Source organism: Parasteatoda tepidariorum, chromosome 5 (assembly GCF_982258835.1).
Source record: "Parasteatoda tepidariorum strain Cologne lab strain chromosome 5, Ptep-v5.0, whole genome shotgun sequence".
Lineage (NCBI taxonomy): Eukaryota > Metazoa > Arthropoda > Arachnida > Araneae > Theridiidae > Parasteatoda > Parasteatoda tepidariorum.
This window is the reverse complement of record NC_141759.1, coordinates 85,395,369-85,539,547: the sequence shown is the minus strand read 5'-3', so window position 1 is coordinate 85,539,547 and position 144,179 is coordinate 85,395,369. Positions and strand designations below refer to the sequence as shown.

Sequence of the window (144,179 nt, the reverse complement as noted above, 5' to 3'; positions counted from 1 at the left end):
TCAAAGATTTAAAGTCTTTTATTGAAAAAAAACATTAGAATATTTCTTTCTTATATTAGTTCTGCAATTTTATTCAAATGTTTAAAGGCATTACTTTAATATTTTTATTATTATGTTTCTATCATTAGTTTATCATTATTTCTTCTATTATTTTCATCACTATCATTAACTTCTGTTGATTTGCATTTCTTTAAGAACTAAATGTATAACATAAAATTGAAAACATTTACTCAGATCAGTTTAGAAATTTTGCGTTATAGTACACCTCAATTTTTCTTTTAAGAGTAATGCGCTTTGAAATTGGAACTATATTTCACAGCAAAATTTAGAAGATAAAAAGAAACATATAAACTTGAATCTTTTCCAACATTTCGCTTCAACCGCGCCAACAAAATGGTTCAAATGCCAAAAAATCTAAAAATAATTTAAAGTAAAAAAAGACGAGTTAGTCAACCTTAAATTTAATTTAAAATTTATTGTTTTACGCTTAACTTAAAGAAACAAATTTTTTCAAGTTAAATTTGGGAAATCCAATATTTAGTAATGTATTACTTCTTTCCAGAAATGTTATTTTTCAGATATGTTTTTGTTAAAGATTTAAACCTACAGTGTTATTTAATATGCATTGTATGAATTAAAATGTAATTCTAATTGTTACTATAACCTACTACAAAGACAACGACAAAGTTTCAGAAATCTTTAAATATCTTAAAATTTGAAAATCTTAAATGTGCTGTAAAAAATGTATATACGATGTAATATTTCAGTTAAGAATTAAACGTCTGCGATGGTTTTAAATATTGTTTTTTACTCTATGATAAAACGTATGAAATTGTATTAAGATTATTTTAACTTTTTTAATGCAGACTATTGTAACCATATTAATGCAGTACAAGTGATTCATAAACGTATACATTACTTATGTAATAATTAATAACTTAATGCAAGTAATATATAAAATTACATCTTATATTAGTTTGTATTTGTAATAATATTGGTGTGCAATTGGCATGCTACTTTGGTTTGTATATCTAGTAAAGATCAGTACAAACAAATATTGTGTATCATACGGTTTCGGATAACTTTTGCAATGTACTCGGTCTAATAGAAAGTTTTGCAAGTTTCGGGATATATTGATATGATACAATCAAACTCTATCCCAACTTTTTTATTCGTTTGGTGTTTATGTATTTACTTTTGCTTACTTTTGATTTTTCTCTTTCTGATGCATTGTGCAGCCTAATTTGTATGGATTGATGTTATAAAATAATAAAAATAATAATTACCTATGACTTTTGCTTTATAGAAGGACATTTCTTGAAGTCTCAGAACTGTTTTTATTTATTTATATATTCTTAATAGGACTTGGAAATACCCACTTTTCTGAGGAACTTTTTTAAAGCATTTCACTTTAATAAATGTGGCTATGTTTACGATTTTCAAAACACTCAGTTTGAAACAAAATAAACTTTTAGTAAGTATTTATTTAACAAACAACTAAAAAGTAAGTCCTCCTTGTTTAATTTGTTAGATATAAACTAAGAAATCTTCCAACCTTTCAACATACTTTGAAAATAAAATAAGGAAAATGCCTAAACGCAATACCCATAATCCTCTGAAATTTTGAATTAAAATTCGTGGCTAGAAGAGAACTATGCCAAAGATGGAATAATAATACCAACCGCTACTACGTTTCAGACTTATTTAGCTTTTGACACTAAAACCATTTTTCTGCCTTTATTTCCGCTTTATAGCCCCTCATCTTGCATTTTGTTTTGCAAATCTATCAGAAAGGCTGGTAGTAACAAAATAAAATATCGAAAGTCAGTGAATCAGCGAAGCTGTAAATATTTACCAAAGTGAAACTCTATTTTAAAAGAGAAAGGGAAAGGCATTTATTATGAAACTACGTTTATTTGCGTTGTTGTTGAAAAGTTTTAGAAACTTGTAACATCTTTGCCGATAATAATATCTTTTAAGGTAGATAGAATTCATACTTTAAATATAGGGTGCAAGGTATGAAAAGTGAAGTAAATAATAATTTTGTAGTTATTAAAATACATTGTTTTGTACATTATATTCCTTTACTCTTTTTTATCTGAATTAAATATGTGGTATTGAATATCAAATTTAATTCACAAAATAGTTTTCGTGCTTTTAAGCATATAATCTTCCGTATTAAAATTTTATCACAATATGAAAGTTTTCTTTTGGGAAAAACTTATAAAATGTATTGTTTTTGAAACGTTTGCTTCCAAAAAATTGAAAGTACCGTGCTCCAAAAAATGCTGACCTCAATGAATATCTTTTGATCTAATGATCGGATTTGGGACACAATATTAATGGTTCGAGGGGGTGACCAAAAATATGCCACTTAATTGGTGCAGATGATATTTTCCGATATAAGTATTGGAATAAACAAACTGGTGTAACGAATCCTTCTTAAAACTTTTAATTATTTATTTCTATACAGATATGGGTATTTTTGAGAGAAGTGATGCTCATTTTGTATTTTTAAAAAGTTTCTAATGATTTTCTCACTGCAAAAAAATTTGAAATATTCGCAAAGTAAACTCCATTATGTTAAATATATATATGTTCTTTACATAGCATGGTTTGGACTGAGTAAATGCTCATTAAAACATTTCAGAAGTTATTTCTTCACTATTGACATTTTTGAAATATCTGACACTTACTTCTTATCTGAACTAAGTTTCCAATAAATTTCTTTTAACAAAAAAGAATTGCAAAAAATTCGCAAATTGTCGATCATTATGTTATGCATAAATATACTCATATCGCGAATAAACTGTTCCTTCTTAAAAAGTTCGAGTACTTTTTCTTGAAATACAATACACTGTTAGAAATGTCTCGGAAAAAATGGTTAAATAACAATTTAGCGAATGATTATTTTCCCATATTTAATCAAAACAGTCAAATAACCATAAATAAAATGGTAATCAAACTGTTAAGCTTGAGAAAAACTGTTTATTAACTGCTTTCACCTAATACGGTTAAACAACCAGAATCTTATCTCACCAACTAGAACCACCTAGTGAAGCTACTTAATTCTTTGCAACTGAGTACATATCATAGCCAAGCGGGCTTATCTGTCAATCTCATGACCGGCAGAAGTGGAGTTCGAGTCCTAGTGTTGACACCACAATATTTCCTCCATTCCCTTCAACGCATTAAGAATTTCCAGTGTCCGGCACTCTCCAATGCCCATTACCTTACGGAATGCCGAACTCTTACGTCTAGTTAAATAATTAATTATTTTTTTACTTTTATGAAAAATTCTAGTTGTAAATTGTTAAAAAACTGTATAGTTTTGTATTCATGGCTTTATAACTGTACTTTTTGTAAATGTTTTCAAAACCATAAAGGAAAAAAATGATCCTTACCGCAATTTTTAAGGTTAATCGAATGGACAGACAGCTGTCAGCAATTTTACCATAATTTTAGAATAAAAATTTTAACTGCGTAGTATTTTTGATAAAATGGCGCTCACTTTTAAATGTGAAACGAACTTCAAATGATTTTCACATAGCAATGATTTTTCAAATGATATTTTCAAAAATACCAATATGTTTCAAGAATTAAGTTCTCAAAATTTTTAGGAATGATATGAGTATTCACGGTATGAGCATATTTATCGCAAACATAAACGAGGACAATTTGCGAATTTTCATATATATTTTTACAAAGAAAAATTCAATTGAGACTTGTTTCATATAAAAAGTAAGTGTCAAGTTTTTAAAAAATACCCGTTGTTGTGAAGAAATAAATACTCAACATCTTTAAGAGGCATTTGTTTAGCCCAAACCATGTTACGTAAAGAGCATATACATAGTAACATGCCTGAATTTATTATACGAATTGTTTTAAATTTTTCGAAAAGAGTAAATCATTTGAAACTTTTTCAGATTAAAAATGAGTGTCAATGTTTTCAAAAAGGCCTATATGTGTCAAGAAATAAGTACTTAAAATATTAGAACAATTTGTTCATTTTCATTAAGAACATATATGTATAATTCACGTAAGGAAGGGCAATTTGCGATTTTTTTGAATTTCTAGAAATTAGGAAACTATTTTAAATTTATTTCAGATTATAAAATAGGCGTCAATTTTTTTTTCAAAAATACCCATAGCTTCAAATTCCTCAAATATATTAATAGTTGTGAAGAAATAAAAGCCCAAAATTTTAAAGAAGCATTTGTTTTGTCCAAACCATGCTGCGTAAAGAGCCATGCTACCGCATCCTTACTAAGAACTTATCAGTGGGGTTTAACTCTCATCCATACTGAAAAAGTAATGTTTCGCACTAATTCTATAAGCGAGAGGTCATCGATCCGAAGTGAGGTGAAGCGCTCATCCAATCGTACCACAGTAAGAGAGCTCATCAACCCTGAAAGTGGGGTGTAGCGCTCATGTTTCCTCTGCTACTGTAGCCCTTCAATATTTACGAAAACGAATCAAGTAAAATTTTATTTTGGAATTATATTAAATTATTTATAAATTATAATCAAATTTTATTTATATGTACTATTGAACTTACAAATCACGTATTAAACATATATATTTATTTTCTTCTACAAATCGTAAATTACTGATAACTAAACAAATTACTTACTAAACATATATGTTACAAATCTTATTGATTTTTGTAATTTTTAAATATAATACCTAAACTCAATTTTTAATAACATGATGCAAATAGTTTAAGATCTTCCATGAAATTATATAAAAAAAAATTAACAACATAATTATTTTTTAACAAAAACAGTAGATGTAGAAAACTTTTAACTATCTAGTACTATATTAAACTTAACTAGTTTAAATTCAATGCTTTCTTCATACTACTTATAGGTAAACAGTTGTATAAGTGATTTTTACTTTCTTCCATTTCGTCCAGTTTCTTACATTTTTTTTCAATTTTTGAAAAAAATAGAGTTCTTCCAAACAAAATGTCTACCATGCTTAGATGTTATGTGATTTAATCACATTGTATTTTAGGTAATTCCATTTGTAAGTACTCAATGTCATAACATATAGCTCATACAAGTGATTGAAGAAGTACTTCTTAGAAACGGTGAGTGATAGAGAAAAGCTTGCATATTTTGAGTGAGCATATTGAAATTATCTTAGAAAATGCATTGGATACCAATACAAAGGTATCCGCAACTTTTAAAAGTTTGTTTAACGATGTAAATATCAACTTTAATAGCGTATTTTACAGTATAAAGATTTTTTTAGTCAAAAAAGGTGTTGTTTATTTAAATATATTTAAGTTTAAAAATTTTTTTTGTATTAAAATAGTTTTGTTTTAAATTTATTTTTAATGTAGAATTAAGTGACATTTCTCTCTAGTTAGAGAACTAAAACAACATTAATAAGTGTTAAAAATGAAGTGATCTTTTCATTTTTAAAATTATATCCTTTAAGGAAGATAGAATTCACAGTTTTGATAGAATATGAAAGGTATGAAAAGTGAAGTAAATAATAATCTTGCGGTTATTAAAGTGCACTGTTTTGTACATTATATTAATTTATTCTTTTAATTTGAATACAATGAGCTGAATTAATTATGTGGTTATGAATAATTAGCTTAGTTCATAAAATAGTTTTCGATCTTTTAAGAATACATTAATCCATATTAAAATTTAGTCAGAATAGGAGAGTTTTATTTTCTTTTTAGGAAAATTTATAAAATGTCTTAATTTAAAACAGCTGCTTACAAAGAATCTGATATACTTACATATACTGCACACAGATAAAGTAGGTTATAGATAACTAGTACAATGTTTATCTTTTCTAATGTAATTTGCTATTATACGTTATAGTCCTTTTTTCAATCTTAATAGAATAGAAAGTTTTGAATTAATCATGTGGTTTTGAATAATAGTTAGTTCATGAAATTTTAATTACTTATAAAAGTTTTGTTAAATAGTTAGCGGGATTTTAAGAGTACAATATACTACATTAAAATTTGCGTTGTTTTCATATGAAAGATTCTTTCATAATTTTCGTGCGAAGTTTTTCATTTCCCCTGATCTTTCTGAAAGTTCTTGTACCTTACTTTTTATTTTAAGAGATTCTTTGTTTCCAGAATGTTTGCTTCCAAAGAAATGGATATACTTACATACACTATAAATAATTAGTTACTTTAATAATACATTGTGCAATGTGAATATCTTTAAAGTAAAATTTGCTATTTACTTTAGTCTATGAATTTTTATAGCAAAGAAATGTTGTTTCTAATTTATTTTTGAGTCTAAAAGCAATTGTTATTTCTCTTTAGTAAAAAATATTTTTTTAAAAATATTTTTTAGATAGTTTTGTTTTTAAAACATATAGAGTGGAGTTAAAGACAGCACTAAGAGGAAAAGTCCTAGGAAACCAGGTTTTTTAAAACATTAACTTCGTGTCAGTAAAAAGTTAATAAATATTTCAATTTACTAATATTTTTTTATTCATAATGTTAAAAGTCTTACAAGGCTGTTATTAGATGATTTATTTAAACTATGCAGATCCATACAAGTGTTATGTTCAAAGACTCACGCATAACTTCTTGTTAAATAAAAAATAACTTTAAAAGAAAAACTTGCATTAAATATTTGTATTTTTTTATATTTTATTCTCGTACATCCTCCTTATTTTAAGGAAATAAAATATGTTAAAGTAAATTGGCATCAGAGAATATCACCAATCGCCAAATTATATCCCTTTTCGCTTGGGAATTTACTTTAACGAACTCTATCGCCTAACTCAGATTCTTGATATAAAAAAGATGAATCGGATATATGCGGGAATCTAAATTCTCTGGAGTATTTCCTTATTAACGTTTGGTTTATTTATTACTTCCATAAGCTATTTATCTTTAACGCAGATGTGTTTCCTTCTGAGGTATTTATAAGACAATACATTTGTTTGTCAGTCAATCGACGTAAAAGTTTATAAAAAAATAGAAGCTACTTCGATTGCAATTTACATTTGGTTGTGTTTGGTGTTTGATAAAATTTGCATTTTTTTCTTAGAAAAAAAATATAAGAAACTGAATGAAATTTATAGTTAAAAACGCAAACTTTTCATTTCATATAAAGTAATTAGAGTTCAACACTATATTATTTTACAGAATGCGCTCTTATATACACTGTTGTTACCAATATCAGGTTCCCGTGAATCCAAAAATCTCTAAAAAGTCCAAAAAACAGTAGTGGGTCTTAGAGGACTTAATCTCTGGTAAAATCTTAACAAATTAAAATGTGAGCATGGGAGACAATGTCGGCAGAACACCAGTGGCATTCTGGGAAAATCTTTTTTTCTTACCGAAAAGTGAGGACTTGATACTCCGTTGTAAGTTAAGCAAAGATCATTGCGGTATTGGATTTGAGTAATCATCCACGACTACATATAATTCCGTTTTATTTAGCTATCAAATAATATAATTATGCTTTCAAAACAATATTTACGATGAGTTTATCTTTCAAAAGTTAAACTCGTCTGACAGAAATTTAATTAATGCTATTTTTTATAAGCAAAAAGAAGGCCGTGCTACGTCGTTTTAAGAGTTGGAAATGCTGATTTTTGTGCTTGGAGCTTGCCGTCCATTTAGTGTAATGAAAACCTACCCTATGGAAAGAGCCTGTTTATTAAGCAGGCTCTTTCCATAGGGTAAAAGGTTTTTTCTTAACTTGCAATAGAGAAAGTATGACCATGGTCTATGCTTGACAGACAAATTTAAATGCTTCACAAACTACCATTTGTTTTTAGGAGTTCTCTTAAGATTGTTTAGTTCTTTTTTTGCTGGTCATCTTGCTAAATGTGAGATTCCTACAAGGGCGCACACCTTCCTCAGCACCAGATCGTGCTAAGAAGTCGACTCTTTCATTGCAATTAACTCATATATGAGATGGGATTCGCTGGAACTGTGAGATTCAATGTGTGAGAATGTAAAAAAAAATTTTCTGGTTGATTTAGTTAATTGTGCTTCAAAAAATGTGGTTTGTAATTGTAACACTATATATCATTAACTCAATATATCTCCTTAACTCATTTGCCTGAGGCTGTGTATTAAGGAACGTTTTTAAGACTATATTTTATGCGTGGCTGCTTGAGTTTTTTAAACATAGCGTTGCAATTTATCTATTATAACAGAACTAACAACTGGTATGTGTGTTTTTTTGCCTTTGTGTTCCTCTTATAAATAATCCATCACTGTTGAAACTAAAATCTGTGATTTTGATCTTTAAACGCAAGATTTAAGAAGTTTATAAGTTCAAAAGGGATTCAAGGATTAATTTTAGCCTCAAATTCTAAAAATGATCGAATTTTTTCACTTTGGTGAGATATTTGAAAAGCAAAGTTTAATCTTATAATTAACACTGCATTTTGATTCAATTTTCAAATACGGACGTGTTTTGATTACTGTTGTGTTAAGTCAAAAACAAGTTTCGCCTGGAATTCGCATGATTAATATTTATTTATGACATGTGTGACGTCACCGAATTAATAATTTGAAAGTTGTCTGAAGCTATGCGCGCATTGTTAATTGCTACTCATTTGAAATTTTCTTTTATGAAATTTAATCATGCAAAATGAAGTACAGTTTAAACAAAAAAAATTAAGTTATATACACTGAAGTGTTAATTTGTAGGGAAAATTTCTTGGTTGTGGTAAAACCTAACTATCATACGCTGATCGCAATGATAGTTAGAATCTAGTAACTGCACAAAATTAGCTGAAAATGAAAGCATTCATAGATTCTGAATCAAACGAAAAACATGCAAAGATAATTTTAAAAAATGGCTAAAGAAATGCGTGCCATGCCTTTTCGTATGTAAATCCAGTCAGAGCCTACTTTTTTCACCTTTTATATTCATACATTTTATCCTCTGGGTAAAAGGAAAATGTAGAAAATACAAATTCTGTTGTAAACAGGATGGTGAAAGTTGTCTATAAGGTGAAATTCAATAAATCCGATAAGTTCAGTTCTTGATGTTGTGTTGACTTTTGATGGGGTGATGTGCATATGTTGAAGATACAAGATACCCAGGGGAGGTTTTTTTCTTCATAGTTTTGTTTATTTCACAGAACTAGGGCAAGTACTACAGGAAATTTCACACTTCAAGAACAAACAAAATTGTATGAGGTACACAACTAAATTGGAAATTTGTAAGAAAATGCGGAGACATATTTATAGGTATAGGCTTATATGTTAGAAGAAAATATCGATTTCGGATTTTTGTTTCCGGAATTTTAATACAAATATGGATCTAAAATAAAATATTGTTGCAACATACGTAAAGGGTCCTCGAAGAGTATCAGTTCAATAAATGCTGTTAAGACTTTCGTGAAAAGGAACTATTAAAAAAGTTGGGAGATTTCGTTTCTGGTTATGGCTCTTAAATTTAAAACATCAATGTAAAGAATACCGGACAAGGGTATACCGAGAAATAACCATTTCACTTAAAAAGCAGTTATGAGAATACGACGCATTTGAATGAAATGCAAACAATATATTTTTCTCAAAGAGACTGCATAGAATTAAGGGTCAAGCACTGCCCACTTATAGTTTTGTATTCTTATTACCCGGCTAGATTTTCATTACATGCACCGACATATGAATCTCTCTTCTCAACTCAGGTACCCAAACTCAGTTATTAATTCAAATTACCCTGTGCTGGCATGCGAATTTGGTTAAATTTACTGGGTACCAGTGCCATTAAACATTGATTTGGGATAGAGACAATCCTATCAAGATACATTGTAAATTTAAGTTAAGTTGTAAAATATTTTTTCTATAGAAAATATATGATTTTTTCACTATTTTTGTATAAGTATTGTAATATTTTGTATAAGTACTGTACAACTCAGTTGGTAGTAATTTAATTAGCGGGGTATTAAAACCTTTTTTTACTGGCAGTCTTTTTACTCGAAACTGATTTGGTGGGAGATTTAGCTTTTGCTGGGTTCATGTTGCGACGCCGGAAGAATATTTGAACTTGGCGCATTTCTGTATCTTTTATTTTAATTCATTACTTTAATTTTTAATTAATTACTAGTTTCATATTTCTTTTTGCATATAATTCACGAAAGTTTAATCAAACAAACTTATTTAGCCCTAAAAAAATGCATAATAATCGCATTAATTTTTATTTAGGTAGAAAAGATATTATTTCATTTAATGTCTCAAAAATATTTATTTTTATTGTCAATTAATCATTTACGCGTAAACACCCGCCATATCTAATCATTTAAACATCGCAGAACTCATCAAACAAATTATTCACCCTGAAGACAGCAATTTTGTTGTTACAGAATGTATCGATAAAAATGTTTTAACAAAACTTTCATTCTCGAACAAAATCCTAAAAAAAAACCTTGTTTAAGATGTCAGCTGTCTAAAGGGCTGTAGCAAGCTTGTCTGACAAAACGGATTACCTTAAAGATCTATAAGTATTTCCAGGGAACAAGATTTCAAGCGGGAATCTTGATTAAATATCCTTAATTTCCTTCTTTTTTCACTTGGCAGCATTCTTGTGTTAACGTAAGCCGTGCAAAAAAGGTTTGGCGTCAGCAGATAACGCCAAATCAATCGCCGACATATTTTCGTAGTCTCTGAGGGATTCTTGTTAATAACTTCATCGCCAGGCATGGTTGATCTGTATAAAAAGATGGATAGACTCTGCGGGATGTCTGAGTCTCCAGAGTAACTTGGCTTATTTACGTAAGAGTACATATCACTTCTTTCAGATTTGACAAATAGCCCGAAAACTAGTTTTCTAGTACGTAAATGCCCCTATCTTTCGAGGAGGGATTATAAAACAAAAGAACGTAGTTTTTGCTAATAGTTGGATGAATTGGATTCTTGTGAAAGTGACACATTTAATAATTAGTTTCGTAAAATTGTTTAGCTAAAGAATTTTCTGAAACTGTAACTTTTTTTTACTGTTCTGTACAAGTTACCTCTAGTATTCCTCTTAAGTGAAAAAGTTTTAATGGTGTTATAACTAGCCAAGAGAGCGTTCCTAAGTATGAAAGAGACAAATGTTAAATTAGTTAAGTCACTCTGTCAAATTTAAGGCAGCAGGGAAAAAAATGGCTATTTATCAACGACCGCTTAAGGACCATTAAAGCATTTAGAAATAAGTAAACTAATTTTATTTCCAGTTGTTTTAAGATAAAATCAAATAGAAAAATAAATAGAATGGTTAGAGGAAAACTGCTTTTACTTTAAAAAACAAATTTTCATAAGTTAAATTTTATATAAAAATTTACGTTTGTAGATGAAAAAGGAAGCATTAAGTATTTTAAGGCATATCTTACATATTCTTTCCCTTGATTTTCTGAATCTTACGAGCAAAGATTAATTGTAGTACGAATAAATTGGTAATAATCATATTCAAACTGTAAGATGAATTTGGTTGATTTGAGGAAATGAAAAGCTGGTAAAAATTTAGCAAGCCATCAGGTATGAATTGAGGGTCGGAGGAGGAATACATTTACAGAGAAATCAAGCATAAATTATGGGTTGCAATCTAGCGTAAATTGAGGAATTAGGAATTAAAAATACTCAATTTATACCTGCTATCTACTCTCAATTGTTTCTTTCCTTTCCTTCTGAGCCCTAGACCAGACAATGTTCCTACTATATTAAATTTTTTCGTCAATGAATCTTGTCTCTTACGCATTCTACTGTTTAACAGCCTTCAACACCCAGTTGGTTCATTTTGAATATCACTTTTGAGTGTCTCTTTCAGAAAACAAATTATGGTCTGGCAGCGGCTCGGTTTTGAATCTTCGGATTATTAAATTTTCTGGAAATAACTTATTTACGTAACATCTTGTTTCTTAAAAATTTGACGGGTACCTGAAGAAATATGAGAACTTGATTCCTGTCATATAAACAAAAAAAAATCATCCAAAAATAAGATTTTTATTAAAAAAAGGAGGTTGCGGTTTTGTCAAAAACAGTAGTAAGTAGCATTAATTTTGAAAGTGTATTGTAAAATTGTTTAGCTAAAGAATTCTTTTTTAGTAATTTTTAGTTATAATCGTTTAAGTAACATTATAAAACAATACTTTGGGATTCAAATTAAAAGGCCAAGAATGCAAATGCTATGAAGCAAACAGTCCATGAAGAGTGCTAAGGTCTTGTAGATTTCACCAAAAAGAAGCTTGTGAACAATTAATAAAGGTAGACACTTTATTTTATACTAGCTGAATACCAGTCTTTCGTAAGGGGTGGAGAAAAGCAAGCTATCAATATATCTGTTCTGAATAATATTCCGAAATTCTTCTCAAAACTGAAAGACAAATACCAATACTGTTCATAAAGCTAAAATAGTAATAAGTATTATATATTATATTTTACTCTTCTCTGTTCTCTCCGATGGTATCCTTTCAAGTAAATTTAACAAGACAAACAGATAGCCCCCCCTATTCTCATATATGGATGCCCCCTAGGCGAGGAAAGGATCAAAGGTGATTCTTGCCTTGGGGGTATACCACCTCTAGTTATGAATCTAATTGTGCCCCATTATAGATATAAATTACTCTTATATTCAATATCAATTAGCAGATAATGCAATATCTTCAGCTTTTTACTTTCTATTTAATACTCAGATTTGACTGTAAATTCACAGCCAATACTCGGATCTTTTCTTGCCAAAGCCAATTAGTCCCATTATACCACCTCATCAGATGAAGGAGTGAGATGCCCACTTTGCGGGCAGGTACTCTGCTACACTACATATCAAGTTAAGTCAAACTCTTCTCTGTGGTTTTATGTTATTAGGTTAAGGAAAACACGTTTCTAGAAGTTTATCTCATCTTAATAAATATTATTACACAATATCATTTGTACATATTACCAAAATTAATTGAGTCTTATTGAAGTCAATAATAATATGGCGCTGTTTCCCCGTTTCACTAAATAAATAAACACCTTTTCTCCATTAATTTTGCTTTTTGGAACATACCTTTTTTACAGTTGAATTATTTTCTAATAACAAAAGTATCAAGTATTATTGGCGTCAATATTAGTATGGTTGTTTTTTGTGTTTCACTTGTACGAATTAGTACCATTTCTCCATTAAGTTTTCCCTTCTCTATCAGGTTTGCTCTATTAAGTTTGCTCCTTTAAGTTTGCACAACTTATTTTAATATTTCATTTGAAGATCATTTTAAAGTATTTAGTTTCATAGATTTGAGTTTTAAAAGCATAATTATAAACAAAATGAGCACGTGGTTTTAGACAACGTTAGAAATTCTAATTTGCTAACGTAGTCTATTTATACTACTACGTTTATGTTGACTATTGAGTTTATCTGAAATAAATAATAAAAAGTAAGTAAATAATAAAAACAAATTAAATACTAGAAAAACGTGTAATGAACTCCTTTATTGAAATATGAGAGCTTTAATGAAGCTAACATCACTCATTCTACCTTTAAAAAATTTAAAAGAAAAAAACTCGTCTGAATTTCAATGTATATTAATGGCACGAGCTTTGTTCCAATGAGAAAATTCCATTTTTCAAGCGTCTCCTCGGAACGATTCAATTTAATATTTTCAAAATTATTTTTAAGATCGAAGGCTAAGATTGCTTCCTTAACCCACTGACCAAATTTGAGAACACTGGTACATAATACGTCTGGAATTATAAAACACTCACATAGACAAAATCTCTGCTTCATTATGATGGCATAATCAACTCGTGATCTTTAAAGATTCTCTTCACTTTAATTCACACACTTCCTTCTCATAACAACTGAAATTCACCAGAATTAACTTATCTCCATTTTGTCAGCTTTCCAAATATAATGCGTTAAGCATAATAGTTTATGCCTCGATAGAGAAGCAAATACTTTCTTATGTCAGAAAATAAGTAAGGCACTTTGCTTTGTTTAAATTTCAAATGAGTTTTGGAGTGATTAAGTATATTGAATTGGTGAATTTCTTTATGTAAATGGGAAACTAAAGGCTGCAACTTTAAATGCATTGTTGATAGTAACAAAATAATAGATAAAGAGTTATTGTCAATCTAATTATAGCAACTGAAAAGTAATTGTGAGGAAGATTTTCTTATCCTTACTTCAATGATGAGTTGAGATTAAAAATGAAGAGTTAAGATTTGTTATCTAGCCTCTAATGTATTTATTCAGAAGATTCGTGCAGTTTAAAGAAACTTTTAAAGATGTTGATTAAGATTTTGCAGATGACGTAAATAGAGGTTTTTGAAAATAAATTAAATTATTAAGATGGAACTATGAAACATTTGGCAAAATTAGGTATTTTATTTGGTAAATTCTATTTGGGGCGATTAGTAGTCCAGACATAATAATAAAGTGATTTGTTCATTCAAGTATGCATAAAAAGTGTCATTTAGGAACAAAATGAGCTTTTATATAATAATTTATAGAATATTGTGATGACAGAAATTTGAATAGAAAACAAGATTTTAATTATAGTAGGGCTGCAAGGTCTAAGACTCACGTACACTTCCGACTACCTTGTGTAAAAAATTGTATGAAATTTTAGTTTATTTTTTTCCAATTTAAGTTAAAGAATCCGTGCATTAGCTATGAATCATTAAAATGATTGCTAAGACCTTTCAATAAAGGTTATTATCTCTTTCTTGGAGTCAAAGTCATCGTTAGTGGTGAGAATTTAAATCAAGAATTTTACAACATCAAAATATCGCAAAAATCTTGAAATAGTTAAAAAAATTCTAAGCAAATTTTAGAAGCGTGCACTCTAAGAAACTGAGGATCAAGTTACAGTATAAAGTATAGCGGCACTTTGGGTGCATCATCTGTATAATCCATTTTTACCGTGAAATATTATACCGTAATTTTTACAGCATCATTTATTAAATTAGAGAGATTCAGTGATTTTTCTGTATTACTGTACAAAATTAGAGTACATCCTGTTGTTGTTGTATCACATTCCGGTGAAATTTCCGGGACAAAAAGTACCGGCACTCAGAATTCTGGTACTTTTTACTGTAATTTGATCCGGAATTTTCTACAAAGTAGAGGCATTGACTAAAAATAGATTAAATTCCAGCCGCATGCTAAAGTTGCCGAATAAAAAGATTTTTCCGTTTATATTTACTGAAAAGAAAATTAAATTAAATAATAATTTAGTTTAATATCACTGAAAATCTTAAAATAACAATGCCGGGTTATTTAACAAGATGAAGACATGGAAGAAGTAAATGAAGTGTGTTTAAATAACTAAGTGATCTGGAATGAACTTGGAAAGCTGTTTCATGAAATTGCAAAGGCAAGTAGGAAGAGGCGCACCCTAGTATATTAAAAAGTTACTTTCGTTACTTTATAATTAATATTATCCATTCTCTTAAACATAGAATCATGTACAGAAAAATTCTTCTTTTGCCTCTCAGCCCGTTGGTTACAGTCTTTACTGTTATCGTTCGGATCAAATATAGAGTTTTAAAATAATAGTTTATTATTTTCCGCTTCAAACAAAATGTACGGGACGTACAAAAGCAAAAGCTGCAAACACAGAGCATTTTAAATTAGACCGCACAGTGACTAATTCCATAATCAACTTAAAATATTTTCCCTTCTAATTTCAAAAACTGTAACTAAAATTTCTACGAAAAGAATTTTTTTCCTCAGTTCTGCGTAGTTAAAGTTATCACTCTCTTTCGTTAAATATATTAGCAAAAAAAGAAATAAAAAACTATCCACATGTTTAAAAGAGATCACGAAAACATTAAGAACCCAAAAGTATTTTTGTAACCGAAAGAAAAAACTTTGTCCTTTACAACACATATTTATAAAATATTAAGAATTAAAGGCACTCTTTTCGAACCGAAACTGAATATTAGATTTAAAAATTCTCGTAGAAAAGCTTTAACAGTAATAGCAGACTTCCCCCAGGAAACCCCATGTATTCCCCAGAAATCATTTCGCAAACTTCATATACCATTTATAGATGCTCCAATCATGGTTAGTTGGCCACTTTTATGAGCAAAGAGGATCATAACTTCAGACTTTATAGTTACCATTTGGGCGAAGAGAAGGAATTCGGTTATGTTTATGAAAATGGAATCCCTTACCGGTTGAATAAAGTAATAAATTATTTTCTGTGTACACTTCCTTTCATGTTGCGGCAAGTCAATTCTAATCTGTCTAATGCCCTCAGACTCACATTTTGTTTATGGAAGAAATTTTTATGGGTTTTTACTACCGGCAATTGGAAGAAAACTTTGAACCTCAGAAAATAAGAGTTCTCTCTTTCAAGAGGCCTCTAAGAAATAAATCATAAAAATAAATATAAATTTTGGAAGAAATGAGGCAAATATTTCAATTTTTAGCTACTTTTAGCAGCCTAATTAATTATTTTCTTACTTCTTAAAACTTACCTTAATTAAATCTGTTTATGCCAGTTTGGTTGTGTTTTTGAAATTGGTATCCAGTAAGGCTGAAGGAGGTATTACAGTTATTCATTCATCTCTTCATGTTTCTAAAAGGGGCTGACTGGTTTTAAAAATGCTATTTTTCTAAGAAACAAAATAGCAGTTTTTGAATTAATAAGTTAGAATATAATTTATTATTTAAATATTTTAAATTTTCACATATTTAAATAATGACAATTCGACGAAAATGAAAAGTTTAAATTTAAAATATGTTGCTATTTTTTTTAAAAATTTAAATTTCATATTATATTTTCGAAAATCGCTCAAAGTTTCAGAAAAACTACAGAAATGAATGAAATAAAATATGGCTCAAATAAGCCGGCACAAATTTAGTATAAAATATCAAGCTAAAAAGTAAATTTTAGCGAATAAGTGGTTTTTATGCTATGCTAAGGTTTCGAGATAAAATTTCCGTATTTTATTGTCAATTGTACTAAAATCGCATTCAAAGTGCTTCAATGAAAATAAATGAGCTTCTTGGTGCTACGGTAAAGTTAACCTTATTCTGGTAGTTTTGCCCAAATTTTTATCACAGTGCACGTTTTATTTCAAAACAAATTTATCAGTATAACAGTTCATTTACCATGCAATTCATTAATTTACCATGGCCAACACAGAACCTGAAACACGGTAAATCTTACCGTATTCTGGTAGTTTTGACCGAACTGTTTTCTTTGTATGCAATTTATATTTATCTTAAAATAAATATATGCATACATCAATATTTATTAGATTTTTCAGGAATTCAGTCATTGAATAATTTTCAAATTTTATTCATTTACCACGGTTCCATAGAGCCAGAAACACTATATATTTCATCGTATTCTGGTAGTTTTGGCCAAAATTGTTTTCACAGTGTGCAATTTATATTTATTTCAAAATAAATATATGCTTATATCAATATTTATTAGATTTTTCAGGAATTCGTTTATTGAATAATTTTCAAATTTTATTCATTTACCACGGTTCCATAGAGCCAGAAACACTATAAATTTCCTCGTATTCTGGTAGTTATGGCCAAAATTGCTTTCACTGTGTGCAATTTATATTTATTTCAAAATAAATATATGCATATATCAATATTTATTAGATTTTTCAGGAATTCGTTTGTTGAATAATTTTCAAATTTTATTCATTTACCACGGTTCCATAGAGCCAGAAACACTATAAATTTCCTCGTATTCTGGTAGTTTTGGCAAAAGCTTTTTCTTTGTATACAATTTATATTTATTTAAAAATAATATATATGCATATATCAATATTTATTAGATTTTTCAGGAATTCATTCATTGAATAATTTTCAAATTTTATTCATTTACCATAGTTCCATAGAGCCAGAAACACTATATATTTCATCGTATTCTGGTAGTTTTGGCCAAAATTGTTTTCACAGTGTGCAATTTATATTTATTTCAAAATAAATATATGCTTATATCAATATTTATTAGATTTTTCAGGAATTCGTTTATTGAATAATTTTCAAATTTTATTCATTTACCACGGTTCCATAGAGCCAGAAACACTATAAATTTCCTCGTATTCTGGTAGTTTTGGCAAAAGCTTTTTCTTTGTATACAATTTACATTTATTTCAAAATAAATATATGCATATATCAATATTTATTAGATTTTTCAGGAATTCGTTTGTTGAATAATTTTCAAATTTTATTCATTTACCACGGTTCCATAGAGCCAGAAACACTATAAATTTCCTCGTATTCTGGTAGTTTTGGCAAAAGGTTTTTCTTTGCATACAATTTATATTTACTTAAAAATAATATATATGCATATAGGAATATTTATTAGATTTTTCAGGAATTCATTCATTGAATAATTTTCAAAATTTATTCATTTACCATGGTTCCATAGAGCCAGAAACACTATTAATTTCATCGTATTTTGGTAGTTTTGGCCAAAGTTTTTTCACAGAGTGCAATTTTACATTAATTTTAAAACAAATGTATGTATATAACATTATTTATTTTATTTTTCTAAAATTAATTAGTAGAATAATTTTCAAATTCCATTAAAAGCACACATGTGTCACTAAAAACCTTGTCGCTTCTTTACGTAAAAACAGTCGAGGATATCGTAATTTTGTCACATCTCGTCAATCTTGAGAACGTAAATCCTTCGTATAAATCACTGTTATCATTCTTGATGCCGAAGTCACTGTCACCCAAAGAGAAGAAAAATCGATAACCCTTGTCATCCTATCTGCTAGACATGACGTCAGAAAAAAGAGACATCCACTGATGAAGCTAACAGGAAGCATTTCTTATCCCTAACAAGAAATGTTTTGAAAAAGAATTGTTGGACGATATTCCTCCCAGATTACACTAAGTTTTGTGATTTTAAATGAAGCTACTAATAAACTTATTCGCAAAGTTCGAAATTAACGCAAAATAACACCTGTTCTAATTTAAATTGCATTTTTTTCAGCTTTATTTAGATCAAGAATAAGATCAAACTGCAAATTTATATGTATATGGGTGAGCTAAATTTTCTGAGTGAATCTGCAACACTATCTTCATAAATGTGACTTCAACGTGGTTATTCACAGATTATAAATGTAAAATTTCAGCTAAAACATACATTTACCAAAACTTCATGGGGTCATATGAATAAGGTCATGAAAAATTATGCAAAAACTTTATGGCGCTTAAATTTAAGTTGATTTTCATGCAATGATATTTAGAAAAAGGGAATAAGTCCCTTTACAAGGAAGCCTCTAACTTTTTTTTTCTTACTTTTTATTCTTTACGCTGCTCGAAAAATTCAGTTTTTTTTCTAATTTTCTTCAAGAAATACGTTAAGCTATATTTCAAATTGAGTCTCAGCAATTTTCTTTCATTTGATTTAAAAATAAAAAAACGCACATAAATTCTGTATAATTAAAAGAAAATTATGTATTTCTGATTTTTTTGTTTCTTTTGTTTTCTGTATATTAATATTAATATGAAATCCAATGTGTTTCAGATTTTCTCCTTTATGATAAGGATTCTATAAAAACATATTAATGGTAGCTTTTATGGAACACCCTGTATAGCTGTACTTCTTTTTCAATTTAAATGTTTTCACATTTCCTCTTCATTAATAATAAAAAAAGAACGAAAATAAGCAACGCAATATTAAAAATAAAAAGCGTTTCATTCTTTTTTTCCTGCCACATAGGTAATTTCTTAAAAAAAGACCGTTTTATTCTTTTTTAAAAATCATTTGAAAATAATTTTTAAAAAAAATTGAAAAGTTTTAGAATTTTTTTTTACAGGCATTCAACTGTAATTTTTTTTCAATTTAAATGTTTTCACATTTCCTCTTCAATATTAATAAAATAAAAACGAAATTAAACAACTCAAATTAAAAATTAAAAGTGTTTCATTCTTTTTTTCCTGTCACATAGGTAATTTCTTAAAAAAAGACCGTTTTATTTTATATAAAAAATCATTTTAAAATAGTTTTAAAAAATACAATTGAAAGATTTGAAAACAATTTTAAAAGACATTTTTTTCAGAAAAAGGAATTGTACATTCAAACCTGACTTGATATTATTTTTTATCTTACGTTGAACACATTTATTTAAAATCTTCCTGACAAAGGCTTAGAAGAATTATAGTGTCCAAAAGAGAAGATTTTAAATAAATAATCACGCTTACTATTCTGCAAATTTTCTGATCCGCCTTATACAAATAGCCATAAAATAAGAGAAATCTCTAATAAAAGAAAATTTAAGAAGAATTTCTAATTTAATTTTACTAACGATTTTTTAAAAAAAATTTCATCGAAAATCTTACTTAAAAAATTTCAATAGTGATTTTAAAGATTTGAAGTTTCTAACTTTTTTATTTAAAAGAACAAAATCTTTCAAAAAAAACCCGCATTTTTCTCATACATAATGTTAAGCAAATATGTTTTAGCGAGGGAAATCTTTTGCTAAGAAATGAATCAAACCTCCATGTTCTGATTCCGTCAAATAAATTAATCGAATTCCATCTATTAATCTAGATTACATCAGAGATACAACTAATATCATCTTATTCCATCGAATAAATCTAGATTTAAAAAATATAACAGAGTAAGCACTAACTTTTTTTAAAATTTTTGTGAAGTTTATATTTGCCAAATAGCATTATTCCCTAATGCTATAGGTAAGCATAAAGATAAAGCCGGTTCTGCAAAACGTGAAATGTATTTTTCATAAACGTTGAGTCTAGACATAAAATATTTGAAAATTCAGAGCCCGTATGTCTCCAAAAAGATAAAAAGCATACAGTTGAAATTTGATGATGTCCTTATGGTAATACTTAATTTGCATATGGCAATTTTAAAACATATTTTAGCTACAGAATATAAGTAAAAATTATATTTATGTTTCGTTTATACTAAATATCTTTTTTTTACATCCCACGCTAAATTTTTCAAAATACTTATATAGAATCACATTTGATGTTAACCAAGTTTAAAAGATTATTCGGTTGTATTTACGATTTAAATTGGCAAAAACACATGATTAAAATATAATATTCTGGATTCAGAAATAAACATGTATTTCTGAAACAAGTACAGGTTTGTCAAAATTAAATTTCTAGTATAAACAGCAGGATATATTTTATAGACCAGCGTCATGAAATGAGATATGAAGAAATATTACGTATGTTATTGGTTGGTGCAGATAATTTTCCTTAAAGTGAATGCAGATTTTTTTCTGTGAATTGAAGCTAATGATTTGTTGATTTTTAACAGGAATGAAAATTAATAAATTTTAGATATCGCATTTTAAGAAAGTATAGGTGGATAATGATAGATATAATAGCAGTAGATAATAAATTGTGAGCAGTTACATTTACTGAGGAGGTAAAGGAATAGAAATATTCATATTATCCCTATTTCTATATATAAAAACTGTGGTATCCCAGTACTTAGAAAGAATCGTTCTCCGGTCCCGAGGGACCCGGGGTTCGATCCTCGACTCCGCTAAGACCCACCAAGTATGCTGTATGCGTACTCGTAAAATCTGTCGAATCAAAAGTCAAGTGACCGGTTGCTGAGCAGTACCACGGTTGCAGGGATCTGAAGAAAATTTCCTTCTCCTTCAGAACTACATCTAAATCGAGCAAGAGTCCTCAAAAATTGGAACTTATCACCAGAGGATCAAAATTATGATAGCATGTCTTCGAGTCATCATCAGGAATGTTTCCCAGACCGTCGCCAATAGCCCATTGTACAGCTCTAGTGTGACGTAAAATGAATAAAAGTTAAAAGATATATTTATTTAGAGAGGAAATATGATTGATAAAATATGATTATTTTAAATTTATGATATGAAGTAAATTTAAGAAGCTAAAAAATATAGGCATATAGTGGCATGCAAGTGTATGTTTAAGCGATAAGAAGTCACATTTTCTGAAAATAGCTATATTTTTTTGAGAAACATTTATAAAATTTTCTAAAAATTCAAATTTGTCTAAATATCAAAATAAATAAATGAAAGTACAAAATAAACACAAGAAGAGGTATTACTACCAAAGCCAACTATTAAAATATATTTCATATCATGTAGAAAATTGTTTATAGGTTATTTTTATTATTATAATAGAAAATTGAAAATTATGCTTCATTTTGTTATTATCGCTTACTTTTATAGCAAAAAAATCAACACAATAATTTCTTATAGTAAAAACAAGAGGAATGCGCTGTATTTTTTACGTATTTCAATTACTTAAAAATGGCGATTTACGTTCGAATTTCTACAATTTTTTAGTACAAATATATTTTTTAAACGATGTTCTATAATTCATTCAATTCATGTACGGGTAATCGGCAATTGCGTGATTCACAATCATTCACATAGGATCTATTCTAAAAAAATTATGCTTTACAGCAAATTATAAAAAAAATTAAATAGTTCACTAACTACTATCCTATGCTGTAATATTTTTATCAACAATTTTCATTCTTTTTTGAACAAAAAAGGAAAAATACATTTTAATTCCTTATAATTCTAAAATACAGAGACTCAATATTGTAAAATATAAGAAGCATTGAATTGCCATTGTGAAGAACTGCTACCCGCTGGCGAATCGAATCCTACCCAACTTGAGGACGGAAGAAAATTTTCTTCGCAAATTCACTTTTTTCTTCTTTACTAATTTAGCATTTAAAGTGTAGAAAAAGTGAGTTCAGACAAACCTAAAGTAGGCCACGAAGTTTCAAATACTAAACAGAAAATTTAAAATATACAAATGAAAAAAAAATATGAGAAGGTGAAACTCTCTTTTAATAGTTTGTTTGCATTTTAATCTATTGAAATATTTTTTTCAGCAACTGAAACTTCACAACTTATTCTAGGTATGCCTGAATTTACTTTTTTTTCTTTGAAATTTTAAATTAGTAATTAAGGACAAAGAGAATTTACGACACAAATTTCTTCCACGGTATGGAGTCCTCTTAAGATCGATGAGCAAAAACTTGCCTGGGAAGAAAAAGCGACTTGTGCGCAATGCTGGCCTTATTACTGCAGTCACGCCGTTGATTACAAAATCGTGAATTCTAAAATTCCATGACACCCTGGCCCACAACGGGTTGTTGCTTAAATGGTCACTTTGCTCCTATGAAATGATATCAAGTCACCAAAATCAATTAACACATTCCTTTATTAAAGGGAAGGTTAAATATGAGATTTTGAAAATTGAATATAAGTGTTTGAAAATTGAAAGTTTTTTACACACTTGTACACAAATCAAACTAATTTGTAATAACTTATTAACCCCTTAACAATCGGTTAATTTTCAAGAAAATTGTCGTAAAAGTACCTATTTTGACAAATACACGTATTTGATTAGTCTGACATCTAGTTTAAAATAAACTATCTACAACTACCTTCAAAATATCCTGGTACTGCTATCTGGTGTGTAAACTGAGAAATAAAATGCTTTCCGGACAAAAATAAATGAATTAGTTTTATTCTTATTATCGCGTTCCTACTGAGCACACCAGCCCGGAAATTTCACGGGAGCGAGAAATAGAGGGCGAAACCTCACCCTGTCATTTTTACGGGAGCGAGAAGGAAGGGGTTAACGAACAATTCATGCGCTATAAAGTCTTTGACCTGTTTTTCATTTTTTTACTAACTTCGTAACTATTGTAGAAATTTCAGGAAAAAAAAACTTTTTTATAAAGTTTTCAACAATAAAATCGTGCATTGCGTTTATGTTATTTAAACAATCTTTTTAATAGTCACTAAATACTCTTGTTTAATTTTCAGTACATATTTCTTATAAAGAACAATGATTTATATAAAAACAAAATTTATTGTATAAAACAATTAATTTCATACATTATACAATTAAATTGTGCAATTTTCCACATAAAGCAGCATAAAAGATCAACAAATAAAACTAATATAAAGTACCAACACTACAAAATAAAATTTAATCCAAGTTGGAATGAATGCCCTTTTAAAGTTTGGCGAGTATTTTATCCAACATTTAAAGATTAAAGAAAAAAAAAATTCAACTTGTTCAAGTCGTTGCGCTTTCTATTACTTTACTTGAAAGAGGATATTTTTTAATTCTTCTTTACTAAAAAGTGACAGAGCATATCTTCTTTCTTTTCTTTGAAAAAGATAGATAGACCTCTCGAGATTTTCTATCCCCCGGGAGTATTCTTATTAAAGTCGCGATTTATATAACTTTCTTCATTTCTTACAGTTTCCATAAAAAGGAAATAAAAGTGATCTAGCCCATTTTAAATTTTTTTTTAAATAAGGAGCATATTTTTTGGTTTAGTTATCTTTAGCGTTTCAATTTAAACTACTTTATATTGTTTTAAACTACTGCAGATGGGATACGATTTTGGTTTAGTTTTATTTGTTTAGTAATGTTTTTATACGGTTTTTATGCTAGTAAGATTTATTTTTTGGCTTGGATAGTAAAATAACAAAGGATTACCTTATTTGTTTTTTGTTTGCTCATAAGTCAGCTATAACAGAATAATATATATAACGGTTATAACAGTTATATATAACAGTTATATATATAACCGTTATAACAGTTATATGTAGCAGTTATAACAGTTATATATAACAGTTATAACAGTTATATATAACAGTTATAACAGATACATATAACAGTTATAACAGATACATATAACAGTTATATATAACAGTTATAACAGATACATACAACAGTTATATATAACAGTTATAACAAATACATATAACAGTTATATATTACAGTTATAACAGATACATATAACAGTTATATATAACAGTTAAAACAGATACATATAACAGTTATATATAACAGTTATAACATTATAACAGTTTGTCTGTAACAGAATGTCCAACTTTCGTATAGGTGCAATATAAATTGCAAAGAATTTGTGATCAATTACCAGTATGAAGTACCGGAACTTGGGGTGTATTTATTTTACCTTAAAATCCCTTTTTAGAGTAAAATATTATAGTGTATTTTTTATATTAAATTAGAGTGTTTCGGTGATTTTACGGTAATGATTACTGTAAACATTATGGTGTATCCGATTTTTTGTTCCGTAACATAAACCGGCAAAAATGGATTTTTCGGCAAAGAATAACGGCACGCAATGTTTGTATTTTTGTAGCATACACTGGAAAAAATTCCGAATCAAATTACTGTACAAAGTTTCGGCACTTTGACTACATTATCAGTAAAATTCATTTTTACAGTAAAATATACCGTAATTTGTACATTAATATTTTTTAATTAGAATGATTCAGTGATTTTACGGTAATTATTATAGTAAATTTGTTCCGGCACCCTGAGTACCGGTACTTTTTTGCGTAAATTATCCCGAAATTTCTTACAGTGTATCAATATTGTTTCCCAGATGCGGGATTTTCGGTCTATGTAATACTGTCGGTCTATCTAATACAGAAAAGGCTGTCGGTTTTATTTTATTTGTACAGTATTGTTAGTACTGATTATCTGATATGTTTTTCTTTCCCATAGTAATGATAATATATGATCTAATTTGTTTTTTTCCCCGTTTGTATAGTAATGTTAGAAATGTTTATTCAATTCAAGCTTTTTTATTTACTCAGTAACGTATTTGCTCTGTTTTGCTGCTTTTACGATTTGCTTTTTTTGGTCTTGAATATGGTAGAATTATGAATGTTTTTTAGATTTGGTATTTTAATGTTGATATATCATGTTTTTTAATGCTCTAGGTATCATGTGTTGTAAAAATGTTGGTTTTGTTTGTCTGATCTAATTTATTTTCGCTTTTATTAGGTTAGAAATAGTTGTATTTGTATAATATTAGTAGTGAGTGGTTTTGGGTGTCTTTTTATTTGTATATTAATGTTAGTAGATAGTTTAATTTAGTTGTTTTTTGTTTGCGCAGTAATTTTAGGTATAATTATTTGATTAGGGTTGTTTTTATTTGTTTATCAATATTTCTGCACTCTTTCTGGATTTGTGGATATATGGAATCAGGTTTTTCCTTCCTGCTTGTATTGAAAAATTATTAATATTTATCCAATTTGACATGTTGTCGGTTTGTATATCAAAGCTTTTATTGATTATCCAATACCTTTCTTGAGTTGTAAATAAAAGAGAATTTCATAATTTGAACGATATTTTGTTTTTACTGTTTTAATTAAGAATCAGAAATTCTAACCTACAGTTCAAGCGGGATCGTTTTCAATACTGATTCAGGTGAATATCACAAATAAAGAAATTCCAAACTGATTGACACAGTCCCAAAAGTCAGAGTTGAAGCAAGAAAAAAAAACGATGCCAGGGCCTAAACTTACAATGAAAAAGTCTAAGCCAACGAACGCAGACGGGAATACCTTAAGCGTTACACTCAAATGGAAAAACGAAAGGATTACGCTCGCAATTGCAAGCATGAAGCTCGTCCCTCACAAAAGTACCAAAGTGGTTAAGAGAATTTAACCTACCGAAGAGCGAATGGTGACTCTCCGAACCCTTTTCATGCAAATACGAGAACTGATTGTTGATCACCAGTTAGGGATAAAGGGATCCATTGTCAACGTACCCAATAACTTGCACAAGACCGTAGACTGTCTTCCACGCAATATAAATGATTCATTCACTACCATATATGGCAACGTTACTTTTAAAAAGTAACGAGTAAAAGTACAAGTATTTTTAAAAAAAGTAACGAGTAAAAAGTAAAAAGTTCATATTTTAAAAAGTAACGAGTAAAAAGTACAAGTAAAAGTACAAGTACTAAGCAAAAAAAGTAACGATTTAAAAGTACATTTCTAGGAAATCGAAAATTCAAAGTAACCTAAAATTTTATTGAATAATATTCTTATGCTCTTTAAAGTTTTTGCCAAATTGTTGTCATTTATTTAATTATTTTTAATTTTGAAAGTTATGGGTTTAAATTTATTTTTAAATTTGAAAGAATATTATAATATAATTTTATAATATAATCGTATAATATAATTTTAAAATCAAATATAGTTTTAATTTCAAACTTTTTATGGATTTGCACGAAAAAGAAATTTTATCTATTGATTTTAATTTTTAGTTTATTATTTTTATTTATTTAAATTACCATTGATTTAAGATTGTTTTACTCTTTAGAGACGCGTTTTAAAAGCACAAACATAAACAAAGCAAACACAGGGTTTCAGATAGCTTTGTGATCTTTGACCTAGTAAAAAATAATTGAATGTGCAGTATAAGTTGAAACAGAAGGTATTTAAACACGAAGTTAGCTGTGAATGCATGTATATTGCACATTAATTTTATTAATTAAGAAAAAACGTAAGCATTTTTTTTTTCAATTTAATATTTTTTTTAGAAAGCTTACCGAGTTTTAGAAAAAAAGTAACGATTTCGTTCGATATTTCCGTTACAAATACTTGTACTTTTTCCCTAAAAAAGTAACGAAAGTACAAGTAAAAGTACTAAATTTAAAAAGTAACGAAGTACAAGTAAAAGTACGTACTTTTTACTTGTTCCGGCGGTACAAGTAACGAAAGTAAAAGTACTGCCATATATGTTCACTACTCATCTAAAATTGAAAAAAAAGCCTAGCTTTCAAATCATATTTCATGAATCGTATTTTTTTTTCAATATTTAAATTATTTTTTTTTTTATTTTAAATGATTTTTTTTTACGTTGTTCAAAATTTTCAACAAGAGAAAAAAATAAAGCAACATTTTACGTTTATTAAAATATTACATGATAAAATTATATATATTAAAATATGAAGTGATTAGAAAAAATTAGTTATCTATATATATTTTTCTAAGAAAAATTTTAGGTTATTTTTATAAATTCAATTATGAAATTTTAAACAAAATTTTATTATAATTTTTGTGAAAACAAATTATGTATTACCATGAAAGTTCATATTTTAAATGACGTAATCTTCTCTTTCCGTAATAAATATTTCTTTTCAATTTATCCTTATTTATCTTTCTTTTTCATCAAGTATTATAACGTAATTTTTTTCATATTATTAAAATTAAATTTAATAAAAACTTAAGGAATTGCTTACAAACTAAAAGGAATACTGTTAAAGTCATTAAAGAATTAAATTACTAATTAACAAAAAACTTTTCTCAAGTAATTCAAAAACTTTTAACGAAAAAAAAAACATTCAATCGTTTTTTGTTTTTAAAATTTGAGATTTGTAAATAAAAATTAAATTAAAAAATGATAAACATGTATTGAATAAAACATACTAAATAGTTATCCTCCTTTTTAGATCAGAAATCTAGAAACATAAATAAAATTTAGTAGGCGATCATTGTGTCGTGACTTTACAAGTGTAAGAAAGCTTTATTATTTTATAAGTAAACGAATTAAACTTTATATGGCTGCTAATTTTTACCCTATCCAAGGTTTTCAACCATTATTACCCATTGGAAAAATGAGTCTTGGTTTGAATTTGAAGGCGTCCACAGACTGCGTTCAAGAGTAATGGTAAATAGTGCGCATGCGTCGTCATTGCATGCGTTGCTATGGCGACCGCTGCTGCTTTTCATTTTATTTCACTAGCAGGCATTTTTACAGTATTTACATAATAATAATTTAAAATACTTTTATATTCTTTGTATTATTAACGTATAATTACCGGCTTGACGGTGAATTTAATATAAATATGAATGCTGAAGAAGGAAAAGTATTTTATGACGTTTTGAAACACGTACATAAGCAGGATATGAAAATCAATCCGACTACGAACATCATTTAAGGCAATTTTTGCGACCCCTGATTTGAAATGTTGGAGCGTTTAACGGAGTCAATCCAGAAGGAAAAATCATTTTACCCATGGGTTTTACCAATTTATCCCCGGATGCCTCTTAATAGAGGCGGGACGGGGTTAAGCCTTGCTTACCAATGGGTAACTAGTGATGTCTATTATGATACATGAACAACTTTGTCGTTTTTTTTACTTACTTTAAGCTTAATTTCGCTCAAATGCAGATTTTACAGCAGTACAATGGACAAAAACACTCCGTAATCTAATGATAATTTAATTTTTGTACCCCAACTTGGTCATATATATACAGGGTCTTTATAATTAAAGTTCCACTTTGAAATGGCTATAAAAATAAAACTACCCAACCAAATGTCATCAAACTTGGTAAATGTCTATAAGAGGTTATGGGATTTTAGTTCCCGCAAAAAAAAAAAAAAAGTTCAAAAATTCACCACCAGCGGTGAATGGCGCTGTATGCAATAAGGTTAAACGAAATAACAGGTGCAACAGATAACAAACCTGTGGCCTGAAATTTTGCCATCATTTTCCGTAAGCCTTGCTGTGTCATTGGACCTCGGCGTTTTCCTCTTACAGTACGGAACTTTTGTAAAGCCCTCCGTTCATTGCTGTCGCATTCATAGTAACATTTCACGAGTAAAGCACGGTCTTGCATCGTAATAGACATTGTCGACTCAGAACACTGACAGCTCAGACAAGGCGCCTCACTTTTATAACTGCAAAGGTAAAACAAATTTGCATATTTCACATTTGTTTAACACTATTGCATACAGCGCCATTCTCCGCTGGTGGTGAATTTTTGATCGATTTTTTTTTTTTTTTGCGGGAACTAAAATCCCATGACCTCTTATAGACATTTACCAAGTTTGATGAGATTTGGTCGGGTAGTTATATTTTTATAGCCATTTCAAAGTGGAACTTTAATTATAAAGACCCTGTATAATAATGATAACAATAACTGTCCCTATTGTTTTTTTTTACAGAAATGTTATTTCAGCTTAGGAAAGTATTACGCATCGCTTTTAATCCTAAAAACACACGAAATTATTGATTAATACAAATTCCTAACATTGACTAGAAATAAATAAGAGCATTTTAATTTTTCTCCAATTTATTAGTTTTTCTTCAAATACTTTAACGAAAAAAATTGCATTGTATTATAAGTCTTTTTAATTTCATACTCGAAAAATTACACTTCATTATTTTTCGCTTTAAATCTTCAGGTTTTATAGCTTAAAAGATGCAATACTTAGTTTCAAGTATTTTAATACGCTTAAAAATATCAAGTTTGACACCAGCAGGCAATTTTTAAGCTTTAGAGAGAGAGAGATTGTTACAAAATTATAATCTTTTCATGAATTATTTTTATTTTAATAATGCAGAACAGAATTTCATTTGGGCATAAAAACGCGTAAAAATAAGCGTTTTAGCATAAGCGTTTTAGACATTAAAATCGCATGAAAAATATTTCAAATCAAAAAATTTTTTATGTTGCAAGGGAATTTTCATAATCATTTTATACCATTCAAATTTAACTCTTTTGAATAGTTGGAACAATGCTGCATTAAATGGTTTGAACATTAGGTTTGTTTGGATTAAAAAGTTAGCAAATTACATAATAGTAAGCAGAAAAGCAATTATCAAGAAGTTTTAATTATTTTTGTTTCACCTTATTATTAAAAAAACATTTAGGTGAAATTACTTATGATAATTTCAATAAAACGCAAATAAGACTCTTAAACAAGCAAAAATTCTGAATATGTACTTTAATTTGAAAGATTATAAATCATGGGTTCTGGAAACGATGCAAATTCACAATTTTTTTCTTCATTCATCTGTAAAAAATACCAAGAGATGAAACCAATTACGTATATCCTGCATATGGCATCATACAAAGAAAAATCGCAGTTACTTTTAAATTCTCTAAAATGTAAGAAATTGAATATTCGCGTTATTCAAAAAAAGTGAATCTCCTTTCCCCAGCTTTATTTCTACGTCAGAAATATAAGCCTCTTTTTCACGAAGCAATATTCACCAACGTGTGAAACAGTTACGCTTGAAATTTCAAGCCACTCCTGAGGCTTTCCCATAGATCTCAACTTCCGTTGGCGTTCACTTGGCTCTAATACTCTGAGTAACGCATTCGTAAACAAGCCAAGTATACATTCTTTACCCCATCAAATACGTTTTTGATAGGAATCACTCTAAGCTTGCAAGAATCGGAAACTTCAATCGGAGATGCGTTGTCATGGTGATGAAAAGGGTGCCTTAACGTTGAGATTCAGTTGGGCAGAAATGTTACAAATTTATGCCTACTTTATTCAACGTCTTTTCTGGAATGTGTCAGTGCATATTTGTGATTACTCTCAGAACTCTGTTACATTACTAATTAGAATGCAACCTTTTTGTATAGGAAATGTTGTGAAGTTTTATACATTACCAATAATTAAATAATTTGTAAATTGAATTTCCAAACTATTTAATCTTACGGATATTAAACATCTGATAATTGCACACCTGCAAGTGACGTCATAGTAAGTAAATTGTGGCATTTGTCGATTCAATAGCCAATCAGGTTCGACATCCACGTGTGACGTCACTTACAGGTATTCAGTTAAATCGTATAAAATAACATTTCTAGATGTATTTACTTAACTTCTTCTCGTGTTGTAAGTACACAAGTGTGTTGAATAAATAATAAGTAAAATAAAGTATCCCTAAGTTTACTTATCTTTTTCAGCTGCAGAACCGCTAAAAGTGTTTAATTCTTTACATTGCTAAAAACGTATATTTAAAAATGTATTTAAAATATTAAGCATATTTTTTAGCTATTCAGTATTTTATTAGTGCTTTAAACTGCATTGCTTTGATTTGACCATATTTGTTTGTTCAGTTTGTTGCGAAACTGTTTATGCTTATGTATTTAATTTCAATATTTATGTATCAATAAATTGCTTGAGAACAGCAGTGTAAAAACCAAGCCAACTTTGGATACGAAGTTGACTATCGGTTGTTTTGCTGTTGTTGACTATTAATGTTAGTAAATTTCTTCATCTATATGTTTTTGGTCTAAAAGATAGCTAAATGGAGCAGTAGGCTTGCCTTCTAAAAGAGATTTCATGATCCTCTCTTACATCATGAAAATTCCTATTATTAATATTATTATCAGGGTACGAATTCGCCGCTAGATCAGCCCTGATATTAAAATATGTCCCATTAAATTTGAGTTCCTTTGGTTTGAAGGAAACAAAAACTTTAAAGCTGATGTGCATTCGTAGTGTAACGGTCAACCTGATCGCATTCACCTAGAGATGTCCAGAGTTCAAATCTCAGCTGTGACTGTTGAATTTTATCTCTAATTTTCTTGTCTTAGAAAGGTTGACAACTATACACTATTAAAATACAGTTTTTTTTTAAAAAAAAAAACAGAATATATATTATAATTGAAAAATAAAATTCATTTTTTTGTAATTGAAAAAATACGATTTCAAAATCAAATAAAAAAATTTAAATACAAAAAGACAAAATTTTGATTTAAATTTAAAAATAAAATTTTTAAAGAAAATAATCAGTATATTTTGATTAAAAAATATATATATTTAATTTTGTAATTTAAAAAAAACTGTATAAAATTTTAATTTAAATTATAAATTGAAATTATTTTTCAAATTGCTAATTTTTAAATTGAAAATTAAAGAAAATTACACGTTTATTAATTAATTGTGTTTTAAAATATTTTTTTTAAGAGGAACAATTTAAACTGAAAGACAGTATTTTATAAATTGAATTATAAATTATTATTTTTAAGTAGTAATCAACCTGTTTTAGAAAAAAATTGAGGAAAAAACCAAGCGCCCCAACCTGGAATTTGGACCTCTCTGTTAGATGTCGAACAGCTTAACTGTTAAACCACGAATACGCGCTGGATAAAAAGTTTTTGTTCGTTTAAAAGTAAACTACCTGAAGCTTTATTGGAACATATTTTGCCCTAGAATTAGATCTGGCACCTAATATGAACCATAGCGAAAGTTTTTAACCATACTTTTAATTTTAGCTTAACTTCTTCTAATAGGAACTTTCGAGAATCTTACTTCCCTTGTTTGCACAATATTAATAAATTTGCACTTCCAAAAGTCATGTGATTCGAAAGTCATAATATATATTGTTTTTTCTATATTTTAATGCTCAGATAAATGTCAATATTTCCAGACAATTTGCTTCAAATGTGAACACAGTACTACAGAAACACAAGCAAAGCATCGGCAGGCTTATAAAGACAAAATTATATGAAATGAGCCAGGTTTTCCCGAAAATTTATAAAATGGTATGACATTATCTGATAAACAAATTGTACTAGAAGATCTGTAACAACCATAGCTGTCCCAATATTACCAATTTTACCATTTTTTAATCTGGTTACTCGTGCATTCTGATCTTTGATAAAAAAATAAAAAAATAGTGCGTGGAGTCCCTCCGCGCGGAAGAAGTTAAACTTCGCAACCTGCGACGTTAATAGTAGAAGAATCAGCAGTCGTAGAAGGATCACTAGTTCTATTCAACGACTCTTTTTCCTGTTCCGCTCGCTTCCGTGCTCTATAATCACGGTAATATTGTGCATTTTTCTCTCGTGGACCTCTTGAACCAGTGGAAGTGCTTGTGGTTGCCTCATCGTCTCGCCCTGGAAAATGTATTTGAATTAATAATGTATGGGAATGCGTCATAATGTAATTTCAGAAGAGAAAACCTAACAATCAATAGATATTCACAAGATACGTATCTTGACATAACCTTAAATCCGTCGCATTGTCCGTGGGATTGTTTTCACTCATTTTTTACAATTGTTATCCACTAAATTTGAAAATAAAAAATACTACCCTATTAAATTATATGTGTATCAATACAAACTAAAAAAAATATTTATAGAAAAACAATACTTTTATTATATTTATGCTAGTGAGAACCAAAACAATATGGAAATGAATGAGGGAAAACTGGATCCTACCACGTGATTTCCCGGCCAATAAAAATGTAACGTTAAACGTTTAACGCAATCTTGTCGGAAGTCGCATAAGAAGTATAACTTCAAAAAATCAGAAGCAGAACTGAATTTCAGTCATTTCGCAAATCGTCAAAGTTGGCCCAATCGCTAGTAATGATGATACTATAAGCTGAATGAAGATAATGCGTTTGAAGTGTTATGAGACATTGACAACTAAAAACATTTCTAGGTACCTTGTTCCTTCGATTTGAGTTCGTCTTACTTTATTTTCGATTTCCAAGATCGCTGCGCTTCGCTGTCTACAAAATGCTGATCCGTTTTCTTGGTTTTCCCTTCCCTTTAATGCGAATGCTGGTCAGTTTTTACACAATTTCCACCACGAAAACATTCGAATTTTTTCTGAAGTTTAATTTCGGTGTTTATGCATAGTAATATAGATTAGCAAATAAATTAGGGGAAAAAAGATGGCTTAACCAATTGCTGCAGTTGCTTTAGATCGTAACTATAATTCGATATTCGAAAAAAATTGTTTCAAAATAAAATTCAAATTCCATTTAAAAAAGAAATCGCACTTGATTGACATTATTTAACTAAAATGTTTATTAAGTTTTAAAAAAATAGACTTGGCAATTATGCGTCTTATAACAAAAAATATTCGTGTTTTTTTTACTTTTTTTATTTATTCTTTTATTTTTAGCTTTCTATGTTTAAAACTATCGCATCAAAAATAATGTTCAAACATACAAGACAATTAAAATAAAGATTAAAAAAACCTTTCCATGAAATTGAAAACATTATTACTAAATTCAAAGATAAAGTTCTAAATGCCATACATTTTTTGTTGTTTTTAATAATGTGTATGATTCTACGTTGCAATATCTATGATTCATACTTGCGCATAAAAGCCAAATAATGAGACTCAGGGAGCAAAGTTTTCATAAAATGGTCATCATTTTGAGCGATATACATCAACTAAAAGCAAAAATTCCTTTCGATATCACCTTTTTACGATAAAGTTTGTGGCTTTTCTTCTGTTTTTATATAGCGGAAAGAACAGATTCTATTACCCAAGTGCGGTAAATTCCGGACTTTCTTCAGATAAGGACATAACTAGCACCTTATATTAGAAAAAGTGGTTTTAATGTCACTAAAAGTACAGTCCCCGAAGTAATTTTAACCTTTGTTGGGAAAATAAATTACAGATAGCGCCAAATAAAAAAAGAAGAGTTTGAAAAGAAAAACATCGCCAACACTGTGTAGCGATCAAAGAGCATTTTAGTGTTTTTCCATGTCCAGTGATTTAACAGCCAATCAGATACAAACAAAGATAAAGTGCTCTTTTGCACTTATTTTACTCTACATCTCAAGGAAACCGAACAAAATACGGAAAAAAGGTATTTATTTAGTTATGTCTGACGCCTGACTTACTTTGTTTGCGGTCAACATTTTCTTTTATTTCAGTTAAACACACTAGATCGTGTTAGTTTCATATGGTAATTATTATACTATAGTATTAGTTTCTTATGGTAATTATTATACTATCGTATTAGTTTCTTATGGTAATTATTACACTATCGTATTAGTTTCTTATGGTAATTATTACACTATCGTATTAGTTTCTTATTGTAATTATTAAACTATCGTATTAGTTTTTTTTATGGTAATTATTACACTATCGTATTAGTTTCTTATGGTAATTACTCTAATTTTGTTTTTGAAACCAATAAACGGTTGAGTTGTTTGAATTCAATTTCTAAAATCTTATAACTTTTATGAAAATGAGGCTTCGGGTATCAAAACCTAAATGAAAATATCCTTAAATTAAAATATTAAAAAATAATTAAAGTAATTAAATAATTAAATAAAATTAAATAAATAAAAAAATCAATAATTAAAAATAATTAAAAAATATATAAAAATTAATTAAAAATTAGGTTTTATTTCTTTAATTGTTTTAGTTTTCTAAGGCTATTATTAAATATATATTATTTACTTACTTTTTAAAAATGAGTTAACAGTAACTTATTTATTTTCGCAAAATTGAGACATTGCTTATCAAAGTCTAAACATAAAATTCATAAGCACGAAAAATAAAGCCATGTCAAATTAAGTCATTTTAAATTTTTAAATCGGTTGAGTTTCCTTTAGAAAATATTACACTAATTGCTTTATTTATTTAAAAAAAAATAACAACGAACAGTTGAGTAATTGGAATTAAAATTTAAAAATCTTGTACCTTTAGTGAAAATGATACTTTATATACTAAAAACTAAATATCAAAATTTTTAATCCAAACAGTAACTCGGTGCAGAATTTAGTTTTGCTTTTTTTCATTATTAGTATTTAATTTATTAGACTCTCGCAGAAAATTTTTGGTATTAAATTTTAAGGCAATTTTATTCCAACATATTTTTTTTAGTATTAAAAAAATATTCTTGTCTTTTGAAATAGAATTTCTTTTTATGTAGAAAAGAAATCAATATAACGCTCAATTTCCCTTTCATTTTGGTGAAATTAAATTAATAGTGAAAATTTTAATGTTTCTTTTTCTTCATTTATTCATATATTTTCTGCTTTAAAATGATGTTTATTTGAAAAAAAAGCAACATTTAATGCAACTGCATTGAATTTAAAACACTTTACTTTGTAAGTTTGTATTTCATTTTAAAATTAAAAATACAATAGTTTAAAAATTAATGACAAAAATGTTTTATAAAAATTATTGAAATGGAAAGCAGGTAAAATTTAGTGCAAAAATTGAATTTGCAGCAAATTTTTATTAAGATAATTAGGATTTGGGACATGATTATAGCAATTGTAGATTTTATTGTAAAATGCCTTTAAAACTATAAAAATATTAATTGTGATTTTCCCATTTTATTAATGATAATCCAATGCATAGAATATTTAAAAGAGTTTGAGTTACTATGACTTGCCCTATAAAATAACACATTGAGAAAAAAGTAGATCAAAACTTCCGGAATATGGTAAAATTTACCGTGTCTGGTTTTATGGGAACACCAAAAATTTCAACAATTTTGAACAAAGCGCTTTGGCAAATGATTTTGGATAAATTAACAATAAAATATGGTTGTAAATTTTATAATATGGTTTTGTAATATTATAAGTTTTCTAAGAGATGTGGTACTGTTACACGCGTATGAGTGTTAGGCACTTACAAAGTTGATTCGAACCTGTAGAAATACGGCAAACAATTAAATATTAATGCTTGGAGATGATATTATGCATTCCATTTTAACGTAATAAATTCGAATTATGGAAACTCCAGATGAATAGAATATCAGAAAACTCTGAAATAGTTATTTTTATATCGAAATATTATTGAAATAGCTTTCTGAATAGTTTAATCATAAAAGTCAACAGGAAAGGTTAGTTTCAGAAAGTCTTATCCCATGAGATTATATATTTGATATAGAATGAAACTTTATTTGCAACTCGTTTTTGCCGTAAATGTGTAAAGTACGACAAATTAAGCATTAGATAGAATAAATGAATAATAAATTTCCTTGGTAAGACAGTAACTTTATTAAAATTAGTTAGAGACAAAAATATTATTGTTTTTATAATTATTCATAAAATTAGAAAGATAAAAACACCTACTGCATTGAAAATCTGAAAAAGGAGTACTGGGAATTCGAAATAATGCAACCTGTCTTTTTGTTTCACGTTATGTTAGAGACTGACAAAAAATTTTCGGTATTTTATAAAATATGCATGACATACTCTTTCATAAATACGGTAAGAAATATGGGAATTTTTTTGAAAATAAAAAATATTCCCATTGTTTATGTGATTCAAGAACAATTAATAAAACATAAGGTGATTTGAAAACCTGTAAAAACTGGTATTTCCAGTTTTCCCATAAAAGTCACGATAGAAGGTCAGTTTCACAAAGTCCAATCTTACAGGAGGACATCATTGGTAAATAATAAATATTTATCCCAATTTTGTTTTCTGTAAACATGGAAATTACAGCAACTGAAAACAATATTTACTTGGAGATGGAAGACTAAAAACGGCGTTTTTTAAATTATTCAATAGATCGGGAATATGAAGAGGCCAATGTGCTGAAAATCATTAAATAAATTACATAAAAAATTAAAGATGTCTGAGAAATGAATCATTTTAGTTGCATGCATATAAATACTGGACGCTGGCACATTGATATACACTTATACTGTAATGTTGGATCAAATTACAGGTATAAAATACCGGCATTTTAGATGCATCATCTGTAAAATCCACTTTACAGTAACATTTTATACCGTAATTTTCATTGCACTTTTTAGTTAATTAGAGTGATTTAGTGATTTTACGATTATTATTACTGTAAAAATAAAGGCATATCAGATTTTTGTTGTTCCATTACATGTCCAGAAGAAATGTATTTTGCGGTGAATAGTGCCTGCACTCTGAGTGCCGGAACTTTTTATCGTAATTTGATCCAGAATTTTTACAGTATTTATTAAATATGACAAACAATGAAAGACATTTATTTGAAAATAAAGAAAAAAATATCCCCATTGCTTTTATAATAATACAACAAATAAAAACTATAAAAGCACCAGATGCATTGAAAACCTTAAAAATCTGGAAGAGTTATTTCCAGTTGTCCCATAAAGGTCAAAATGTTAGACACTGGCACATTCACATACACTTATACTGTAATGCTGGATCAAACTACGGCATAAAGCACACGCAATTTAGGTGCATCATTTGTAAAATTCATTTTGCAGTAAAATATTATACCGTAATTTTTATAGCACTTTTTAGTTAATTACAGTGATGCATTGATTTTGCGATTAGTATTACTGTAAAAATTAAGGTATATCAGATTTTTTATTCCGTAACATGTCCGGAAAAAATGTATTTTTCTCTAAAAAGTTCCAGCACTCTAAGTGCCGTTTTTTTTATCGTAGTTCGATCCAGAATTTTTTTAAAGTGTTTATAAATGGGACAAACAATGAAAGACATTTATTTGAAAAAAATATACCTCAATCGCTTTTATAATAATACAACAAATAAAAACTATAAAAGCACCAGATGCATTGAAAACCTAAAAAATCTGGAACAGTTATTTCCAGTTGTCCCATAAAGGTCAAAATGTTAGACACTGGTACATTCACATACACTTATACTGTAATGCTGGATCAAACTACGGTATAAAGTACCGTCACTTTAGGTGCATCACCTGTAAAATCCACTTTACAATAAAATATTATACCGTAATTTTTATAGCACTTTTTAGTTACGTAGAGTGAGTTAGTGATTTTACAATTATTATTACTGTAAAAATCAAGGTATATCAGATTTTTTTATTTCGTAACAAGTCCGGAAAAAATGTATTTTACTGTAAGAAGTACCAGCGCTTTAAATGCCGGTTCTTTTTATCGTAGTTTGATCCAGAATTTTATTAAAGTATTTATAAATATGACAAACAATAAAAGACATTTATTTGAATATGAAAAAGAAAAAATCTCTGCTTTTATAATAATACAACAAACAAGAACTATAAAAACACCAGATGCATTGAAAACCTTAAAAATCTGGAAGATATATTTCCAGTTGTCCCATAAAAGTCAAAATGAAAGGTCAGTTTCACAAAGTCTAATCTCACAGGATTACGTCTTTGGTAAAGAGAAAAAACTATATCTACAACCTGTCTAAGCCGTCAACGTGAAACGGAGTGGGACGACAGTTGTTCTTGATTCACTTAGTTTATGGAATCACTTGATTAAATATCCCAAAAGAGAATACTTTTATTTTTTTTCCCCTAGTAGGTTACTTTCTAACTGTTTCTTCCATCTGTGCAAGTATCATATCAATCAACTAACAATGTTAAATCCAGGCTAGAAAAAAAGCGACATCTACGAGAGTCCGTGACTGTCTTTTGGAAAAGGGATAATAAATGGTTCTCTGGGAGTTAGTTGATAAATGGACTTAGCCGTTGATGGAATAACCCAGGAAAAAAGTACTTTGTTGACTTTTATCGATGTTTTAAGTTATGAAACAAAAGAAACTTTTAAGAATACAGATTTGATATTTCTGATAATTAGAAATAGGAATAGTTAGCCCTTAATTTGTTGCATATCATTTTATGGACTGTTCTACAAATACTTCATTAGCTTACGGAAACTATTTTATTGAAAAATGTTTACGCATAAATATATAATATATACTTAGAAAAAAATGTAGAATCGAAACTTAAATCGGTTTTTTAAGTTAGTAAACAAAAGAAACTTTTTCACCCACTGTAAAAAATTCCGGAATAAATTACGGTATTAAGGGCTGATTACTGTAAGAATTTAGAATATTAGGCTTTTTGTTCGGTGAAATTTTTCTGAAAAACGGATCTTACGGCTTTAAGTATAGACACACTTAGTGCCGGTAATTTTTACCATTATTTGATATTGAATTTTATACCAGAGTATGAAATATTTTATAGAAAAACATATTATGGGCAAATCTCAAAAACTTATTTTTTTTTTAAAAATGAAGTAAAATAAAAAAAAAATTTTTTTGACTTATGTAAATGTTACACGTTAAGAAATTTTTAGGAATGCTGATTTGGCGTTTGCGTTAGTTAGAAATAGGAATATTTATCTCTTAAGGCATTGCGTACCAATTTAGAGACGATTTTAAAAATGCATAAAAATCTTACAAGAATATTTTATTCGCGATCGCAATGAACTATAGGGGGCGTTGTTGTATGAGACGCTTACCTGCGATTTCTATATGAACCGTCATTCAGTTACTCTGGAGACGTCGTTAATGTAGCGTGTAGCATTGCAACGTTCCTTCTTTAATGTGGCTTATTAAATTTAAAAAAGAAAAATGCTTGATCTTCTTTCTTGTACAACCGAAAACAAAATGGTATCTCTTTTTATTAGAGAAGGAACATCCAAAACACATCGGAAAAATATTTGTACATTAACAGAAAAAAATATGCATATTCTTATAAGAGTTAAAACCTAATGCCCGAGAAATAGTATTACTAAATTTAATGATATTACATGAAAGGCCCATTTAAACTTTACATTCTATAGTTTTAAGAATCATATTAGTTCAAAAATTAAAATGAACAAAAAGTATACATAAGCCTCATAATTTTATGAAATTTAATTTTGTAAACAACGTTTTTTGACAACAATTTTTATCAAAAAATTTCAAATTTCAATAAAAATCATTATTTAGAAACTAAGAAACGTAAAATAAAGAATGCTGACGAAACAAAAACAAAAAAAAAAACTATTCTTTTTTGTCGCCATTTTTAGTGCTACGAATATTCGTCTTTGGGATTTGCCAAAAACAAAACAAGATGCAATTTTATTTTTTCAGGAGGGAAATATTTTACCGAAAAAACGAAAATGTATCAATTCCCACAACATAAAACTTTATCTTGGTAAACGTACGTTTTGGAAACGTTATTTCATTTGGAATCTTATTTTATCAGAGTTCATATGGCGATATGATTGTTTTGAATCTATGCTAAACTCTATATCGGCTCATTTTCCATCGAAATCCGATTAACTATTTTGATTTTAAATAAAGTGTTTTATTTTATGAATTGTCGCAAAAATTTTAAGTGTAGATTGGCGGCACTTAAAAACCGCCAAATCTGTAGCGGCGGTAAGTACCGAATTTTTATTCCATACTTTTCTGAATCATATTATTTCAAACATTGGAATATACAAGAAGTATACATAAACACATAATGTTATACCATTTAATTTTTCAAAAGTATTTTGAGAACAATTTTTATCAAAAAATTATAAGCTAAAAAACGGAAAATAAAGAATTCTTAGGATAAAAAAAACGATTTTAAGAATTCTTAACATTGAAATAAAAACTTTCATATTGTTTCTTTTTTTATTATTCTTATAGTTCTTAATCAGACGTAAAAAACCATTCTGTAGAGAACCATCATCAAATGAAAAAAAAAATATTTACAAGCAAATTTTTTATTGTAAAAATCATTGCACTTACCTGATTTATGATTCCCGGAGAATTCCAAAATGATAAGTTCCTTGTTTGAAAACTTTATTCTCAAATAATAGATACATAGTTTTTACCTTCATTACTTTTAGATAACATACTACACAGCAAAATTTTATAATTGATATGAATTTGAATATGTAGCTAAAAACAGAATAGCTGAATTCTAGTTGAACTTATTCTTTCAAAATTAAAAAAAACTCACCAAGAAAACGATTTAAATTAATTAAGAATCAGCACAAATGGCACTATTTCAAGTAACTTGGATAATTTTTTATTGTTGTTTTCCGAATTATATGGATACAAAAATATATACTATTCTATAACGAAGAAGAATATGCTATAACTATTACAATTCTGTATGTTCTGAATTCATATTTATTCACTGGAATGACGAAAGCAATGTTGACTTCACTTTAATTCGTAATGAATTGAAGACAGAAGAAATGCATTTTACCTTAATACACACATCTGTAACAGTATCCGAAATCGGAAGTCATCAGTTGCAAGTTTGTTGATAATAGAAATTAAAAATTATTGAGGAATTTTTCTTCAAATGTTTGGCGTGTTCTGTTCCTGAAAGATTTACTAATATTCTGGAGATTTTTTTCAAGTTCTTCGGCCTTTTCCTTAGGGAAATTTTGTTTCTTATTTCCTGCTAAAAAATGGCGTCTGATTCAGTCAATGACTTTGATGGAACTAAATGAAAACGTGATAAATTAATGTCCGATATTTACAGGCTCCCGCTAGACGGCGTACTCGAGCGTTGCGATCGCGAATTGAAAAATATTTTGCAGACATATAAAATTTTTGTTTTAATTATTTACTAAGAAAAAACGTGATGTAGAAAAGAAGATATTTGTTGGCTTTTATAGATGTTTCAACTTTAACAAAAACGACTTCTTAAGAATACTGGTTTGATATTTGAGTAAGTTAGCAACAGCAATATTAATTCTTTAATGCATTTGTGCCCCTATTTAGAGACTGTTTTACAATACATCAAAAGACGTAAGTACATAAATGGACCACTTGGATCAGTCTGCGTAGGGACCGAGGGTGTGCGGTATTGGTCCTCGTTAAACTGTTCTACGGTAAAGTGCTCGACTTCGCGAGAAGGTCGTCGCGCTACCGATGAGGGCGTGCCATCCCCACTGCAAAGGATCAAAATTGTGATGGCATGTCTTCGGATCATCCTCAGGGATGTTTCCCAGACCGTCGCCAATAGCCCATTGTGCAGATCTAGTGCGACGTGAATGAACAACAACAACAACAACAATAACAACAACAATTTTACAATAGATCATAAGACAACGAATCATAAGACGATACATCATAAGACGATACACCATCAAAGGATGATTGAAAAAGTATTTTGCAAATGAATTTAATTTAAGTATTTTTTTTTTAAAGTTACAAATGCCTTACGTATCAAGTGTTTAAATTAAAGCATTATTTTCTTCAAGTTAGACCCAAGAGTAGTTTTTTGTGACATCAAGTTCAATTCTCATAATTTCAAGATTTTTCAAATATCCATTTGTTCATTTACAAGCATTCCTGTTAAATAATTTCTTAAATGCACACTCTAGGAAATAAAACTCTCACTTATGACGATTCAGCAATCTTTGAGCTATAAATTTCATTAATTTGAAGAATAATTTTGTCACGAGATTTCTGACGAAACGCGTACTCTCAAATATATGTCGAAAATGTTTCCTATTTAAAACCTCATAGTGAATTGTGGGAGATTAACTAGAATGACGAAACTAGGAGAAATACTAGACGATCGAAAGTGACGAAGTACGGCGTCTGGTTTGTATGGTGGTCAAAGAGTTGGTCTCATGAATAGGAAGATCACGTGGGAAAAATATCGCAAAATAGGCATGGATGTAATTTATTTATTAATTCTATAAGTCCTTGTTGTGTTGCGCAACTATATGATTCCCACTTTAAAGTAATTACTTGAGAAGTTACATACATTAGTCACTACTAGATTTTTGTTTTTTTGGTAAACAGTAGAAGGGAAAAATATTTCTATCATTTTGACGAAATTCGTTTTCTCGAAGAAGTGACGATTGTTATTACTTTCCTTCTGTTGACGAAAAATTCGCTCGGAGCACATATCAGTAAGCGGTTGCGTCACAACGACAAAAGTTTCATGCTATTGAGTGTCCAATTTTTACAATTCATTTAATAGAATTCATTTAATAGAATTCCTTTATATTAGGAATTTTACATAGTTTTTGAATTTGATAAATTTTGACTCTTCAAATTACACTTTTAATTTTACATATTTTAATTTTTTTTTTATAAATATAGGATAGAAGAAAATTTTAGGAAATTTAGTACTCCGCAGATAAGAAAAATATATTTCTGAAATATATTTAAGTTTTATAACTAGCAGTTTGAATATATAATCAATATCATAAAATTGCAAACTTAAAAACGAATAAAAATTAATCGAATTGAAATTTAAAAAAGAGTTCAATTCATTTCAAAATGTTAGTGTTAACAAACATGTTCTGTCATAGTAGTTTTACTCTCTAAAACAAGTGATGCAACATTTCTTCGAATTTGGGGTTAAACAACCTGAACAATCGTAGGAAAGAATATTTTATTTTGCTTTCACACAAAATAGTGTAACAATTGAATTTATTTGCATTAATTGGCTATTTTAAGAAATATTCATAGAATAAACAATAAAATAAGAACAATACGCGGTAGTGTATCCAAAAAAATTTAAATGGAGTGTAGTTTGACAAAAGACTAAACTTTGAATGTGTTTCGAGAAACAAAGTAATAAATCACATCTTACACGTTTATAATTACATAATTAGGCTTAGTATGAAATGACATTGTTTCGTTCCGTGATTTGTTTAAGACTCATTGAAATACAAATTAACACATTAAAAATTCAGATATGGAAGGGGCTTATTAGTGTATATGGTGTATATGTATGCGTGAATAAGAAAAATAAGTTTAAAATTTCATATTTAGAATAAATGTAACTCTATTGTTTTCTAAACATTAAATTCTATTCTAATTAACGACATAAGATGCTTACATTTTTGTGTAATCGCACGTCTTGCCGGGAAGCATATGTGTATAAAATAATATTATACAGTAACAAAACGAGGAACAGTTGACTCTTGAAGCCATACCATTTAATATACCATACCATAGAAAACCATTTAATGGGTCAAAGGGTTTTTCAAATATTCTAATTAATAGCCAGTTTTCTTAAAAAAAAATCGCGTGAATCAGGCAATCTTGGATATTTGACATGTTTAATTTCGTTGATAATTTGGAATTTTGTGAAAAACTCATCTATTTACTCGCGGTAATACATTTTTTTGCCGACCGGCCTGTGTAGGGGAATGCATCAGAAAGGTCCTGGGTTTGAATCCCGGGCAAGGCATGGATATTTCTTTCTCTCTCTGTGTTCCATGTCCTTTCTCCTTTGTGTGTGAATGTATGTGATTGTGACCAGCCCTATAAACGGGTTGTGGTTGTGTGAATGGCGTGGCAGAAGTCGAATTCCTGGCCATAAATGGCGCCACTGACAAGCAGGAACATTCGCACCCCAACTGCCTAAACAGGCATACGACTAAAAAAAAAAATACATTTTTTGAAATAAATAAATAACGGTACTCGTCATTATTTTGCGTTCTACTACTTCCATAACAATTATTAAGATATAAACATTTTCAGTGAACCAGGGTATCAACGGTCATTAATTTCTTCAATATAAGAATCCTTTTTTACACTTCGACCGTATATTTCTGTGTAAATATACTTATGAGTAGAACCTAAAAAATTGACCTATATATGTGGTGTAAATTTAGCGTGACATTAAAATTGTACTTGAAAAAGCAAAATTTGAAATTTTGCACAAATTTCAAATTTATCGACTGTCTTCACCAAAACGAATTATTTTGCAAATAGAATAGTCGTCTCAAGAGTATGTCATTCCGCTACTCTCCATTTTTATCCCTATTCGTTACCATGGCACCCGTAAATCTCGATTTTTCCATCCGTCATTACGTTTAAGTGAGAAGTTGGAAAAGAAACAAGAAGTTGACACTTAAGCAAATGCTTGAAATAATATACTCATGGCTAACTCTTTTAAGTAGCTTTAGACACTGTTAAAACTTTCATTCTAAAATTATGGTAAAATAACTGGCAGTTGTCCATCCAATCTGTCTGTCAAATTAACTGTAAAATTTACGGTAAAGAACATTTTTTTCCCTTATGGTTTTGAAACCATTTACAAAAAGTATGGTTATAAAACAATGAAGATAAAACTATACGGTTTTTTAACCATTTACAACTAGCATTTTTCAAAAACGTTAAAAAAAATAATTTTCTAACTAGGCATAGGAGCTCGGTTTTTCATAAGGTAATGGTAATTAGAGAGTGCTGGACACTGGAAATTCTCCATGTGGTGAAGGAAATTGAAGAAATATTGTGGTGTCACAACTAGGACTCGAACTCCAGTTCTGCCGGTCATGAGATTGACAGATAAGCCCGCTAGTCCACGATATGTACGCCGTTGCATAGAACTAAGTAGCTTCATTAGGTAGTTCTAACTGGTGGGATAAAATTCAGGTTGTCTAACCGTATTAGGTGAACGCAGTCAATAAACAGTTTTTCTCAAACTTAACTGTTTGATTATCATTTTATTTATTGTAATTTGACTGTTTTGATTAAATATGGTAAAATAGCCATTCAATAAATTGTTATTTAACCATTTTTTCAGAGAAATTTCTAACAGTGGACAGTGTAGATAACCATCTTTACCTGTCTCCTGACATCAGGGCCATTCATAATAGCAGAGCTTAAGATACAGACAATTTAGCACTATTTTATGATACTGAATCAAATCCTAATCGGGAATAAAATGACGTGTAACAAACGAAGCAAAGGAGTAAACTACACAGTAAAACTTAAATCCCGAAACCTTTCTGAATATATGGGTCAACTACGGTGATGTAGCTTTCAAAAACAGTTTTTAGCCCACTGACTGTTCTGCACGTAAAAATTTGTGATTTAAGTGGATTAAACAAAAGAAAAACTTGCACACAATTATGAAATTCGTTTATCCAAAGATAATTCCACGCAAAATACTAAAGTAGTAAACATTTATTATTTTTTATTATTTTATTTAATAATATTAAAAATTTGTATGGGGTACATTTTTACATCATTTTAAAGTGTATAATTTCACAAGGCAAAATTCAAAATTGGATCGAAATTGGTTGAATATTTCCTGAGACTTTAAATTTTAAAAAAGTCGTATATTTAAAACTCGATTTCTCAGAAACTAATCTACCTAATTTGCTATAATTTTGTATTTTGCACTGTAAAACTATATTCTATAAAATGATGCAAAAAATCTATGCCATAGAATTAAAATTTTTTCCCACTATTATTAAATAAAATAATAAATAATATTAAATAATTTCTAAAATTAATTTTTTGCATGGAATTATCTGTGGATAAACGAATTTTGTAATTGAGTGCAACATTTTTTAAAGTCGCTTAAAAAGTTCTAGAGATATGATGAACATGCAAACAATAAAATTAGCATCAGGGTTTTCAAACTTTGGATCGCTCTCCTGACCAAACTGTTGGGATCATATGTCCTGTATTGTAAGGGTCAGAAATCCGAATCCGTTGAAAAACAAGTATGTTTATTCAGAGACGTTTTCGTGTCTGATTTCGTAACTTCGTCTGTACTTACTATATAGCATATTTGAGATCAACCCCTCGAGCCACTAAGATTGAGACTTAGAACGTGAAGATCCAATCATTAGTTCAAAAGTTATTCAGGGTGGTTAGTATTTTTTTTGTCGTATTCTCGTTTTGTCGTTTTGTCTGATTTCGTAACTTAAAATATCGTCTGTACTTACTATATAGCATATTTGAGATCAACCCCTCGAGCCACTAAGATTGAGACTTAGAACGTGAAGATCCAATCATTAGTTCAAAAGTTATTCAGGGTGGTTAGTATTTTTTTTGTCGTGCCACCCAATAAATCATACTGCCTGAAATAAATTAGGTTAATTTAACGAAGATTGAGTCTAATATTGATAATATATTCTGTAATTATCTGGAAGATGTGTGGGTTCACTGAAAAGCCTAAAACGTAACAGGCCTATTAATAGTTTTGTGGCATCCGCACCTAAAACTTGGTTTAGTTTAAATATTTTGGGAGTACCATTTGTATCTAAGATTGTGAACAAGATTTACAAGTAAGACGTTTCCAATAAAATTAAAGAATTGGGAAAAATCACTGGCCAATTAGAAAATACCGGTGAATTCAAGTTTGCTTGGAGCATTTTAAAACGAAGGTAGTTGTTTGCAAAGCGCCAAATTATTCAATTAACACTGGACAAAATCGAGTTTTCAACTTATTCACACATATGTTGAAATTTTATTAGATTGCTTTAAACTCAATAGGCTTCAAAAGGCATACAGGGTGTTTCATAATGAACATTATTTATATGCTTATTCTTAGAATTATTTTTAGAAATGGAATCCAAAACTATGCACATTAGCTGTCCCAAAATACTATTTATGTGGGACAGAATACAAAAACTCAAATTTTGACAGATCACTTTTAAATTCAAGAAGGCAAAAAATATTAAAATAAGTTAAAGTATATTTATTTTAATGTGAAGCTTAAGGGATCCTTTCAACATGTAAAGGCATTCTAGTCTCACTAGAAAGATAAAATAGTTTTTGATGATTTTAATCCTTCTCCCTTGTTCAACGCAACAGTAATTAGTTACAAATTTGTGTTTTTTTCTCACTTAAATATTGAATTTAGATACTTCACGATCCTCTTAAAGCATTTAAACATAAAAGATATTCAAATTTCGAATTTAATAATTCAAATGTTAGCAAAACTTTTTTTAAAGTTTACATTTCTTCCGAAGTTCATGTTTTAAAAAGTTTACATTTCTTCCGAAGTTCATGTTTTAAAAACTTAGAAAAATTAATATTTAAAACTTTACCAACAAAGTTCTGTAAAAAATTTGCCAATGAATAAAATGAAACAAAAAAGATTAAAAAATATTTATTAGTTACTTAATAAGGGTAGAAATTCTGGACATTTCTCCGTAAGTTTACATGAAGGAAGTAGAGTCTCTTTTCTGTCTGAAAGGAATCCTAAAACTACAAGGACTCCAAATTATATAACAAGGGTAGTTATTAAGAAAAACCGTGTCTATATGCACAAAACATTGATTAGCAGTCATTGCTATTTTAACCATGGTAAAAAAACTAAAACAATATTTCATTATAATCTTAATTTATTTTTCTAGACATATACTATTTAATTGAATTCAAGAATATATATTATGAGCATTAATAAAAAAAACGTGATTGTTTCTAAACCAATAAATTTTTTATTAAGTTCAATATAAATAATTCAGTTAATATAAGTATTCACAAAGTTAAGCCTTATAAAGTTCAATTAATGTAAGCATTTATAAACTTATATAAGCATTTTAAAAGAGCAATATAATATAAGCAATAATATAAGCATTTACTAGTGATAAAATTATTTTCCCTGTTAAATAAACAAAATATTGTTAAATATATATACTCAATTTTAAGATATTTAAGCGTTATTTGAATTATTATAAAGTGGTTTATTGGTTATCCTTTAGCATTACTATATTAGAAAGTTTAGTAATTTTAAAGTAATTCCAAATATATGCAATGGCCCCAATCAATGTCCGGAATAAAAGGGGAGACCTCGATAACTGTTGTTATGGCAACAATCAGCAGCCGGTGAATTCCCTTTTCAACAGTCAGGGGACTATTGTCTGCGAATCGAACAGACACAGGTGTTCTCTGCACAATCAAAATAATCAGCAACTGGAAGTTTTGTTATTTTACATGAATAAATCAATAATACCTCATATGCAATCTACAGATTTTCGATATCAACAGGAAAGAAAAACTTCAGTCAATCTATCTATACCATTAATTGTGTATGGTTGTGATAGTACCCATTATTCAAGGAGTTATTTTTTTAAAAATTTTATTGGAGCATTTTTTTCCGTTTGTATTTTTTCCAAAATTAGTATTCATTCAAAATATGCACATACTCTTAATGTAATGATTATTTACGAGGGGAATACACACCTAGAAAATTCCTATTAAATCAAAGTTTAGCTTATATTAGTGCTCATTGTTGAAAACATTGTATCGGGTACAAATTCGCAAAAAAATAATACTTATTTATTTATTATAGAAATAATAGTTATTTATTTTCATTTTTTTAAAAAAAATATATTTGTAATTTGAAATTCGAATTAAAACTCAAGCTCATACTTTTAAATTATAGACTTATCACCCTACTGCAAAGTTTCCCAAAGTGTGGTACGCGTACCCTAAGGGATACGGGAGCAGTTTAGAAGGGGTACGCGTTTTTATGCGAATATCTTACAACAAAAGAATATTTCAAAAAGTTTTATTTAAAAAAAAGCTCTCCATGACAATTTGCAATTAAGTACTTTTCTATTGGCTATTTTTTGCTGAGTTAACAGTTAATAATTAATATTGTCAAAAGCCAGTTGTAATTTTTAACTTTTGTGCAACTTTTTTATAGTAAAAAATACATTAATTTTTTTATTAGGGTACACAGTGTTACGAAAAATTTAGAAAGGGTACACAAAAGTCATAAATTTGGGAAACACTGCCCTACTGCATATAACTATATAGTCAGAACCTCAATGATCTACATGAATACTCCTTTACTTCAATTGCATTCCACCACCTCATAGAAACACCACAAATTTTAAGCTAAAGATGAGTGGGAAAAAGGCCACAAGCAGCCTCAGGTGCCCAGAGGTTTAATACAGCTCAGTTCAGTTCAAATTAACGATTTATAATTTTTTTTGATCACTTAAAAAATTTTGTAATTTGAAATGTTAAATTTTTTTTAAATAACCCATATATTTTAATTAAAAAATAAATATTTTTGATTTTATTTTTGTGATTTTAAAAATGAAATTTTTAAAAATTTTTATTTAAATAAAAAAATAACAATTTATAAATATCATAAAACATATTAAACAGTTATCAATCTTTTTTTTATAGAAAAAAACTGGGGTTAGACCCCCCCCGTTCCCTCCATTACGCCACAAATACGTATCAACTGAGTCAGTTTTAATAAGTTTAAAAGTAAATGAACTTAAGCATTCATGGGGCATATTTTTCCCTATAGGTTGACCAGGCGGCTGATTTACACCCTATCTAAGGTTTTCAACCATGCACTTTAACTTCAGATTAACTTAGTTTTAATAGGAATTTTCGAGATGCTTACTTCGCTTGTTAATGCTCCATGCATTCGACCTTAATATTTCCATGTAGAAAATGCACAAATAAATATTTGAATAAGCATATCTGTTCGAAGAACTTTGTGGGGGAAAGTTTTACTCGACATTTTAGTGAATTAGAGTAAAGCAGCATTAAAGTTAATACGTTGCTCTTTTTTGAGTGAGAAGGAATGCATAAATTTGATACACTTATTTAAACTGTTAACGTCTTAGATTTCGAACTTTTCTAGTTCTAATAAGTAGGCAAAAAAAACCGGAATGAGAAAATATCAGAATAATTTCTTACTAGATCAATTACATAGGTGTGAACAAAAATCAGTGAACTGTTTTTGATCTAAAATCTTTAAAAATTATTAAATACACAAGGAAATAGAACTAAATATATTCATCTAAATTAATTTAAAAAAAGAAAAAATTCTAGACATTCTTACTAAAAACAGAATAAAAATAAATGATGGTTATAAAAATAAAAAAAAGAAAAATAAAAAATTGTGATCTCTTTATTATGATTACTGGTTACCCATTGGTCAAATGCTTTTTTTCTTCACTGGATTGACTCCGATAAACGCCACAACATTTCAAATCATGGGTTGCAAAAGCTGTTTCAATTGATGTTTGTCTTCTTGTCGTCGTATTGGTTTTCAAATCCTGCCTATATACGTGTTTCAAGACGTCACAAAATACTTTTCCTTCGTCTGTATTTATATTTATATTTTAATCACCTTCAAGATAGTATTTATAAGTTAATAAAAAGAATATAAAAATACTTTAAATTATTATTATGTAAATACATTAAAAATACCTGTCGGTGAAAATAAATAGAAAAAGAAGAATTCTAAAAAAAAATTATCAAACCACAGCAGTTGCCATAGCAGCGCATGCAATGACAACGCATACGTACTGCTTACTATTACTCTTGAACACAGTTGGAAAGTCTGATGACGTCCAAATAAGGTGCGCACGCCATCAAACCCAAAATAACACCCATTTTGCTAATGGGTAATAAAAAATTCATTTTTTGATCTTAGCTTTCATTTCAAAACATAGCTATTATTATATAAAGTCTGCTCACGAAGTTTCAAAGAATTCAATCATAAAATATTTTTGTAAAGTGTGTTAGCGTAAAAAGATGTTTCTCTGAAAATACGTCTGAAGTTTGTAATTGTTATTCTGTTTCGACTCTCTGCATGCGGTAAAACAACTACATTTTCGATTCTAAAGGTTGGAAAACAAAAACAGAACAGAAAAAAGTTAGCTTATGAACAGAAGTTAAATAGTAGACAATAAAAAATCTTAATTTTCATCGAAATTGCTGATTTCACCCAGTCGGATAACTTAAAAAATGTGAGTTTAACATTTTGAATCAATTTTTTGAACACTTATGATCATGATTTAATTTTATGTACAACGCAAACTGACTGAAGTCTCTGAAAATTAGCGGAAAGGTAAAACGAGTGATAATATTATGCACATTAATGAAGAGATTGTAATTCAATGAAAGCTACATTCCGACGTAGAAGATATTAAAAATGAATAGTACTTCTTTTCAATCTTAAAAATGTAAAAATCACTTTTGCACCAGAAGGAAAATAACAAGCGTAAGGCGACGATTTTCCTTGCAAAGTGGAAACAACCAGATGGACTGAAACATGTCAATCGAAAATGAGAGCAATTGGAGTAAAAGACTTGAAACCTTATTTGACAGTTCCAAACCTTTTTTTTTTCTTTCAAAAAAAAAAAACTTTTTTTGATTTAAAAAAAAATTAGACTTAAATTTCCAATTTAAACAGAAAAAAAGTAGTTGGTATATAGGGTAAACCAACCAGTGAAGGAACACTACCCAGTGAAAGAACATTTCATATATATTGATTAAAAATAAGAATTTGATAGTTTTTCTTTAGATTGATTGGTAACAATAGCTTATTGCCAAATAATAGGAAGTCACCTAGCAATGTTTTAGATTACCTGGTCAAATAGACTTCTCTGGAAAAATTTTTGAATTTGATATTATCTCTGCAACACCTTGTTTCTTTGAAAAAATTATAAGGTGAGTGTTTGTATTTAAATGTTTGAATTGGAATTAATTGCATGTAATAGTTGGTTTTCTCGCACTGTGAAAAAGAGAATTCAAAATATAGTTATTGAAGTTACGTTTTATTTTTTTAAGCATCATAGCATAATAAAGTACTGAGATAGGGGGGTGTTTATTCACTGGATTACCAAACGATGAAAAACCAGTGAAGGAACAAGTGTTTCTTTACTAGGTTTTTTTCTAAGTTAATGAAAATAAAAGATAAACTTTAATTTCCTTGCACCTTTGGTGATGTTCCGCATCAAAAGAGTGCTAAAAAATCCGAAAAATAACTTCTAACCAGTGAGGGAACAGGCATGTTCCTTTACTGGGCATAGATTTCCCAGTGAATGAGCAGTATGTGTTAATATGTTGACACTTTAATTTTCAATACATGATTACAAAAAAGAGTTAACATTTTCCAAGTAATAATAATACTTGGAAAATTTATAATCTCCAATATGTAAGTAATAATCTCCGAATCCAAGTAATAATCTCCAATATGTTATAATTTCAAGAATAGGCTTGTTTTTAAATATATATGACGGCTTATAAATTCATAAAGAGCATTAAAAAATAACCAAAATTAAGTGCTCCTTTACTGGGTGATCATTCACTGGTAAGAGCTGTTCCTTCACTTGGTCTTCTTACTACTTGTTATTTGAACCTCCAAAACTTTAAAACAATATTATTTAAGTTCTCTAAAATTTTTTTACATAATTTGCAATTAGTAACAAATATGTTGACTCGGTCATTTAACTAAAATTATGAATTTTGAAATTAATATGATTTTTTAAAAGGCAAGCGAAGCTTAAGTGTTCCTTCACTGGTTAGTTTACCCTACCAATATTTTTTGCTGACAAACAACAAACAAGCGTGAAAAAACAAGCGTAAGACGACGATTTTCCTAGCAAAGTGGAAACAACCATATGGACTGAAACATGTCAATCGAAAATGGGAGCATTTTGAGTAAAAGACTTGAAACCTTATTTGACAGTTCCAAACTTTTTTTTTTCTTTCTAAAAAACTTTTTTTGATTTAAAGAAAATTAGACTTAAATTTCCAATTCAAAGAGAAAAAAAGTAGTTGGTATATGCTCAAGTTTATATTAATTCATCGCTCCCTATTTAAAATGATAAGTTTCATTTTCAAATTAAATTGCCTTAAAAAATCGATAACAATCAACCAACTTAATAGCTGAACTTAATTTTAACAACTTGGAAACTAACAACGAACACAAGGGTAGTTAAATATAAAAAAAACCGCTTTAGGATTAAACAATTTGTTAAAATTATCCCATTACCGCGAAGTATTCAATTGCACTCCATGAATAAATCACTAACTGCTCGCGCGTCAAAACACGAATTTGAGAGCCCCTAATTACGAAGCATCCTCGCAAACTTTCCAAATTCCTTTATGAAGACTTTGTTCATTGTACAAAGTAAGCTCTTAATTGCGCTTAATTAGATGTATTAGCGGCGATAGATCAATTGCTACGCTGGCAGAAACAAGGAGAAAATAGACGGGACCCAAATACCAAATTGTCTGCACTTAGTTTCTGAAACTAGAGACAAGAAAAGGCAATTACAGCCTTATTTGTAATGGGCTTTAAGTGGACGGTACAGATGGGAAAAAAATTGCAATAAAAGTTTTGTATTGTTAAAAGAAAAAAAAATTGTAGAAAGGGTTTTAATCTTTACTTCCTTAAGTGCTTTGTTGAAAATTTTGGCTATAAATTTAATTGTTTCTTGAATATGTATTTCGTTCAAGTCATTTCCTTGATGAGAATTTTATTTCGGTGGAAGTAATTAGGTTGACACTATTTAAAATGTATCTTACAGCCTGCCGTTGAAACAGATATTCATGCTTAAAACCATCACAATGCAGTAGCAAAACTTATGAGAGTTAAAAAATTTATGGATTCCCGAAACTTAAATACATGAATACTAAACAGAGAATATACGAATACTTAAAATTTGATTTTAAAGACGTGAATATATGAATATATGTAAAAGAGGAATGTATTTTTAAGTGAGTATGCGTAACTTGAATTCATGGATAAATGAAAATTCGAATATCTATGAAACTTGAATGCCTCAATATTCGAATGCAAGCAACTTATATTTATGGATATCGAATTATATGATGCTTAAATGTATGCTTGTGAGCATGTGAATATATGAAAATAAATTTTATGAATTTAAATATTTATGAAAATTGAATGTGCTGATAGGAATGTGTGGATCTAGAAAGCTTGAATCAATAAAGTTTGAATGTATGCATACAAGTATAGGAACTAATAAAACTTGGATGCATGCATGTAAATGTATGAATGCATGAAATATGAATGTCTACATATGAATATGTGAAAAATATGAAATTTTAATGCATGTATATGGAAAGGAGTGAATTATTTTTTGAAAAAACAATTATACCAGCAATCAGAAACTGATAGCTTCTATTTCTATGTAATATAATATTCTATGAAACATAATGCATCTGTTTAGAAAATGACAAACAATATTTTATAAAATTTTGACAGAGATAATATAGTAGTTTGGAACGTTCTTAGAATATATTGTATTAATACAGCGAAACCTTGTTCCGTTACGAAAAAAATCTGTCTTAAGAAAAATGGTGTTTCGAGAATTGAATTTAGAACGGGAATTCCAGAATGGAATACATGCTCACAGAAACTTTTATTTCCACAATTGTAGTTAGGGAAACTTACTGAATTTCTGCTTCCTCGAAACTCATAGAAATTCATTAAGGTTTAACTAAAGTTATGCGTAAAGCATTGAGATTAATAAATGTAGCCAGTTTTCTCTTTTGGCAAACAAAACAAGGCGTACGTTTTGTCAGGTCTACCTAAAAAATTTCAGATATTAGATCGTCTTTAAAACTTCAAAATTAGAATCCTCCAATAAAACTACAACGAAAATGAGAAATTTTTATGAATGATGCTTTTCATGAATTCCAAAAACCGGAAAAAAGTTTTTCCAACAAGGAACTGGACCAAAAAGCGCATGCACATTTACATAACTTATTAGATGCGCAGGAAATCGCAACGTCTTCCGAGAAACATTCTCTCGCCCCATTTCAGTCCATGGAATTCCGGAAATAATACATGCGCATAAAAATGTCTTTTATTTCCGTAGTTATGGTCGGGGAATAACAGTAACTTATTACATTTCTTTATGCAACCACCCTAAAGCAAAAGACGAAAATATATATCGAGAGTAACAAATTTCGAAACTTTTTTTTTTCCTTCCTAGTTTCATGTTCCTTTCTTTGTTCTGATCCCTTTTTATGTTCTAGTTTGAGTTATTTTGCATGTCCGAACTTAATTCCGACGATTTCAGGTTGCTTGGGTAACAACAATACCCGAACGTTGAATCTCATTTAGAAGAGGCTGAGATTTCAGAAACGAGGAATTCGAAGTCACGTGACGGTGGTAGAAAAAAGGGGTAACGTCACCACAAAAGCATATATACGCTGATTTGCATATTATAGATGAAAGACCGTAAATCATAACAAAACCATCATTTTTTTTTCGTGAAAAAAGAGGGCCGTACATAGGAAGGACGACCGTAATGTTTTCTATGGTGTATCAGTCACAGTGAATTTTTGCAGCTTGCTAAGTCCGAAGTTTTGGCATTAAGATTAATGAAGTATAGGTTGAGTTTTTCGATAGTCGCCATATTTGGTCATGAAATTTCATTTTTGGCTTTTAACTAGCATTAAAATCAATGCACAAATTCAGCTAATTTTAAGTTACTGCTGTGTATTGTTTTTTGCATTCCTGTCTATTTTTATTGATCTTGCATCTACTTTCCTATTTAATTTTATTTGTTTCACAAAAATTAATCCCAGTGTAAATATTTATTTGCGTATTTAACAATATATATTTATTAAAATATTTAATATTGTATTCTTGTATTATACTTACAATATGTAACATAAAAGTTAACAATACATAAATGTAAAGTAATACTATAAATCTCAAACAAAAATATTTATGTAAATAAATAGATAATGCAATTATTCAACATATTACCAGCTTTTAAATAAACTAAAAATTTGATTGCACAGGTAAATTCCTTCGAAACGATTATATTTCTTCATTTCTTATTTATATTTTATATTTATACATGAAAGTATTTCAATTTGAACTCATGTAAATGAAAACAGTTGAATTTAATGTAGGTAATATTAAATAATTTAGAAGAAAAAATAATCTGTAATTGCTCCACTTTACATTGGGGCTGAAATAATAAATATTTATGTACAAATTCTTAATATTTTAAATGATAATGATTTTTTTTCATAACTTCTATTCACTCTCTTCCAAATTTTATGACACTTTTTAGTTCATAAAATGCTTAAAAAAAACCTGAATACTTGATTTTAGTGAAAAAAAAAGTAAAAAATGTCAATTAAGAAATCAACTATCAGTATTTTAGTAAGAATGAAACGATTATTTTTATTAAAATGTTAATATCATTACTGTATTTGTCCATATTATCAATTTCAAAATAATTGCTTTAATAATTTACCGTATAAACCGTTTGTTTCCTTTAATGTTTTATATTTAATATTTACTGTTGAAGACAATTGCAATAAATTATTTAAGGATTTTCTTCAATAAAAATATAATATTCTCTAAAATAAATATAATATTCTCTTCTTAAAAATATAATATTCACTGAAATATTATATTTTTAAGAAGGAAACGGAAAAAACAAGCATTTTCCTTGGAGTTTTTTTTTTTCTATCACAGATGATTGAGTGCTCATTTGGCGACCAAAGATGTCAGCTTCAATAACTTGATTTTCTAGCATCACCAACTGACTCATCATTCGACATCCCGATGGTTACCCGCACGCGCTTTCCAACACCTGTTTCCTTGCTGATAACTAACCACTCATTAATTTGCTTCACGTAGACAAAACACGGTAGCGTACTCATGTGGAAAAAAATAACATATTTGTGATTCATTTCGTGAGTAGATTTACTTTTAGAAAAATCATCTTGCTTATCTGCAAAACGATCTGCTAACACTGCAACTATCGCGTGCTGGCTTGCTCAGTACGTTTCACTAAGTGTTTTAACAGATGGATCTTTTTTAATGGAATATTTAAAAGGAATGGTTAAAATGAGTCAATATAGTGATATATGAACAAAAAATATCCCAAATAATTTCTTTTTCATGTAATACATATGTTGAGGTATTTTTACAAACATCTTATGTTTTCTCAATTAATATTGTGTACAGTAACAGAGTATCAAAATAAATACAAATCATTACAAAAATGAAAAAAAAAATCACGTTATATAAAATACCACGATATAAGAAAGTAAGTTATGCATACATCTCATAATTTATCATCATAAATATTCATAAATATCATTTGCTAATTCTGCATACGATTACAAATGTTGGAACATATTGAAAACACATTATGCTTGATTAATAAAACTTTTGTGTAAAATAAAAAAAAGAGACAAAATAAAAACAAATTATTATAATTATGAAGAATAACTTTAATGCGTGTCAATTCCGCGATGCATGAGAGTTAAAAAATATTCCGTTCTGCTCCTAAATATAATTATACATTACAGTATTATATTCATAAATATGAGTTGTTGATATTTTCTTTGGATTAATGTTGAAGCAATTTGAAGATGTATCATATTAAATTAACAAAACTTTTGTGTAGAGCAAACAAGTACCAAAATAAAATTTAAAGTAATAAAAATGTGAAAAATGATTTTAATGCGTGCCAATTCCATCATATATGAGCATAAATATATTCTCCTATGTATTTATAATCATTTAGTACAGTATTATATTCCAAAATATGAGTTTTTTTGACGTATTATATTTGAAGACGTATTATGATTTATTAACTAAACCTGTGTAGAATAAAAAAAGCACCTGATTAAAAACAAATCAATATAAACATTAAAATTGTTTTTTTAATATGTGTCAATTCCACTGTGAATTAGAAAACAAAATATTCACTAATAAATATTCATTATAAATTAGCATACACATTTATAAATATGATTTGCTGATTTTTGCATGTGATGATGAATTTTGAAAACATTTTAAAGACATATTATGTTTTATCAGTATATCTTATCTACAATAAAAGAATACCGAAAAAATTAAAAACCAGGCTTAATACAGAAAAAAATTGTTAAAAAGAATCAATATACATGAACATAAATATTCTGAACGTGAGTGATAGAGGTGTTTTGAAGGCGTGTTATGTTTTGTTAAGAAATTTGTGAGTACCAAAATAAATAGAAAAAACTTTATTAAAGTTTTTATTACTAAATATGAACATAAATTTAATCAATATGAATTATAATTTTTTAGGGTAAATTACATGACAAATTTTTTGACATATTTATATTATTATTACATACATATATTTTTTGACATATTATGTTTTGTCAATAAACATGTAGAGTAAAAGAGTATCGAATATTAATTAAAAATCTTAGTTCCGAAATAAATACATTCGTAAAATTTTTAAAATAAATGCTTTAGTTATAGACTCGATCAAATTAAGCAATAAATTTTATTAAAACAACCGAATATGTGAATACCAATATAAATAGAAAAAAAAATTATAAAAAGTGTTTGTTACTAAATATGAGCATAAATTTATTGAATATGAATTAAATTTTTTTAGGGTTAAATACATGGAAGTATTTTTTGACATATTTTGCTTTGTCAATAAACATGTAGAGTAAAAGAATATCGACTTAATTAAAAATCTTAGCACCGAAGTAAATACTTTCGTAAAATTTTTAAAATAAATATTTATTTTAATTACTGACTCTATCAAATTATGTAATAAAATTTGTTAAAACATGTGAAATTTAATAAGCAAATAAAAGTTAAATGTACTAATTTTCAATAAAAAATAAATGAAGAAAGGTATTATATATTTAGTAATAACTTGTGAGCTGCGCCCCCTGCTCTATAACGCTCGCCAACCCCCGAAAATTGCTACGCAATCTTATACGTTTTGCTTCGCAAAACAAGCTCGCCTTGCTCGCTACTAGCTTAGGTACATTGCAAATGCACAAAATTCTAAGAATTCAAAGCAATCATTCAAATCCATATAACAACTTTTTTTTTAAAAAAAAAATTGGATCTTTTTAGTAAATACTAAGTCATTAAAATAAATTTGAATTCAAATAAATGACATGTAATTCTTTAAACCTATTAGAAATGTGCTATAGTATAAAATCTTAAGAAAATTTTCTTGAACTGATATCTCTTTAAAAAAGTTAAAATTTTGGCTATAATTAAGTCTATTAAAAATTGAAATAAGTGAATTGCAATAGAAAAACCTGCATAAATAAATAAATTCTAGTAAAACAAATAAATTCGTGATATAAATCAAAAATCGTCAAATAAATTCGTAATATATAAATTCGTGAAAAAAAGCGCTTTCGACAAAATACTAAAATAGAGATCTATCGACAAAGACTACTCACTTTTGCCTAGCTTATGCTCTCTCTGGTTATTTCAGTTTCCGTTTTTAAAAGGGCTATATGTTGAGCCATCTCAGCTAGATTTAGTATGTGACATTTTTAGCGGCAATCATTGGTCAATTTTCTAGCGTTGCCATTCGGGGAGATGTAATGAGGCTTTTTTTGTAGCCGTGTAAGAGAAATATATATATATAGATAGCAGTTTAGTAATTGTAGTTTCTTTTTAGTATTATTTTCTTAGAGTAAAAGAGTATTGAAGTAAATACAAATCTTAGTTCAGAAAAAGATACATAGATAAAATTTTTAAAGTAAATATTTCTTTTAATTATCGACTCGATCAAATTCAGCAACTAAATTTGCTAAAACATACAAAAAAACATCAGTTAACTAATTTTTGATAAAATAAAATTAGGAAGCATTATTTTTTTTAGTCATAGCAAAAGTTTAATAATAATAGTTTCTTTTTTAGTGTTAATGTTTTAAAGTAAAAGAGTATCGAAATAAATAGAAACCTTAGTTCTTAAATAAATACAAATGTAAAATTTTTAAAGTAAATATTAATTTTAAATATCGATTGGATCAAATTCGAAAATAAAATTTTTTAAAGAATACGAGTAGCTCAAAAACTTTTAAATGTACTAATTTTTTCGAAAAAAAGAAACCTTATTTTAAGTTATTATTTATGCAAGGAAAATTTATTATGCATTTTAAAAATTATTTCCAAAACCTTTTTAACGCAACTATTTTGTTTGAAAATAAATTTTCCATTTAACTAATACAAAATTGGCAGAAAACTACTTTTTTTTGGAACAAGATAATTCGAATAAAAATTTACAAATTATTGAATTGTTTGGTGAAATATAAAGTAAGTTAGATACATTTATTATAAAATAATAAATTTTATTGATGAAAATAATATTTATAAAATGATATTTATAAAAATTATATTTATAAAATAATATTCATAAAAATAATATTTATAAAAATAATACTCATAAAAATAACATTTAAAAAATTAATATTAAAAAAACATTATTTATTTAAAGCACAATTTTACTGTATTTTAAACTGTAAATCTATGTTTATTACTAACATTTAGAGGTTTTGAAGGAAAAACAAGGAACTTCATGAGAGAAATTATCGATTAGACTTAAAAAAGGAAAAAAAAATAATAAAGCATAATCAATAAAACTTTCTTATAAAATTAATCTCTAATAAGTTTTCATCTGTTTCATTAAAGATATTTATCTATTTTAGATTTTTTCCACTTAGAGACTCGGACAAAAAAAATATTAACACTTAAATTCAAAAATGTGTGAGAAAGGTATTAATATTGCAGTAAAATGAAGTAGAAAACTTTGCAGATAACTTAACTATACATTCACAATAATAAATTTTGACTCATCATCATACCCAAGTCAAATTTCTTGATGGTCCCATAAAAACTTTTTGATGGTTTATGTTGGTGGAAATGCGGTTCATGATGGTCCGATATAATTTGATGGTCCCCATCATCAGGCATTTTCAATTATGTGTGCATGGTTTTTGATATGCCAACAAATTTCCATCATTCCATGATGGAAAATACCACTTTAATACTATGATCGTTAACCATCAAGAGAAGTTTGACTCTCATGGACCAACAATCCATTATAATCCGTAATGGTTCATGATGGTTCCAACTATACATTTCCATGGTGGTTTAATGGGAATTCCTGTTGGTTCACAGGAATAAACCATCAGAACAATTTGGGTTTTCTTATGTTGGACCATCATAAATCAGTACGAATTCCTACATTGAGATGGTGGTTATTTATGTTGGTTAACATAAAAAATATAATGGTTCATGATGGAATTATTGATGGCTACCATCAAGATTATGTTGATACATCAATGGAAAGCCATCAAAAATTTTGACTTGGGTACATTCTATATATTTGTAGGAATTTATTTGCGACTCAAACTGCATTTATTCATTCATTTTTATGATTGATGTATCTTATTTCCTATAAAATACAGGAAAGTGTACTTAGTTAGTCAAAATAGTAACACAAAAATGATATGTTTGTTAAATTTTAACATCAAGAATTACAAATGTTTAGTAGATATTCTATCGAATATTCTTTAACCGTTATCGGAGGTTTCTCTTCAGAAAAGGTTGAATCTTTCTGATTTTTTACAACACCGATATTTGTTTAGCCTGTGAAGTTTCACACAAAGCGCAACAAAGAATTGACTTTTTGCCAGATGAAATTGTTAGATTTCTACAATTTTCTTTAAAACTCTGTATTTTACCTCTATCTTTAAAAAAGGCGCAAATTGATAGGAAGAGAAAAACTTCAACTACTTTTTGACTACTTTTTCCGTCTTACTTTGTTAAAGCGTTTCTAAAGCTATTGTGTGAAGGAAACGGAGTTTTCGTGTTCTAGTGGATTTTTTCCTTTCAATTACGGAACTTTTCTGCCATTTATTTTCTTAAAGGCTTTCAATACGACGTTCATTTTACTTATTTTTCTAGTGAAATCATAGCAATGAATATGAGCTGTTTTATTATTCTTTTTTAAAATTTTAGTTAGAGTGTGCATAGCTTATCGAAACCTACTATTTATATTGGAATAATATGTGCTTCAAAATTGACCGACATTTTAAGAAAACAATTAAAACTGAAGGCAAGGAGTTGCTGCATAACTCTCAGGGAAATTAAGATTCATTTTTATCAAGTTTCTAAAATAGTTTCAAAATTTGAAAACAGACCGCGTTGCTGGCTGAAAAAAAGCAACAAATCCCTTGATGAAACTTGTAAGTTATTCTAAGCTACATGAGAATCAAAAACTAGTTTTTAAACTAGATTAGAATAGCGAAATTCATAAAACTGAACGCTTCTATTGTTTTTTGTGTTTCATTAACTGAGTTTTCAAATCATCGGACAAGTAACAGGGTAACGGGTAACTGTTTTAATGAGTACTATATAACATTAAATTACTTAAAATAGAGCGGTATTCACTGTAGTTATCCCAAAAAGAAATGAAAACTAAAGTTTGCTTTCAGAGGTACACAGTTGTGTCAGCAGTACCAAAGATGACTTAAAAGACAGTTCCATATATAAATACAATATATTTTTTTAAAAATATAAAAAGTTCGATAAAAAATGCTTTTTTTTTTAGTTATTTGGATTTTAAATTTTCCTGTTCAGTTTGGGATCTTTTGAATTGATTATTGTATGGTTATTACTTATGTAGTTACGGTTATCTTCTTATGTAGTTAAAGTTAAAACTTCATGTAGTTATGGTTATCACTTTATGTGGTTATGGTTATTTAGTTAGATAGCTACGGTTATTACTTTATGTAGTTGCCGTTAACACTTTATATAGTTTTGTTTTAAAACTGATTTTTTTGTCGATATTGTCATTCCACATTATTATATTAATAGTTGTATTAACTTATAATGATTATGGCTTGTATGCTGCTTGTTTAAAGTCCAGTTTTAAATGCATCAACCAAAAATATTTCATCGAAACTTTTATGATTTCAGTTTTCAATGTAGTTGTAACCAGAGCAAGTATATAATTGGAGCCATTAAATACTGAATCTTAATTCTATACATTTGCAACCAAAATAAATACTACGACTACCAGAAATCCTTCATATCACAGTGACAAAAATGTTATATTCGTAAAATAGCAAGAATATATCAAGGTATGCTTTAAAGTGCTAAAATATTTGCAAAACAAAAATTGTACTTGGAGATGATTGAAATGTCATGTTTATTTGACTAAATTCATTGGTGCTGAAAGTATTGTTTTCTATTGTTATTTTTTTAATTTTATTTTGATAATTTTTTGAAGTAAAAAAAATAGTTAACAAACATTCTATGATAATGCATTAGCAAACAAAAGTTTAATATTAAAAAAAATCTCCCTTAGTTTAATTTCCCAATTGATTTATATAATTTAATTCATCAGAACCCTCAATACGATTAAAAATATGTCCAGAACATTATTTTTTTAATAAATTGTTCTGGAGTGAAGGACAAAAAAAGTCGAACAAATTAATTTTGTGTTCTCAGCGAGTCAAAGTTCACTCATACAGAAAGAAAATAATCAATACCAATTTAATGGCCGCATTGTTTAATACAGCCAATGAACTCTGTTGTTATCGTGTGGCAGATTCTTTGATCATTACAATTTTTTAATTTTTAAAGTCTATAAGCTTCTTATATTTAAATTTAAAACTTTGCTTCAGAAGTAAATATCTTAAGATAAAAATTATTATAAAAGAACCACTTTGAAATTGCCAACATTTAAAGAATCTCTTCTTAAAGGATAATAATTTCATGGTTGTTTGAAATTTTTAATTGAGGTAATATTTGCATAATTTTTAGAAAACTTTTGAGTAAAAAAGAAATCACGCATTTATTTAAAATTTTAAAGGAAAATATTCCATATTTTTTCAAAATTTTAAAGATAACAATTGCACAGTTGTTTAACATCTTAAAGATAAAAATTGAAAGGTTGTTTAAAAATTTAAAGTGAAAAATTGCATATTTTAAAATCTAAAGTATAATAATTGCATGGTTTTTAAAAGGTGTGGAAATTAGAAGAAAATCAATGAAAAAAAAAATCAATTAATTAAATTTATCTAAATGTATTTTTAAAAAAAAATTACTTTTAAATCTTTTGATTAATAAAAAGATTTCAATGGATTTTAGCTAACATAAAAGTTGGATAGAAAATTAAAATTTAAAATGAATATAAATGTACCGATAAATAGATTGGAATAAATGGATGGAAATGGGAAAAAAATTACGGAGCATGTTTTTTTTTTAAAATCGGCTGTCCTATTTTTTAAAATCTAACTCTTCTTTTTTAAACATGTTGAACATTTAAAAAAATATTTAAAAATAACTGCTAAGAAAAAATGATATCTGACAAATAACTAAACCTAAAGAACATCTTTTTACTATTCATACCCCATTAAAATTAATTCTAGCAGCCTGTAGCTCTAAGAAATATTTACTTAAATAAGAAATGTGCCGGAAGCAGCAACTGACAAAAAAACATTTCTGTTACATTTTTGATGGCTTATGAATGCCAAGTCAAAGTTCGTTTTATAATGGAGAATTCTTTGTCAATAATAAAAAGCGTATTTGTCCAAAGCAAATCCAGTTAAAGAATCTAGTTTACCTTTGTGAAATTAAATCGTCAAGGGGAACTGCATAAAAGGCTCCTCTTTGTTTGAGTAAAATCGATATAAGCATTGGTTCATCCCTTACTGTTCGATGGTTTAAAAGAGACAGTCTATTTTTATCCCTGCATCAAACCTTCACCAAAACAAAATAAAGTAAGATCGTTCTTTGACTTGCAATTGATCTGCCAAATATTTATCTTCCTCTTCTACAAAAGTGGTTCTTTCAGAAACACTTTCTTGGCATACCAGACAAGCCTTATCGTGAAAAAAAAAACTGCTTTCGCTTGGCGAGAGATAAAGAGCCGGAAGGCGACAAAAGAAAGGAAGAGTATTCGTGCTTGATTGGTTGTCCTGATAGCTGATGAAATTTAATCAACGAATAGCATGCGACATCGTTATTAAGAGCTTAAGAGAAGAATAACTGAACGAGTGATAGCTTGATTAGTGTAACCGTTTGGGAGTTTTAGTTCAATAAACGTAATTTAAATTTTTTTAAAGTCAATTAGCTTTTAAAGGAAGAATGTCTAATTTCAGAATACAAATATTACATGAATAACCCATTATTTAAAGAGCAAGATATAGATAAACAAAGAAATAAAGCTGTCACGTGTTTTTTTCTTGGATTCTAAAGTGACCTAAGGTCATCCATTTACGTTGTAAAGCAAACAGATTTGAAGTATCAGTAAGACATAGTTATTTAGGGCTTAAGAGAAGAATAGCAGAGCGAGAGATGGCTTGATTAAGGCAACAATTTAGAAGTTTTAGTGCTATAAACGTAATTTAACTTTTTTATAATTTATTAGTTTTTAAAATATGCTTAATTTCAATTCACAAATTTTTCAAGATTAACCCATTTAAAGAGATAGGGGAGAGTGGGGTCAATTGTAACAGGGTACGATTGTAACAGAGCAAAAATTTCGAGTGTCGGGTTCTAGATTTGGTTCCTAGGTGGCGCACAAGGTGTATTTAATAAATCTACATGTACACCTCTGCTGGCAACCATTTTTATGTAATTTTGAAAGAATTACATCACAAAAGATATTTTCACGCTACGTAAGTACTTTTTTTGGTATTAGAATATTATATTGCAACAAAGTAATTTTGTTTAAACAAATACAAATTATTAACCGAATATGTAAGAGGACATCTTAATTAACATTTCAAAAAAAAGATTAGAATTGTTAATTAACTAGCATTGTTTTTAACAAATGAAGCGGAAATGGCGTCTTGGGGACGATTGTAACAATAAGTAAAGGGACGATTGTAACAGCTGAAAATAAATAATCTTATGTTTACAAACCATTACTTAACTCTTTAAGAACCACCAATAGTTTCTCATTTATATTATGTTGCATGTGAATTATTTCATTTGTCACCTTTCACAGCATAAATTAAAATTTTTAACCGCTTAAAGTTAAAAGTTTAACCCTTTAGGTCTCTGCTCATTATTATTTTTACTCCTAAAATATCACTACTATTTTGATCAATAAAAAATATATCACAACTATGATAATATGTATATTTAATTGTGTTTTAGTTGAATTTATGAACTGTTACAAGTGACCCCGTAAGTGGAGACAATTGTAACAAGTGCACGACTGTTAAAAATTTTCAATAACTAATATAATAACATTTAAAATAAGATATTTATTTTTTTGTAGTAGAGGATAGTCTACTTTACTTGTCTGTCAATTAATACTAATAATATATTGGATTTTTGTTAGTTAAAAATAGTTAAGTAAAAAATGTTACAATTGACCCCACTCTCCCCTATACAGTGCCGGATTAAGCGTACGTGGTGCCCTAGGCCATTCAAATTTTGGAGACCCTTACATTAAATTTTTTTTCTCATATATTTTTTATTTATTCAAATATAAAAGTATTTATGTATCTTTTCATTTAAGAAAGCATATTTAAAATAAAAATAAATAATAATAAATAAGTAATAAATAAATATAATTAACATTATGTAAAAAATTATCGTATTTTATTAATATAAATTTGAAATAGATTTTTAAAAAAAAATCATTGTTCCTCTTAATTTTTTAAAATTTATTTTCAAAAAATACATTTTAAGGGGTCCCCTAATCATTGGGGGTCCCAGGCCATGGCCTAGTCAGGCCTAATGGGTTATCCGTCTCTGGAGATATAGATTAAAAAAAAGAAATCAAGCTTCCTTCATTACTTTCCTGCAAAGCCGACCAGGTGGCCGAGTGGTTAGCGTGCCTGACTGCTGAGTTGATGGTTGCGGGTTCGAATCCTGCTCAGGGCATGGATGTTTCCTTCTCTTTGTGTTCTATGTCCTTTCTCCCTTGCGTGATTGTGTGAATGTGACCCTCCTTATAAACGGGTTTGTGGTTGCGTGACGTGGGCGGAGCTGCTCCACCGCCGTGGCTTCGCCACAGGTGTCCTCTGGGTAACGAGAAGAGAGTAGCAGTTCTGGCATAAGAGGCCAATGGGACAATACATCCCAAGCGTCCACCATTATAAAAAATAATGATTCTTTCTTGCAATTTAAGTGTCCGGAGGCTGTCTATTTATGTTATAAAGCAAACATATAAGAAGTATCAGTCTGACATTGTTATTAAGGTCTACAGAGAAGAATAACATCAAGGATAACATCTACAGAGAAGAATAACAACTGGTCTACAGAGAAGAATAACAACAGATCGATTGATTGATCGATTAGTGTAACTTCGAGAGTTTTAGCTCTATGAGCGTAATTTAAATCTTATTAAAGTCAATTAGCTTTTAAAAAAAGGAATGTTTAATTGCGTAAAACACATATTACATGAATAACAAATTTAAAGAGCAAGATATGGAACATAGAAATAAAGCAGCCTTGTATTACTTCATTGGAATCTAAATGTCCTAAGGTTGCTCTTTTAATGTTGTTGAGCAAACAAATTTAATAATTTAAAGTATCAGTAAGAATTCCAGAAAAAAAGGGACGATTTAATTAATATATTGAAAAAATATTATCAAATTTAAATGCTTTTTCAATTGCATGCCACTATTTTGCAATTGGTTTACACTCGATTGAATTTAATTAATAGTTTGAATATAGCGGCTAAAAGTTCTGATTTGCAGCACTAAGTTGGAAAAAAAATTCTTAAAGGGAGTTATAATGTCCCCAGAAACATTGATTACTGAGAATGAAAAATTTTTAAATAAATTCCAGCATTTTTTATTTTAATAATTTTTAATTTATGTTTATAATTTATTTTAATTTTAATTTATAAAAGCTTCCAGCTTCCAGAATCGAGGAAAACTTAAAATATTATAAATTCAAAAGATTTCAAAAATTCAACCAAATAAGTTACTAACTTAACAATGCATTAATTTATAAAATTAATTTTCATGAAGTTATTATGTAAAACAGTCTTTAATTTAGTATTTGTGGGATTTTGCTTCGATTATGCATAAACTGAATGATTAATTAAAAATGGTCATCAAATATGGCTAGAAGCATATTTGACTGTAATAATATCGACAAATTAAAAAAAAAAAATCAAAACTTTTTATTTAATTTATAAAATTTTAACTTCCACAAACTTCTTCGGAAATAACTAATAAAATTTCGAGAGGAAATATTCCGTATGCTTCTTGAAACAAAGAAAATCGAATCAGCTAAAATAAAAAGTAAAATTCCAAAGAATAAATTTAAATCTTTACTTACCAAGATTGATGGACTTTTAAAAACTTTCCAGCACTAGGATCATGGCGTCGGGGATAACTCAAGACTTCTCATTTAAATTTGAAAGCACGGGAAACAAAAGAATTGAGATGCTTCCAGAAAAGTAAAACTTTATTTTTTATTTCCATTTTCCCGGAAAAAGTATTATTAGTGCCACCAAACCGTGTAAAATATCAGAAGCAATCTATTTGATTCAAGGCGTAAAAGAAGACTGCAGTGGCTATTTAAATTGGATAAAGGTGCCACCAGTGCTAAGTAAAACTGAGAGTAATTCAAACTATAATGCTGTTTCAAGCACTTTTCAGAAATTTTAACGGATTATTTGAAATAGGATTTTATCAGAAAATAGCAATATAAATATATTCTTTGCAATAATGCCTATAGAATTTATTCTGATATTACAAATACCGAATTCGAAATATTATTTAAAATGTAAGTCAAGAAATTTTGATTTATGATAGTGTATACCTTACACATTATGTGCTTATATAAGCTACTCTATTACGGCAGTTATTTATGGCTGTGCTAATGGCATTATATGTAAGTTTATTTCCTTTGTCCAGTTTTAATAAGGAGAAATTTTAAGAAAATGTTTTTAGATATATTTAGAATGTTTTTAGTAATGGAATAGATTAAATTACAGATTTAGATTAGACATAAATATGGTAGATAGAAGTTGGGGAGAAGACAATAGATATAGATAAGAAAATTTTAAAGAGCCCGATATCATCAAAAGTATTAAAATTTCATTTTATTTTATTTTACTACCGTGTTTGAACAGACGATCCAAATTTTTTGGTTTACAACTACTGATGTTCAACTCCGTAGCTTTGCAATTTTGATGCCAATCCATAAGAAAAGGGAACTCGTGGATCAAGTGTAAAGAGAAATTCTTCTTTGCTGTGGATTTTTTGATGGAACTAACCAGCATTTGCGTTACATAGAGAGGAGAACCACATAAACCTCCCACAGTTAGCCTGACGGCAAGGGGACTCTAACATGATCCATTTACCACTGAAGATATTTCACGTCAGCACTGTGGTCGGTGCAAGCCGGGATGTGGAATTCGTATCGACTGGGATTCGATCCCGGTTCGCCTTATTGGAAAACGAACGCTCTATCCCCAGACTATCGCGGCTCAGGTATTAAAATTAAAAAAAATTGAACTTAGTTGCTCATAATGCTTAAATGGAAGAAAAAAATCAAGTAATGAAAATTATTTTGACAAAGCTCTTCACTGGCCGATTAAAAGAAAGGTCAAAACAAGTATGGCTCGATTTTGCGAAATAAGAATTAAGAGTCATTTTGGTAAAACATCAGAAGCACAGGTCAAAAAATACATAGCCCTGACGAAATCTTTAAGGAAGGTCTTGCCCCCTCCTGACTGTAATGCAAAATATGATGCTGAGAGAAAGGAAATAAATAGCAACGATAAAAAAATTAATGTTAGGTTTAAGTTCTAGATTAGAACTTTCATGCATTATAGATTTAAGTTAAATGGTAAAAACAATTCTAGATTTAAAATAAATATTGTAGAAAAAATTAAATTAAAATAGTCATTAAATAATTTTTCAAAATTATTAAGTCATTAAATTAATATCCAACAACTTTACATTAATTATATAAGCAAATGATATGTATTTTTCAATGGCAAATCCCCATTTTACTGTTATAATTTTTAAATTTATGTATTTAATAGAAAAAGAGCAATTATTTTTCATTGTTAAAATCACTATCAATTAAGTATTTTTACTGAACACATTAACAGATTTTTAAATTTCCAAGCATGAAGGTTTCAAAAATTTATTTCGTAAAAAGTTTCATTTAATTACCGTGGTTCTTCAAGAACCTAATTTATAAAACTGAAGAGAAAAGGGTATGTATCTCTTTCTGACGTATTTCTGTGTGCAAAGAACTCTTAACAACTGTCATAAACCACTAGCATAATGATGCCATTAGTGTCAAAAACAGCTCTTCCTAAAAGCATCTGCTGTTTACAATGCATCGAAAATTTGTTAGAAAAGTATTGAAGTAGGGAATGCTTTGATAAAAATACTCTGATACTTATTTGTATCAGTATCAAAGAATACATGTTTAGATTTATAAAATTAGCCAAGGAATTAAATGAATTTGCAGCAATTGAGTTAATTTACATGTAATTATTTCAGTGATAATGTTTCGTTTAAGATATTTATTTGGATTTACTTTTAAATAAACATATTTGGATGGCATTTTTCAGGCATTGATATATTCAAGCAATTGTAACTTATTTCTTGTAATTCAATGCTTAAGATGGTTTCTAAATTATATAAAAAAAATAATTACTATAAAAAGGTGAATTTTTACACATAAAAAAATCTGGTAAATTTACCGTATAGCATAGTAATGACACTTCTGGTAGAAAAAACATATTTATTCAAATAAAAGACAAAATATGCAGTATTTAAAACACATTTATTTGGCAAAATTTTAATTCATATGGTAATGGTTTATCAGAAATTTTGGTTATCTAAAATTACAGTTCTTATTACCACACATTTAGTAATAAACATAAAACTGAAAATCAAATTGAGCCGAATAAATGGTTATTATGCCATGCTCTATAATGTATCAAGATGAATTACCATATTTAATCACATAATATAAGACCCTTTTTGATTGATAATTTCACTAAAATTACTACCAAAGCGCTTTGTCAAAAATTACCGAGCTTTTCGGGATTCTCATATAGCAAGAACATGGTAAATTTCACCATATTCTGATAGTTTTGACCATATTTTTTTCTCAATTTATTGGTAAACTACTAGTACATATGCAGGTTTTGAATTGAGTCAATTCCTGATAGTTCTCCATACAAAACAAAATAATAATAAGAATACTAATGAACATTTATTATTTTAGATGCATTATATCTACGATTTTTTGTTTGGTAGATTTCTTTGTTGGACATGCATTTTTTAATGGATCATTATTTAGATGTAAAACATAATAGATGTTTTCTTCTGCATACAGCTGATAAGCTTTTATGTAGGTACATCATTCTTGCTGTTGTACTAATATGCATATCACATTGATACAGCTTAAGGTATCCGACAAGTTTCGAGAACTTTTTTTAAATATTAACATAAAATTTTAAAAATCTAGTTTATCTGTTTTATTATGTGTAAAAACATATAAAACTAGTAAAAAAATATTATTAGTTTATTATTTTTTTAAGTGGCCATTTTTAGGTACAAATAAGTCATTTTTTTTACATATAAGCTGAACATTGTAACATAATTCTATCTCCCAAAACAATAATTCCTTTGGTGATTTTATTTAGAAGGCTATTAACCAAACTATCTGTCCAAAAGAATTTGGACACCCGGTAGTGGAATTATAATGGTGTGGAGGTGGAAGTATAATGGTGTGGGGGTGTTTCTCGTGGTTTGGCCTGGATCCGTTAGTTCCTGTGGTTGGAAACAGGAACTCTAAGATGTATATGGATATTCTGGACAATGCTGAGCTCCCAACTCTATGGCAATATTTCGGGTAAGGTCCATTTCTCTTCCAGCAGGATAACTTCTCCATATTCGCAGATCGAGGCTTGCACAGACATGGTTTAATGAAATAGGTGATCAAAAACTGAACTGGTCTTCCCAGAGTCCCCATCTAAATCCTATAGAACACCTTTGGGGTGAATTAGAGAGCAGATTAAGTAGCCAGCCAAATCAACTATCATCACCACAAGCACTCTCTTCAGCTGTGACGAAAGCCTAGAAGTCAATTCCTATGGCCACCTATCAAAAACTGGTAGAAAGTTTTTTTAGATGTGTGCAGGCTGTTATCGATGCAAAAAGGGGGACTAACATCACATTAAATGCCTCAGGATGCTCTAAGTATATAACACTGGACGTCCGGATGTTTATGTCCAGATAGTGTATGTTTTGAGCTATTATTTTGAAAGCAAGTGCTTATACTACTGAATTACGGATCAATGTAATTAAAAAAGCAAGTTTTTAAAATTTCCGCACGTGTCTTGGTGAAAAAACAGGCACACAAAATGAAATTCTCCTTTTTTCTTATATTACGTAGTTCAAAATATGTGTGCTATAATCATATCCCTCAGAAAAAATCGTAGGCAATTATTTTAAAAAACAATATGAGATATCGTGTTTAAGGTGATGTAAAATGGCAAAAAAAAATTGATTTTGAGATAAATCAATTTAAAGACTTAAAAACAACTAGTCTATCCACTGTTATCACCTTGCACGAAAACTGGTATAAATTTTGTAAATACTTTGAGTATTAACAATAGCAAAGTAACTCCATTTCGAAAATTTTGTCTAAAATCATGTCTTTGCATTGTTCAATTTCAGTTTATACACATTTCACTTTTCTCTTCAAAACTGTAAAAAAAATTCGGATCAAATTACAGTATAAGTTATCAGCTTTTTGTGTGCATCATCCGTCATATTCATTCTACTGTGAATTTTTTTTATACCCTAAAGTCTCATACTGTAATTTGTTCAGTAACATTTACTGAAGTAGAGTGATTCAGTGCCTTACGGTAATTGTTACTGTAAAAATTACTGTATATCAGACTTTTTGAGACGTAACATGTTCCGATTAAAACGGATTTGTACGGAAAAAGACCAATACCCTGAATGTCGGTACTTTTCCGGCAATCAGAATTCCGGAACCTTTTACACTCTACGCAAAATTTTGTTTCAGCATTAGTTAAACATGCCCAATACTCGCTTTAATCTCTTCAATAAATTTTAGAACGATGCATTCCAATATAATAAAAGTATGAATTTAATCTGTTTTATGAATTGAAGAACGCCTACCAATTCAAATACTTAATAAAATTATAGAATAGTTAACATACACCGTTTTCCGTCTTTCTCATTAGGGTTATATTTATGACGATGTTCTCGAAAATAATTTAAGAATTCTTAGTGGTGCTTAAATTCTTTTTCATCTCTTTTATCTTTTACCTTAACAAGAAACGTTACATTGTAATTTATAGCAATATCGCAGCAGCTAAAAGTATGTACCAAATATTTTACTCCTAGGAATTCTCTGAATACATTAAGAAGAATCTCAAGAAAGCAAAGTCAGCTATTGTTCGCTGAAGGATATTAATTTTTCATATGTTAACAGCGCGTAAAATTTCAGAGAGTACTTAGATTTCCCCCACAAAGCCTCCCTTTAAAATATTCAAATAAATTTTTGAGATACTCAATGCTATCTAATTTTCAAAATGGGTTATTTGCCGTAGTGGATTAAAGCATTTTTGCATATATGCTATGATAATACGCTTCTTGGCTTTACACAATGAAATAATTTTAATCGAGAATCTGAGAAAAATCCAAATGACTGCATTAGTTTGCAAACATCATGTTGTATAATTAAAGATTAAACATTAGTTACAAAAGCATTCCACTACCTAAATTATAATGTATATTTGTATGTATTTATGCTTTGCAAATCTAAAGAAGTATTAAACATTAACGCATATGATTGGAAAAATGCAATTACGTGTGTTAAATTTAACATATAAATTAAATGCGAACATATGAAATCTTTATAATTAGAATAAGAATAATCAGAATCTTCTTAACTTCCAGTTTTGCCCTGCAGTTTGGTAAATATTGTGCAAAATAAACAAAAATAATTAATTTGTTTCGAAATATTTTATTTCATTCTTCTTTATCAATCGTTTTTAATGAACGGAACTAAATTAATCGTATCTGAATCTAAACTTGTAGTAATGTTATAAAAGAGTATAATTGAAAATTCGCATTTTATATTTGACGTAAAATATCTCTCAGAACTGAATTTCAAATTTTGCGCAGTTCTAAATCTATCATTGGTGAATAATTTTCAACAAACATTATCTCAATTTTTTTTACTCAAAAATAGTTAACAATTGAAAATTAGTCAATAGTACCTAAACTATCAACTTTTTAACTGTTGACTTATAAACTCTTACTTTTTTTTCTTAACATTAAGCATATTAAGACAAATTTAAGTTTGCAAACTGTTTTTCAACAGGGACTCTTTGCTTGTAGAGAAAAATTCGGAACTTAGTTGTGTTAAGCCTGCCACTTCTGAAAATTAAATTGAAACATTTAAGAAATAATGGTTATTTTGGCAATTTTTGTGAATTAGTTTAATTGAAATGATTGAGAAATCATTGTTGATTCCATATTTTTTAGAAATAATTTAATTAAGGCATTTGACACTTGATTGTTGAATCTGAAATATTTGAGAATGAATTTAATTGAAACTGTTGAGAATCAATAATAGATTGAAAAATAATTATAAATTAATTGCAATCTAAAATTTGTGAATTTAATTGTTGATGATACATTACGTACATATTGAAGATATAATACGAATATATAATGCGTTACGTGTTGAAAATATAATACGTTTGTCTTTAGACATATTTGATAAATAATTTAGATTTTTTTCTCCTTTTTTCAAATTTTTTTTATCATCAATTTATCAATTCATATTTTTTCCCTTATCTTTCAAATAGAGAATTGGTTTAAGAAAAAAGTCGAATAGAACTCGAATAGAAGCTAAATCTGGGATAAATATGTACATGATAGAAGTTCGATTGCGTATTTTATTCACCTTCTCAATTTCCACTGTTTAATGCGTGGAATTTTTTGTTGCTAATTTACCAACAGTCTCTACGATGCATTCTTTTTAAGATCTTAATATTCCGTGCGGCATTTGATTTCAGATGAATAGTAGGTTTGACAATTACGGAAATTCTGATTTGTTTCAGAATCCAGTCTTCCTCATAACAGTCAATTTGGGTGATAGAAAATTTATTCTCTAAGGGATTGAAGATTCGAAAGGAACGAACAATCAAAAGTGTAGATAATTGCTGCTCTCAAAATCTAACTAACTTTCACTTCAAATTACAGACATGCAGTACATTAGAACATTCTCTGAAAGCCTACACAGGGGATTACTAGAATACATGGATTTAAATTTTTAAGATATGAATGATATGTCAAAAAGAAAATACATGGAAAATTGTTGAAATGTTTTAATATAAATACATGAAATATTTCTAGAATGCTTGGAGGAAAATAGATTGAAGATTGATAGAATTCTCGAATGTCAATATCTAAAAAAAATTATGCAATTCTTGTATGTAAATGGGACATTTTCAAAAAAAAAACGCGAACCTTTGATATCCCATGGTTTTAAGTAATTTTGAATACTGTAATAAATTTCCAAATAGCATTTTTAAGCATTCAATTTAATTTTACTATATATTTTCAGTAAATTTATATGAGTGGAAATTAGTATTTTAAGAATAATGTTTGAAAAATACCTTTTTAATACGTCAGACACAGGTAAATTTTTTTGTCCCAACTATGTTTGTTATTTTACTACAATTAAACCAACTTTTATTGAAAATAGTTTTAATTCATCTGAAGTGAAAGTTTTATATGTAATATACAACACAGCCTATTTGATATACAATTTTAAAATTATTTTAGAATAAAAATTCACATTTTAATTTAATTCAGGACTTTTTCCACTGTGTAATCGTACTTATTGCATTAAATTATTTATATTGAGTTGGTAAAAATGCGTCTTGTGGCTCCCTGGATGGTCTATTTTTTGATCAGATAGCCCTTCTAAAAATTGCCCCTATATTTACAGTATTTTAAGAAGATAAAGGCTTGACAGTACAAAAATGTTTAATACAATTTCCCCCCGATTAATTACACAATTGCTTTATGATACGATCAAATTAAGCCATTGAGTTTCATATATCTATTTTTTTTAATTGAACCTGTTAAAGTAAACAAAACTTTTTTCATGATGCGATCAAATTACGCCATTGAGTTTTATATATATATATTTCTTAATTGAACCTGTTAAAGTAAACAAAACTTTTTTTATGATGTGATCAAATTACGCCATTGAGTTATATATATATATATTTTTTTAATTGAACCTGTTAAAGTAAACAAAACTTTTTTTATGATGCATTCAAATTACGCCATTGAGTTTTATATATATATTTTTTTAATTGAACCTGTTAAAGTAAACAGAACTTTTTTTATGATGCGATCAAATTACGCCAATGAGTTTTATATATATATTTTTTTAATTGAACCTGTTAAAGTAAACAAAACTTTTTTATGATGCTATCAAATTACGCCATTGAGTTTTATGTTTCTATTTTTTTAATTGAACCTGTTAAAGTAAGCAAAACTTTTTCTATGATGTGATCAAATTACGCCATTGAGTTTTATATATATATTTTTTTAATTGAACCTGTTAAAGTAAGCAAAACTTTTTTTATGACGCGATCAAATTACACCATTGAGTTTGATATATATATATATATTTAATTGAACCTGTTAAAGTAAACAAAACTTTTTTTATGATGCTATCAAATTACGCCATTGAGTTTTATGTTTTTATTGTTTTAATTGAACCTGTTAAAGTAAGTAAAACTTTTTTTATGATGTGATCAAATTACGCCATTGAGTTTTATATATATATTTTTTTAATTGAACCTGTTAAAGTAAGCAAATCTTTTTTTATGATGCGATCAAATTACACCATTGAGTTTTATATATATATATATTTTTAATTGAACCTGTTAAAGTAAACAAAACTTTTTTTATGATGCTATCAAATTACGCCATTGAGTTTTATATTTCTATTTTTTCAATTGAACCTCTTAAAGTAAACAAAACTTTTTTTATGATGCGATCAAATTACGCCATTGAGTTTTATATATATATATATATTTTTAATTGAACCTGTTAAAGTAAACAAAACTTTTTTTATGATGCTATCAAATTACGCCATTGAGTTTTATATATATATATTTTTAATTGAACCTGTTAAAGTAAACAAAACTTTTTTTATGATGCGATCAAATTACGCCATTGAGTTTTATATATATATTTTTTTAATTGAACCTGTTAAAGTAAACAAAACTTTTTTTATGATGCGATCAAATTACGCCATTGAGTTTTATATATATATATTTTTAATTGAACCTGTTAAAGGAAACAAAACTTTTTTTATGATGCGATCAAATTACGCCATTGAGTTTTATATATATATATTTTTAATTGAACCTGTTAAAGTAAACAAAAATTTTTTTATGATGCGATCAAATTACGCCATTGAGTCTTATATATATATATTTTTTTTAATTGAACTTGTTAAAGTAAACAAAACTTTTTTTATGATGTCATCAAATTACGCCATTGAGTTTTATATATATATTTTTTTTTAATTGAACCTGTTAAAGTAAACAAAACTTTTTTTATAATGCGATCAAATTACGCCATTGTGTTTTATATATATATTTTTTTAATTGAACCTGTTAAAGTAAACAGAACTTTTTTTATGATGCGATCAAATTACGCCATTGAGTTTTATATTTCTATTTTTTTAATTGAACCTGTTAAAGTAAACAAATCTTTTTTTATGATGCTATCAAATTACGCCATTGAGTTTTATATTTCTATTTTTTTAATTGAACCTGTTAAAGTAAACAAAACTTTTTTTATCATGCGATCAAATTACGCCATTGAGTTTTATATATATATATATATATTTAATTGAACCTGTTAAAGTAAACAAAACTTTTTTTATGATGCGATCAAATTACGCCATTGAGTTTTATATTTCTATTTTTTTAATTGAACCTGTTAAAGTAAACAAAACTTTTTTTATGATGCGATCAAATTACGCCATTGTGTTTTTTATATATATTTTTTTAATTGAACCTGTTAAAGTAAACAGAACTTTTTTTATGATGCGATAAAATTACGCCATTGAGTTTTATATTTCTATTTTTTTAATTGAACCTGTTAAAGTAAACAAATCTTTTTTTATGATGCTATCAAATTACGCCATTGAGTTTTATATTTCTATTTTTTTAATTGAACCTGTTAAAGTAAACAAAACTTTTTTTATCATGCGATCAAATTACGCCATTGAGTTTTATATATATATATATATTTAATTGAACCTGTTAAAGTAAACAAAACTTTTTTTATGATGCGATCAAATTACGCCATTGAGTTTTATATTTCTATTTTTTTAATTGAACCTGTTAAAGTAAACGAAACTTTTTTTATGATGCGATCAAATTACGCCATTGAGTTTTATATATATATATATTTTTAATTGAACCTGTTAAAGGAAACAAAACTTTTTTTATGATGCTATCAAATTACGCCATTGAGTTTTATATTTCTATTTTTTCAATTGAACCTCTTAAAGTAAACAAAACTTTTTTTATGATGCGATCAAATTACGCCATTGAGTTTTATATATATATATATATTTTTAATTGAACCTGTTAAAGTAAACAAAACTTTTTTTATGATGCTATCAAATTACGCCATTGAGTTTTATATATATATATTTTTAATTGAACCTGTTAAAGTAAACAAAACTTTTTTTATGATGCGATCAAATTACGCCATTGAGTTTTATATATATATTTTTTTAATTGAACCTGTTAAAGTAAGCAAAACTTTTTTTATGATGCGATCAAATTACGCCATTGAGTTTTATATATATATATTTTTAATTGAACCTGTTAAAGGAAACAAAACTTTTTTTATGATGCGATCAAATTACGCCATTGAGTTTTATATATATATATTTTTAATTGAACCTGTTAAAGTAAACAAAAATTTTTTTATGATGCGATCAAATTACGCCATTGAGTCTTATATATATATTTTTTTTTAATTGAACCTGTTAAAGTAAACAAAACTTTTTTTATGATGTCATCAAATTACGCCATTGAGTTTTATATATATATATTTTTTTAATTGAACCTGTTAAAGTAAACAAAACTTTTTTTATGATGCGATCAAATTACGCCATTGTGTTTTATATATATATTTTTTTAATTGAACCTGTTAAAGTAAACAGAACTTTTTTTATGATGCGATCAAATTACGCCATTGAGTTTTATATTTCTATTTTTTTAATTGAACCTGTTAAAGTAAACAAATCTTTTTTTATGATGCTATCAAATTACGCCATTGAGTTTTATATTTCTATTTTTTTAATTGAACCTGTTAAAGTAAACAAAACTTTTTTTATCATGCGATCAAATTACGCCATTGAGTTTTATATATATATATATATTTAATTGAACCTGTTAAAGTAAACAAAACTTTTTTTATGATGCGATCAAATTACGCCATTGAGTTTTATATATATATATATATATTTTAATTGAACCTGTTAAAGTAAACAAAACTTTTTTTATGATGCTATCAAATTACGCCATTGAGTTTTATATTTCTATTTTTTTAATTGAACCTGTTAAAGTAAACAAAACTTTTTTTATGATGCGATCAAATTACGCCATTGAGTTTTATATATATATATATTTTTTTAATTGAACCTGTTAAAGTAAATCGACTTTCAATATTTTAGAATACCATTGACGTCTGCCTAACCATGGGATATTTTAATTGTTTTTCCTCTCCATGAAAGGCAAATGTGGATTATTTCCACCAAAAAGTTCTCCACGAAGGCTACTTTGAGCCAATGATTGAACCAAGATTTTCCTTGTCTTCTGTTTCGGGTTCAAAATGACAAGACCATGGAGTTGAATATTGATAGTCGTAAACGCTGGATTGGGTCACTGGTTATAAAATTTAAAAAAGAAAAAAAATACACAGAAAAGGAAAAAAAATTACGTCCCGATAACGGATGGCTCTTCGATGCCGTGGTTACTTCTCGATATCGGGTGGAATAACGACTAACTCTCTTTTTTTGGGAGATTATTTCTTGGGAGATTATTTTTTTTATATTCAAGAAAATGCGGAACAGTAAAGAGGGTCGTTAAAGGCCACTGGATTGGAAAATCGCTACCCTGTGCCCGTAACCGATTTTTTGTCTCTAGACCGGGTAACAGGCACCCGGACCCGTTTAATTTTACCAGATATCCAGAGCCGATTAATAGTCGCTTATGTTCAACACAATCATATTCCCCCTCCTCCCCAGAATCATAGTAATCATGCAATTATTCATTTATGTAGTTTTGAAATCAATGTATTCCATCTGTTTCTTAATAATCAAGCTAAATTTGCTCTTTAGGAATGATCTAATTTGCTCTTGTCCATAATTTTCATTCAGGGAAACCTTAGAAAAGTGGAGATCTTTGGGACAAAAAAAATACGATCGCTAAAACAATGTGTTTGTTCGGGAGAAGAGCTTAAAAATTCAGAAATCTTTGGCTGAAAACTATAAAAAATAAATGCATGTGATAATAAAATAAATAGAACACAAAAGTAAGAAATTATTTTGATATTTCCTTAAGATATTAATTTTGAATCATAATGAATAAAATTCTAGGATAATTGAAGAAAAATGTGATATATGTGTATTATTCTCATATTAAATTTGCTTTCAGCAAGTTAGTAAATATTGTAATATGAACTTATTATTTTTTTTGGCTTAGCATTCAATAGAAGTACAATATATAACAGTTGCAAGGAGAATATGGATATTTTCTTACAAATATCCCATAAATTATTCTAATGCTATTGGTAATTTAAGCATCACTAATGAATAAAAGCCCAAGTGAAAACCTAGGAAATTGTTTAAATAACAATTGAACCATTTTTTTATAAAGTAATTCTTATTTTATAAACCAAAAAATTGTTTCATTTATTTAAAAACCTAAAAATTTATTTTACTTAACTCAACAAAAAAAAAATGACTTGCGTACTTTTTATTGCATTTTCAGCTTGATATAATTTGCGTTTCATGCTGAAGCGAAGCAGGCATGAACAAAATGAATGAATCGGTAAATTTATACTAGAAAGTATGTTTTTTACTCGTCTTAAATCCATAAATTCAATTTCTAACCACTTAGATATAAGTTCGCTTACAATCGGGTGAACAAAAGGGTTTTTCAAGTTTTTTTTTCATCGTGTAGCGCAAATACGTGTTAAAACTGCAGTAAAGTTTCCTTGAAAGTAAATTTGCCTCTTTTATATTGCTCGTTCAAGACTGAGTTGAAACATTTAGGATAGCAAAACCACTATATTAATTTTCTGTTCAACATTGCCTATAACATAAAATGTCTTACCGTGTATCAAAGAGTTTAAAAGATTAAAGTAAAATATCTTTCATTAAACGTAAATTAGGTTACAATTTTCGATGATTAAAAATTGAACCCTGAGAATTAAAACAGTTTTCAATTAATATACCGTCATTTCCTTAAAATATTTTAAAACATCCCACGTGTAACAAAAAATTTAAGTGAATCAAATGAAAATAATTTTTTCGAACAAAACGTACGAATAAAATCATATGTTTTTATTTATATAGACACACAACAAATTTCCTTGAAATGTATTTCGAAAAATATTTATTCGAAAGAAAATTATATAATTTTTCTATTGTTGTGCATAAATATTATAATGCAAGGCTTGACGAGGCTGTGTAAAAGATTCAATTTTCAATTTCATCATAATTTTCGAGACCGGTACATGATTACTTTTAATTAAACGAGACTAAACTAAATATCAAACTAAATATTAACTAATAACTCATTAAAACTAAATATTAAGACGCATTTTTAAATTTTACAATGAAAATGAATAACTGTATAAGGTTTCCCATTGTATAGAATAGCGAATGGTCTAATTCTCAATATTGGCTTTCCCCATAGTTTTGAAGTTACAGAATTCAAACAAGCATTTCGTTCGATTCGAGTCATTTTTCGCCGAGAATCTCTCTTTTAAACACCGCATCCAAACAAACTACAGCTAAAATTATCCCCAATGTGATTCGGAAGACGGAAACAATGAACAACCGACGAAAAATCATTACGATAGGTACTGTTCCTTCAGATCGAATTATCTTTCTGTTCGGCAAAGGCAAAATGGAACATTCCTGGGAAATAGAAGGTATTTCTAATTCTCGAGAAGGGAGCGAGGGAGGACTTGGTAATTCCCCAGCTGGATCCGCAAAACTACCTTCATTCTAATCTGTTCGTATACGATAACAGGCAGTGTTCCACGGTTCGTTTTTGTTACTTCCGACAGAGTCCAATTAGCGGTTCGGATTATTGTCAGGAAAATGACTTAGGGGGTTGGAGTGTGAAAAGCGGATTGAGGGATGGTTGCGTGAAAAGGGTTTGCCAAGGACGGTGATTTAGATATTTCTCAGGGAGACTAACACTTATTTCTCCTGTTATCAGGAAGCTGACGACCCTTCCATCGATTGGTTTCCGTTGCAATGAGATAATTCTGTCGCCGATTTGGCGATATTTTAATTGCTCCGTCTATTGATTCTGTGTATAATACTTCCGTTGTAATGTTTTTTTTTTCTTTTTAAAATCGAAACAATGCAGGAGAATACGTAGATAAAATACATGAATTGTTTAAAATATTTGAATGTGTTTTACTTAATTAAAAGTTTGATTATTTTTGTAGACTACATAATGAATTGCAAAAAAAGCTTTGTTTTCTTTTTCCAATAAATTTTAGGATTTTTTAATTATGCTTGTTTTATCTTTAAGGCCGAAAAGCCGAGTCAGAAAGTCGAATCCGTCGAAAAAAGGCATGTTTATTCAGAGGAATTATGTTTTCGTGTTAGATTTCGAAACTTAAAATATCGTCTGTACTAATTAATTTTCATCTTTGAGGTCACCCCCTTGAGCCCTAGAACATTAAGATCAGTTCAATAGATGGAAAGCTATTCAGGGAGATCTGTTTTTAATTTTTCGCACTGTACGCAGCGTTTCCATTAAAATTGCTCGGAATAGGTGCAATTTTAATAATTGCAAATTGTTTTAATACAACACTTCATTTGGATCTTAGTATATTTGGTACCTATTTCATATCCTCGAATATTTGAGTTTTCTTCAAAACACATTTATTAAATTTAGCAAACTAAAGCCAAAATTTTAAAAACAAATTGAATTCTTGCAAAACTTTGATAGACTTTATGGTATGGCCATTTCTCCATCTGACCATTGATATATTGTTTAAATAATGCATAAGTAGTGTCAGAAAAAAGTTCTTTTAATTCTAATTTATCAAAATATTAATACACTATCTTTGCTTCAAAGGAAAAAATTATTTCTTTGAAGCAACTGAAAATCATTAAAAGAATTTCTTATTAATACTAAACCAACTGCGATTTTACCAAGAATACACATTATTAACCTTTTTCCGGCTCATGATAGGACCTGCTATTCTAGACTTTCCTTGTACCAGCCGTAAGAAAAAGGTTAAAATCAATAAACTGTCATCTGCGTCACAATTAGTTTTTTTGAGTTCCCCTAAGTGAATAAAAGCCTTTTATCCACAAAATTTGATTTCTACAACTTAACATTTTTTATTTCAATTAATACATATTACAAAAATTAACTAAGCATCATTGTCGACAATAATGGGGAGGCTATTTTTACGCATCCTCTAAATATATACGTATCTTCCCTCCATTAATTTTGCTTTACATAGCCTTATTATTTTAATTTTAATATGTACTTGCTAATTAAATTAATTAAGCCACATTGGAGTCTACAATTGGAGGTTTTCGATTTAAATTACCGCTAACTTTAAATTATTTCGTTTTATGCAAACACGTTTTGAAAGAATTATCATAAACAAAATTAATACGTAGCTTCAAATCTCTTTAGATATATATATTTGGTGATGCAGCATTACCATTTTACCTCGTTAGCAGTGATCATTAAATTTACCTGGGTGAGCGAGTAAATAATAATTCAATATTTAAGTAATACTCTTTTTGATCATAAGACTATAAGCTACCAAACATTACAAATGCAATATTTAAAACATTAAAAAAAATAGGATTGTTTGTATTTTAATTTAAACCAATGGTTAACGCTCAACTAATGAGGGACTTTTATTTTTCAAATGATTCTACTGAACATTCTGAATTAAAATTTTAAACGATTTAAGGATTGGAGGTTAAAACTGTCTCTTGCAGTAACTGTCAAAATTTCAGGATAATAAAGCAAAGAGATCAATAATTGCTATCAAAGAAAGAAATTGGTTAGAAATTTGCAATCACTTTCGACTAAAGAAATTTTTTTAGAAAAAAAAAAATTTATCTTTAAATTAAAATCTTTAAATTTATAATTCAGAATAGTTGTATTATCACGTCGAATTTCTACTCAGTTGTCGCATTTCAGTGGATTAACCACTATATTTTACAAGTTATATATAAAAAATATGACTAGATTAATACTGGAGATTTGAACTTTTGCTGGTTTGAACATGTTGCTTTAATTTAAGTCTTTTCGACTCAAGCGAAAACTTATATATTTTCATTTTAAAAGGCCAGATTTGAAAAGTACACTAAAATTTGTATTTTCCAATCAATACATTTACAGCTATTGAATAACAACACAACAACAATATCGACCATTGCAACTTTTTTGAACGTCGATTTCTTCACTAATTTTAGTTTTTTTTTTGCTTTGTTTCTTTTTAGCTTAAATTTATTTACTAAATCACTAAAGCTTGGGTGGTTTGGAAGCAAGGTGTGAACATGTGTACAACCACTAAAATGCTTCTCCATCGATCTAAATCGGGGTAACGTAATGGTGCGTACGCGAGTATTCTCTTCAAATCCTGATCAAGGATGTATTCTAAACCGTTGAAAAAAGCTCATTAGTATGCATGAATGTGCATTTGTGCCCACTAATGTGTGAGCCCTAAAAATAGGACGAGATGTTTGGTCATGCTTGGATGATGATGCACACTAATGAGCAATGTTTACAACCAAATCGATTCGATTACGAGTTTAGTTTTTCCTCCCATTTTTTCCTCTTCTATTGATTGTAAAATTTTGAATGCTGTTTATTTGAGGATTGTTTTTAGTGTAGAAGGAGGGAAAGAAAGAATAATTGTAGAATAATATAAATTAAATATAGTTGAAGGTTGTCGTGTTACCAGGCCTCTTAAATTTGACAATTAATTTTGGTAACAAATTTTTCAATTTTATAGTTTTATATACAGTTTTGTAAATATACACCGAAGAGCCATTACATTATTACCACCCTCCATCTATAACAATGGGCTCACCCAGGTGTTCTTGGTTTCTCGTCCAGGAATAATGTTTTCATGGGACACATTAGGACCCATAATCCTCATAGAACAATCCCTGACGTCTGTAAGCTACTTGAACATAGTTGCAGACCAAGTTCACCCATTTATGGCAAACAGTTTCTCCTGTGGGGGATGGTGTTAACCAACAAGATAATGCACCATGTCATTAGGGTCAAATCGTCGAGGAGCATTTCAGTGACTTTCAAGTCATGTCTTGGCCCCCAAATTCACCTGACCTTAATCCAATAGAGCATTTGTGGTCCTACTTGGAAAACCAAATTCGTTCTGCCACGCTACCCCTTCGCAATGTGAGGGAATTGCAGGACCAGTTGGTGAGCGCTTGGTACCAGATACCTCAGACAACCTATCAGCACCTTGTGGAATCAATGGCACGGCGGGTTCCAGCAGTTTTGAGGGCTAAAGGTGGTCCTACATGTTATTAGCAGGGAGGTTATAATGTAATGGCTCTTCGGTGTAAATTTATGTACTTCCGTATTGCACATAACTAGGCATAGACGTTATAGTTATAGAATGTGACATGAGTCACGTAAAAGTAAAGAAAAATAAATAAGTGCCATCTGTTCCATGAAGGATATCGATCACCTACAATGGGCATATAAAGTTACTATGAATGAGCAGGTAGTTATCTTATTTACACCTTAATATAAGTTTGTAAAATATTTAATTATATTATGAGCCTGCGTGACTCGAGAATGAGAGCATAATTAGATCATTTATACTAACGATTGATCATGCTCTATTATTTTTATGTTTTTAATTTAGAAGGCAGCCCTCAAAAAAGATTGTTCAGTTACTGCGTGTTAATCTAAAGCTATACTTTTCTTAGCCCTATTTAATTCAAAATTAAGCATTTCGTAAAATTTGACTGTCATGATTTCCATATTTAATTTATTCAAAGCGGGAGTCGGAAAACTAGTACCTTTACTATTATAAATTTTAATAACTATTTTATGCTCTTTCTTTTTTATTTTCATCGCATTACTTTTTTTTTACCCTTCTCTTCAATTTTTTTTATACTTTCCGCGACTTCTCTGGCAGCATATTTGAATGACGTTTTAATATTAAAAAACAACTCAGTTATTTGATATTCACGTTTTTTTCTTTTAAGTCTGGTCATATTTCTAAAAATGCCCACCTTCTTTTATATATATGTGCTGCTTTATTATTTATAAAAAAAAAACATATGCACGCATCAAACGGAAATTTTTTGTTAAAATAGATAAACATTTATAACTTTTCAAACGCTTAGTAATCGATTTTTTTTACCTATTGGAAGTTCTACATCTATAGTGAAAAATATTTTGATGTGCTCTGAAGAACGTAAATTCATTTTCATAGACCTTAGGTCTTAGTTTCAATTAGTTTTCATTTTAGCTAAATTAATCTATGTTATACTCCGAAAATTTAACTGTCTGATTATTATTAGCGATCGGCAAATAGGGTTCCAATAACTGACTGAAAAAAGTGTACCCATTCAGGTATCATGACCATAAAAATGCAGATCTGACCGTAAATTTTATCTTTAAAAATATGTGGTCACTGAGCATAAATTAACGTGATGTTCTAAAAAGTTATATTCAGTCTGTGCTTTAATGTTGTTTTATACTAAGGCAATTTGTCATCGCATCAAGGTGAACCGAGGAACAAGGTGAAATAGTTCAGTGCTGCCATCTGTCGAATAGTGAGGGAGTTGCGTCTTCGTTGTCTGTGGTTATCAATATATAGGAAGTGCAAGAGATAAGTTGTTAAGCAGCGGGTGAGTTTGAAACTAAGAACGATGTATAGGGAGTCTGTTGTAACAACCATAGAAAGGGATGTATACCCCCAAATTAATATAATAGCAATATGAATTAAGGCTGAACTCTTCTCATTTAGCTGAAGTTCGTTACAGTTACGGAGCAATAGATTTTTTTTCTCAAAGAAGGAATTTGGTCATTTAAAATAATGGCCAACTTTCCGAATTTTACTTATTTTCCGAATTTTATATTTTTTATTCCTTTATGAATTAAAAAACAACAATTTATTGAAAACAAACGCAAAAACTGATCTTTACCATAAATATAAAATATCGATTTGGTAATAATGATTAATATATTTTTATTTAAGTGCTTTTTTGTCAAAATTTAGGGTCTGTTTTTCATACATGAAGCAAAGAAAATATCTATTTTGATTATTTGAAGATACTATTCAGATTATTTGAAGCATTATATTCTTTTTAAATTAAAAAACAAAATATAATTTCGATATCCCTAACTTAAAACATAAATTATTAAGCACAAAGGAATATTTTATCTCTCTTGAAATTTGGTTTTAGAATTATTTTCCAGAAATTCCCATCCCTTCAGGATTTATTCTCAAAGTACATCAAAGTCCATTTACGTTTCTTTTCTTACTTGTACTCATGTTTTTCATTTTAAAATAGTTGAGCTTGATTTAATTATTTTCCGAAATTCTCTTTCGTACAATAATATTTCTCATGTATATTGTTTTATGCACTTTTCATGAATTTTTTATTTAAATTTTGTTTGCGAAATTTCTTATAACTCTTTTATAAAATTTATTTTTATTTCAGTTTATTTTACTTTGAAGTTTGATATCAAGTGTAATTTTGATATTTTTAAAATTTTCACTTAGCATTATTTATATACCTTAATAATCAAGCGAACTACTTTTCTGAATTGAAATCAACGCTTAGACTGCTCAATCAAGCAACGAAATTAAAAAAAAACAAGCTTTTTTTTAACATATAACAATGTTAAAATATATTAACTGCAAATATAATTAATTTCGACATTTCTCTTAATATTGTTTAATAATTGTTTCGATGCTTCTATTTTTGTTCATGGAAAATAGACTTATTATATTTTAGTTTTTGTGATTAAGTGCTTATTAAAGAAGAAATATTCATCATATATCTTAAAATGTTTTAAATTAAACCTAAGACTAATAATTATAAATAATTATAAATAAATAAAAAATAATTATGAGTTATCTGATCGGTATTTCAGTCACTTTGTTCGTCACTTGTTGTTGCTGCTTGCTTCTTGCATTAGTTTTGGTTTCTATTAAAAAATTTCTCAACTTCCCATAAAGTCAAATTTAATTTTGTTTTTAAATCTTCCAAATTTTCCTGAAAGAAATTTCCTCATAACTTTTTAGCTGTTTTCAGCACCTTAATTTTTCATTTCAAAGTTTCTAATTGCTGATAAAAACTCAATGAAGATTGCTCATTTAATTAATCTGTTAAATATTGTATCAGCTACTTTCGAAAAACTTAATAAAAATCCTTTCAGTAATTAAATCAGTTTACATCATCTCAACCCAATGAATCATAACAAAATAGCTATACGAGGGTTGCTATTTATATTTCTGGCAACAGTAAGTGTTGCTAGGCGACCGCAGACGATTTTAATCGAAAGTTTGATATTTTTAAACATAAATTCAGCGGACGATTTACCATTATAGCTTCACTTGTGTTGTTGACAGTAAATTGAAAAGTTCTTCTCTTTCAAAAAATGGAATTGAATCGTGAACATTTTCGTGCCATTATTTTTCATAACTTTCGACGTGGATTGTCAAGACAAGAGTGCTTCGATGAACTTAATTCTTTATTCAGCGATAAAGCGCCATCGTACAGCACTGTAAAAAAATGGTATAACGAATTTAATCGTGGTCGATGTTCGATCCAGGACGAATCCCGTGCAGGTCGTCCAAAATCCGTTGTTGTACCAGAAAAGATCGATGCTGTGCGTGAACTGATAAAGCAAGATAGTCATGTGACATACCGTGAGATAGAGGCGTCTTTGGACACTAGTATGAATAGCATTAATAGAATATTGCATGAATATTTGAGCATAAAGAAAATTTGTTCGCGTTGGATCCCGCATAATCTGACAAACGTTCAAAAAAAGGCTCGTGTCGATTGGTGCAAGGAAATTTTGGAAAAATACGTTCAAGGTACATCAAAGCCTGTGTATCTATACAGGTGACGAATCATGGATCTATGCATATGAGCTGGAAACAAAACAGCAATCAACTGTATGGGTCTTCCAAGACGAGGCAAAACCAACAAAAGTTGTTCGAGGAAGAAGCACATCGAAACAAATGATTACCTGTTTCTTCGGCATTAACGGTCATGTGGCAACAGTGGCGTTAGAGCAACGCAGGACGGTCAATTCTGAAGGATACGCGACCATTTGTTTGCCAGAAGTCATCGGAGAAATTCGAAAAAAGCAGAAGAACAGGCGAATCATCCTTCATCTTGACAATGCGAGCTCTCACACATCGACTCAAACAAAGGCATTTCTGACGGAGCGAAAGATCGAACTGATGGGTCATCCGCCGTACAGCCCTGATTTGGCACCCAATGACTTCTTCTTATTCCCACACATCAAAAATAAATTACGTGGACAACGATTTTCAACCCCCGAAGAAGAGGTGGATGAATTCAAAACGCATGTTTTGGAGTTACCTCAATCGGACTGGAAAAAGTGCTTTGAAAATTGGTTCAAACGTATGCAAAAGTGTATTGATCATCATGGAGAATATTTTGAAAAACAATAAAACCAATTTCGATCCTACATGTTTGTTTTTTCATTATTAGAATATAAATAGCAACCCTCGTATGACGAATGGAATTCATAAAAAATTTAAGGATATATTTTTTAATAATTATTCCATCGTAGCATGAAAGGGATGGAACCAAATACATTTAAAAAGTCTGTTATTTTAAATTTTTTATTTTTGTTTGAAACATTAATAAGCCGAGAGGAAATTTTTAGACTAAGAAGACCTCTCAAACTCAGTTTTTATAGTTTTGATTATGTTATACCATTTTATGAAAGTATCACTTTAAATTGACCTCCAAAAATCAGTTTATACCATTTAAAAAATTAGTGAATATGAGCAAGTAGGGAAAAATGTATATTAATAATACTAAAATGATGTTTTTAAATCAGTTTTTCATTGTTTAAAATATTTAGAATAGGGTAATTGATTTGCCGATAAAACGATCTTTGCAATATTTCGAAGTGTCTCACAACAATCTTTACATTATTTGGAAGCGTCAACTTTAATATCATGACACATCATGTTTTAAATTGAATTTTTGGAAGTGTCTCAAAAATTTTATTTTCAAATTAATATTATTTATTTTACGAGTCATCGAAATTAAATTTTTTCTTCCTAAAATGTAGTTTTTACTACCTAATTCATTATTATTTTCTTAAAAGCATATAAACGTTTTCTACCAATATATATTACTGATATTTTATAAACATTACGCTATTTATTATCTTTCTTTTATTCGATTTCACATTAGAAAAGAACAATTACTATATATTTAGAGTCTCCCTTCCAATGGGAAAAGTGATTTGCCTTAATAGTTTATTTAATGACATTATACAGGTTTTTCCTTTCTTGCAAACGATTTTTCATTCTAAATAAGCGCCAGGGGTGTTCAAATGATGGCAAAGATCTATTCAAAGATAATCTGTGACATTACACGGAATTGTGCTCGAATTTAAAATTGTGGTAATGTGACAAAGAAAATCAACTGAGAAAGGAAAGAAAAAGAGATCTAATTTAAGGTATTCAGGAAGGAATAAAAAAAGATTTAAAAAACGAATAATGTAGTTTTTACTTCACACATCAAACAAAGTTCCTTGCTTTGTTTATTTTTCCAATAAGCATTTGGTATTAACAAAGAAATTTAGAAGGTGTATTTTGAATTTGTAGTTAAAATATTTTGGAGTGTATGCGGTGATTAACGTATCATTAGAGCTATACTAATGAACTATCAACGAAAGTCTTTGATTTACCTTAAATAGGGATTCGAAGAAAATGCAGGCAGATGCTAAAATTTTTCTACACTAGTTTAAATCGGATGATAGATGAAGTTAGTTGTATCCCAACCACAGCACAGCACTCTCCAACTATCAAGCGTGCATGAGTCGCGATGGCTCAGGGGATAGAGCGTTCGCCTTCCAATTAGACAAACCGGGTTCGAATCCCAGTCGATACGAATTCCACATCCGGCTTGCACCGACCACAGTGCTGACGTGAAATATCCTCAGTGGTCATGGGTTAGAGTCCCCTTGCCGTCAAGCTAACCGTGGGAGTTTCTCGTGATCTTCCTCTCCATGTAGCGCAAATACGGATTAGCTCCATCAAAAAGTCCTCCAAGCAGGCAAATTTGGCCCAATACTTGATCCAGGAGTAACCTTGTCTTCTGGATTGAGCTCAAAATTACAAGGCTACGAAGTTGAACATTAGTAGTCTTAAGCCCATAAAATTGGATTGGCTGTTCAGCAACGGTTATAAAATGTCAAGCGTGCATGGAAATTCCTGGTTCTCTAACAACAGGGGCATGACATTAGAATCGATTCCAATACACTAAGAACTACTTTTAAGAAAAGAACAACCTAATCGAAAACTCAGCTTTTTGCTCGAGGAATCGAGAAACAACCCATGCTGACATTATAGCTGAGGTATCCGGATTAATGTAAGTTTTTAAAGTAACCAACATACGGTAGGAATTTTTTTTGTAACTTAGTTATTAACTGCATTTGTAACTTTTTACGTTCCTTTAAAATACTAATAAAATAAAAAAATTTAAAGAAAATAAATAAAAAAAACAGCAGCAAAAGTACCAGTTTTTGACGAAAGAAGGGTACATTATAACCATAAAGACCAAAATGCATAGTTTATAACTGCTACTTTCTCACTTATAGCTTTAAAACTCGAAAAGATATTTTTTTTTTAAAAAATTAAACCACTCTCCACACTTCATAATTATTTTATCGATATTCTCATACTTGTTTAATTTTATTTTTATTTTTTGAAATATAGATGTGAACTATCAAGAAGTATTAAAATAACATAAAACACATGTATTGTGGAGAAGAAGCAAATAAAATTAAAACCAACGAAATAATTTAAACATAGAATAAATAAATTATCACTGCAAAAATGAAACGCAATAATTTCATTCATAAAAAAATAACGACGAATTAATTTTATAATTCATATTTCATCTGATATTTCGTTATTAGGAGGCTTCAGCAGAATTCAGCAGAAGTCCGAGGCCTAATATGTCTTTGATCAGAAATATACAATGGTAAAAATATATTGACAATGAATGAAATTTATAAAAAAAATAGCCAAATGTAATGAAAAATTTGGTTATCAGATGTTCAAATGATTGTAAATAAAAAATAGGTCAGAACAGAATAATACAAAATCAATATCTATTTACTCGAAACAGACATTTATACAAGTTCAAAGTAATAAAGTTCAAAATGTGAATTTTGTCATCAAAAATTGCGTTTTTTAAATTTAATGAGAAATTATAAATACATTTAATTGCAATTTTTTAAAATTTACTAATGACGAATGTTAATAGCCAACCCTATTCCGAGTTTACGACTACCAATGTTCAATCCCGTGGTCTTGTAATTTTTGACTCAACCCGGAGGACGGGGGAACTCCTGGATCAAGTTTTGGGATTAGTTCCCGTGGAGCTTTTTTTGATGGAACTAATCCTCTTTATCGTTACATGCAGAGGGAAACCACGAAAGCATACCGTGATTAGCCTGACGCCAAGAGGAATATAAACCATGAACTTTCTACCACTGGGAATATTTTAGGTCAGCAATGTAACTTCATTATTTTATTTCGTAACCGTCTTTGAACAGTCGACCTAATTTTGAAGTTACGACTACCAATGTTAAACTCTGTAGCCTTGCAATTCTGAATCCGAAGGTAACTCCTGTATTGGGTATTGGGAGAAAGTTGCCTTCGTGGAGGATTTTTGATGGGGAGCGGAACGGATGCGGAATTCGTATCACCCAGCCTTCGCTGGGATTCGAACCCAATTTACCATATTAGGAGGCAAGCGCTCTATATCCTAAAGGCCAAACGGTCACAAGTGAAATATTTTATTTTATAACCGTCGTTGAACAGCCGACCCAATTTTTATGGGTTTACGACCACTAATGTTCAACTCCGTAGCCTTATAATTTTGAACCCAATCCAGAAGACAAGGGAACTCCTAGATCGAGTATTGGAAGAAATTTTACCTTCGTGGAGGACTTTCCTGATGGAGCTAACCCGTATTCGCGTTACATGGAGAGGAAGACCACGAGAACCTCATAGGATTAGCCTGACGGCAAGGGGACTCTAACCCATGATCCGTCTACCACTGAGGATATTTCACGTCAGCACTGTGGTCGATGCAAGCCGGATGCGCCATCGCTGCTCTAACTGAACTATTGTGATCAGTAATTTGATGTGTTTGGCAGTCAGTTGGTATTACTTTATTTTATTTTATAACCGTCGTTGAACAGCCGACCCAATTTCATGGGTTTACGACTACTAACGTTCAACTCCGTAGCCTTGTAATTTTGAACCAATCCAGAAGACAAGGAAACTCCTGGATCAGTACCCCCAGAGGTATTGATTTGTTGTGGGAACATGGAGGACTTTGAGACTCGACAGATTTAACGTGAATCAGTCACCATTTACTACACGGGGAGTCTTCGACTGGCGAGGATCGAACCCACGACCTCTTAGATATGGGCACAGCGCCCTACCGACCAAAACGAACCTACATTTTAAAAAGTAATAGCTTATCTTAACGCCAAAAGCAGTGGCAGCAGCTTTGCACCAATGTGTAGAGAAACGCTCAACATAACTCTTGGTTCTAGTGTTTCAAACATTGATGTTCTTTAATTGTACTTGGAGTAAAGCAGCTGTCACAGTTTTTGTTATTAACATTAAATTATAACATTCAAGTGCAGTAAAATATGATGTTAATAAGGATCAGTAAAGGTATTTTTATCATATAATTTACAGTAAGAATCATTAATTTCGAATTCGTTAGAATGCATCATATATACACTAATTATTAAAATAAAATTAATTTGTAAATCAAACATCCTTGTAGCACAGAGAAAATCCTCAGATGAATTCGAACTATGCCTAACAGAACAAAGGCAGATAAAAATTATTTATTTCAGAGTCGGTTAATACAGATCTCAAAGAATTAAAAATTAAAATATAATTATCCTTATTACCTACATATTTAATTGCAAATTTGGTTTCTGTGGATAACTATCAGCGTTGAAAATGACAAATAACTCTGATCAGCTCTTTCCAGTCCAGATTGTAAGCAAAATTCTCGCAATATTCTACCTGACCAAGGCCGGAGCCAGGATATTTTTTCAGGGTCGCATTCATTTCATCGACAATCACTTCATCGACAGGCCATTTCATCGACACCACTTCATCGACAGGCCGTTTCATCGACTAGGTCATTTCGTCGACAGGCCGTTTCCTCGACAGGGTTGTTTCGTTGACAGGCCATTTCGTCGACAGGGTCCTTTCATCGACAGGGTCATTTCATCGACAGGGTCATTTCGTCGACAACTCATTTCGTCGACAGGGTTTTTTCATCGACAGGGTCATTTCATCGACAAGTCATTTCGTCGACAGGGTAATTTCATCGACAGGGTCATTTCGTCGACAAGTCATTTCGTCAACAGGGTCATTTCGTTGACAAGTCATTTCGTCGACAGGGTCATTTCACCGACAGGGTCATTTCGTCAACAGGGTCATTTTGTCGACAGGGTCAGTTCGTCGACAGGATCATTTCGTCGACAAGGTCATTTCATCGACAGGGCCATTTCATCGACAAGTCATTTCATCGACAAGTCAATACGTCGACATGGTCATTTCATCGACAGGGTCGTATCTTTACTAAGGTTATTACATCGACAGGGTAGCTTTATCGGCATGGTCATTTTGTCGACAGGGTCATTTTGTCGACAGGGTCATTTTGTCGACAGGATCATTTTGTCAACAGGGGTAATTTCGTCGTCAATATTAAGAAAAGATTATTTTGTAGGCAAAGTCATGCGTAATTTTGAAACTAGTCTTATGATTTTTTACATTAGACTTTAAGCCCCTTGCACTTCTTTGTACTTTAGTATATTTTTGATGAAATTTTTTAAACCTAGCCTGTTACAAAATCTTAATAGTATGTTGAAGTTGCCGGAAAAAAGCATTTTATTTGAAAATTGCCTACTCCTCTATTCACATCACGTTGCAAAAACGAAACATTAATTGTATTTTACACATTTAAGTTGTATATTACACAATTTTTTTCTAGTCATATTTAGCACATTTATTTCTAAGATTAATTTTTAATGTACATTATTGTAGATTATCATCGCAAAAGCAATTGCAACAACTATTGTGAATGATTCTTGATGTAGGGAGTGAATGACGGGTGAAATCAGGAGGGAAAAAAAGACGATATATAATGAATCTGTGAGATAATGAAACCATGTGTTCGATAGGCAATTTCAATGACAAGGCATTTTCGTTAACAGGCCATTTCAGCTTCAAAAATTTTCTGTCGGTAAAAAGAAAATTATACTTATATAATGTTCCCCCTCAATGAGTAAAACGCATTAATACAGTTTAAAATCTTGTCCAAAAAAAAAAGAAAGAAAAAGACAAACTTTTGCAATTATAACAATGGTGATGTTTACAAAGAATTTAATCCGAAAAACGCAAATCTTTTAGATAGTTAGCTAGTAAGATTACTTCCTGTTTTAACAAAAATTTATATATTCCCGGTGTTTAGATATTTATTTTTTTCAAGCTCAGTTGATTTTTTTTCATATACAAGTAATCGTTAATTTTGTTACTATTGACATATTAATAAAATTTTCTTACATGAAATTTCAATATTTATATATTTTCTCTTTAAAAAAAAGATCGATATAGGAAAAAAACAAACTATGAGTGTCTATTACGAAGGTTGGCGAGTGAAGTGAGCAAGGGGCTGAACTTCCTGGTATTATAAAAATCTTGGGAAAAAAATGCATGTGGGGAAAAATAAAATGAAAATCCTACTTGGAAGAAAACATATTGGGAAATAATGTTGATAAAATTTTTTGGGAAATAATGTTGTCTAATCCTCTTCCTCATGTCTTTGTCAGCTATGATGCTGAAGAGGGAAGTTTCTGACAATTCTTGTGAAATTTAAATGAAATATTATTTGAAACAAAAATCTTGTTCTCGCATTTCCAGTTTATTTTATTTCTTATTTAATTAATTATTAAATAAGAATTTAATTAATTATTTATAACGCTTTGGAGATTTAAAGTTTAATATGCATTTTATTCTATATGTTCCCTAAACATTTATAAGTTCTTTTACCTTATAAAATGAACTTCGTTAATGTAAAAAAAAGAAAGAACTCACAATGACTCCACATCCTCGGTATGCGATGCAATCGAAATGATATAAAAAATGGTTCTAAATCAAAGGAGGGGAGGAAACCTGTCTAATTGGTTTTTATGATCTAAAACATTTGGGAAAAAAACGCAATTTATTACGATATAACAAATAAATTGACTTTTGAATTGATAATTGAGGAGAATTATTCATATGTATCTGATTTTATTCTCATTAATGTTTTATTAAAATAAGTTTAGCAAACTTGTTTTTTTACTCAAATATTAAAATGTTTTTCTTTTCGATTTGCCAGAGAATAAAAATTTATTTAAACTAATAAAATTTGCAGTGAGAGTATATATTTTAAAGACGAGCAATAAGGAAAGTCCTTTAAAAAGTATTTTTAAATATCATGTTTAATATGTGTTCTGAAAAGGAAATGTGAATTTTTGTTACCAAAACGAAAAAAGTGGAATTTTGAATGTTGATAGAATATTTTGTGAAATTTTGCCCTTGTGGTTTTTGCTATGAGTGAAAATTTTTATAATTTTTTTTTCTCATTTGTAGTCTACTGAACAAAATTCTTATTTCAAATATACATGAATTTTTTATTTTCATTTTTTCTGCATTTTAGTTTTGAGCCTCCTGGCTTGTTCAGGCAGAAAATAAAAAAAAATTTGATTGGCGATAAGTCGTGCTAATAGTGGTCAGTAAACGTTTGAAAATTGTGTTTTCATCCTGTGCCGAAAATCAGTTAACAATTTCAGCAATTATACTAGTAAAAAATTGGTCAAATTTTAATTGCAAGATTTTTTTTTTCTTTTTTGTAGAGTAAGAGTTATTTATTCTTACGTTTAAATTCCAGGCTTGACTTTTTGTTAATTTTCTTTTGAACAAAATGTGTCGAATTTAAATCCTGCAAATAAAAAATGAATTAATTCATCATTTACTTACTACTATTATTATTCTTATTAAATTATACTATTATTATTTAATTATAATAATAGTATAATTAAAAAATAGTATAATTTGATAGTATTAGATTAGAATTGAATAATTAATACTATTATTAAGTTCACTATTCATAGAAAATACATATTTTGTGAAGAGCAAACACTAACACGCTTGCAACGTTACGCCCGTGCTTCTAAACATTTTTGGTATGGTGAGTAGCACTTTAAATATTGTGGGAATCTACAACCGCCTCGGTAAATACCTAAACATCAAGTTTGCGTTCCTATTGTTCTTCGAAATCTCTAATAGTAGTAACGAAACTAAGACTCAGTTCGATTGTTCGAATAAGCATATTCCTGTCCTAATGTTAAGGATGCTGAACAAAAAGTTTAAAATTGCAATTAAAGGGAACATTAAGAAATTACTTTTCCATCATAAAAAACCTAGAATTTTTTTTCTACTTATGCAGATATATATAATAGGTCTATGATTATTTTCATTTCTGTGAGAATTCGACTGAAGTCTATGTTTTTGTTAAAATTTATGTAAAAATGTTGAAAATTTTTACAGCAATAAATTTAACTTTCCCCTCCTTGAAATAGTGTCTAAATTTTCATTGTAATATATTTTTATTACTTTTAATTCTAAAAATATATTTTATTAATTTGATTTGATATTAAAAACAATTTGATTGTTAACGTCACACTATATTAACTGTTGACCACAGTCCGGATATCATGCTTGGTAATGTTCTGAAGACAATCCTCACCTATCCTGAAAATGAGTGTCAAGCTATTACGATTTAGATATAGAAAAGTAGATTTCGATACATCAACCGTTTAAACGCTTCTCAACTACCTATTAATTAATTTAAAAAGCGAACTTCTTTTAGTGCAATTGGAACAATAAACCGCCATAAGGAATTTTACTTTAGTATAAAATTAAATAAGTGTATTTTTCTAATTAATAATAGAAATATTTAGATTAAATCTCTAAAATAGTTTCAGAATTACGCATGACACTATCAACGAAATGACCCTGTCGACGAAATAACTTGTCGAGGAAATAACCCTGTCGAAGAAATGACTTGTCGACGAAATGACGCGTCGACGAAATGACCCTGTCGACGAAATGACCTAGTCGATGAAATGACCTGTCGATGAAGTGGTGTCGATGAAATGGCCTGTCGATGAAGTGATTGTCGATGAAATGAACCAGACCCATTTTTTCGGGGGAGGAGGGATATGGTATGAAGCAAGGACAGTTTCAGACCAAAGTAGGGGAAAAGCATTGTAACAAATATTGTTTATTGTGTTTGCTGTTGTTGTTGTTGTTACTTTTACGTCGCACTAGAGCTGCACAATGGGCTATTGGCGACGGTCTGGGAAACATCCCGGAGGACGATCCGAAGACATACCATCACAATTTTGATCCTCTGCGGAAGGGATGGCACCCCCGCTTCAGTAGCCCGACGACCTGCGCGCGAAGTCGAGCACTTTACGGTAGCACAGTTTAACGAGGACCAATACCGCACACCCTCGGTCCTTACGCAGACTGATCCAAGTGGTCACCCACCCGCACACTGACCGTAGCCAGTGATGCTTGACTTCGGTGATCTGCTGGGAACCGTGTCTTAACGATCAGTCCATTGTGTTTGCAATTATTGTGTTTGCAAAAGTTAAACTAGTAATTAAGAAATATTACATAATAATTATTTTTCAATTAATATTGCATAATAATTCTAATCAATTTGTAAACAAAGTTTACAAAGACATGCGACGGGGATTTTAAGAAAATTTTTCGATTACTTTTTTAGGACAAACCGGAATGTCCCGAAATATGCTTAATAAAGTTAGCCCTGTTAGCCTTTCTTCTTTAGTAGCATTTCTTGCTGCTGTTTTTACGCGTTTAAGAGTAGAAAAAGTTTTTTCTGCAGTTGCTGGGTGATTGGCAACGTAGCAAATATTGATAACAAGCAATAAATGTTTAGGGAAAAGATACTGATACATTCTTCCATTGCTGAAAGTGCCGTATCTGGTCTACTAAGGGGATCAGACAGGTTCCACTTTGATGCCCATACTTCCATTTCTCCCATGAGTTTTTTGATGTCAATGAAATCTGCGTAGATTCGGAAATTGCATAAATTAATATGCTGAAAAACAATTGATTTCAGGGGAGTAGTCTAACCGAAGGAAAGATGAGCCACAAGGTCAAGTGAAGATGATGCACTAGCGAAGGTGGTGTACTGGGAAAAGGTTTGATTCGACAGTTTTTGTTTTTATTTTTACTGAGATGCTCAAAGAAAGACTAAAAAGTTTGAATCCCAGAATTTCGGGGGGGGGGATTTGTCCCGATGGTCCCCCCTTCTGGCTACGGGCCTGTACCTGACCTTTCTGAAATTCAATGCACGCCAACATTTATGTTTTATAAAGTTAAAATAATTCCCGAATGGTGTAAAAGTGTGAGAATTTGGTGTAAAATTATTTAATTTGCAAAGGTTTAGACATAAATTACATACTTTAAATGGTATATGAAAACTCAATTTAGTGTGAGCTCGGTATAAAGTGTCCCTTTGCACAGTTTTCCTGGTTGTCCATCATCATATTCGGAGAAATATTAGAAGGCAGTATTTACAGTATAACAGTAGCTGTAAGTGGGGATAATTTAATTAAAAGGTGGTTTAATTATGTAATATATTTAGGATGTGCCTCTCTGTTGCATTTTAGTACATGAAAATTTGAGCACTTCAGGAAAAGTCATTCAAATGGACTCATTGTGCTTAATCATTGATTTTAAATTAGGAATATTTTTTTAAAATAAGCAAATTTTCAACTTTAAATTTCTAAAAATATAAAAACATAGATAAAGAGTAAAAATTAAATTTTTAAAAGAAGTTAACATCACTTAATGAACTACTGAGATAAAGACAAAAGCACCCCTTTTTATTCAGAATTTTTTTACTTCCATTTCAACACGCAATAAAAACACATTAACAAAGGTATTTTTTTCTGCACCCTTATTTGCTAGTTTAGTCGTGTTCTTATTAATTTAACAAACAATACGTTTTAATTGGCGTAAAGAACTGGAATTTAGATTACTAATTACTTATTAAGCTAAAACTTTAAGCGTGAAATTCAACCAAGTAGATTAAGAAAACTTACCTTAATTAACGGTTAACTAGAAAGTAGATCTTTGTTTGCGTGGAAAATTTATTCGTTAAAATACCTTTTTTTCTTCTTTCTTTTCCTTTTTTTTTAGCCTTAACTATTTTGCTGCATAAGAATGCTGCAAAGAAAGAAATAATGAAGAAAAAAATTCATTTTCTACACTATATTTATACATTTGTTTTCATGCACCTTTACCCTAGGAATAGAAACTTTTATGCTTTTAAAAATATTATTTTTATATATATCTAAAATATTGAATATTGTATCTATAAATAAAAAATAAAAATAAGTAAAAAAATTAGTTATTTTTTATTGAATCTATGCTTTTTTAAAAGAAGAATAAAATGTAAAAATACTTAATTTTAAAATAAAATTTTGATTCATTTTGCTCTTTTTATTTTTCATTAAAATTATTTAAATAGTTCTATTACGTGTATTTTAGACTAATGTTGCAGCAGAATTACAATGCTCTGCTCATTAAGATTTTAATATTGTTTTATGTTGAATCAAAGACATTATTTGCTATTTTCGCTGTTTTGCCATTGCGGTATGCATAATATATATACACACAAATAATAATAATGAAATAAAATAGAAAAACCTTTAATGGGAAAGTGTAAAGGTCTTCATTAGGACACACCCATTACGAAAACGCGATATTTCTGAATAAAGAATATTTATCCTAAGATAAAAATTACTCTTTATAATGTGTCTACAGATAGCAATGCAATCTCATCTTTCAAGTTTTACCAGTTAGAAATTCATTCTCATATTGTACACGGTGATTTCAGAACCGGAAAAATAGGTACCTGGTTGGGAATTTGGGAAGCGCGGTGCGGTGATCGGGTGGTAACTGTGTGGCAGTGTAGTTATGCATTTCTGGATGATATTCAGCTTGTAATGGATATGTTCCAGGCCATCGACAGTAGCTCATTAATGTTAGTCTACTGCGTTTTAAAAAATCAACGTAGTAACCAACCTGGCAAACCTAGCTGCCAACTTTAGTGTTTTAAATGAAAGTGATATGTTTATTTATTTTTGTATTCTTTTAGTTGAACCTAATATAAATTATTACTCAATTTCAAAAATTTTTGTTATTAAATTAAGAATAAAACATTTTCTAAAAAGTAAATGCTTACATCAAGACTGAGAAAAAAGTATTTCAAAATTGCGAGAAGGTGGTAAAGTTTAGTATGTTTTTGGCTCCATGACAATATTTTATCATGATTCCTTAGAGCATGGCATGAAACTATTTAATCGGTTAAACTTACTTTTGAGTTTTGTATTTTTTTCTAAATATGTGATAATAAAACAATGGTTTTCCAAACCAAAATCCGTTACAATACGATCGGAAAAATTTAAAAAAATGGATGGTTTAAACAAAGTATATTTTAGTTTTTATTAAAAAAATTTCCCTTGATAAAAAGAAATGTAATTACCTTACAATAAGGTAATTTTACAAGGATTTTTTCTCTTTGTACTTTTTGCCTGGTTTTCGTATAATTACAAAATAAATTCAAGATGTAAAATTTCCTAGTAATGTTACAATAGTTTAAGACATTGCTGTTATTTAAAATAAAATTTGTAGTGAATAATAATTATGTTTATAACTTATTACGTGCAACAAATTACATTTATTTCTTATTACGTGTACTAATTACTTGTGTATGGAATCGTGGTTCAAGGCAGTTATGCTTTCTTTTATCTATCTCCAGTTAGCGTTCTGTATGATTGTATAAAAGTGACGCAAAATGCTTTTTAGAAAAAATGGTGCTTATTGAAAATAAGAATCGTTTGTCATCTTACTTTTTATTACTTGAAATCAGAGAGAAATATAGAAAGGTTTTTTTTTCTCTCTACTAATTCTATAGCTTAGAAAAACGACATGCTTTCTATTTCAAAGAGTGTCAAAAGACAACTCTCTTTGACAAAAGGAGTTCAGTGCTCCACAAAAGTTAACTGCTAATAAGATGATGTCATAATTTATAATTTTCAAAATATTTTATTTTTCCAAATATTTTTAATTATTTAGTCTTTTTTCTTTTGTTTTAAATGTTATAAATACACTTGGATCATTTTACTTTAAGATTTCGTAGGTTAATAAGACAAACGAATTATGATTTAAGATCTAGAGTAAATTACAATTTTATTTAAATATTTTAATATATACTTAGTTTTTTGATATTAAATTAATTTTTTTGAATAAAATATATGGTTTACATAGAAAATTGATTAAACAAATAATTAATAGAAATACGCGTAATTGCTTTTTAATACCGAATTCAATGATTTTCGATAAATTATGGATGTGGATTATTTCTTTTTTGCTATTTCTAGCAACATTTTGCATATTTGAATATAAAATAAATAAAAATTCATAAATTGTTATAAAAACTCTAATGAAAAAGAGAACTGAAATACAAGATAAGAGTTTTGATGTCAGAGTTTTAATTTTTTATTAAGACGCTCAATGAGAAAAAGAAATTAAACACGAACACTAATTCACGCTATCCAATGTTTTCTTATTAAAAGACATTTAAATAAATAAATAAATAAAAACAAACTCGTAGCAACAAATCTCAGAGAATTATTCTTCCATGCTAAAAATTTAATCGTTCAGAAGTAAGCTAAAATATGACATATACACTAAAATATTAACTGTATAGTGTTAACTATTGTACCTACGGTAACAATTAAAGTTTCCTTATTGTGTTACTAGAAAAATCCGTGATCTACTTGGAAAAAAAAACTTTTAGAAATACGTTGTGATGACGTCAGAAGGGATTGTCCGTAAATATATTTGAGTTAATGCTTGAAATAGTGCAACAACATTTAAATTAATAGAAATACGCGTTAATGCTTTTTATTACCGAATTTAAGGATTTTCGATAAATTATAAATGTGGATTATTTCTTTTTTGCAATTTATAGCATTATTTTGCATATTTGAATGTAAAATAAATAAAAATATGTAAATTGTTATAAAAACTCTAATTATGAAAAAGAGAACTAAAATATAAGATAAAAGTTTTCAGAGTTCTATTTTTTTATTAAGACGCGCAATGAGAAAAAGAAATTAAACACGAACACTAATTCACGCTATCCAATATTTTCTTATTAAAAGACATTTCAGTAAATAAATAAATAAAAACAAACTCGTAGCAACAAATCTCAGAGAATTATTCTTCCATGCTAAAAATTTAATCGTTCAGAAGTAAGCTAAAATATGACATATACACTAAACTATTAACTGTATAGTGTTAACTATTGTACCTACGGTAACAATTAACGTTTCCATATAGTGTTACCGGAAAATTCCGTGATCTACTTGGAAAAAGAAACTTTCAGAAATACGTTGTGATGACGTCAGAAGGGATTGTTCTTAAATATTTTCGTTCATGCTTGAAATAGTGCAACAACGCTGTATCATTTTACTTATCAAAAAATTGAAAAAAAATGAGCATTACATATTTGTTTTAAGCCATTTTAGGCCAAGCAAAGAAATGTTATAAAACGTAGTATTACTTTTTTGAGATACTCTTAAATTACATTCATTAATATGCAGAACCAGTTTCTTTCATGGAAAAAATTACTTGTTTAAGAAATGAAATAGTGAAAAATACGCACCTTTCACTAAATCAATGATCAAAATACTAGTTTTTCATGACATTTGCTTTATTTTTATTTTATTTAAAGAACTTGAAATATTAATCCATCATAAAATCAGATAATTAAGCAAAGTGGGATAATTATATGTTTTCAAAAATTTGAATGTGTCATTAACCGTTTGAAGTTAAAAAACAAGCGTAGTTAGAAATTTTCTCAACGGAAAGCGATAAATAATTAATAACTAATATTTCACAGATGCTTTTAAAACCTTTAATATTAACAGAAAAATGAGATTAGTGAAAAATGTACGTAAAAATTTTTTTTTGAAATTTTGCATTTGCGCATGTTTGGTCGAAATGATTATTTTAATAAATGATTATTTTTTGATTTGACATTAAGTATAACTTAAAAATCATAATCTTTATTTTAAATTTAATAAACTTTAAAATACTTCACAATTTCGATGTCCTGTATTTTTGTATCGGCGGATAGCATTTTAAAGACAATATCAGAAATCAATGGCTTAATTTATGTTCTTGTTAATGCTATAACCTTACAATTTTGAAAATAATCCCAATGGTCGTTGCTAATACATTTATGCATGTGCCCGAAAGTGACTTTGATTTCCGTGATAATTCTCTTCATTATTTCGATTTAAAATTTAAACCAATGTAGCATCTTTAAGCTCATTTCCTAGCTGAACGCTCCATGATTATTTTCATCCGATTACTGCGATGGGTTACGTAGAACTTAATGTAAAATCGTTGCTCTGATATTGGTTGCGCAGATGATGAATCGAACGACGAGAATATTTTTAGATGAATCTTTAAATTAGCTTAACACTTTTGAAATCTTGTTAAATATTTAGTTTGTTTTTTAATCACACTATTCAAACGAGATTTGAATTTTCAATAGTTCGATGTTTTATTGGAAATTATTATTTGTTACTTATTGTTTATTTATTTTTATTGGATTATTTTATATACAGATATCTGTACGTGTAAAATATTGAAAAAAATTGTGATTTTTGTGAGAGAAGTGGACGCAGGGCAAGTGCAGAGGAAAAAAGATATTTCTGTTATTTATCACTCGAAATTTCTCTTTAAATTTCACTGTATTGACAAAATTGTGTTACGCTTTCATACGTAGTTGCTCCACAAAGTAAGTGATAATTATACAGTAAATTAAATTACAAATTTTTTACCGTAAAAATGTGAATTCCCAAATAACTTTAAATTGCAAATTGCTGTCTATATATGCTCCTCGTTTTTACTGATAAGAGTTGCTATAAATGGTTATATTTCTATAAGCGTAAATAGTTACTATTGCTTTGCATTTTTCAGTTATTTGTTAAATCCTATAAATGAATTCACGGGTCTATTGTGGTGTAAAATTATAAATTTTTAAGTGTATTTTTTACCTCTTAAAATGTATATAAGAGGTAAATTTTGAGCTAAGTCGGACCAAAGTATTCCTTCGCACAATTTTTTTCGGTTGTTCAACGTCATTTTCTTAGAGATATAAAACCACAGTTTTTACAATGTATGTTTTCGGTTAAATTTACTAAATGTGTGGTAATAAGGTCTATAATTTTGAAAACCATAATTTCCTGTAAACATTTACCAGCGGGAAAATTATCACATGCAAGGTTTAATTACTGTATACTTTGGGTTTATTACCCGAATTATAGTACTTTTTATAAACATAAATGTAATTACCATACAATTACGGTATCTTTGCTAACATTTTCCTCATTCATTATAGAATCTAATAAAAAAAAGAACATAACTGAATTGGAATGTGATATTTGATGTTAAATGTATTTTCAAGAAAGTAAATTTTAATGTTTTGATGTGTTTTAGCAATTGAATATTTAGACTGTAAACTATACTTATAAAGTATAATATCTACTATAAAAAAACTTAACAGTTACATTGTTCTTATATACATTTTATAGTATATTCTTTAATTCCTAGGTAAAAATGTCCTGCATTTTATAACCGTCGTTAACAGCCAACCCAATTTTGAGCTTACATTGATACTCCATTGATCAACTCCATAGCCTTGTGCATTTAAACCTAACCCAGAAGACAAGAAAACTTGTAGATCAAGTACTGAGAGAATTTAAGCCATCCTGTAGTACTTTTTGATGAAACTAACCTATATATGCGTTACATGGAGAGGAAAACTACGAAAACCTTTGATGCTAAGCCTGAGAGTGCGGGGCGCTAAGCCCATTCTCCGTCTACCACTGTGGATATTTTACGTCCACACTGTCACCGGTGTGAGCAGGGTATAGTATATTGACCAGAAATTCCTAGGATTCGAAACCTGGTCATCTCATTGGGAGGAAAGTGCTCGACTCCCTGAGCCCCCACCGCTCAGGGAGTAGAGCACTAAATCTGAGCCACCACGGCTCAGATTTAAAATAACTGAATTTTCATGTAGTATTTTCTTAAGTTTCTAATTATAAAAGACAAACGAAAATCATGTTTAGTTTGACTGTTACGTACACAAAGGCAGAATACAGCTAGACATTCATTTATAAATTTTCTTTTTTTTCAATTTAAAGTATCGTTTACTTCAAATGATTTTTCTGGATATATAAAAATTTTAGATGCCATAAAATTGGACAGAAGAGTTGTGAAATGATAGTTAACTAGTGTCTTCAAGTTTGTGTGCACTAATTATCAGGGGATAAGCCATCTAGTGTGTACAAATTACATAATGTAAATTACAACAAAAAAATTATAAAAATACTTAAGTAACTAAAAAGTATCAAAAGTTTTAAAAGTTCATGTTTCATAAAATTTGTCGGGCTTATTTTTACTATCCATTTTATTACAGTATCACATAAAATAAACAGGAATGATATTAAATATGACCTCAGTTCTAACAACATGCTTCAATTATTCGATATATGCAATAACACAAAATTTCCCTTAACTGTTCGATTGCCTCCAACCAATATTTATATTGTCCAATAAATAATAAGTATTCACCTTAACTATAACCACTCAATAACTATTGCGCTTTTTCCGATATAGAAGTAACTGTTTTTTCTTCTATTAGCAATAGAAGATATTATTAAAGTAATTTCGTTGTAGAATTAATAACTTTTTTTTCTACAGAAATAAAAATGATTATTGAAACAATTCCGATACGGAATTAACTACTTTATCTTCTATAAGCAATAAAAGTGATTATAAAAATAATTCAAAAATAGAATTAATAATTTTTTTTTATAAATAACAAAAGTTATTATTAAAAAAGTCTTATATACAATTAACTACTTCTTCTTTAATAAGCAATAAAAGCGATTATTGAAATAGTTTCGATGAAGACTTAACTACTTTTTCTTCCATAAATAATAAAAGGGAATATTTAAATAACTCTTACATAGAATTAACTACACATTCTCTATAAGACAATAAAAGGGAACAATATTATGTTATCTCTTTTATTCAAAACACAAATCTCCTGTTCATTAAGGTGATTCAGTTTCTTGTTACACCATTAAAACAAGGACACCAACTTCGATAGATAAACGGACTGAAATAAAATGCAACTTATTTTAATCCCGAAGAGGTCAAATGTAGTTTGGCATAATGGCCTTTGCAATGCCTTTTACAAGTTTTGCCTTTTTTTACATTAATATGCTTAAGCAAATATGTGCCTAGGGCGTAGTTAAAGATAAAAGCTTTTAACGCCGGCGAGTTTTTACGTAACGTAAATTTGTGGTAAAAGAGGTCTAGTAATATAGATTAATTAAGTTAAATTATCACTTTATTGTGATAGAACAAGTATTTCAGCGAATCCTTGCTTTTGTAAGGAGCATCTAATTCCTCAATGTAGATGGCCTTATTATGATGGAATAAGCAAATAGAATGTTTTTATCAAAGTTAATTAAGTTGTAAGTATTATTTTGCATTAAGTTATAGATAGAAAATAACATTGTTTTCTGTACATATCGTAGTAGTCATAAAGTTGAATTAAAAAGGAGTAAATTATTGTACTAAATTAGGTTTTCAGTGTAATTTAATGTGATATTTGTTTACAATAGTTATTAGTAGAATTGAATTAGAATGTTTAGTTTCTAATAGTATACAGAAAGTTCTGAAATTACTAACCTTATTATTTATTGTAAGAATCTTTGAGAAATATAATGTAAAAGAATTCACATGTCAAGGAACGATTTTGGATAACGTTTTTAGTTGTTTTATCTTGTTTAAATATTAATTTATGGCTCTTAATGAGAAAATATGTGCTTATTTGATATAATAATATATTCTATAATAATATACTCTATAATAAAATATTATCTAATTTAATTTACAAATTAAGTGAATAACCTACTTTATGGGCATTTCAACGCATAAAACTTTTTTTCTTCTATTTGAACAAGATAAATTGTTTCTGTACAAGTATAGCAATTTCAGTAAAACTTAATTTGCAAACTAAGCTCATGCCACAATTATAAGCACAAATAAATGAAAGAAACAAGTTGATGACTAAAAGCCACTTTTAATATATACCTTTATAAAGTCCTTAATAAATACGAAGACAAATTAATTTAGGCTGAGTGATAGGAATTGAGGCTATAAATAAATATTTAAGCAATGAACAAACAAACGCAAATCGAAATTTGCCAAGTTAAAAAATTTAAGAAAATTCTGTACAAAACAGCAATGCATGTCTGATTGAAAGTTAAAATTTGGAAAGGTTTTTAAATTTTTTTCTGCCATCAACCAGGTATTAATGTTTTGCCTAACCGTCTAAAATAATGCGCCATTAAAAAAATCTTATTTGCAGTGCTAAACATTAAAAAATTGCGCTAATGTATACTGCAGTAACTAGCTCTTAATTAACAAAATGAAATCTAGATAAAAACATTTTAAAATAAACAGTAATAAAATAACTAATGCTTAATTTTTTTGGAAAACAAATAAACCCAAATTTTTGAAAGCAAGCTTAATTTGGAAAACAGTCTTATCGAACTCTGTATGTAAATTTGGTTTGTTCATGAACAAAATCTTCAAGAATCTAAACACAATCAATTATTCAATTTAAAAAAGCTATAAATATAAAATTTATTTTTGTTCAGAAGCAGAAGAGGTTTATTTAAGAAAAAAAGCTAAGAATTAAATAAGAAAAGAGAATGAAAATTAAGAAATTGAGAAGAGTAAACTGAAAACTGTATTATGTATATACATATATATATATATATATATATATATATATATATATATATATATATATATATATATATATATATATATATATATATATATATATATATATATATATATATATATATATATATATATATATATATATATATATATATAATATATATATATATATACATATATATATATATATATATATATATATATATATATATATATATATATATATATATATATATATATATATATATATATATATATATATATATATATATATATATATATATATATATATATATATATATATATAATATATATATATATATACATATATATATATATATATATATATATATATATATATATATATATATATATATATATATATATATATATATATATATATATATATATATATATATATATATATATATATATATATATATATATATATATATATATATATATATATATATATATATATATATATATATATATATATATATTAAGATACAAATTCCAGCAAAATTGTTAAACTGATTACGGCACGACAGCTAACACCTCTAACAATGGAATACAACATAAACAAAAAAGGTTTGAGCGATAAGCAAGGGGAATAACAGTATCGGCATTCGAAACATGAAAATCTACACTTACTACCATCACGTCACACAGAGCATACATAAAAAAAAATGCCATAGAACTCTCAGAATGCACTGAAATAGCACACATATATTGAATGAAATGTACATATAGTGTATGTATATTGAATGCATATAGAACATATAGTGTATGAAATGATGGCAGAAAACGGTCTAAGCGAATACCAAATGTTTTTGCATTATTATCAGAAATTTAATGCACTGAAATAACTCACATATGAAGCATTTTCCTAAAAAAAAATGGATTTTCATTTCGCGTTTTGTCAAAAAAATGAGGGTTTTTTTTAGAACAAATTATCTCGCATAAATATCATAGCATTTTATGATAGCATGCTAGTCTGATCCATTTTTTTATTTGTTTACTTCAGCCTACGAAAATCATGTAATTAATCATGAATTCATTGATTATTCAGTTAATTTAAAGAATTAAACGTTTTCACAACAGCCCGTTGAGGGCCTTGGAAATTAAAGCTCCACAATTTTGCAGCTAATGACAGATATACTTACTGAATTTTTGGACGAGCTGGTACTCATGTATATAAAAGTAGATAAGCTTCAAGCCGCGTTTGAAGATCGTACTAATGTCCTATACAATTTGAACTCTCAATGTCTTCAACCACTCAGCCATCGCGGTGCTTGGGTAACGTAACTCAATCTTTTTAATGAACATTAATTTTTTGTCATATGACTACAAATTTAATAAAAGTTAATATTATATAAATATAACCATATTAGTTAGATTTCAGTTAGCTATATTGAATGAATAGAATTTAAATTTTAAGTTCCAAACGTTTGAAAAATTCTTCAAATATTACATATGACCAGCGTACTAAAATCGGTCGTGTTACCAAAAATTAATTAATTTACGTCATGAATGCATAAAATCTTAATTTTTTGCATTTATCCAACAATCAAATGCGTGTTTAAAAATATACGTTTATCATTCTATGGATTTAAGTTCGATTAAAACTTTATCCTTTGTTTAGGATAAATTCGACACGTTACTTAAATTGGTTTAAAAGGAAATATGCCTTCGAGATATTTAGTTCGAGCGCGTAGTTACTTTGTGAGAAAAGATACACAATTTCGAAATTTCTTGAGTACATGCATTGAATAATTTCACGCCTATCATATCCCTCGGGTTATCCTAGTAGGATATATATCTAAATATAAACTTTATTCACTCTGATTGGAATCGAGAACACTTTAATCTTTAAGCATCAATCCTTAGAGATAAAGATAAAAGTCAATGTTCTGTTTCAAATTATAAACGTCGCTTGGTTATGTTTAAAATTTTAAAAATTATATCACGTAATAATAATTTAAATATTTCAAAAATATTTCCTAAAAAATATAGAAACCTCTCAGTAATTCACTCATAAATATTTTTTTACTCGAAAAAAGATTAGAGTTATTGCTTTATACGTGATATTATTTAATACTCTTTTGTTTCTAATTTGCATTCAAAAATTAATATTTTTTAAATAGATAAATAGTTATAGGGATATTATTTCATATCTTGAATTACATTATATCGTCCTTGGGTTATTATGGTAGGAAATATAAATGAACATAAACTTCATACACGTAGGCAGTATATATCGAGAAAAAATCAATCTTTAAGCATCAATCCTTAGAGATAACGATAAAAGTCAATGGTCAATTTCAAATTATAAACTTCTCCGTTTTATTTAAAATTTTAACTATTATGTCATATAATAGTGATTTTAATATTTAAAAAATTATTTCCAAGTCTCTAAATAATTTACTTATTTGCATAATTTACTTATTTACTTATTTACATAATAATTTGATTATTTATTTATTTACATAATAATTTACTTATTTACTTATTGACATAATAATTTACTTATTTACGTAATTTACTTATTTACATAATTTGCAATGATGGCTCAGGAAATAGAGCGCTGGTCTCCCAATGCAGTTTGAATCATAGCAAATGGCTGGTCTAACAGTCTTCTTCCGGCTAGCTGAACACAGTGCTGACGTAAAATATCCCCAGTGATCATTTGTTTGAAGCTCCTTGCTGTTAGGTTAACCGCGGAAGTTTTCGCGTTTTTCCTCTTCATGCAACGCATGAACCCTTGTAGACAAATAAATTACATAATCTGGTCAGACTCTAAAGCCTCAATAACATCAATTAAGGACGCAGGATCAACTAACCTCATAACCAAAGACATTCAACATGCACTAATGGACACCGCGATTCAAATCTCTTGGATTAAAGCGCATAACAATAAAGAAGGTAATGTGAGAGCGGACGAATTGGCCAAAAAAGCAACGCAAAGCATTAAAAATTATTCCTTTCCTCTCCCTGTTTCACACCTAAAACAATGTCTTAAAAAATATTTATCTAGTAATTGGCAAAACCAATGGAATAATTCCGATAGAGGAAGACGTCTGTTTAACATCATCAATAATGTCAACTACTTTAATTCAATTCCAATTAAACAAGTCATCTGGTTCCTAACAGGTCACGGCCCTTTTTCTTCTTTCTTTCATTACCTTCATATCTCGGATACAAACCTTTGTACCTGTGGTCAACCAGGTACACCAGAGCATTACTTATCAACTTGTCTTTACACAATATCATGGTATACACGACTTTCAAACATTAATAATTTACATATTTGGCAAAAGAACTTTCTTACGAATAAAACATTAAACTCTAAATTAATTAACGTAATGAATTTTCTGGCAGAAAACGACTCCTTATTAAAATTTTAATTAAACCTGACTTTTTATGTAATCTTGATAGTGTTTAACAGTTTTTGATTTTGTCCTTCATTATAAATTTCGTCCTGGTTTACATTTTCTTTATTTGTTTTCTTTTTGCTTCTTTTTTTTCAATTATTATATATATAACAAAATTCGCTTCATTTATTGTTCTCTTTGCTTCAATTATTTTTATTTTTTTTTATTAAATTTAACTAATGTGTTACGCATTATGAAAAAAAAAAAGTTCATGTATGCTATTATTTTATACTATTTTATTTTAAATTTTCATTTAAATATTAATATTTTCTTGAATTGATAAATCGTTATGCAGATATAACTTTCCGTCATGAATTAGTCTATCTATGAATCTTTATCTAGCGAATCCTTAATTCAATGGAATTCTACATAATTTTTCTTTGCTATTTCGTTTATTTTTTCAAATATTTAAATAGAGTACTTTCAAATTTAAAAGGGATATAGAAAATAATGAAGTAAAATAGTATAAAATTTGAATATCTGGCAATGTTTTGATATACAAGGTCTTAAAAAAGTGACAAATTTAGGAAAGCAATTTATTTATCATATATTGTAAGAAATATTTATAAAATATTTATAAAATGTAACTATCGAAATACAGAATCTTTTATTTTTTAAATTTTCAGTAAAGGGAAGCAATTTTGAAAGGTATTAATGGTTTAGCAATATGTATACATGAAGTTTAAACAATTTATAATTTATACATTGATACCAAATATAATAAAACATTGAAACATAATTCGTTTTGAAATGTAAAAATGAATTTTCATCGATAACGTAATCGAAATTCATAGATATCAACGCTCTCTTTCAATAGAACAATTCTAATGGAATAAAAATATTAGCTGACATTTCCTTGAAATGATTTATCTTCGTACAAAATGAAATAAATAAATAAATTTAAAGTTATGTTGTGATGCCGCAATAGGCATCCTACAATGCATCACATATGTAGAGCTTCCATTGTAATAATAATGTATAAAGAAATATGTTATACAAATGGAGTCATTCCTCTATACACTGACACTCCCAAACCCCCAAACTTACTTAGCAATCTTCTATAGTTTGTACTGCGAATCATGCTCTCTTCGCTCGCTATCAAATTCCCCATTCGCACCCACCTGTCTCAAGCGTCCCAAAATTGGGACATTTTAATTTTTTGTAAATAATAAATATTGTTTAAAGTTTAATTTTTTTAAATATTTGTTACGTTCATTTGACACTATTTACCATCATCAAGTAGAATATTAAGTTGAAAGAAATTTCAGGAATGAATGAGTTAATAGGTGAAATGTTTAGATAACTTGTTTAATCAAACTAACTAACACGGTGGAGTGGATAGTTAAATAACGAGTTAATAAAAATAATCTCAATATAGTTAATAAAAAATAGTTAATAAAAATAGTTAATAAAGATAGTTAATAAAAATAATCTCAATTATTTTTCGAGCATTTTTAAATTCTGCTTCTGTTACATATTTAAAATTTATATTATTTTATTACTTGTAAAGCCAAATTACAAACAATTTTGTAATTACATGAAATTGTTATTTTTCAAGAAGACTTCCAAACATTCGCAATAAATCAATAATTTTCTTACACAGATGTAAGTGTATAATAATATCGATCATGAAACATCTTTTTTTCCTGTAAAAAACTGAAATTGTCTATAAATTGTTTTATTAAATTGCTGTTTGTAGAGTTTAGTTCAAAATTATTTGGAATTCACGTTTGAAGAATTGTCTAATATGCATAGTAAAATCTACTTTTATCTGGTTTTCTTAAATCTGTAAAAAAAGTACTTTTATCTTACGCTTAGTGTAAATTCAAAATGTTCGATGAATTGTTTTAAACTGAAATTAACCTTTGAGATATTTAGATAAAAAACACAACTACTTTAAGAGAGAAGAGATTTCGGAGCTTCTAGTGTTCATCCAAATAATTTTACGCCATTCTGATCCCTTGGGCTATAATGACAGAAAAAACAAACAACCTGTAATACACTAGACTACATTTATTACAAACTGTAGTTACGCTAGATGGATACAGCGCATTTTAATCTTAAAGCATCCTTCAAGCAAAGTAAAAACCAATCGTCTGTTTTAAATTATAAGCTTCTTAACATTTAAAGTACTTAAAATTATATACATATCAAAATGCCTAAATTATTGCGTAAAATATTTTTCACTTAGAATCAGATTACTTTTCTAATTTTATATGCATGCTTGAATGTTTAATCGATTTTGTTAATAAATTAATAACAAGATATGTATTTTTTATGTTATTAACATACACTGAGTGGCCAAATTATTATGACCACCCCTTCAGTCGTCTGCTTCCATACCCTATACGGCGCAATGTGCGTCGAACAGTACGTTCAGAGACGTTCACAGTTGCTCCTTGATTAAGATCACTTGCAATTTGTCGCACTGTTGCTCTCCTGTTGCGTTGCACAACTCTGGCAAACCTTCTCTCTGATCGAGCATTCAGTACCCTGTGACGACCGCAAGTCTGACGTTGAGACCCGGTTTTTTTGCTTGATTGTCCATTCTTTGTGCACATTAACAACTGCTGCTCTAGAACACTTCACAAGTGCAGCCGTTTTGCTGATGCTCGTTCCGACACATCTCGCACCCACAATCATTCCACGTTGAAATTCAGTTAAATCACTTTTCTTTCCCATATCTGAGCAAGCAACACAGTATAACTGATGACTCACTTGTCCAGCATTCCCGTGTTATGGTTATCTTGCCCTCTAGCGGCAACGCTGTGACGCAATAACTCATTTGCATAAAACTCTGAGGTGGTCATAATAATTTGACTACTCAGTGTATACAGTAAAAAATTATCAAACGATAAACTGTTGCGATTGGTGCAAATTATTGAGTGGTTACATCTAAAAGATTTTAACATTAAAATATTTTATTTAAATAAAGAGGATAAAAGTAAAATTCAATGCTATGTTTTAAATGGAAAACTTTTTCTTTAAGTTTAATACCACTTCAACTATTATTATAAGAATACTAATAATTTTAATTAGAATGATAATGTTTAATTCTGCTTTTATATACAATATAAAAGCTGTGTTGTAACTCCTGCCCGAATTGGGTGATGAAAAAACTCTAAAGATTGGTTGAATGATTACTTTATTTCAACTTAATACTGAATCGAATATTCCTACACTCTCTAAAAGGTGTAGTAAAACCTTAACATCAACAATTAATAAAGCACAATTATTCTTCAGCACGTTGGTGAAGAATGTTGTGTTTTTCGGAGATCTTTAATTTTGGCAAATAATTAGTGTTTATTCAAATTATTTAAATAAACTCGTGTATGAAATGATGACAAGGAACTTTTAAACTAATAACAAATGTTTTTTTGTTATTATCATAAGTTTAATGGTGAATCTTTGTGCAATTTCAAGATATTGTTGATATGGCGGTTTGTTTACATGAAGTGTACTTTTTGTCGGATCTAATTAACAAACTCGTGATAGGCCATTTATTACCAAGTGAGTCTCAATCCTCTTTTCTGGCTGATAAGAAACACTGATTGTTGATGATTATTTGCCAACTAGATTCAATCTCCTTGCCGTGGTGGCTCAGGGGATAGAGCGTTCACCTTCCAAGGAGGTTAACTGTGTTCGAACCCCATCGATAGCTGGTCGATACCAATTCTGCACACGTATTCATTTCATGTATATGTTTTCAATAATTTTCAATTCCTCGAAAGTTTCTTATGGTTTTACAAGATGCTCAATTGTAATATCTATGTTAGACTGAAATTTTGAACGCTTTTTTATGTAATTCAATATTGATAAATCAATAAAAAAATATGCAGTGCTGTTACAAAAGTTTTGTATTTATGGTTTTATGACCATGCTTTTTGAAAATGATTTCAAAACCATAAAGGAAAAAAATGTTCTTTACCGTAAACTTTACGGTTAATCGGATGAACAGACAGCTGCCAGTTATTTTACCATAATTTTTGAAAGAAAGTTTTAACAGTGTATTACAGCTCTACGGTTTTGATAGTATTAAGGCAAAATGGTTCTGCAGAAAAAAAACTAAGGAAATAAATATTTAACTAAAATATTCTGATTCCAAAGATATAAGGAATAAGAAAATTACATTGTTATATATACAATCTATCTAGTTTACCATACATACTTTCTTTAGTGATTTTTTCTATGGGTATAAAGTACGTATTAACATATTAGTAATTATTACATTTAATGTGTACTATAAATTAACTACTACTATAAATTAATACTATAAATTAACAGTTATATTACACAATACTACTAAAAATTTCAGTCAAAATTTCATGAAATGAGTCAAATTCTGTAAGGTTTTCAGGAAAACATTATAGAATGCAATGAAAATGTAAAATGAAATGAGTGTCCCACTTAGTATCCCATTTAGTGTCCTATCCATCATCCATTGTACCTACAGGATTATGATATAGTAGAGAAATTGCATTTATCTTCAACTAAAATATTTAATTCTTAGAATAAATATAATAAGTAAATTACACTCTATAACAAAAAAATCGACGCACCAAGAAGGAGTTGTCCGATTGAAACGAAAATTGGGTGGATGGGAAGACAATGCACAGAATAGTAAATGATTAAAATTTCAGAACAATTGAACAATTTATTGTAGAGTTATAGTAACAAGTTCAAAAAGGTGTTGTGACCCGCCTCTAGCCTGGATACAAGCTGCCACACGGTGTGGCATAGACCGATAAAGCTCCCGGATGGTCTCTTGCGGTATTTCCTGCCAAATTCGATCCAATTGTCGAAAGAGGTCATCAACATTCCGTGCCAGATGCAATCGCCTTCCCAACATATCCCAGACATGCTCGATGGGAGAGAGATCTGGTGATCTGGCAGGCCTGAGAAGAGTTTGACAAGCTTGCCGGCGGTTCATAGCAACACGTGCCGTATGTGGTCTGGCATTGTCCTGCTGAAAAACAAGCCCAGGGCACTGCAAAAGGAATGGTAGCAAAGCAGGTCTCAGGATGTCGTCGACGTACCGCTGTGCAATAAGTGTACCTCTAATGACGACCAAAGGGGTCCGGCTGTCAAAGGAAATGACACCCCTGACCATAATGCCTTGTTGAGGGCCGGTGTGGCATGCAATAGTGAAGGCAGGATCCCCCCTCTGCCCTGTGCGTCTCCGAATACGTCTTCGATGATCGTCAGGACACAGTTGGAAGCGGGATTCGTCGCTAAAGACTATACGTCCCCAGTCGGCATCATTCCAGCCGTATCTGTTCAAAACATTCATGCATACGGAATTTAAAAGCAATCGGATAATTGCTTCTTGGTGCGTCGATTTTTTAGTTATAGAGTGCATATTGGCAAATCTAATCCTTTTGATAACATACATATTTTTTATATTGGTTTCTTTTTAGGCATAAAGTGCGCATTAACAGTAATAGTTACTATTACTGTTATTGCTAATATTATTGATTTACAGCAATAGTGAACATTAATACTAAAATTTTCAGTAAAAAATTTTATAAATAAGTTGATTTATAAAAACACTTTTGAATTTGAAATATTTAAATCTACAACCAAAATGTGAAATACTAGGAGTGTCCTATCCATTATTTATCGTCCTTATAGTATCAAAATACAGTAAATGATCAGAAAGTAACGCAATTTCATTTTCCTTTCAACTAAAATATTTTAAATCCTAGAATGTGGAGAATTAGTATATTATATCATTATCTGCAATCCATCTGGCAATACTTCCCGGAATGATGTTTCTTTTATGCATAAAATACTAATTTGAATAATAGTAATTACTAGTGGGCTGCGACCCCTGTTCGCTAACGCTCGCCAACCCCCGAAAATTGCTACGCAATCTTATATGGTTTGAATCGCAATCCGAACTCGCTTCGCTCGCTACTAACCTAAGTACATTGCAAATGCACGAAATTCTAAGAATTAAAAACAATCATTCAAATCCATATAACAATTGTTTTAAAAAAAATTGCATCTTTTTAGTAAATACTATGTCACTAAAATAAATTTGAATTCAAATAAATGACATGTAATTCGTTAAACCTATTAGAAATGTGCTATAGTATAAAATCTTAAGAAAAATTTTCTAAAACTGATATCTCTTTAGAAAGGTTAAAGTTTTAGCTATAATTAAGTCTATTAAAAATTGAAATAAGTGAATTGTAATGGAAAAACCTGCATAAACAAATATATTCTAGTAAAACAAATAAATTCGTGATATAAATCAAAAATCGTCAAATAAATTCGTAATATATAAATTCGTGAAAAGAAGCGCTTTTCACAAAATACTAAAATAGAGATCTATCGACAAAGACTACTCACTTCTGCCTAGCTTATGCTCTCTCTGGCTATTTCAGTTTCCGTTTTTAAAAGCGCTATATGTTGAGCCATATCAGCCAGATTTGGCATGTGACATTTTTAGCGGTAATCATTGGTCGATTTTCCAGCGTTGCCATTCGGGGAGTTGTAATGAGGCTTTTTTTTGTCGCCGTTTAAGAGAAATATATATATAGATTATTATTACTTGAAGGATTGATATCTTATTGCCTTATTATCTAAAAAAATGTTTTTTTAAACAATGCATATTTTTTTCTAAAACTGCATTGATATTATGTAAATGTTTTTAAAAAAGTTTTCCAATCCAAAAATCCTTTATCGATTTCAATGCAATTTTTTTTATAAAGCCAAGTCCTTTCCAAAAAAGAATTCACCTGTTTTAAACAACAGAGAAACGAAGCATTATTCTAATATGTTGAACAAAGTCTTTTGAATGATATAAAGAGAGTTGTTTGATGTAGTGAACAATGAGGGTTGATTTTACGAGGAAAATTATGTCACGAAATTTTGCCTGCTGGTTAGATTTTACATTCAAAGCAATTATGTAGCAATAGTTAGATTGGATTGTTTACAAATTTGTTAAAATACCATATTTAATATATTTTTAACTCATGTAGAAATTTTTAGCAATATTATAGACGTGTACTCGTATTTTGGCTTATATCTGGAATAACGAAGTTTTTTTTAAATTTTTCATAATACATTTGTAAAGAAAAAAGTTTTCTTGGTCGATGCCAGCCCCACATAATAGTGTGTGTGTAAGTTAAAGGGCTAGTGTCCACGAACTTGATAACCTATTAAGTAGTCGTTTAACAGAACTGAGAAAGGTATAAATACAACCAAATGCATGAGAATAATCTGAACCTAAGCCTTACTGTTATTATTAATGCTATAAACTTGTTGGACAAAAGGTAGCACAAAGGAGGAAAGTCAGTGCCCCTGTGCACATCGGACATCCTCCAAGTGCAGCCAAAGTTTCAGTACACACCATTCTGATCATCCAAGCTTTTCTTTTCTTTTTAAATATTTTTCTGTGCTAGTATAACATTATGATACACTAAACGTGTTGGGGTTCCCTAAGCTCCAAGTATGAGCTAGATGAAACATTGTACTAGTTATAATGCCACCCTAGAGGCAGCAGGACCAGTTCTATAGATCCGGTTGTCGGTACCACGGGAAGGTGAAAACAAAACTCAGTTTTGTTTTCCAGAGACCACGTTTCTTAGCAGATTTCATATTTCTTTCTCTTGATCAGATCACTGAGGACACACAGCTGTAGCCCACTCAATCTACTATGTCATCAAAACTCTGTAATTTAGATATAACATATGTTATTTAGATATAACATATGTTACTCAAAAAATATTTTTTGAGTGCTCCTCATACTATTGTATTGATATATTTTGCTTTGGCTATATAGATACAATATTAAAAAGCACTCCTTTTTGAGAATTTAATAGTGTGAGCTGATGAAAAGATTATATCTTCTTCTCCCCGTTTTTTTATTAATTTTTTTCGAATCTTTATTATTTTTTTCTTTTCCTCTTTTTTCATTGTTCTGTAATTTTTCCCATGTTTTCTCTGCATTTTGAACTTATTTTGAGTTCTATTTACGTGTAGCTTATGCGCAGTAAATAAAACTTATTGTTTTCTTAAGTTTCTTCGGTTTTTTTTTTGTCCTTTATATATATATGGTTGATTCTCACGAAACATGACAATTCACTGTCCCTTGTTTCAAGATCTAATACTATAATACTAAAAGAGCTTTTTTAAAAAAAAAAATTAATAAATAGCATTGCTGTTAGCATTTTAAAATGACTTTGCACTAGCATTGACTGTTTTGTATACTTAAAAAATATATTTGGATATCAAAATGTCATTTTCCTGGCATGTCCCAAACAATATTTCCAATAATAACTAGCTTCAAAATTTCCCATACATTTTTCAAAATCTAATTTTTTTTTATCTGATCCTATGTAAGCATTTCTAGAATATGCGCAGAGGGTATTGTTTACTAAAACTGTTATACATTTATAAACTTAAATTAACGCTAAAAGATAAATTAAATTAACATATTTAATTTAGTTTTAAAAACTAACATTATTCCATTGACAGTTTGTCAATGGACAGCAAAAATCCACTACTTCTTCTGGGGGGTTCTGAGAGTATTTAATGGTCAAAAAGATTGTGAAAGATATCCATTACTTTCCATTAATGAGAAATGGAAGAGTATTTTGTATCTTCCTGGGTGAACCATGCTGAAAATCCCTGCATGCATTTATAATCTTCGTAATTTTTTTTCAATGTATAAATAAAATGAACAATTATGTTTTTCTTGTTCGAAAACTGTATCCTTTTTAGTGCAGTTTCGCAAGAGGTGGTTTATTTTAGATTAAAAATAATAGGTTTTCACATTCTTCTTGATTTTAGTTTTGCTCAGACTCTAAAGTTTACTAAACGTATTCATAATATTTGAAAATTTCTTTACATTATTAAACCACTTTGCCTCAAGTTATGTTTTTGTTACCACTTTGTTTCTTGTCAAAGTTTTTTCTTTCGTTTGAAAATTTTATCCTCCATTTTTGTGAAGTTTTGTAAGGAGTGTTTTATTTTAGAGTAAAAATAAGTGGTGTTTACATTCTTCTTGATTTTAGTTCTGCTCTGGCTCTACAGTTTTTTGAACGCATTTATAAGATTGGTAAATTGTTTACATTATTGTTTACATTGTTTCAAAATTGTTTACGTTACACTTTGGTTCTTGGTATATTTTTCTTCTCTCTTGTAAATTTCTTTACATATGGCAGAATGCTATTTGTTATGGTTTTGTCGCCACTTTGATTCTTATTATATTTTTCTTGATTGAAAATTGCATCATCTTTTTTGTGAAGTGTCGTAAGAAGTGTTTTTTTAAGAGTAAAAATAAGTGGTGTTCACAATCTTCTTGATTTCAGTTTTACTCAGATCAAGTTGTCAGGACGAATAATCAATTCTCATCGAAAATGGCTGTCCGTAAGCAGATTAAGGTTATATGCTTACAACAATTAAATTTAAAAACTTTGTAGGATGTTCATAAAAGAATTACATGAAAACCACATTTTGCCTAAGGGATTCAAAATCATGGAAATCACTTTGTTTGCAATAAATTGAAAAAACGAGATATAATTCTGTTGATAGGAGAATAAGATACTTCAAATTCACGCCATTGCTTTCGTGTGAGAAAATTTCTAAATTTATAAAAAAAATTGAATTATTTCATATGAATGAGTAATATTGAAATATACCATCTGAAAAAAAATATTTCTTAAACTGCGTTATCTTAATACTTGTACTTCGACGTAAGAAAATACTGCGTCACTGTCAATGAGTCTATTAGTTTCATAAAACTTTTCAATGTATAGCATATTTTTTTTTCAGAAATAAGTCCAGTATTTATGAATCTTAGGTAATATTTTGTCTAGTTTTGTATCTTTACGATATAGTGACCTCCCATTATAACGACTTTTTATGTTTGAACCACGGAAGTCGTCAATCATCGACGGCATTAAAATTTCCAAATATTTTGTTATTGCTGTTAAAATATGCATAAATAGTTTACTATATTCAGTATAGACTGTATTCTCGCTGGACGAATACGTTCACTTATTTTAATCTCCAAGTATCTTCTAACAAAGATTAAGATAAAATCAATGTCAGCTTTCTACTAGAAATTTCTTATTTTTCATAATATTTGAAATTATATTCATATTTAAAAAACTAAATACTTTGATCTTGTTAAAAATATCTTTTATTCTTAATTAAATTAAAGTTTTTATTCTGTAGCTTCGTTTTAAATGTTTAATATATTTCTTAAATAGATATATTATTAGACAGGTATCCCATCCACCATGCATTGTCGCTATACTGTTAAAATTTTTATTCTGAAATTACAGTAAAACAACCAGCAACAATCTGTTCATACAAATAATCGTAATGTTTACGGTAAAGAACATCTTTCCTTTGCGTTTTTGATATTGTTTACCACTTGTATGATAACTACAATACAACAATATAACATACAATAAAAACTATAACAAACAATAAAAACTACGTTTTTTTTAACAATTTGCAACTAGCATGTCTTCAATACCGTAAAAAGTAATACAATTACATATTTTTTTCAACTAAAATACTCTGATTTCTAAAATGTATGGAGTAAGTTATTTATATCGTTAACTGCAATTTATCTGATTGCATATTTACATCCTCTAGCTGTTTTTACTTTATGCATGAAATAATAGTTTTTTTTATATATAAAAAAAAGATTGATATTTCCTAATAATATATTTTCTATGCCTTTGTTAACATTAGGAAAGATATATTTTTGTCCAATGCAACATTGATATTAAGTAAATATCTGTAAAAAAAGTTTCATTCGAAATCAAAAGTTCTTTATCTAATTTCGAAATACTCATTCATTTTTAAATTTAGTTTTTAAACAATGAATGAAAGCCTTCATTAAACAAAAGGAAATGAAACATTATTCTAATACATTGAACAAAACCTATTGTTTTATGCATAAAGGTTGTTCGTAAAAACGAAATATTATCACGAAATCATGTCTAAACAGGTGTTCTGACGATATATTTAAAGCTGTTGTTCAACATTAGTTCGGATAAATAAAGTCTGCATATTTTGGGGTGAACACATTTATCAACTATTTCAGATATGGAGAAGTTATACATAATTTTAAATATGTTAGCATCTTCCTTGCTTGTAGTTGCACAATGCCCAATAAAACTTGGTGTTCCACAAAGACCATCGCAAACAGCTCATTTGGGGCCATGCACTGTTTATATCAGATGTGGAGATGCAGGTAAAAGCGTTTTTAAAATAAACTTTCATAAACCCTCCTAATAATCCTTTTCTATTCACGAAAGATTTTTTTTTTTGCAATTTACAATTCTATTAAGAATAATTGCTGTAATAAGAACTAAGATTTACAGTATTATTATTCTAATACAAAATCCATTGTCTTACGCATAAATATTGCTCTTAAAATCGAAATATCATCATGAAATCGTAATTAAACTGGAGTTCCTAAGATACATTTATGGCTGAATTCACTATCAGTGAGGTTAAAATAAGCCTGCGTATTGTAGGGAAAAGACATTTGTGAATTATTTCAGATATGGAGAAGTTAAATATAGTTTTAAGTATTTTAGCTTTCTTGCTTGCAGACGCGGCATGATCGTCAAAACCTAGAGCTAGGGAAAGTCAGTCGCATTTGGGGCCATGTACTGTTTATACTAGATGCAGGTGAAAACGCTTTCAAAAAAAATTTTATAAACTCTATTAGTTTTCATTTTCAGATCACGAAAGAATTTTTTTTTACAATTTTACAATTCTGTTAAAAATAATTACTGTAATAAAAATAAGGCTTTCTACTATGAATAAGATATTGTGGTTTTTGTGCTTATTTCCAAGTAAATTAATATTTTTTTAATAAATTTATTTTAATTTAATTTAATCATTATTTATTTCATTTTAAATTAACATTTTTTTTAATTTAGTATTTTTTATTGATTTGTATTTTAGTTTTATTATTAATTACTTACTTATCTAGTAATTTTAATTTACTTTTAATTTTTTGTCGGAGAAATTGTCGCGCAGAAGCTGTTAAGTGATAGAAGCAATAGGACATTTTTGTTATAGTTTTTTCATTAATTTGTCAAAAGTGTTTTTAATCTATGTGTGCAAATCTTGGTCAATGCTTTTTCAATTCAGCAGTTTTTTCGAGATTCTTTATCGTTGCTGCAATACGGGATGTATTAAGTTGGGATGCAGATACGCAGGATAATAAAGTATTAACCTTTGGAATGACTTGTCCTGGTTTGACACTTGTCACCGGGAATGCACGATAATCTATACTGTTTTTTCACACAATGTAAATTTTTTTGTATTTAATATTTCCTTAACAGTGTGTTATTAGAAAGTAAAGGACCGATTAATCACGTCATATGTATTGTAAAAACACTAACAAAATGAAGCAGAAAAATTTTAAAATAAGCTTTGTGTAAGCTGTGTAAAAATTGTAATGCTGTGTTTCATGATAAATGCTTTTATATATTTCATTATACTTAAAAAATCTGTAGTACAACTGCTAAATACTGATGAGAAGGAGTGAAAGTAAGTGATATTAGAAAACAATGTCACTCTATCCTCGCAATGTAAAAAAATTCTGATTAAATTACTGTAAAATGCACAGGCACCCTGAGTAGCACCCTGATTCATAAAAACTATTTTACGGAAATTTATCTTTAGTGTTAAATTTTATACCGTAATTTTTATAGTAATATTTATTCAATTTCAATGATTTAGTAATTTTATAGCAAATATTACTATAAAAATATACCGTAATTTTTATAGTAATATTTATTCAATTTCAATGATTTAGTAATTTTATAGCAAATATTACTATAAAAATTACGGCAGATCAAATTTTTCTTCAGTAAATCTCTATGGTGAAATAAATTTTACGGTTAAAAAAAAAGCTGAAATCCTGAATGCCAGTACATTTTAACGTATTATGATCCAGACTTTCTTACAGATTACAAAATACAACACAATACTGATAATGTAATCTTTGACAGTGTATAATCACTAATAATGTAATTTTTGACAGTGCAAAATATCCTGTTATAAATAAATTATATATGTATTAGTATCAGCTAAAAAACCTGTTATAAATGTATTATTATCAGCTAATGAAACTCAGGAATTGCTACTATCATACTTATATTACCGTGCTCTCATTTTAGAGGAAGGCATGAGGTCAAAATTTGATGAATGTGTTGCAAAAATAAGCGATGAAGTAAGATATATTTTTTATTTATATTACATTAAGTATTTTTCGTTACTTCTAGTTTTAATAGATTTCAAACATCTGCTTCTATGGTAATGTTTCTATAGTTCCAATATTTTTATTTCTATAGTCAATGTCGATTATTTTTTTACTTCATAATGTTTGGTTTAATATGGAGAAAACTATTGTGTTTTTTTTTCTCTAAATATTATTAAAAGTTATTTATTCATATATTGGTTAAAGGTAAATCAAGGATGTATATTCCGTTTTGTTTGTTGACCTTTTGTCATCACTCAGTCATCTTCATAATTCCTCTTTCTTTGAATGATCTGCTTTTATTTTTGAAAAGCTGAACAAGGTACTGATAAGCTGGCTCATCTGAATTCTCACGGGAGCTTTTAAGAGAGCGAAACAAGCTGGAGTCTCACGATGTAAAGTCAGGTGAATATGGTGTGTGAGGCAACATATCCCATTCAAACACCAGTAACTTTTGATGGGTAACCAAAGATGCATATGGTTTCGCGTTGTCGCAATGAAACACCTCTTTTACGATTGATGAGCTTACGAAGTTTCTGGATGACAGTTTCCTTCAAAATGTCCGATTGATAGCATTGCACCTCTGAATTGATTGTTTTGTTCCATAATTGGAGCTTAAAGAACACCACACCCTTTCATTATTGTAAACTATTCACTTCTTATGACCAGTTATCATTCATTTCGAAAAAGGGTCGTTTTTGTCACGTTTCATGATTTTCGCAGATCGAGCAGTCAAATGAACTCCATTTAGTCCACGAGGAACCCAAATTTCGAGCTTCTTTACGAATTACAGTTACTTTAGATGGACATGAACATTTTTTAACTCATCTTCAATATCTCTGCAGATCTCTCGTCTCATGAAACGTGGGCTTGGATGGATTAATGTCTTCATAATTTCTTTATCAATCTGAGAAGATTTTCCAGATCGAGAAGCAACATTCAAATTAAAATCACTTGCTTAAAAACTCTTGAACCAGTTTTTGCATCGACGTTATTGTACATTATCGTTACGGTAAACATTGTGCAATTTTTCACAAGCATGATGCGAGTTTTTCCCTTTGGGGAAATAAAATAGAAAAAACATTGAGCAATTTAATATGACATGTTTAATGTGCTGTCAAAACTCCAAAATGTGAAAATGTCACTATTTAATTTCTGCAACGAAGTTTTAACTTTAAGCTACCAACGACGTTAAAACTACTATTGCAATTGCTTCAAGTATTTCAGAAATTACATTACTGCCATCTGTAGTAAAAACAAATCAATAATTTTTTACTAAACCCAATAAATTCAAACGAATCTTTAAATCTTTATTAAACTAAGTCTTAGTTATGCAAAGTTATCAAGCATTAGTTATTTGCCAAGGTTTCCTATGAAATTTATATTCTGCATGTTTGTTTTAATGAAATTTTCATTCTAAATCGATGCGAGTAAATTAAAAAAGCAGAAACCCGTAGATGAAATTGGGATACTTTTTTTTGAAACATCATGCCTAGTTTCAGCTTGCCAGTCAAATTAGCGTTTATTGAATCATGTTTTAAAAATAATTTTTATTTAGTGTTTGTGTTTTATGTATTTTTTTCAAAATATCCAATTATTTCTATGCTTTTTAAGGCACTCTGTACTTTGTACTATGCATTGTACATACAAACAAACCCTGCAGCACTTTGTCAACTGGGTTACTTAGATAGATAAGGAACTACTGGTAATAAGTTCACGCACTTTTCAGTCTGCTAGGGTGACAAGAAAAATTCTAGGTTTGGTTCCGAGCAAAAAGAATTTATATATGCTTTCTTCTTCTGTAAAAAAATTAACATTTGGTGACAGAGTTGGCAGACAAACTTTAACAATCAGATATTTTTGATTCAATAATGTCTCTAAAATCAAATATTGTTATTCCAGAAACCAGGGTAAAGTCAGCTATCAGATGTGCTCAATTGAAACTAAGCGTACCTCTCGAAAATGTTACCTTAAGCAAAAACAAATTTGAGAAAAGTTTCTTATTTGTTTTCATCTAATTATTTATTATTTTCTTTCAACTTAGTTACAGTTACAACATTTTTCTTCAAGTAGCCGGCGAGAGGGTGTACCTGGGCTGAGTGGGTGAAGTACGTCTGGAGTGTATACTCCTGGTAGGGTCACCCTAGGCGTGAAGGCCACTCCATTATGCTCAGTTAAAGTCTGCAGGAAATCAGGGCTAAGTCAGGCTTCTCCCTCTGGTGCCCTAGACCTTCGGAAGCTGCTCAAATTCTCTTCAAATGAATCCAGCTACTGAGAGCCCATCAAACTGCCTTTTCACGCTTCTTGAACTTTCAATCGGGGCCAAAAAAACTTATCCTGAATGTCATTGGTGCTCGACAGACATGGCCTCTTTGAGCATATTCTGACTTGTTTGGGGTGCGGTACAGATGTAGTCCTGCGAGACTCCTGTCTTTTTATGGACTTTTTGGAGATGTTCGGATTCATGGGAGGCGTCTAGCGCTGCTAGACGATTCCGAGATTAGCAACAACAACAACGTTTTTCTGCTGGACCTTTATCGTCAAAAAATAAATAATTTGCTCCCTTATTTTTAGAAACCTTATAACATTACTATTTCTTCCCCTTATCCATTTTGTTGCTCTTAATAAAGGGACAGAAGGCAATTTGTGTTGGTTCTAGATGAAAAGCAAAAACAAATTAACCCGGCTTTATGAACATCAATCTTTTTCAAAAAAGTTCGTTTCTTTTACACTTGACTAACCAAATGCCGTTTCTGCATACTACGGATATAGTAAAAAATCAATAAATTGGTATAAATTAATACATCAAAATCAATCATAAACAAAACAGAAAGACTTATAATAACACAATTATAAAAAATTAAACGATTCCAATTTTGTTATTTAAGTTAATATTTGTTGTATCTCCGAGTGGGTTTACTATATTTAAGTCATATTAAGTTTTTAAATCACGTTAATTCCATTGAAATAACAATTAAATCCGGAATCATTTGGAAAGAATGCTATTGCTCATGACCAAATCTTATTAGGGAGAATTGATATCAACCAAGTTATTTATCCTTCAATAATCTCTTTCGGAGGCTTGAAAAACCAATTACATCAGTATTTAAATTAATTGACTATATTTGTTTAATTGGCATATTACAAAACAAAAAATATTTTTTATAATATTTTTGTATTATGATAATATAATTGTTTAAATATTTTTTTGTGGTTTCTCGAATGAATTAAGCACCATTTCTCCTATAGTTTTGCACTTTAGTGTATGACTCTTTTTATTTCAATTTCAATTAACGTTGATTTTATATTTTTTAGTATTATAGAAACACCTTTCAAATACATAACTTAACCAAATAATCACGTGGCTTCACATAACTTTAGGAATACCTAATTGGTTTCCTTTATCATTGATTTTACCAGACGTAACGAATAAAAGGTAATTAAATATTTAAAAAAACATTTTCAAACATCATCACTGTTCTTACATTTCAAACATTTGGAAAAAATTGTCCTCTGTTTTATTTATAACAATGAGAGAAAATGCTAAAACAATGAGAGTAAAAAAGATTCCACTGTTAATGTTTTTTTTGAATTTTCAAACTCTTTTTAGGATCGGAGAATAACATTTCTCACACTCTGTCAAAATTTGACATTGCTCAAATTCACCAACAATGCTGAAAATATAAGAGACACACACGTTCACAGACAGATAAACAGATAATGATTACAGATAGAAAAAAAAATTTAGTTTTTTTTGGTGTGGAGTTTTAGGATAGTTATGACAAAAAAGGGTTAAAAATGTTCTATGAAATTTTATTTTTCAGCATGTCACAATAATTCTTAATGAAGTTGGTGAAAATGGCGTTTATACATTCTCTGCCACAGAAGTAAAGTCCGCTTTCGTAGAATATTGTGAAATGAACTATGACAAACAAGTAAGAATATAATATTTATTTTTTAATTTATTTCTAGAAGCATAAATTTTACATTTGACTCCCGGTGGCTGAGTGGTAGCGTTTCACGCTCCCGTGCCACAGATCCTGGGTTCGATCCTCGGGCCGAGCAGGGTTGACTTAGCCTTTCATCCCTTCTGTGGGTCGATAAATGAGTACCAAGCATGCTTGGGAACTAAACACTGGGGGTTTCGCGTTCGGCTGACCACCTTATTGAAACATCTGCTGCTGCACACCAGAGCCCAAGGTCAAGAAAACTGAGATGGGCACAGTAGGCCTTGGCCCTCTATGGGCTGTCGCGCCACAGAGTTCAGTTTAGTAGTAAATTGTACATTTAAAGGATATAATTGCTTTGGTTCGAGTAATATTATAAATACAAAATTTTCATCTCTTCAAGAGTTAGTCAATTTTATTTAAAACATTATATACAGTTTCAGATTTTTATACCTATTTAAGCATACCTTAAATCAATCAACCTACATTATTGGAACAGCCTACATCAATTGTTACGATTTGAATTTTTTTGACAGTTTTTTTAAATGTTCAGAAAAAAGACAAATAAATATTATTTGTTTGATATGGTTTAATATTTAGTTACTATCACCGTTTTGGGTTACAACACTGACAGTACTTAGAGGCTCAAGGTTTCGGTCTTATTGAGCAGATCCAAAAGATACTTCTAATATATATTTATTTCGTAGAGTCCAAGTTTTATTAAAAAATAGATTATAATTTAGCTAATAGATGGCACTGTCCATTTAAAATCATGCCCGCATAATATAATACACACAAGAGCAAATATGATATAAAAATGAAATGGAAGACATTATGCATAATCAAACAAAATACTTATTGCACATCTGCATGTATTAAGAGTTTTGAACTATCTTTTACAGAATAAGCATGATTAAAAAGTTAAACAGTAGTTTTACAAATATTTGGGTAACAGCTCTTAAGAAATTTCATAAATTTTTGGGATACAAAAATCTCAAAATAAAAAAATTGGGCCTTGTATTCTATATATTACCTATCCTGAGGTCAGAGAAAAAAGTGATCGGAAGGAATTATTATGTATAGCACCGCCTTGTTGTTGTTGTTTCTGATGACACATGCCAATATCAGCAAACCTGCTTTGCTGATATTAAACCGTGCGAACGAGAAGATCAGAACAGATAAACATATATTTTCAGTTTTGTTCATACATTTTTTTAAAAAAAAGTAGCGTAAAAACTAGTGACAACTCCTTTATACCAAAAATGGTGTAACTGAACACCACAATTTTTGGTGTACAGAATTTACATTTTCGCATTTTTTGATAAAAAAAAAGTTGTTTGCATTTTTGGTGATATTAATATTAAGATTTGTAATAACAGTAAGATAGAATCAACACAATAGTGAGAAAAGTTATTTTTACGAAAAATTTAAAGTAAAGATAGTACGGTTAGAATTCATAAATTTGATTCTGCATGAAATAAATTAAACTAGTAAATCAAACTCTAGCATACCAGAGAAAGAATATTAGTAAGAATTGGTGTAACATTTTCGTTTAACATAACTGGGACGGATAGAACTTAAAAGGGATGAAATTATGTACAGCAAATCAACAACAAATCTATGCCAATACTCACTTGATTGTAAATAATCTTCTGTCGATATTCAAAGTACCACAAAATTGGTGTTTCCGGAAACTAAAATAATTCAAGAATGGTGTGAATGTGCTTTAGTTTGGTGTAAACATTTTCAATAAATGATATTTAGGTTTAACTGCAACCTTCAAAATATTTCTTAACGTTTTACTTAATCATAAACAGAAATAAAGTGTTCCAAAGCAAAATTCTTTGGGGATGTTAAACATTTAATCCGGAGAACTATTAAACTACAGTTTTGAAGCGTATATTTAGTATAGCAAATCACATATCAAGAAACAAAAACATTTCAACAAATTATTACTTTTTCTTTAGCTAGAAGTTTCTGAGGAATTTATGAAAAGTATTGTTGGCATGTATCATGTAAGTAGTTTTTCATTTATATTTATTTTAAATATTTTTTATAATTAAAAAGGATGCAATTATTATTTTTTTTAAGATTTAATTTAAGATTTGTTTCAAAGTTTTAAAGTTTGAAACTACTTTTGCGGTATTATTTATTTTTATTAACTTAATAAAGTATAAAAATAATAAATAATTTAATTAATAATATAAATAATCTAAACAATAATTTTTTTTTTACCTGAGATCACGCGAAACTTTAAAAATTACATTATTATGCGTAATGGTTCTAAAACATGCAAGCAGCATATTTTTAAGTGTAATTTCATTTAATCTTTTAAACTTTAAAGCATGACCTTTATACAGCATTATGCATGAGACATTTTTGTCTGAACATAATTATCAAGATTATGAGAGATAAGACAGCAAAGTAATGTCGCATGTATTTTAATATGCATTGAATTTAAAGTAACAAAAAAACTTAAGTAACTTGTAATCAAACAATTAAATTTTCCCGTTTTGCGAAACTATCGAAGTTTTATATAGGCAAAAATTGAATCAATTAATAATATGTGCCGCTTATTATTTTTTTTTCGTAAAATTTTGTATTTATGGGCATTTGGATAATGCGAGGAGAAGAAAAAATTTGAAAACAAAAATTAAAATTAAATACACTGAAAAAAAGGTATGGCTCCAACTGCCAGATAATGGCAAAATTTACTGTATTTATGGCTCAATGGTAACACTAAGTACTCATTAATTTTTAAAGAAGAGATTTTGAAATTAGCAGTAAAATAGCACTTTATTATGAGTATTAAAATGTGGAAAATATAGTAAAATTTGGTAATTTTATCATACCACCTTAGAACCTAGCATAAAAAAACCATTGATTTGGTTCAATTACTTTCCAGTCAAGTATTGTTGCTAGTTGTGTTATAATAAGAACTATAATTTTCTTGAAAAACAGAATTTGCGCTAAACCGTTATATTTATGTACGAAACAATTTCCATATAAATGATTTAAATACCATATATTCAGAAATGTCATTACCAAACAGTACCGTAATTTTAAAGCATATATATATATATATATATATATATATATATATATATATATATATATATATATATATATATATATATATATATATATATATATATATATATATATATATATTTATTTATTTCAAATGGCAGAGGTAATTGGCATGAAAAAGCAAAAACATAGGAACAAAACAAGAAAGTAAAAAGTCATTTCCTTAGGAGCGCTCTTGCTTCCCAATTATATATATATATATATATACACTGAGTGGTCAAATTATTATGACCACCTCAGAGTTTTATGCAAATGAGTTATTGCGTCACAGCGCTGCCGCTAGAGGGCAATATAATTATAACACGGGAATGCTGGACAAGTGAGTCATCAGTTACTGTGAGTTGCTTGCTCAGATATGGGAAATAAAAGTGATTTAACTGAATTTCAACGTGGAAGGATTGTGGGTGCGAGATGTGTCGGAACGAGTATCAGCAAAACGGCTGCACTTGTGAAGTGTTCTAGAGCAGCAGTTGTTAATGTGTACAAAGAATGGACAATCAAGCAAAAAACCGGGTCTCAACGTCAGACTTGTGGTCGTCACAGGGTACTGAATGCTCGATCAGAGAGAAGGCTGGCCAGGGTTGTGTAGCGACCAGTGCGACAAATTGCAAGTGATCTTAATCAAGGAGCAACTGTGAACGTCTCTGAACGGACTGTTCGACGCACATTGCGCCGTATAAGGTATGGAAGCAGACGACTGAAGGGGTGGTCATAATAATTTGGCCACTCAGTGTATATATATATATATATATATCTGCAGAGAGAGAGACAGAGAGTATTATAGTATTTTATAAATTTTTTCAGATTGATTGCAATGATCCGACCCGAGTTTCACAATGCACATCATGGAATGAATTAGTTGTAAGTTTGTTTTTTTACTAGCTCACTTTCTGCAGCAATATGCCTTTTCTTGTAATTTTAAAAACTTTGATTTTCAAAGCATTTTAATATTTTCTAACTAATGATATTATAAACAAGCTTGATTTTTTCCTGACAATTATTCTACATTATTAATTAATTCAATGAGATTGAATTCAAGAATATTGATTGTAAGTGCTTCCAAATTTTTTTCTTTGTATAGTACTAACTTATAAATGCCTTATACTATTTTCTGAAATATACTTTCTACTACTTTCTTTTACTTATACTACTTTCTAAGGTACTTTCAAAAAAGTACCTTAATTTTAATGATATTTTTCTAAAATTTTTATTTTATTGAAAACTATTATTAAATTATTATAAATAAATATATATATATTCATATAATGTTACTATTGAAATTATTGAATGATATTTCTTAAGAAATTATAAAATCTTTTAAATTTTTCAATGCATTATTCAGCAACTTTCATTGAGTTTGCAACAAGTTAAGTAGTTTATATACTTAAAGCTGTTATTTTTATTTTTAAATATAAAGTCATTCTAGAAAAAATTATTAAATTTATGTCGACATTTTATAAAGCTATTTCTTAATCATAAAGTTATTAATAGGTATTCTATACAGTTGGAAAAAAACATATCGTAAGTATATAAGAAAATAAAGCATTTCTAAAGTTAACTCAGTGATTTTTATTGAAAAGTTTGGATTTCGAGAAACAGTTAATACTTTTCATATTAATCTTAATATAACATTAATGAAAATAGATACGTAGTAGATTGAAATTTGAATGCATAAAAAAATGCTTACAGATGGGTTAAAAATTATACAAATTATAGATTATTGACAATTAAGAAAGCGTTTTATAATTAAATTCCTAAATTCCCTAAAAATATACAATTATTAGATAGAAATGATTCTATAATAAATAAGAATTATTGCATATTGTTAATAAACAAATATTTTTAAGTTAAAGCAAAACGAGTTTATAAACAAACCATATCGAATTTAAATTTTGTAGTAATATAGAGGCTTATGGTAGCTATGTAGCAATATATCGTCTTTTATAGTGATATATTGACCTATATGATATTATTTCTGACAAATTTAACATTAAATAACTTTCAAATGTTATATTTTGTATCCCTTCATACTCTTTCTGCATTTTTAGCACATCTACGTAATCTAAATGTTTTAAGTCTTAAAATTGCTTGCAAAGAAAAATAATAATAAAAATAATTAAATGGCGGTAGCACCGTTTCCGATATTTTAATTTAGAGGCATTCTTAAAGTAACCAACATTTTTAAAGTAATTGTATTAATTGCAACTTTGGACAGAATATTATGAAACGTTTCTATGTATTGGTTTGCGTTTTTTTATAAATCAAAAAAATTTGTTTTAAATTACGAATTTATTTCATTTACACTAAGTAAAAAATATAAGATAATTTAAAAAAAGTTTTTTGAAACAAATTTATTAAAAAAATCAGATTTTTTATTTATTATCTCTACTGTAAAAAATCTTAAGTGAAAATTAACACGAAAAGTGATTTGGACTTATTAAAAAATAATGTGCCAAAATATAATATTTTCCCATTATTTTATTAATGGGTCAAAAAGCATTGAATTAATAAATATATAATTTTTGCACCAAGAAAATTACAATGCATCAATATAGACCATTATTTTGCTTCCAAACATCTTGTTAAAAATTGGAATCAAAGCATCATTCACCGTCACAGTTAAGCAGAGATTATGGATAGAATCTCTTATGGACAATCTTGCAGGTATATTGAAGCACCTCACAAAACTTTTACTCTTAGTCAACGTAACCCAGACTTCTGTTCCGTTTTTAGAAGTGAGTTACTAGCACTGGATGCGAGACTTGAAGCCATTTGGAGGGAAAATGATTATGGAACGTAACCGTAACCCAGACTTCTGTTCCGTTTTTAGAAGTGAGTTACTAGCAGTGGATGCGAGACTTGAAGCTATTTGGAGGGAAAATGATTATGGATCGTAACCCAGACTTCTGTTCCGTTTTTAGAAGTGAGTTACTAGCAGTGAATGTGATACTTGAAGCCATTTGGCGGGAAAATGATTATTAAAATCTCTGGATTCTGACTGATAGCCGAAGTTCAATGGAACATCTTAATAATTAGATCTATATTGGCTATAAGACAAAAATATCTGTCCTTCACAAGTTGAAGTGCATCTAACTTCAACATGATATTCATTTCCGGTGGATCCCATCCCATGTGTATCTATTTGGTAACGAGAAGGCAGACTGTCTGGCAAAGGACGGTTGCAACTTGCCAACTTCTGCATCTGATGAACGTACCTACCTAGAAATTTTTTCTCAGATGAAAAACTTGAATAGGAGGATTTGGCCCGTGCCCCCCCCCCCCCTCACGACTTGTATAGGGCTAGTAAGCCGGGACAGTCGTTGATTCTTCCATACGACAGAAAAACCAATACTTGCTTTTCACGCCATGTCAGTGGACATCTAAAATGTCTTATTTTTTCACAGGGTATAAAATCCTATCTTCTTTGCCCAAAACGCCACCATCATCAGGCTTCAGCTGAACAAATTTTAAGCTGCTTGGGACTTCTTCGGGAAGCAATTTTCGCTTCTCCTCTCCTTGTTTCCGACTTTTTACTAGTCAACAGATTTATAGATCTGGTCTGACGCTGTTAGACCTTTGGAGATAAGTAACAACAACAGAATCCCTTACTTTCAATCATAAAATATCAAGGATTACTTCTTTACTTATGCTTATTGCTTACCAACTTGTTTAAAGTTGACATCAAAGCATTATTCTCCCATAAAGATAAGAAGATAATATAAATAGAATGATTTATCAATCTTTAAATAACAAGAATTACTTGTAACCGTGTGTATTTGCTTAACTATTAACAAGTGTCCTTTTTCTATTAAATTTAATTATAATTTAGCATTAAAGCATTAGTTCACAGGCATGGGGAAACAAAACAATACTATATTACTGAAATTATATTACCATATAGTCAATTGAAACGAAACTAATCTTCCGGACAGCGTTAGAACTAATATGAAATCTGAGTCCGTGATCTTATTTTTACTACACAATTTTTAGTAAAAACAATTATTTCAGAATGCAGACACACAATAATTCATAAAATGATTCCAGTTTGTACCTAAAGTAAACTACCGAGAAAATTAAAATTTAAATTAGTGAATAAATTCGAAAATCAATCAATAAGGAGTTTTGTAATTTATTGGTATTACTTTTTTTTACGAACGAATTGCTCAAATTAATATTTGAAAACTTTTGATATAATTTTGAGAAGTTTTCTTTACGAAACACTAGATAAAGCGAAGGAAAAATTTGAATTATCATTAATATTGGTGAGCATTATTTCCTTTTTTTATATAAGCGAAAATTCCTCTAATAACAATAAATATTATAAATCAACAAATCTGTTTTGAATTTAGTGTTTTTTTTTTTTGCAGGAATGTGTAATTCCACTTCTTGATAAGTCGCACAACGACGGACTTTGTGGATGTGACTAACAATGAAAATCCATTTTCGGGGAAAATGGCTTAAATATCTGCTATTGTCTATAAATGCAATAAAATTATTCTTACATAAACGCAATAACTTTGAAAATATTCTGATTTTTTTATTAATTTTTTCCATATTTTGAGCTATTTTTTTTCAATATAGATACGATGTAAATCCAATTTTAAAGAGTAATTCTTATTTGCTTTTTATAAAATTAAAGATGCATAGCTGTAACTGGAAATAGACGTACACCAGCTTTTAAGTATTATTTAATGCAAGGAACAGTTTTTGGGTCCACAGTAGACTGATTGTAGGGCACTGTTTTTAGTGGGACACAGAAATCTAGTATCACTGGCTATGATCGGTGAGGGGTTGACTCCCTTGATCAGTTTTTGTAGAGACCGCGAGTGAGGGGAATCGGTCTTCGTTAAATTGTTCTGCCATAAATAGCTCAATTCAGCTAGAATGTCGTCTGATTCTTGAAGCTAATGAGCCATCCCTTCTACAGATGAACAAAATTGTGATGGCTCGCCTTCGGATTTTCCTCAGGGATGCTTCCCAGACCTTTCCTTTCCTTTCCTCCAGACGTGGACACGTACCTAGGTTTGCAAAAACCTTACCCGTATAGTCCACGTCTGGCTACCAGTCCAGCTCGCCACAATCCGGTGAGCTGGCCTGATCAGAGGGAATTTATTATAAAAAATTGCATATTACATAATACATATAAAAAAACTTTTACAATAAAATTTAGTAAACAGCATTGAAAGTCTTACGGAAGACAATGATGTGCAACACATTTGTTTAAAAGAAAAAACAATGGCTGAAGCAATAAATGAAGTAAAAAGAACATGAACAATAAAAAAATGAATTTTTTGCTTCCCAGACCGTCGCAAATAGACCTTTGTAGAGCCGCGATGGTTCAGGGGATGGAGCATTCGCATTCCAATGAGGCGAACCAGGATCGAGTCCCAGCCCAGTCGATATGAATTCCGCATCCGGCTAACACCGACCGTGTTGCTGACGTGAAATATCTTCAGTGGTAGACGGATCATGGGTTAGAGTCGCCTTACCATCAGGCAAACTGTGGGTGGTTCTCGTGGTCTTCCTCTCCATGTAACGCAAATGCGGATTATCTCCACCAAAAAGTCCTGCACGAAGGCAAATTTCTCTCAATACTCAATCCCTTGTCTTCTGGATTGGGTTCAAAATTATAAAGCTACGGAGTTGAACATTAGTAGTCGTAAACCCATAAAATTTAGTCGACTGTTCAACGACGGTTATAAAATAAAAAATAAAAATAGACCTTTGCGGAGCTTTAGTGTGATGTAAACAAGCTACTGCTGCATATTTTTGGAAACGGATATTTTTCTATTTCTTTATATGCAAAGTTGCTCAAAAATATAAGTCAAAAATGTTAAGAGAAGCAAATGGGATCTAAATAAGCATATTGAATGTACGAATGTCTGAGTGTGTCTATCGGCGTTAAGCTGATAGTTGGAGCGTTAGCTTAATAATGTATAATAATCGGTGCACCACTGTGAATCTTGTATCCCTGTTGGTCATCGTTATTTCAAGCATGTCTTGCAAACTGTTTGATTTTGTATAAGAATGTCGATGCGAAAATGTAGCGTAAGCGCTCTAGCAAGTAAAATAGCATTAACCATAAGGGAGTAAAAATTCAGTTTGGACAAAAGAAAACAATGATTTAGAAAAAGTTAACAATTGGAAACAATTAGTCAGTTAACAAACAAATTACAATCACAGTTTACAATAGCGTCTCGAAAGTAATCAACATTAGCATAGCAAGCAAGTTATATTAGTGAGCAACAATGATATATACCCTCACTCATGTTCCATTATGAAATATGCTTATTTAGGCCTCCTCTATTTCCCTTACATTCTTGACATGTAATTTTGAACCACCATGTAGATAGTAATAGCTAAACAGAAAAGGAAAAAAAAAACTTGCGATCACATAGCATAAATGTAAGACACCCGAAACGGAAAAGTACCAAATATTTAATTATTCATTGTCCAGAAAAATGTTTGGTACCATATATCTAAAATATCTTCAGTGAATTTTCATGATGCACTGGTCTTAAATGAGCAGTAAAATAAGAGAGACATAGATTGGTTAAAGAAATGGTTTAATGCTTTGTACTTTAATATTTATGTATGCCCAATGCAAGGTAAGTTAGGTTACTTTTTAAACATTATTTCTATCCGAAAGTCCTCCTGAAATAGGATACATATCTGTATATATATTATATACAGTATATATATTATATATATATTATATTATATCTGTATATATATTATATATATATATATATATATATATATATATATATATATATATATATATATATATATATATATATATATATATATATATATATATATATATATATATATATATATATATATATATACAGAGAGAGAGAGAGAGAGAGAGAGAGAGAGAGAGAGAGAGGGAGGGAGAGAGACATTGAATACAATAAAATTTAATAAATTATTGTGAAATTATAAAATATTTTATTAATTTTATTTAGGCCATGAAACAAGTGATAAAATTGTTTAGGTCCGTGTATCTATTTTTGTAACAGAGTTATTTTTGGTGTACTAGAGATAAAAGAGCTTCTTTTTGCAAAATTTCGAAGAGCACTAAAAATAAATTGCGCATTAATTGGCATTTGGTGAAAAAAAAAGTTCTTCCGCCGTCTTAAAATTGAAAGAAAATTTAATTACCTTCACGATAGATAGCGCATATATGAATGAAATTATTAAATATTATAAATGAAACGTACATTGTTTTGCTGAGACAATTAATTTTTTTCTTTTTTATTAATGTAGTATTTAAATTCAAAATTTTATCACAAGTGTGATTCTCAGGCAGAGTATAAAATCAGTTTCATTTGTCTGCTAATGAGCAACTGGCAATAGCTTTGCACCAAAATGTATATTTGCTATCTTTAATCACAAAAACAGCTAGGTTTTGTTTTCTTCTTCATTATGAAAATGTAGCAGTAGCAGTTTTTCCTATATTGGATGAGTCTAGAGAAAAACAAAGTGTTTATTGGCGAATGTCGTTAGAATTAGATAGCAAAGAAAGATTCTAGGTTTTGAATTTTTTTATTATATCAATACAAATTCAAATATAGGCTATCATAAGAAGTATAACCTGGCATAACTCGAATACCAAAAGCGTTAGAAAAAATTGGAAAGAAAATACTTTAAAGCTCCGTCCCCGTTTTCTTATTCAAATTTCTATCAACTTGTGTATTTTTCAAGCCACTTGTTTCTTATTGTGTGTAAAGAAAATTATGTACGCAAATACAGAGAGAAACTTTCACATTGCTTGATGTTTAAGGAAATCAATGCTTTGCTTAAAGCTGCAATGAAAAAACAATGAAGAACCTATTTTAAGTGAAAATCGTCGTAGATTTAATTGTAATATTAGCAAAATAAAATGAAATTGTTTTTTTTAAGTAAACAAAACTTTTTGAAAGGTTTTACCTCAGATGAATATTTTACTCCGTTGCACAAAAATGCTTATAAATAACTTTGCACATTGTTGTTGAATACAATCATGAATAATTTAAAGGTACGATCCACAACCGAGATGGCTCAGGGGATAGAGCTTTCGCCTTCCAGTGAGTTGAACCGGGTTCGAATCTCAGAAATGGCTGGCTGATAAGAATCCGCATCCGGCTTTCACCTACCACAGTGCTAACGTTAAATATTTTTCAGTGGTAGACGGATCATGGGTAAGAGTCCCTTTGCCGTTAGGCTAAACGTAGGAGTTTCTCGTGGTCTTCCTCTCCATATAACGCAAATGCGGATTAGTTCTTTCAAAAAGTCCTCCACGAAGGCAAATTTCTTCCAATATTAGATCGAGGAGTTCTCCGGTCTTCTGGATTGGATTCAAAATTGCAAGGCTACGAAGTTAAGCATTAGTAGTCGCAAACCCGAAAATTGGGTTGACTAACTGTTATAACGACAGTTATAAAACGACGGTTATTAAAAAGAAGAAGAAAAAGATACTATACAAGTGAGAACTACAAATTATTCAAAACTATAATTGAGACTATGTAAGAAAATAATCCATTATGTACAACTGATTTACATGCAAGCAACGGGGAGTTTCACGGTGGCTGCAGCATAAAACCCAAGCAACGAATTATTTTTGAATTGTTTTTCAACAGGAATGATGCAGTTTTCTTGTTTTCTTACTCAATAGAAACTGGTGATATGAACTTATGTCATACAGGATTAAGATACCAAATCTACAAGATTTATACACAAACCAGCTTTAATATTACGGCAGCATATCTCACAGTCCTTTGATCGTATTAGGCTTCTAACTACTGATAATTTTAAGTCAGCTTTTGAGAAAATGATTCCTTTTAACTTTAGCATACTTAAAGGTGGAACATGTGCTTTTTAATCTGAAAATTTTATGGAGCATGTGATAGCAAAAATGTTAAAAGATTTTCCATTTCTCAGGTTTTAATTTATTGAGCATCAGTTGGGTGATGCCTAACTACGATGATCTAGTATGTCATATTATAAGAGTGAACTCTCATGAATATTCTTATTGTGAGTGCTTCAAGTACATAATAAATTCAGTACATAATAAATTCAGTAGAAAATTCCCCTTTTTCTACTGAACATAGGCAGATAATTAATGAGGAAAATATGACATTTTTTAGAACACTATTCCTTGTGTACTAAATAATTTAATGAATTACAAAAAACACTTTCAATGTGCATGTTGAAATATCTTCTGTTTATCAATTAAATGTAAAAATATGTTGTTCTAGATTGTGTTCAATTGCTAATAGAATAAATTATTTAATGAATGTCAAAAACGAATATCACAATCTAACATTTGAAATGAATTCAGACAAGCAGGGGTGGACAAAATAATGGAAACATTTTTATACTAATATATTTTTATTAATATTTCTCCAGAAATATATTTAAATAATTATTTTATAAGTTCAGAAAAGTATATTTTTTTACGCCAGATTTCTTTCCTTATTAAATCACATACTGGTGTATGAATATTTACTGTAAGGTATTATAATTTGTTATTGAATTTTTCCTTATGATGCAAAATAATATTTGTAGAATACTTTCATTTTGCGCTTGCTTTTAAAAAGTGCGAAAACTACTCAGAAAATTGATTGAAACTTTTTAAATTTAAAATA

The 144,179-nt window shown here is 29.0% G+C and overlaps 1 protein-coding gene across 2 annotated transcripts; it reads left to right on the top strand.

Moving 5' to 3' along the window:
- Positions 1–34,938: 34,938 nt before the first annotated feature.
- Positions 34,939–139,071, top strand: LOC107440276 (uncharacterized). 2 transcript variants are annotated; one of them, XM_043052816.3, is made up of 6 exons: positions 34,939–35,091; positions 127,431–127,483; positions 131,335–131,445; positions 133,425–133,472; positions 135,352–135,408; positions 138,915–139,071. In XM_043052816.3, the coding sequence occupies exons 1-6, from the start codon at positions 34,986–34,988 to the stop codon at positions 138,972–138,974; spliced, it is 435 nt and encodes a 144-aa protein (XP_042908750.2). In that variant the 5' UTR covers positions 34,939–34,985; the 3' UTR covers positions 138,975–139,071. The 2 variants fall into 2 exon arrangements, with proteins under 2 accessions (XP_042908750.2, XP_042908749.2); XM_043052815.3 differs by lacking the exon at positions 34,939–35,091 and adding an exon at positions 125,270–125,485.
- The last annotated feature ends 5,108 nt before the right edge of the window (positions 139,072–144,179 follow it).

Coding starts and splice junctions, on each gene's coding strand:
- LOC107440276 (XM_043052815.3), top strand. CDS start 125,338: ATGGAGAAGTTATACATAATTTTAAATATGTTAGCATCTTCCTTGCTT. Junction 133,473..135,351: donor GTATTGTTGGCATGTATCAT/GTAAGTAGTTTT, acceptor AAATTTTTTCAG/ATTGATTGCAATGATCCGAC. Junction 135,409..138,914: donor CATCATGGAATGAATTAGTT/GTAAGTTTGTTT, acceptor TTTTTTTTGCAG/GAATGTGTAATTCCACTTCT.